At 45.7% G+C, this 144,179-nt stretch overlaps 2 protein-coding genes across 3 annotated transcripts; one reads left to right on the forward strand and one right to left on the reverse strand.

The window, feature by feature from the left end:
- Positions 1-24,071: 24,071 nt before the first annotated feature.
- Positions 24,072-59,280, reverse strand: PLEKHJ1 (pleckstrin homology domain containing J1). 2 transcript variants are annotated; one of them, XM_077271946.1, is made up of 6 exons: positions 59,064-59,279; positions 43,934-44,001; positions 38,811-38,877; positions 38,503-38,593; positions 32,623-32,686; positions 24,072-26,005 (listed from the first exon to the last, which is right to left on the reverse strand). In XM_077271946.1, exons 1-6 carry the CDS (start codon positions 59,155-59,157, stop codon positions 25,940-25,942), a joined length of 450 nt encoding a protein of 149 aa, XP_077128061.1. In that variant the 5' UTR covers positions 59,158-59,279; the 3' UTR covers positions 24,072-25,939. The 2 variants fall into 2 exon arrangements, with proteins under 2 accessions (XP_077128061.1, XP_077128060.1); XM_077271945.1 differs by having other exon boundaries at positions 25,647-26,005; positions 43,934-44,016; positions 59,064-59,280.
- SF3A2 (splicing factor 3a subunit 2) lies at positions 59,222-85,066 on the forward strand. The gene is made up of 9 exons (XM_077271944.1): positions 59,222-59,353; positions 67,097-67,259; positions 69,521-69,592; positions 75,086-75,132; positions 75,231-75,340; positions 75,424-75,473; positions 76,699-76,839; positions 77,639-77,707; positions 84,405-85,066. Exons 2-9 carry the CDS (start codon positions 67,134-67,136, stop codon positions 84,957-84,959), a joined length of 1,170 nt encoding a protein of 389 aa, XP_077128059.1. The 5' UTR covers positions 59,222-59,353; positions 67,097-67,133; the 3' UTR covers positions 84,960-85,066.
- Positions 85,067-144,179: the final 59,113 nt, after the last annotated feature.

A 144,179-nucleotide genomic window follows, 5' to 3' on the forward strand; every position in this document is an offset into this window, starting at 1 on the left:
GCATTTCTGCTGCACAAAACAGGGCTGAAGCCCTGCAGTGTGTAGAACTGGCGATTAAATTTATCGCAGCTTCTAGTCTCCCATGGAGACTATGGAAGCAAGTAAAAAAAAAAAAAAAAGTATTTCAAAATATGAAAAAATAAAGTTCAAATCACCCCCCATGCAAAATAAAACAAAATACACATTTTGTATCGCCACATTCAGAATACCCTGACCTATCAATATGTAAAAATAATCCGATTGGTTCTTAGCGTAAAGAGAAAAAAAAAATCAAAAAAGGCAGAAATGTATTTATTTTTTGAGGGGGTTGCTGCAACATTGCATTAAAATGCAATAAAAGGCGATCAAAACATCGTATCTACACCAAATATCAATAAAAACGTCAGTTTAGCACACAACAGATGAGCCCTCATCCAGCGCCAGATCTAAAAAAAAAAAAAAAAAAAAATGGAGACTTTCTTAAAAAAAAAAAAAAAAAAAAAAAAAAACACCCTTGGAATTTTTTTCACCACTTAAAATAAAAAATATCCTGGACAGCTACGTTTGGTATCTACAAACTTGCAATGAGCTGGAGAATCATAATGGCAGGTCAGTCTTAGCATTTAGTGAACCTAGCAAAAAAGCCAAACAAAAAACAAGTGTGGAATTGCAATTTCACCGCAGTTTGAATTTTTTTCCTGTTTTCCAGTACACGATATGACATATAAAGCCACAAAAGTAAAATAAATGCTTTATTTCAATAATACTAAAACCATGTTTGAGTAAAAACCAGTAAGCACCGCAAGCAAACAATAGGTGTGACACCTGGGCTGAGCAACATTACGTAGTGTGTGTATATACAGGTCCTTCTAAAAAAATTAGCATATAGTGTTAAATTTCATTATTTACCATAATGTAATGATTACAATTAAACTTTCATATACTATAGATTCATTATCCACCAACTGAAATTTGTCAGGTCTTTTATTGTTTTAATACTGATGATTTTGGCATACAACTCCTGATAACCCAAAAAACCTGTCTCAATAAATTAGCATATCAAGAAAAGGTTCTCTAAACGACCTATTACCCTAATCTTCTGAATCAACTAATTAACTCTAAACACATGCAAAAGATACCTGAGGCTTTTAAAAACTCCCTGCCTGGTTCATTACTCAAAACCCCCATCATGGGTAAGACTAGCGACCTGACAGATGTCAAGAAGGCCATCATTGACACCCTCAAGCAAGAGGGTAAGACCCAGAAAGAAATTTCTCAACAAATAGGCTGTTCCCAGAGTGCTGTATCAAGGCACCTCAATGGTAAGTCTGTTGGAAGGAAACAATGTGGCAGAAAACGCTGTACAACGAGAAGAGGTGACCGGACCCTGAGGAAGATTGTGGAGAAGGACCGATTCCAGACCTTGGGGAACCTGAGGAAGCAGTGGACTGAGTCTGGTGTGGAAACATCCAGAGCCACCGTGCACAGGCGTGTGAAGGAAATGGGCTACAGGTGCCGCATTCCCCAGGTAAAGCCACTTTTGAACCATAAACAGCAGCAGAAGCGCCTGACCTGGGCTACAGAGAAGCAGCACTGGACTGTTGCTAAGTGGTCCCAAGTACTTTTTTCTGATGAAAGCAAATTTTGCATGTCATTCGGAAATCAAGGTGCCAGAGTCTGGAGGAAGACTGGGGAGAAGGAAATGCCAAAATGCCTGAAGTCCAGTGTCAAGTACCCACAGTCAGTGATGGTGTGGGGTGCCATGTCAGCTGCTGGTGTTGGTCCACTGTGTTTCATCAAGGGCAGGGTCAATGCAGCTAGCTATCAGGAGATTTTAGAGCACTTCATGCTTCCATCGGCTGAAATGCTTTATGGAGATGAAGATTTCATTTTTCAGCACGACCTGGCACCTGCTCACAGTGCCAAAACCACTGGTAAATGGTTTACTGGCCATGGTATTACTGTGCTCAATTGGCCTGCCAACTCTCCTGACCTGAACCCCATAGAGAATCTGTGGGATATTGTGAAGAGAAAGTTGAGAGACGCAAGACCCAACACTCTGGATGAGCTTAAGGCCGCTATTGAAGCATCCTGGGCCTCCATAACATCTCAGCAGTGTCACAGGCTGATTGCCTCCATGCCACGCCGCATTGAAGCAGTCATTTCTGCCAAAGGATTCCCGACCAAGTATTGAGTGCATAACTGAACATTATTATTTGATGGTTTTTTTGTTTGTTATTAAAAAACACTTTTATTTGATTGGACGGGTGAAATATGCTAATTTATTGAGACAGGTTTTTTGGGTTATCAGGAGTTGTATGCCAAAATCATCAGTATTAAAACAATAAAAGACCTGACAAATTTCAGTTGGTGGATAATGAATCTATAATATATGAAAGTTTAATTGTAATCATTACATTATGGTAAATAATGAAATTTAACACTATATGCTAATTTTTTGAGAAGGACCTGTATATGACTCAAAGCAGTCACAAGAGTGATAACAAATACTCTCTATATAAAAATATACAAAGGGGCAAGACATACCTACTATAAATAAATTGGACGACAATAATCCCAAAGGAATTGGCACAACCCCATACTTAGGGTATGTGCACACATCGGATTTTGTCAGGAAAATTTCTGCAAGAAATCCTGGACATTTCTGCCAGAAATCCACATGCGTTTTTTGGGGGGAAATCCGGATTTTTTGCGTTTTTTTGCGGAAGAAATCCTGACGTGTGCACATACCCTCAGTCACATATCTTACCTAAATGGCAGTGGCAGTCCAGGCACCCACCACACCCAATGCGAGTTTAGCATGAAATGCTTCGTCCGGGGGATAAGGATAACACCTACCCGACTGCTAATATCCTATGGGTAGCGTATAGGCCTGTTTGCGTCCTGTATTATTCAAGAATAAGAGATCATTCCTAAGATTCTATTACACCCAGTTTAAATTCGGAATAGTAAATGTGCTGTAAATGCCTTCCCAGTGCTGATAGGCAGAGTGTATAATTGGCGCTTAAAGGGAACCTGTCACCTGAATTTGGCGGGTCCTTTTTTGGGTCATATGGGCGGTGTTTTCGGGTCTTTTCTTAACCCCTTTTTTTCCCGCTGGTCGCGAAATTGACTTGATGTTGATTCGCTTTCCTCCCTAGTTAACGCGTGCACAAAGCAATCTTGCCTTGCGCACGCACAGTATGCTCTGCCCAACTGCAGGCAAAGCCAAAAACCATTAGTGCGCATGCGCCGGCGCACTATGTCCCGGAACACAGCTAAATACTTCCGGGACATAGTGCGCCGGCGCATGCGCACTAATGGTTTTCGGCTTTGCCCGCAGTTGGGCAAAGCATACTGCGCGTGCGCAATGCAAGAAAAGACCCGAAAACACCGCCCATATGACCCAAACGAGGACCCGCTAAATTCAGGTGGCAGGTTCCCTTTAAGGAATTGGCCTTTTGTTTAGTCTGTAACAGGACCTCATAAATATAGAATAATATTAAATGCCATATTGGTGATTAATCTTACCGGTTTATCGTGCATTACCTATACGCTAGCCATAGGATATGAGCAGTCGGGTAGGTGTTATCCTTATCCTTTTTCCTTCCTCCATACACAATATGCATTATTGTTTTCTGAATTGTTATTCAAATATTGGGTCACCAATCTTAGTGACATTATGAGACGATGTTTTGTCTTAATATATGCTTTAGATATTTCCTCTGCAAATATATCTTGTAAAATATTTTTTTAAAATTTTATGTTAAATCATTGATGAATTCTCTATGAATACAATATATCTAATTTCCTTTTTGTAGTACACTGAGGAAGGTCAGAGTTAGGCTACTTTCACACTAGCGTCGTGCACTGCGTTGCGGCGCACCGACGCAAACTGTGAAAGCGCCGCACAACGGTGGCAGCGGATGCAGTTTTACAATGCATCCGCTGCCCCATTGTGATGTGCGGGGAGGCGGGGCCGAAAAGACGGTCACGACGCACAAAAAAACGTTACATGTAACTTTTTGTGGCGACGGTCCGACGCAACCGTCGCACGACGGTTGCGACGTGTGGCAATGCGTCGCACTGCGTCGCTAATGCAAGTCTATGGAGAAAAACCGCATCCTGCAAGCACTTTTGCAGGATGTGTTTTTTCTACAAAACGACGCATAGCGACATGCAGTGCACGACGCTAGTGTGAAAGAGGCCTAATATGACCGAAACGTTTACATTGCTGTACTGAATTTTGGATGAAATTAAAATAGTTTACTTAATACCCGCTTGTGTGCCAACGCTTCATTCAGCTTATTAAGGTCTGGGATCCTACTTGAGCACCAGCAAATAGAACAGGTTGTGCCACGTTACATTCTTTCAACAAACTTGAAAAATTGAGCTTGGATTAAGTTGGTATACATGCAGCACATAAACGCATGTTCACATTGGCCATAAAACATACAAAACCTACAAGATACAAAATGAGCAAAAAATCCTGCTGTAACTAAATAAGTAAAAAGCAAGTGCATGTAAATAAATAAGGGTTCTTAGCAATACTGTTATTGATCAAAAATAGCATAAAAGCCATCCCACCATCCTCAAGGTGCCCCTGATCGGGACGGAAAATACACTGTCTAATATTAAAAACCTTATTTGCTATTTTTGATCCAAGCACAATTTTGTGTTTTTTCTTTGTGTTTTTGAATTCTGTGCAAGCCGGGGAGTGGCCTCCCTTTCCTGAGCTGGTAATTACATTTAAAAGCTTCCCCGGACTGGTGTCCATAGATTGGGACTCGGTCCTTTTGTCTGCCCTTATTCACCCACTGAGGTCAACTCTGACACATGGTAAGGTTTTTAATATTAGACAGTGTAGGTTCTATCCTGATCAGGGAGACCTTGACGACAGTGGGATGGCTTTTATGCTATTTTTGATCAAAAACAGTATTACTAAGAACCCCAAGTTATTTAAATGCACTTGCTTTTTACTTATTTAGTTACAGCAGGGTTTTTTGCTCATTTTGTTTCTTGTAGGTTTTGGGGCCATTGTTGGTTTATCAGTCTCCCTACCGGTGAGTACAACTCGCACCTCCCGGCAGACCAGTATAGTGTCACCCCACTTGGAACAATCAAGTATCTTGCGACAATATACCAGGAGGGTAGTTTGGGGTAATTGGTAGTTTATCAGCCCTCAATACTGGAGAGTCCAGCTCGCACCTCCCTTTAGAATGCACACCGGTATAGTGCCACCAGACATGGCACAATCAAGTTTATCTTTCCCCTAGGGTAGATTGGGGCAATTCATGGATTATTAGCCCCCTACCGCTGAGTCCAACTCGCACCTCCCTTAAGAGGGCAGACCGTAGTGCCGTTTGACTTGGCACAACCAGGTTCATCTTACTACTCCATATCAGGGAGGTAAATTGAGGAATTGAAAGTTTAATCACTTAACGTCCAGAAGGCCATTCAGAGACTCCAGCTAGGAGCTTTAACTGGACTTACAGTAGTTTTATCCATCTTGCACCTCTATGTGGGTGAACTGAACTGTAGAGGTTTTATAAGCTTAAATTCTTAGCAGTCCCTCTTATGATTCCTGGCTGGTATGATCAACTGGACTTAAGTAGGCATTCTGATTAGTGCCACTGTTTACGTCCCTTACCAAGAGGACCATAGGGATATAGATGTTCGATGCCGATCAGTTCAATATCCAAGTACGAGAGGTTGAATAGAATTTGTTGTACTTAACTGCTACCCTTTGGGCTGTATTTAATAGAGTGACCACAGATCGAGGGAATCATCCGGGAGCCATCCTTACCAATATGAGCAATATTGCTAGCAAAAAAAGTAGTGAAGCTTTGGGAACTTAGTGAAAACAGAAATACAAGCACCAAGTCGGCTGGCTAACCAGGCAAAAGCCATAACCCCCACACTGTACATACCACTAAGTCATACTCCACTGAAGGCCGCATCAAGTCCCACCATGAGGCAGACAGCTGAGGAAAATCCTAGACCCAATATAGCAGGCTCTTTCCCAACTAAGAAGTGGCCCGAAAACCTTCAGGCAGGCTAAACGTGAGAGATAAGGCCAGACTTGAATTGACAGGTCAACCAGGCAGACTCAATACACAAGCCACGAGTCTAGACAAGGCTCAACACACAAACTATGTGGCCCCAACTGATGCTCGATACACAAGATATGAGACTACAGATGAGGCTCATTACACAAACACTATACAAGACTTAACAACATGTCCTGTGTTCGACTTTTAGTTAACAAGACACTTTTTTAGCCAACTAAGCCAAAGCACCTAAGTGAGAAACGCCAGGCTACTAGCCAATTTTCCAGGCTGGGTTACCAAACCACAAAGCTGTAGTCCAAACATCAAACATGGGTAGATACTGAAGCATTAAATTTAGATGTTAGCATGTTAGAGCCCAACTGGGCTCCTGTACTCACTGCCTTTCTTACTAGAGGTTGCAGTAGAACACACTATGGTGTTCCGTGATTCACGGCTGCTCCAAACATGTGCTCAAGGCTCCTACATCAAGAGGACAGGAAACCGCATTGCGGAGGAAGTTGGAGTTTTCTTTTATTTTGTGCTTGGGGCTTCCTGTCCAGTAAGGCTACTTTCACACTTCCGTCGGTACGGGGCCGTCGCAAACCGTTGGCCCGACGGACGTTGTGCTAAATTTAGCACAACGTGGGCAGCGCATGCAGTTTTACAACGCATCCGCTGCCCATTGTGATCAGCGAGGAGGAGGGGCGGAGTTTCGGCCACGCATGCGCGGTCGAAAATGGCGGACACGTCGCACAAAAAAGTTACATTGAACTTTTTTTTGTGCGTCTCGTCCGCCAAAACACGACGGATGCGACGTGTGCCCATCCGTCGCTAATACAAGTCTATGGGCAAAAAACGCATCCTGCAAGCACATTTGCAGGATCTGTTTTTTGCCCATAAGGACGGATTGCGACGGAGGAAAAAAGACGGAAGTGTGAAAGTAGCCTAATGGGGAGGATCCTATTCACTCTCGTGTGCTGTCATGGGTTAGGAAAAAACATGTATATTACTTACTGGTAATGTAATGTGTTTTTTTTCCGGAACCCATGACCGCACCAACGAGAGAGAGGGGATCCGCCCTTCAAGGACAGGAAACCTTTAAGATAAAAAAGGGCAGCGCCTCTCTCCGCATCAGTTGGTTTACGAAGCACGAGAGGAACTCCCAGGTTAGTGTACACACCTATATATACATACATATCTAACTTTTTAACGTTCACCAACATCAAAGGGGTGTATAAGAAAAAAAAAACACCCGCCAACCAGATACCAGATCGTGTTTGTTTTAGTAAAAGGAGGAAACATAAGGGTGCTGTCATGGGTTCCGAAAAAAAAACCCACATTACTGGTAAGCAATATGTGTTTTTTTCTCACCCATGACAGCACCAATGAGAGAATTACTCATATTAGGGAGGGACCACAGCCTGTAGAACCCTTCTCAAATGTGAGATCAGAAGAGGCAGATAGCTCTAGTCTATATTGCTTATAAAGGAAAAACCACAAAAAGAGGACTTAAAATCCTCCAAACACTCAAGAATTAATACAGCACAAAGGGACTGCAGTGCTTACCTGCCCAGATCTCAGAACTAGTGCACTCAGGATGCAGCAAACCCTTGTAATAAAGATGGCAGCAATACAGGTGCAAAATACTGATGAGGCAACCACTTGCAACCTACCAACTCATTGAGTTCTGAGACCTGGGCAGGTAAGCTTTGCAGTCCCTTTGTGCTGTATTAATTCTTGAATTTTTGGAGGATTTTTTGTGTCCTTTTTGGTTTTTCTATGAAGTTTACATTAGGACTTGCAAATGTGAGAAACCTTGACACGGGTTGCGAGCTTACATATGTTGACCAAAATATCGACCAATACCTCATATACACTGCTCAAAAAAATAAAGGGAACACTAAAATCCCACATCCTAGATATCCCTGAATGAAATAATCCAGTTGCAAATCTTTATTCATAACAGTGGAATGTGTTGAGAACAATAAAACCTAAAAATTCTCAACGTAAATCACAACTAATATCCCACGGTGGTCTGGAGGTGGAATAATGCTCAAAATCAAAGTGGAAAATGAAGTTACAGGCTGATCCAACTTCAGTGGAAATGCCTCAAGACAAGGAAATGATGCTCAGTAGTGTGTGTGTGGCCGCCACGTACCTGTATGACCTCCCTACGGTGGATGGTCTCCTGAGGGATCTCCTCCCAGACCTGGACAAGAGCATCCGCCAACTCCTGGACAGTCTGTGGTGCAACGTGACAGTGGATGATGCGAGACATGATGTTCCAGATGTGTTCAATTGGATTCAGGTCTGGGGAACGGGCAGGCCAGTCCATAGCTTCAATGCCTTCATCTTGCAGGAACTGCTGACACACTCCAGCCGCATGAGGTCTGGCATTGTCCTGCATTAGGAGGAACCCAGGGCCAACCGCACCAGCATATGGTCTCACAAGGGGTCTGAGGATCTCATCTCGGTACCTAATGACAGTCAGGCTACCTCTGGTGAACACATGGAGGGCTGTGCGGCCCTCCAAAGAAATGCCACCCCACACCATTATTGACCCACTGCCAAACAGATCATGCTGAAGGATGTTTCAGGCTGATCGCTCTGCATGGCATCTCCAGATTCTGTCACGTCTGTCACATGTGCTCAGTGTGAACCTGCTTTCATCTGTGAAGAGCACAGGGCGCCAGTGACGAATTTGCCAATCCTGGTGTTCTGTGGCAAATGCCAAGAATCCTGCACGGTTTTGGGCTGTGAGCACAGCCCCCATCTGTGGACATCGAGCACTCAGACCATCCTCATGGAGTCGGTTTCCAACCGTTTGTGCAGACACATGAACAGTTTTAGCCTGCTGGAGGTCATTTTGCAGGGCCCTGGCAGTGCTCCTCCTGTTCCTCCTTGCACAAAGGCTGAGGTAGCGGTCCTGCTGCTGGGTTGTTGCCCTCCTACGGCCCCTCCACGTCTCCTGGTAGCACCTCCAGCCTCTGGACACTAAGGCTACTTTCACACTAGCGTTAACTGCAATACGTCGCAAATGCGTCGTTTTTGCGAAACGCCGCATCCAGCAAAAGTTTTTGCTGGATACGTTGTTTCGTCATAGAGTAACATTAGCGACGCATTCGCGACGCATTTGCGACGCATTTCCAAACGGTGAATGCGTTTGGCGGCGTTTGGGCGTATGGTAGCGGTCCGTCGGGAAAACAAAACGCTACATGTAACGTTTTTTGCTCCCGACGGTCCGCTTTTTCCGACCGCGCATGCGCAGTCGGAACTCCGCCCCCACCTCCCCGCACTTCCCCGCACATCACAATGGGGCAGCGGATGCGTGGGAAATATGCATCCGCTGCCCCCGTTGTGCGGCGGAGACCACACTAGCGTCGGGAACGTCGGCCCGACGCGCAGCGACGGGTTGTTCCCGACGCTAGTGTGAAAGTAGCCTAAGCTGACACACAGCAAACCTTCTTGCAACACCTCACATTTATGTGCCTTCCTGAATGAACTGCACTATCTGAGCCACTTGTGTGGGTTGTAAAGTGACCAAAACATCAGCCAGAGAGCATTGGTATTGAGATGTGGTCTGTGGTCCCCACCTGCAGAACCACTCCTTTATTGAGTGTGTCTTGATAACTGCCAATAATTTCCATCTGTTGTCTTCCATTTGCACAACAGCATGTGAAATTGATTGTCAAACAGTGTTGCTTCCTAAGTGGACAGTTTGATTTTACAGAAATTTGATTTACTTGGAGTTATATTCTGTTTAAGTGTACCCTTTATTTTTTTTGAGCAGTGTATTATTTATATATGTTTTGCACTTCATTTTTCAGGGTGCAGCCAGGCCCAGCATTTTTGGCCTTGTAAACTAGGGTGTCTGCTCTCATGAAATGCATTTATATAGTGCTGGACAGCCCACCTGATCTAATAGTATGGGCGTCACTAATAGGTTGTAAGCCAGACACTGTGCATTACCTGTGTGTAACGAGAGCCCTAAACAAGCCTCTTTTGTGCAATCTAAAACTAAGTAATCACCCCCTCCATGAGTTGGTAGGTTGTGAGTGGTTGCCTCATCAGTATTTTGCACCTGTATTGCCGCCATCTTTATTACATGGGTTTGCTGCATCCTGAGAGTGGACTAGATCTGAGGTCTGGGCAGGTAAGCACTACAGTCCCTTTGTGCAGTATTAATTATTGCTTATAAAAGGGTAGATGGAGAGGACCACATGGCCTTCTTACAGATCTGGTCGATGGAGACATCCACCTTCTCCTGCCAGGATGTAGCCATTGCTCTTGTGTAGTGGGCCCTCAGACCTTCTGGAACATCCCTATCTACACTCACATCAGCTAACAGCCTCTCTGACCCATTTTGCCAAAGTCCCCTTTAAAACTTTAGGGCCTTACCAAATAAGAATGTAATTATAGGTCGGAACATTTTTCTGACCTATAATGACATACTTATGTGGTTTCCTGATGAAGGAGTTCTTTGAAACTCAGAAACGCGTTGAATAAAGACCACTTTTAATAATACCTTTGGACTATGACTCAGCAGCGCAGAATTTGACCACATTCTCCTACATTGTATTCTCAACGGCCGGTCCCTCGTGGATCCATGGCAGCAAATCTCTCCAATGCTTGTCTTAAGCTACGTCTGGTGAGTGCTTTTACCTTGCATTGACTGCTTAATCTCAGATAAAATCTTATTGCGCTATTTTCCGCCAAGTTTTTATAGTAGCATAGTTAGCAAAGCCGTAAAGACATTTGTCCATCCAGTTCTTACTATATTCCGTCAAAATAAATTCCCAGATCTAAGTCCTTCTAAAGAACCTAATAACTGTAATATTGTTACGCTCCAGGAAGACAGACATTCAGGCCTCTCTTGAACCCCTCAACGGAGTTTGCCATCACCACCTCCTCAGGCAAGGAATTCCAGATTCTCACTGCCCTAACAGTAAAGAATCCTCTTCTATGTTGGTGCAAATCTTTCTCTGCTCTAGACGCAGAGAATGCCTCCTTGTGACCATCACCTTCCTTGGTATAAACAGATCCTCGGATAGACATTTGTATTGTCCCCTTATATACTTATACATGGTTATTAGATCGCCCCTCAGTCTTTTTTCTAGACTAAATAATCCTAATAATCCCCATCCTTTTTATTTATTTTGTTGCCCTCCTTTGTACTCGCTCTAGTTCCATTATATCCTTCCTGAGCACCGGTGCCCAAAACTGTACACAGTACTCCATGTGCGGTCTAATCAGGGATTTGTACAGAGGCAGTATAATGCTCTCATCATGTGTATCCAGACCCCTTTTAATGCACCCCATGATCCGGTTTGCATTGGCAGCCACTGCCTGGCACTGGTTGCTCCAGGTAAGTTTATCATTAACTTGGATCCCTAAGTCATTCTCCATGTCACATTTACCCAGTGGTTTCCCGTTCAGTGTGTAATGGTGATATTGATTCCTTCTTCCCATGTGTATAACCTTACATTTATCATTGTTAAACCGCATCTGCCATGTTTCGGCCCAAGTTTCCAACTTATCCAGATCCATCTGTAGCACAATACTATCTTCTCTTGTATTGACTGCTTTATGTAGTTTTGTATCATCTGCAAATATTGATATTTTACTGTATAAACCTTCTACCAGATCGTTAATAAATATGTTGAAGAGAATAGGGCCGAACACCGACCCCTGCGTTAATCCACTGGCCACAGCGACCCAGTTAGAGAATATACCATTTATAACCACCTTCTGCTTTCTATCACTAAGCCAGTTACTTACCCATATACACACATTTTCCCCCCCGACCCAGCATTCTCATTTTGTGTACCAACCTCATGTGATACGGTATCAAACACTTTGGAAAAATCAAGATATACCACGTCCAATGACTCACCTTGGTCCAGTCTATAGCTTACCTCTTCATAAAAAATAATTAAATTGGTTTGACAGGAGCAATTCCTCGTAGACCTATGCAGATATAGAGTTAAACCGTTATACTCTTTGAGATAACCCAGAAGAACATCCATCATAAACCCTTCAAATATTTTACCAATAATAGAGGTTAGACTTACTGGCCTATAATTTCCAAGTTCATTTTAGAGCCCTTTTTGAATATTGGCACCACATTTGCTATGCGCCAGTCCTGTGGAACAGACCCCGTCGCTATAGAGTCCCTAAATATAAGAAATACCGTATTTTCCGGCGTATAAGACGACTTTTTAACCCCTAAAAATTGTCCCAAAAGTCGGGGGTCGTCTTATACGCCGGGTACGGCGTGTGCAGGGAGCGATCCTGGATGTTCCCAGGGTCTGAAGGAGAGGAGACTCTCCTTCAGGCCCTGGGATCCATATTCATGTTAAAAATAAAGAATAAAAATAAAAAATATGTATATACTCACCCCTCCGAGAAGCCTGGCTCTCACCGGTGTAAGCGTCTGCCTCCGTTCCTAAGAATTGCAGAGCGTGAAGGACCTTCGATGACGTCACGGTCAGGTGACTGGTCACATGAGCGGTCACGGACCAATCACAGGCCAGTCACCTGACCGTGACGTCATCGAGGGTCCTTCATGCTCTGCAATTCTTAGGAACGGAGGCAGACGCTTACACCGGTGAGAGCCAGGCTTCTCGGAGGGGTGAGTATATACATATTTTTTATTTTTATTCTTTATTTTTAACATGAATATGGATCCCAGGGCCTGAAGGAGAGTCTCCTCTCCTTCAGACCCTGGGAACCACACGCTGTATAAGATGACTGGGCGTATAAGATGACCCCCGTCTTATACAGCGGGCATATCCCACATTCCATATTTTATATGGAAAAGTTGGGGGTCGTCTTATACGCCCAGTCATCTTAGACAAACCATTACCGTATTTTCTGGTGTATATTACATTACTTAGCTCCCTTAGTACTCGTGGGTGTATGCCATCCGGACCCGGAGATTTATCTATTTTAATCTTATTTAGCTGGTTTCACACCTCTACTTGGGTTAGATTGGTGATTCTTAATATAGGATTTTCTTTGTCTCTCGGCATTTCAACTAGCATTTTACTTTCCACCGTGGAGAAGGTGTTTAATATTTTAGCTTTTGCCTCGTCATCTACAACCATTCTTTCCTCACAATTTAAGGGGCCTACACTTTCACTTATGATTCTTTTACTCTTGATATAGTTGAACAGTTTGGGATTAGTTTACTCTCCTTAGCAATGTGCTTCTCTGTTTCCTTTTTGGCAGTTTTAAAAAAACTATATGGATAAAAATACTTTATCTAAAAAAATAAAAAAAAATTAGAGATCAGCGATGCCATCCTGCTTTAGTAGTTTAAATGCTTTCTTTTTACTGTTAATTGCCCCTCTTACTTCTTTGTTTAGCCTCTTTGGGTTTTTCCTATTTCTTGTCCTTTTATTCCCACAAGATATAAACCGCTTACAGTGCCTATTTAGGATGTTCTTAAACATTTCCCATTTATTATCTGTATTCTTATTTCTGAGGACAAACTTTACCTTCCTAAAGTTCACTGTTTTTGTGACTCCATGACAAGTCCCCCTAACGAAAGACAAGTGAAACTGTACAATATTGTGGTCACCATTATCTAGATGGTCGAGGACCTGCAGATTTCATATTCTATCAGGTCTATTAGATAGTATTAGGTCTAGAAGTGCTGCTCCTCTGGTTGGATTCTGCACCATTTGTGAAAGATAACCAAGAAAGATTATTAGCAGAAACCTGTTGCCATTATAGGTTTTGCAGGTCTCTCTTTCCCAGTTAATATCCGGGTAGTTAAAGTCCCCCATAACAAGGACCTCATTATGGGTAGCAGCTTCATCTTAAAGCGGTCATCACCAACAAAGGCTTTTGTACGAAGTATTAAATACATTTCAGCATCGGTGTTCGTTCTTCTTTTCTCATTTTTATGCACAACTTAATTTATGGACATCTATCTTTTAAATTTGACTGTGCGGATTCAATATGTTGTTACCAACATCTGGTGAGAATTTCATGTCAATAGCACCTTTAGAAATATATTTAGAAAATAGGTGACATGTTCTCAATCTGAGCATGCGCAGCTTCTGGTGGACATTTTCCCAAAGCTCACAGCAGGGAAATCAATGGGAAGTGCAGGGACTCCGGTCACCGCCGACATTTTCTGAAAGCCCAGGGCCTGCTGCCTCACTCTACTGGACATCCCCCTCCTCCCAGCCCAGCGCCCAAAGCATTGCCCCACTCCAGCCCGTGCCAGATTTCTGAAGCAGTAACCCTGCTCTATCGCAGCCGCCCTACTCCCGGTAAGCTACCATAAAATCAGACTATAAGACTCCCTACCATTTTATTGAAAACATTTTTTTCTATTTTCTTCTCCAAAATTTGGGGTATGTTTTATGGTCCGGTGCGTCTTATAGTCTGCAAAATATGGTACTTATTCAACCTTTAATTGTCTGATTGCCTGTGTTATATACAGCAATGTCAGAGTATTGAGGCAGATGGTTCTAAAAAAAACAAACAAAATATTGGAGACTCCTTTCAAATAAAGCCACTGCTAGATTTCAAAGGAGCTCTGTGGTGACTGGCACGGAGGTCATCAACAAGCATAGGCTGTCATGGCAATGCAGTGGCACCCCACGATTGCATCATGAGGGTACCAATGGGTGCATAGAATCTCAATCTCCAACAGGATAACTGTTGCAGGTGAAGTTCTGCTCCATTCACAGCTGTTAAAGGCAGGTCCTGGCTGTGTGTCCATTATCGCCATACACCCACTCCCGCTACCTACCTGAGCTATACAAGTAGGACTTAATAAAAAACCTGCTGTAGGTCGAAACGTATGCTCTACATGGCGGAATAAAGTTCTTTTGAATTTCTACACCCGGATTGGACACTGTTCTCATTTATCCTGACTTAGGTATACTAATGTTTTATAGACTGCACATGAGTTAACAGTGTGAAGCAGCAGCAAAAAAAGCAAAGACAGTTCTACGATGTATTAACCCCTTAATGACAGCCAATACGTCTTAACTGACCTGAGATATAAGAGAATAGCATCTTCATACAGGTGACAATCCATCAGCTGTCAACTGTACACTATAGCTGACAACTTGCTGCATCAGCCACTGATCACCATCCAAATATGTTTAACCCCTTAGATGCTGCTGTAAATAGTGACTACATCATTATAAATGGTTAACAGAGTGTGGGGGCTTCCTATTTATCCCAATTGGTGCCCTCAGATCATGATTGCGTGGTCCTGATGTTTGCCATGGCAATTCATGACCAAATAGCGGCCTTACAATCTGCCAGCTGTTGTAACCTGTTCAGAAGTTAGAGGCATTTAGGTGGTAAAAATTCACTTTTTCATTTCTGTCATGCCACTTTGCATTAATTCCTGAAAAGCACCTGAAGTGTTAATAAACTACCTGACAGCCATTTTCAACATGTCAGGGGGTGCTGTTTTTAAAATTGTATAACTTGTGGGGGTTTCCCAATATATGGGACCCCTAAAGGCACTTCAAATATGGATAAGTCCTAAAAAATAAATTTTTGTAAATTTCCTTGAAAAAATGAATAATTACTGCTACATTTTTAAACCTCCTAAAATGCTAACAAAATAAAATAACATTTTACAAATGGTGCTGATGTAAAGAAGACATGAGGGAAATGTTATTTATTAATATTTTGCTCTGGTGCGACTATCTGGATTAAAGGGATAATCATTCAAAGTTTGAAAATTGCTTTTTTTTAACATTTTTCTCAAATTTCTGATATTTTTTTTTTTTTTATAAATAAACACAAAACATATCGACCTGAATTTACAATTATCATAAAGTATAATGTGTTCCGAAAATCACTGGAATTTGTTGAAGCGTTCCAGAGTTATTACTACATAAAGTGACACTGGTCAGATTTCAAAAATTTGGCTCAGTCACTAAGGGGTTAATAGAAGCACAGAGTATAGTTCATGTGAAATAATTATCCCCTCTACTCCTCCTTGGTCAGGCTGCATCTGGAATACTGTGTCCAGTTCTGGGCACCACATTTAAAAAAAAAAAATTGAAAAACTGGAGCAAGTTCAGAGAAGAGCTACCAGGATGGTGAGCAGACTGTAAAGTATGTCCTACGGTTAAAGGATAAGGGAAGGTTTAGCTTGCAAAAAAGGCTAAGAGTAGACTTAATAGGTGTCTACAAGTATCTAAAGGGATGTCCGTGTAGAGGGATCATTATTCTCATTTGCACATGGAAACATGAGAAGCAGTGGAATGAAACTGAAAGGGAGAGTCATTCATTAGATATTAGAGAAAATAGAATTAAACTTACCCTTTAATTCGGTTTCTAGGAACCTTCCACGACGGCATATGGAGGTTGTCTCTTTGCCCTAATGGGGAACAGGAAACACAGAGAGGTTAAAAGGACCTCCCACTTGCCAGTGACTTACAACTAAGACCATAGCACCGGTTTACTTTCTGAATCCCAGAATTAATCCAGGAATATATAGAGGGTGGGAAATTAGCGCCGTCGTGGAAGGTTCCTAGAAACCGAATTACCGGTAAGTTTAATTCTATTTTCTCTAGTCACCTTCCATGACGGCATATGGAGGAATACCAACTAATTTGGCACTAGGGAGGGACAACGGCCTGGAGAACTTTACGGCCGAAGACTAAGTCCTTATTGGATAATACATCCAATCTATAATGTTTGGAGAAGGTATGGAGTGAGGACTAGGTTGCTGCCCTGCAGATCTGCTCCGGAGACGCGCCTGCTCTTTCTGCCCAGGAAACTGATGTAGATCTGGTTGAGTGGGCCTTAATCCCTACCGGAGGTAGTTTATTTTGAGCAAGGTAAGATTGTGTTATTGCTTTTTTTATCCATGTAGCAATGGTACTTTTGGCTACTTTCTTCCCCTTATTTTGTCCTGAGAGATGGACAAAAAGGTTATGATCAACTCTAAGAGCGCGGGTTTGATCCAAGTAATGTAGCAGAATACGCCGAACATCGAGAGTGTTGAATTTTCTTTCTTCCGAGTTTGCAGGTTTATTGCAAAAAGTTGGTAGAACAATCTCTTGGGAACAATGAAATTCAGAGACCACTTTTGGAAGGAAAGAAGGATCAAGCTGAAGCACTATTGAATCTTCTCTAACCAGTAGATAAGGTTCTCTTATCGATAAGGCCTGTAATTCACCCACTCTTCTAGCCGGAGTTCTAGCTACCAAAAAAATAGTTTTATAAGCAAGATTTTGTGGGGAACAGGAAGACAAAGGTTCAAAAGGCAGACCTGTAAGACCTTGGAGCACAACATTGAGATCCCATGGAGGAACTATGACTTGTTTTCTAGGGTTCATTCTAATTGCGGAGGCCAAAAATCTTTTGATCCAGAGATGACCTGCTAGATCTTGATCAAAGACAGAACTGAGCGCAGAGACCTGGACCTTCAGAGTACTGGGTCTCAGACCAATCTCCAAGCCTTTTTGTAAAAAATCTAATATCCTAGGTATATTCGGCTTGAGAGGGTCTGGAGGGTTAGGTAGACAAAAAGATGAAAACTTTTTCCAGATTTTATTGTAAATGGCGTTTGTTACTGGTTTTCTGGATTTTTGCAGGGTAGCTATGACAGGGTTTGATAACCCTTTTGCTTTCAATACCTAGGCTTCAGAAACCACGCCGCTAAGTTCCATCTCTGAGGGTCTGAGTGGAGAATGGGTCCTTGAGAGAGGAGATTGTCCTTTACCGGTAACATTACCTGCCCATCCACCTGTAGTTGGATAATCAAGTTGAACCAACTTCTTTTGGGCCAAAATGGAGCTATCAAAATAGTTGGGGTCCTTTCTATCCGTATTTTCCGTAGCACCTTTGCAAGAATTGGGATTGGTGGAAATGCATAGGCTAGATGAAAATGCCAATCTTGAACTAAGGCTACTGCTCTGGGATTGCCTCTTGGGTTCAAGGAGAAATATGTTTCGACTTTTGCATTTTGGTGAGAGGCAAAGAGGTCGACTTCTGGGAGACCCCACTTGCTTACTAGCATGTTGAATGCTTGATGATCCAGGCTCCATTCGCCGGGGTGAATATCCTGGCGACTCAGATAATCTGCCTGAATATTGGCAGCACCTTTCAGGTGAATTGCCATCAGGGACAGTAAGTGTTTTTCGGCCCAAGCAAAAATTCGAGCAGAGATCTTTTTTAGGCTGATGAATTTTGTACTGCCCTGGTGTTTGATATGAGCCACCGTGGTCATGTTGTCTGAGTATATCTGAACATGTTGTCCAGAAATCTGACGATTTGCTGCTAACAGAGCCTCTTCCACAGCTTTGAGTTCTCAGGAAATTTGACGATCTCCCTCTGATCGACTGGTCCCAAAGACCCTGATAAGGAACATGATTTATCATGGCTCCCCAGCCCCTCTTGCTGGCATCTGACTTGTTCGTGGTTAGCGGGAACTGAACCCAACTCACACCCTTGAGAAGGTTTCTGGATTTCATCCACGTTAAGGATGCTTTCACTCGCCCTGGTGTGTGAATCCTTTTGGTTAGAGAGCCAGAACGACCATCCCAATTGTCTAGAATGTGGTCTTGAAGAATTCTTGAGTGGGCTTGAGCCCAAGCCACAGACTGTATGCAGGCTGTCATGGAGCCTAAGAGCGACATTCCCTCTCGGAGAGTAGGAGATCTCATCTCTTTGAATTTTCTGATCTTTACTACTAATGGTAGTCTGTGATCGTCTGGAAAAAAGGACATTTTTTTGGCCGAGTCCAGAACCACTCCCAAAAATTTCCTGGTTTTTGAGGGTTGAAGCTGAGTTTTTTTTATATTTGGAATCCAACCCAGAGACCTCAATATCTCTTAAGTGGTTGACACATGGGATATCAGGGTCACCTCCGTGGGAGCTACTATCAGGAGATCGTCCAGATAGGGCACTATACAGACACCTTGTCTCCGGATAAATGACACCGCCTCTGCCATTACTTTGGAGAACACTCTCGGTGCTGATGAAATGCCGAAGGGAAGGACTCCAAACTGATAGTGCTCCACTTGACGACTCCCCTGTATCGCAAACCTGAGATATTTTCTGTGTCTCGGGTGAATAGGAATGTGAAAATATGCATCATTTAGATCGATGGTTGCCATAAAGGAGTGTTGCTCTATTAAAGGAATGGCTGACTCCATCTTGAACTTGCGATATTTCACATGCTGATTTTCACCCTTTAAATTTATAATGATACGGACGTCCCCTGATGGTTTGAGTACCAGGAATAATCGGGAATAATGTCCTAGACCCCATTCCGATTGTGGAACTAGGGAGATCACGTTTGATTTTAGAAGATCTCTGAGACCTAATGTCAATAAATTGTGATCCTTTGTTGAAAGGGTAGTAATTTTTAGACCCTGTGGGGGGGAGAAATTAACTCGATCAATAGGCCCTCCTTCATAACATTGAGGACCCAGTGGGAACTGGTGATGTTTTCCCACTGACCCACATATTTTGAGAGTCTTCCCCCCCCCCCCACTGGGTCGGAGTCATAGTTTGTCCTGTTGGGATTGCTGCTGCTGCTGTTGAGGGACAAAAATATTTTTCCCTCTACCTTTTGCGTAGCTCCATCTGCCGGATTTGCCTTTACCTCTCGCTTGAGAGGGCTGAGACGGTGGGGCACGAAAAAAACGTTTTCTAGGTTGTTTTTGCTCCGGGAGCGCCTTTTTCTTGTCAGTAGCCTTGTCAAGAATGTCGTCTAAGGCTGGACCGAAAATTTATTCTCCTTTAAAGGGTATGGCACACAACTTGGTCTTAGAGGTGATATCACCGCTCCATATTTTAAGCCAGAGGGCTCTTCTGGCAGAGTTGGAAAGCACAAGGGATCTGGCGGCAAGTCTAACAGATTCCAGAGAAGCATCCGCCAAAAAACCAGTAGCCCTATGTAGAATAGGGAGTGAATCCAACATCTCACCTCTTTGAGGTACCTTGACATATGTGAGATTCCAATTTTTCTAGCCAGCAGGAGAGGGCCCTAGCTACACAGGTAGAGGCGATATTAGCCTTAAGGACAGATGTAGAAGTCTCCCATGACTTCTTTAGGAGACTCTCAATCTTCCTATCCATAGGGTCCTTCAATTGTGAAGAATCCTCAAAGGGGAGCGCTGTTCTTTTGGCAACTCTGGCCACCTGCACATCAACCTTGGGAATGTCCAGCTTAACAAAATCACCCTCTAGAGGAAATCTATGTTTCATCTCTGAAGGGGTACTAAGACGTTTTTCAGGCAGTTCCCATTCCTGCTCAATCATATTAATAAACGTTAGCATGAACTGGGAACCCTACCCTCTTCTCCAATCTGAGCCCACCAAACATTTGATCCTGTATGGACTGTGGTTCAGGTTCCTCTTCTAGTCCCATCGTGTTACGGACAGCAGATACTAGGTCCTCAATATAATCTGAGGAAAAGAGGTATTTCCTGACCTCAGCCTTAGGTGATACTGGATCTTCCCAGCCAACAGTTGAGGTAGGAGAGTGGTCCGAATCACTATCAGATTCTACAACCTGAATCTTCCTCTTTTGATCTGGGGAATGTGGTGGCGGAGGTGGGGGTGGAGGTGTAAAAGCTGCCAAGGAAGATTGTACCTCCTATTTAACAAGAGAGTGTATTTTATCTAGAAGGGATGGTTGCTCAGCTTTTATTATCCTGTCAGTGCATGGCTGGCAGAGTTTTTTTTATCCCAGTTAGGAGGGAATTTAACAGTACAGACCGGGCACTTCTTTCTATAAGCAGCTTTGGGGGCAGACTTTTCTCCCTGAAACAGAAAGGGAGAGAGGAGTGAGGACAGCTAACCCCTAAAGGTACTACCTCCCGGATCCCATCCCTGCAACACGCACTGTAGCAGGGGCAGCGCTGGGCTCTGCAGATGCAGGGCATAAAGAACCGTCCATACTGAGGGAATAGTCTTACCTCAGTGGTGATTCAGCAGGATTTTATAGAGCACCGCTCCCAGCACCTGCCTCCAGCGGACATACACTCCCCCTCCCCCTCCAGGATCCATGTGTGGGACGCCACAGCGCTGACACACCAGTCGGCGAAACCCAGAAGTACCGGCTTCAGGGAGATAGGAAAAAACCGGAAGTGACGCGCGCGACCGAGCTGAATGGAGGGGGAGAAGCCGGGAAGCTCAGAGAGGAACCCGGCTGGGGATCCCAGGCCTGCTTTACCCTCTTGGGGGCGCGGGAAGGGGTCCCGAGGTACCTGAATGCAGGACGACGGGAGCAGCACATGGGGAGGCAAGGAGCGACCGCCAGCTGCCCGGCTTAACAGGTAAAACCTGTAAGAGGAACTGCAGTCGCCGGCCACTACAGCACATGGAACACCTCTCCCTGTCCCATGGGGAACAGGAAAGACACTGGCAAGTGGAAGGTCCTTTTAACCACTCTGTGTTTCCTGTTCCCCATTAGGGCAAAGAGACAACCTCCATATGCCGTCGTGGAAGGTGACTAGAGAAAAAATGTTTTGACAGAGTGATCAATGAGTGGAACAGGCTGCTAAGAGAGGTGGTGATTTCTCCTTCATTGGAAGTCTTCACCCAGAGGCTGGACAGCCATCCGTCTGAGATGGTTTAATGAATCCTGCATTGAGCAGGGGGTTGGACACAATGACCCTGGAGGTCCCTTCCAACTCTACCATTCTATGCTACCAGTCTCAGCTGTAACAGTTTTCATTCAACTAAAAACATGATATTGACTTTTTTCTTTCCAAATATTTTAATTTATTTTAACAGTCATATTCTTTTTTTGTAATGCCATTATTTTACAAAAAGTAGAAGTCATCTCCCTAAATACCAAAGAGGATCTATCACCAGATCTAACAATATAATCCGCATACATTATGAAATAGATCACCAAACCCTGATGTACTTAGGAAAGGATTGTAGAGTCTCACATATTATTTGTAAACATTCCACAATTTGAATCCAGATTTAAAGAAGTCGAAATGAATTTTGTCTGAAATACCATCGAGCTTGACTGACTCTCCCCACCCCTCCATCTTCCTCCTGTCCTGCTGCAGAAATCCTGTGGTCTCTCAGTAGAAGCTGAAGTCTCCATTGCACCAAAGTAGCATAGTCCGTCTTCCAGAACTTTGTAAAACCACCTGCTGTACAAACCAAGTTCACCAAGGAACCGCTGCATGTACATACAGTATCTTTGGTAGATTTCCTTAAGTTCAGAAAGGTCTTGACTGTCAATTAATGATGGGGGAGTGAAGAGATAAAACTGAACACTAAAGGTACCGTTACACTAAACGACTTACCAACGATCACGACCAGCGATACGACCTGGCCGTGATCGTTGGTAAGTCGTTGTGTGGTCGCTGGGGAGCTGTCACACAGACAGCTCTCTCCAGCGACCAACGATCAGGGGAACAACTTCGGCATCGTTGAAGCTGTCTTAAACGATGCCGAAGTCCCCCTGCAGCACCCGGGTAAACATCGGGTTACTAAGTGCAGGGCCGCGCTTAGTAACCCGATATTTACCCCTGGTTACCATTGTAAAAGTAAAAAAAAAAAAAAAAAAAACACACTATATACTCACATTCTGATGTCTGTCACGTCCCCCGCCGGCGTCCACAGGGTTAAACCTGCTTTCGGCAGGAGCGCTGCTAATATGCACGCGCTGCTGCCGAGAGCTTCCCTGCACTGAATGTGTCAGCGCCGGCAGTAACAGCGGTGACGTCACCGCTGTGCTCTGCTTTACGGCCGGCGCTGACACATTCAGTGCAGGGAAGCTCTCGGCAGCAGCGCGTGCATATGAGCAGCGCTCCTGCCGAAAGCAGTTTTAACCCTGTGGACGCCGGGGGACGTGACAGACATCAGAATGTGAGTATGTACTGTTTTTTTTTTTAACTTTTACAATGGTAACCAGGGTAAATATCGGGTTACTAAGCGCAGCCCTGCGCTTAGTAACCCGATATTTACCCTGGTTACAAGTGAACACATTGCTGGATCGGCGTCACACATGCCGATCCAGCGATGACAGCGGGTGATCAGCGACCAAAAAAAGGTCCTGATCATTCCCATCGACCAACGATCTCCCAGCAGGGGCCTGATCGTTGGTCACACGTAACGAGATCGTTAGCGGGATCGTTGCTACATCACCAAAAGCGTGACGTTGCAACGATATCGTTAACGATATCGTTATGCGTGACTCAGCCTTAAAGGGTGTTAACCTTTAGGGACTGTATGTTTATTTTTTTTATTCAACATGCAAGTTGAGGGAAAACTAATTTTTGCCATAGGGTTTTCTTAAAATTTGGCTTAATTTGCTTTCGATAGACTATGCATTGCACTGTGTATTGCTGGCTGCTGAATTACAATTTGACAGTCAGCCTGCTATGACGGGGAGTTGCACCCTGTAAAAACCAAACAATGAATTTTTAATGAAACCCCAGTTGTAAAAATGATAATTTAGCCTCAAATACATGCATATAATGAAGTGAGTGTGTGGTGACACAAATTGGAGCAACCATCTTTGAGGCGCAAACCTGCTGCATCACACGGTAAAAGTTACTATATGATTCATTGGCCAAAAGTTTTCATAAATGTCATTTCCATAGAAATGTTTCTTACATGATCCAATCCATTAAACAGATACAATTGTTAGCCTGTGTAAGATAGCATCTCCAAATAGCATTCGTCTCCCATCCATTGAAGGGTCTTTCAGAATACAGATCTGTTAAAACGGAGGCCATTGTGGCCCATGGGTGACCGATACAGAACATCTGGCAACCATCTGTTATAATGGCATCTGTTTAACAGATGCAAAGATGTAGCTGGTAAATGGATCCTATATTTTGTCTATAAATGACAGATGGCACAGTTTAAAGGGTAGCTGGTGATGCACCAAGGTTAGGCTAGGACAGAGACATTCTCAATGTGATTCCCTTGCACAGCTTGTTCCCATAGAGAAATATGGAAAAATCAATGCATAGGACATTATCAGTGTTGATTTAATCACATTAAGCGAAAAACTAGTAACTGGTTGGTGTAGAGACATAGATCATCAGCTGATTGTCAAGGGCTTGGCAATTGTTGCATTTAGTAAAGCTCTTTATAGATGGCAGACAACAAAGGAACTGTTCTATGTCTATCAGAGGGAAGGGAAATCAACACTCATTCATATGTCAAAAAGGAACACAACCTTGTGTAGCTGTGCTTTTGTTGAGACTTCCTGCAAGAGTTTGGCATCAGATGATCCACAGCAAGCTAAAATAAAGATCGAGGTGATAGATTGGACAGAAGGGCTTTGCCATTACCCTTAGACATCATTCAGATGCTGGCTGTAAAACACAGCCGTCACCTGCCCAGTATGGCACAGGCTCAAATCTCACTCTATACACCCTGTACATCATAGGCTATTAAAGGTTTACATTCAAAATTATTAATCTTGCCCTCTCCCAGCACCAGCAGTTTTGGAGAGAGTCACACCTCCTCATACACAGCAGATGGATGAAATTGGCAGTGTCAGCTGACTTAAAGGCCGGCGTCACACTTGGCGTAAGACAATACGGTCCGTATTTTACGGCCGTAATACGGCCGTAATACGGAGAAATGTTCCCAAAATAGTGATCCGTAGGCAGGGTGTGTCAGCGTATTTTGCGCATGGCATCCTCCGTATGTAATCCGTATGGCATCCGTACTGCGATATTTTCTCGCAGGCTTGCAAAACCGACATCTAATGGATTTATGTGCTCAAATGTTCGGGAAAACACACATATATATATATATATATATATATATATATATCATTGAGATATTAACCCTTCATTACCCCATATCCCACTGCTACAGGGAGTGGGAAGAGAGTGGCCAAGTGCCAGAATAGGCGCATCTTCCAGATGTGCCTTTTCTGGGGTGGCTGGGGGCAGATGTTTTTAGCCACGGGGGGGGGGCCAATAACCATGGACCCTCTCCTGGCTATTAATATCTGCCGTCAGTCACTGGCTTTACCACTCTGGCGGAGAAAATTGCGCGGGAGCCCATGCCAATTTTTTCCGCGATTTAACCCTTTATTTTAGCAGCTACAGCGCTGAAATTTTGCACATACACACTACTAACATTAGTAGTGTGGAATATGCAAAAAAAAAAAAGGGGATATGAGATGGTTTACTGTATGTAAACCATGTCTCATATCCTGTCGGGTTTAGGCAGGAGAAATGAAAAGCCGGCAATTGAATTACCAACTTTTCACTAACACCGCTGCGTATTTCTCGCAAGTCACACTGCTGGTCCGTGTGGAATCCGTATTTTTCTCGCCCCCATAGACTTTCATTGGCGTATTATTTGCGCAATACGCTGACAAACGCAGCATGCTGCGATTTTGTACGGCCGTAGAACGCCGTATATTACGGATCCGTAATATACGGCTGATAGGACTAGACCCATTGAGAATCATTGTGCCGTATGTTATGCGAGTTTTACGGACGTAGTTTATGCGCTCTTACGTCCGTAAAACTCGCATGTGTGACGGCGGCCAAATTGTGTGGGGTGAGGGAGGGCTTTAGAAAAAAAAAAGTTCACATTATTCACCTTTTAGCTCCATCATTATACAATGCAACCAAATGTGGCAGATAGTGGAAATGTCAGTGCCAAAACCTGTAGAAATGGAAGTGTACTTGGAACTTTAAATTAAGACTTTCATACAAAAATTAAAAAACACATTCCACCATCTTAAAAGGCAAAAAAAAAAAAAAAAAAGGATGAAACTAAGTGAAAAATCATCTGATATTCACTGATGTGTTCAGTCCTTTGTACTGGAATATTGAGTTTCTGCATCACTAAGCATGGCTTGTGATCATCCAGTTTGAGGCATGACACATAATCCAGTACAGATTGTTCATCCATGAGGCACAGTCTGGGCTAACAGAAGGCGGAGGAGCTCCAATACAGGAAAGACGTCAGATGCTTGAGGGCTCCAGCTGAAACCGGGATTCCTCTGATATTCCATACTGCTCCAAAGGGTCCTGCATGTAAAAACAGGATTTTTGGTTGCTTATCGTAAAATCTGTTTCTTGGAGCCTCCATTGGGGACACAGGAACCATGGGTGTATGCTGCTGCCACTAGGAGGCTGACACTATGCAAATAAAATAAATAAAAAAGTTAGCTCCTCCTCTGCAGTGTACACCCCACCGACTGGCATTATACTTCTTCAGTTAGTGAGAAAGCAGTAGGAGATAAGTAACAAGGTTAAAAACCATAACCACAAACTTGAGAACTGTAAACGTGAGAACAGTCATAGAACATAAAACAGAAACATTGGGAGGGTGCTGTGTCCCCCAATGGAGGCTTCAAGAAACAGATTTTACGGTAAGCAACCAAAAATCCTGTTTTCTTTATCGCCTCTCATTGGGGGATACAGGAACCATGGGACGTCCCAAAGCAGTCCCAAGGGCGGGAAGAAACAGACTTCCTTCAGGCCAGAGGACTCACCACTGCCGCCTGCAAGATCCTTCTGCCTAGGCTGGCGTCCGCCGAAGCGTAGGTATGGACCTTGCAAAATTTGGCGAACGTGTGGATGGAAGACCAGGTTGCCGCTTTGCAAAGCTGTAGGGCGGAAGCCCTGTGGTGCACCGCCCAGGAGGCGCCGACTGCCCGGGTAGAGTGAGCCTTGATCCCTGGAGGGGGCACTCTGTTCTTGACCCGGTAAGCCTCCAGAATAGCCGTTCTGATCCAGCGAGCAATAGTCGCCTTAGAAGACGGTTGGCCTCTGAGCGAGCCATCAGGAATGACGAAAAGAGAATTCGTCTTCCGGAAAGTAGAGGTTCTATCCAGGTAGATCCTCACTGCCCTGACGAGGTCCAGCTTGTTCAACGATCGCTCCAGAGGATGAGTCGGAGCTGGACAAAAGGAGGATAGAACGATGTCCTCGTTGAGGTGGAAGGTGGAAACCACCTTAGGAAGAAAAGAAGGTGGAGGCCTGAGGACCACCTTGTCCTGGTGGATGACCAAGAACGGAGGAAGGCAAGACAGGGCCGCCAACTCGGAGACGCGGCGGATAGAAGTGATGGCCACAAGAAAGGCCACCTTCCAAGATAGAACTGACAGGGGGACCTCCCTGAGAGGCTCAAAGGGGGAAATCCTCAGAACGTCCAGTCCAGGTTTAAATCCCATAAATCAGGGGCCCTGTACGGAGGGACACGGAGGGCGTGGGCTACTCCTTGAAGGAAGGTCTTAACCTGTGGTCGGGAAGCTAAAGTCTTCTGAAAAAGGATGGAAAGCGCAGAGACCTGGCCCTTCAGCTTACTAAGAGCTAGGCCCGAATCCAGTCCTGCCTGAAGGAAGGCCAAAATGGAAGGCAGAGAAAAGGACATAGATGAAATGCGGTTGGACTCGCACCAACGGAAGTAAGCCTTCCAGGTACGATAGTAGATCCTGGAAGACGAAGGCTTCCGAGCCTGAATCATGGTGTGAATCACCCGGTCCGAAAGGCCGGACGCTCTTAGAACTGCAGTCTCAGCCATGCCATTAAACTGAGCGACCGAGAATTCGGGTGGCAGATCGGACCCTGAGACAGCAGATCGGGCCTGTCTGGAAGGCGCCAGGGAGCGTCCGTGAGAAGATTGACGAGCTCCGCGAACCAAGCTCTCCTGGGCCAATCCGGGGCGATCAGAATGACCGGCACCCCTTCCGCTTTGATCTTTTTCAACAGTTTGGGAAGTAATGGGAGGGGTGGGAACAGGTAGGGCAGCACAAACTGTGACCAAGGAATGGCCAGAGCGTCGACGCCCACTGCAAGAGGATCGCGAGACCTGGAGACGAACTGCGGAACCTTCCTGTTCATTCGAGACACCGTGAGGTCCACGTCCGGAGTCCCCCATCGAAGACAAATCTGATGGAAGACCTCTGGATGCAAAGACCATTCCCCTGCCGCGAGACCTTCGCGGCTGAGGAAATCGGCGGCCCAATTGTCCACGCCAGGGATATGCACCGCGGATATCACCGGAACCGTTGCCTCTGCCCAGAAGAGGATCTTGGATACCTCGGCCAAGGAGCTCCAAGTCCCCCTTGATGGTTGACATATGCCACCGCCGTGGCATTGTCCGTCTGGATTCGGATTGGAAGGCCCCTGAGAATCCCTTCCCAGTGACGAAGGGACAGAAAAATGGCCTGGATCTCGAGGACATTGATCGGCAAGGAAGACTCATGCGCCGACCAGCGGCCCTCTACAGTCAGGTGGCGAAACACCGCACCCCAGCCGAGCAGGCTGGCATCCGTCGTCACCACTTGCCAGTGAACTGGAAGGAAGGACCTGCCCTGGGAGACGAGGTGACGTGAGCCACCAGTTGAGAGACCGTATGACCCGGGGAGAAAGTCGGATCGGGCGGTCCAGGGAGAAGACAGACCTGTTCCACTGAGACAGGATGGCTTGCTGAAGAGGTCGCGAGTGAAATTGGGCGAAGGGAATCGCTTCCAATGTTGCTACCATCCTCCCCAAAACCTTCATGGCCGATCGGAAGGAGGGAGACCGAGGGCCCTGGAGCACGCGTATGTCCCGACGAAGAATGGATCTCTTGTCTTCGGGAAGAAAGACCTTGGTCTGACGTGTGTCGAATAGCATGCCCAGAAAGATGATGCGCTGAGAAGGAATAAGGCAGGACTTCTTCCGGTTGACCAGCCACCCGAAACAGATTAGGGTGTCGAGAATGATGGACAGGCTTTCGTGAGCCTGAGAAAAGGACGGAGCCTTGATGAGGATGTCGTGGAGGTATGGAAACAGAACCAGGCCTCTGACCCTCAAAATGGCCATCAGCGCCGCCATGATCTTCGTGAAAACTCTTGGGGCGGTTGCAAGACCGAAGGGCAGGGCGATGAACTGAAAATGTTCCTGAAGCACTGCAAAGTGCAGGTATCGGTGATGTCCCGGGAATATCGGAACACGGAGGTAGGCGTCCTGAATATCTATGGAGCACAGAAATTCCTGAGCCTCCATGGAAGAATTACTGAACGAAGGGATTCCATCCTGAAGTGCTTCAGGCGAACTCTCCTGTTCAGCAATTTGAGGTCCAGAATGGGCCGAACCTTGCCGTCTTTCTTCGGTACCACAAAAAGGTGTGAGTAGAAACCTGTGAACCGTTCTTTTTCTGGGACGGGAACGATTACCCCGGCTTTGAGGAGAGAAGCGATGGCTGCGAAGAAACCCGGAACTAGAGCGGGATCTCTTGGAGGTCGGGATTCGAAGAAACGATCCCGGGGTCGTGAAACAAACTCTATCTTGTATCCCCAGGATACAACTTCCCAAACCCATGCATCCTCTACTGAGATCCAAACGTCCCTGAAGAAGAGAAGACGGAAGCCCAGCCTGGGGGGTGGGCTGGAGTCTTGCCGAGAGTCATGCCGAGGTGGATCTACCAGTCCTGGACCTGGAGGATCTACCTTGGGAGTAGGGAGGACGCCAGGACGGAGTGGGCCTAAAAGATACTGTCTTCTTCTCTTGACGTGCCTGTGGCCTCTGTTGCTGCTGAGAAAAGGAGCTTGACACCGCAAAGCAACGAAAGGGCCAAAATTGCCTAGGAGGAGGGTGGCGAGGTTTAGCCTGGGGGAGAAGAGAACTTGTACCCCCGGTGGCGTCCTTAATGATTTGGTCCAGCTTGGAACCAAAGAGACATGAGCCTTGAAAGGGCAGACTGGTAAGGGACTTTTTGGAAGATAAGTCCATCTGCCAGGCCTTGAGCCAAACGGTCCGGCGGATGGCAACAGCATTGCTGGACGCCTGAGCCGCACAAGACGAGGCATCCAGAGAGGCGGAGACCAGATATTCACCCGCGTGAGAAATCTGGTTGGCAAGCTCCGCCAGCTGTCCGGGTGGCGCCCCGTCCAGGATACCTCGACGGAGTTCTTTGGCCCATTTGGATACGGATTTCGAAACCCAAGTGGAAGCAAAGGCTGGGCATAGAGCAGCTGCCGCCGCTTCAAAGGCTGACTTCGCAAAGGATTCTATAACTATCGTTAGAATCCTTGAGAGATGCTCCGCCGGACAGTGGAAGCACCGTGTTGGTGGACAGCCTGGAAACAGGGGGATCCACCGAAGGAGAGACCGTCCAATTGGCAGTAAGTTCTGGAGAAAAAGAATATAAAGGCGCTTTCCCCTCTGAAAGCGTCTGGTCGGGTTCGCTCTTTCTCTGTTCATGATTTCCTTGAATTCAGGATGAGGAGCAAAAAACTTGGAAGGTGGTTTAGCCCGTCTAAACGAAACCGCCTGATCTGCGGGCTAAGTAGAGGGATTCTTGATGCCACAGGTTTGGTTTATAGCTCCAATGAGATTCTGGACCATATCCCTCATGGTGGCGATTTGGTTAGAATCCAGCTCCAAAATATCCTCCGAGGGCGCATCAGAGAATGCCTCGCCTGACTCAGGGGAAAAGGATCGGGAGGACGCCGACCGCAGAGGAGGACCGTGTGGCGAGATGGAGCGAGAAGAGGACTCAGACCGTCATTCCTGTCTGGACCTTTTGCGGTTTATCAAGGAGGGCTCGGACGGAGGCTCCTGCAACCCGCTGGCTACTGCGGGTGTCTGCAGAGGTAATCGATCCAGCACGGACACCAGAGTTTGAGACACCCGTGTTAGATCGGCCACCGATTGTGACAGAGAGGAAGCCCAGCCTGGGATGGGGGTCTCACTCTCGGGCGGATCGGCCGGGGGATCCTGGGCGGTGGGAACAATCGGGTTGCTGCAGGCCTGAGGGAAGTTTGCAGTTACAGGACGAACATGCAAAGTACTTGACTAAGGCAGAAGAGGAAGAAGTAGGAGGACGAGAGCGGCCCCCTTTAGAGGTAGACATTTTGAAGAGGTCCCTGAAGAAAATGCCAGAGGGTTAGGGGACAGGGGAGCAGAGGGGGGTGTCAGTCTGCAGTGCAGAGCTACTCACGGCCGACGAAATTCCAGACGGAAGACGCAGCCCAGGTTGTGGTCCCTCAGGGAAGATTGGAAGGAATGCGGATCTGCAGCAGTCCAGCCAGGGGAAAACGAACCCTAGTAAGCCCCTGCAGCGCACGGATATAAGGGACTTGCGTGGCTAGGAGTACTAAGATGGCGCCAGTGGGCGGAGCAATGCCTCATAAGGGATACTGTCTTCTGCTGAGGTGGGGGTGGTCGGCGGGAAAAAAGCCCGCCTGAGTAAAGGGGGAAGTGGGCAGAGCGGCGTTGCCGGAAGTAGGCCCCGGGAAAAGCCGGGGCCTAAATTAAAAGCCGGCGACCGCAGGATAACAACCGCGGTGCAGGCGCCGCCCGGCTTGAGGGGCGCGGCTGCCGCAAGGCCGCCGCATAGAAAAAAGAAGCGCTGCCACCGGTGAGCGTGTCGCCGAAAGTAGGCCCCGGTAAAAACCGGGGTCTAAATTAGGAGCTGGCGACTGCCGGAAAGAAGCCGCGGTGCCGGCACTACCCGGCTGGAAGGTGAGCGGCGCGGAAGCCTGCGGGGCCGCCGTATAGATAGGGGGGAGCGCTGCCGCAGGCTAGTGCGCAAGTAGGCCCCAAAGGAAGCCGGGGCCTGATTTAGGAAAAAGGAGACCGCCGGTTAGGGCAGCAGCGGTGCTCAGATGCAGGAAAGTAGCGCGGCTGGCAGAAAGGCTGCCGCGCCAGACAGTACCACCACGCAGAGAACAGAAAAGGTGCTGCAAATGCAGCGATGATCCCTGCTGAACGGTGGCCTGGAACACTGAATTCAAGGGACCCCCGGGACTAGAGTAATACTCACCTAAAAAAACATCCCACGTCGTCCGCTACTAACCTTGAACCTTGGAGAATGTCTCAGACGTCCATGGGAGCTGGTGATGGACGTCCTCGTCTCCTCCAACCGACAGGCTCTGGTGGGCGAGTGGGTGGGGGACGGGGCCAGGACCGGACTTCTGAGCACGCTTGTGTGCTAGGCTCTTGGTCCTGGAGAGGGATCTATGAGGATACGGGGTGGCAGTACACGCCGTACTCATAGTCCGCCTTGTGGGAATACAGGTGTGACTGTTCACCCTGTATCCCTTCCGGAAAAACCTGAAAAGAAACGACGCACATTGAGGTAGATAAGGGTCTAATGAAAGACCCGTGTCCACCTCCTACTGACACTAAGCTAAACTGAAGAGGTATAATGCCAGTCGGTGGGGTGTACACTGCAGAGGAGGAGATAACTTTTTTATTTGCATAGTGTCAGCCTCCTAGTGGCAGCAGCATACACCCATGGTTCCCGTGTCCCCCAATGAGAGGCGATAAAGAAAGCCATGTAAGGCTACGTTCACACTTGCGGTCGGCGCCGCAGCGTCGGGCGCCGCCGCATGTGTCATGCGCCCCTATATTTAACATGGGGGCGCATGGACATGCGTCGCACTTGCATTTTGCGCCGCATGCGTCCCTGCGGCGTCCGCGTCCGGGCGCAGAGGACGCAGCAAGTTGCATTTTTGCTGCGTCCAAAATCAATGAAAAAAAAGACGCATGCGGCGCAAAACGCAGCGTTGTGCATGCGTTTTGCTGCGTTTTTGTTTGCGTTGGGCGTTGCGGCGCCGACGCTGCGGCGCACAACGCAAATGTGAACGTAGCCTAAGTCACTCATCAAACAGAAGCCCCAAGGAATGGTCAAATCAACCCTCGCTACTCACCTTCCCACTAATCTTCAGAATCTCATTCCTATAAAACAGGAGACTTTTCCTCATGAACTCGTAGCTGAAACACAACAACAGACACTCAAAGGACAGAACAAAAGAAAAAAAAAAAAAAAGTAGTGTTCCAAGCAATTGACAATTTTAGTAAACTGATCCCCAAGCGAGTACAAGTGTAAAAGCAAAGAACAAAACAAACAAAAAAAACCCCACAAAACCAACATTACTTCTCCTCCCTGGGTCCAGCACAGAGTCCTCACCACTACCCCATTCTTTTATTGCCTGCCGCACTGATGTCATGTCAGCAGTGCTATAGCCAAAGACTGAGCTCACAAGTTCTGCCAATACAGATGGCACGAGCCACAAAGCTCAGTGATCGGCAGTAGCGTTGTCGACGTGATGACGCAGTGGCATAGACATCGCATTTGACCCCAGGAAGGCAAGTAATGGGTAATATACATATTTGTTTCATTAAACACTACTTCACCTAAGGACAATAGTTTACTGAAACCAGAAAACATCTTTAATTTAACCCTTCTATAACCAGACTATTTCCCCCACTCCTTTTCCCCAAGAGCCATTGCTTTTTTTTGTATTTTTCTGTTAATATAGCTGTGTTAATGCTTGTTTTTTGTGGGACAAATTGTATATTTGAATTACATCATTTTAATCAGATTAAAAAAAAAAAAGATCCAAGTGCGTTGAAATTGCATAAAAGGTGTAATTCCACAATTGCTTTTAGTTTTATTTACCCTGTCGACTATAGCGTAAAACTGGCAATGACATTTTCGAGGTCAGTACAATTATGCAGATGCCAAACAGTTTTTTTTGGTCTTTTTTCCTTTTTTTTTTTTTTTTTGAAGTGGAGAATTTTATTTTTTTTTTAAATTTAAAAAAAAAATAAAAATTTGCTTCGGTTATTTTCCGAGATGCATAAAGTTTTCAATTTTCTGGATATTGTGCTGTGCAAAGGCTTATTTTATCCTGATGCACATTTAGGGGAAATTTGATGTTGGGATTACCTCTACAGCCATGTTGCGAAGGCCAAAAAAAAAATTCTGGTATTTTGATTTTTTCTTGTTAAACCATTTAGCGATCAAATTAATTTTATTTATTTTTTTTTTTATTTAAAGTGCGATACCAAATGTCTATTTTTTATTTTTGTAATTGTTTAATTTTTAATGGGGCAAAACGGGGGCGATTTGCACATTAGCATTTAAAAAAAAATAAATAAACATATATATATATATATATATATATATATATATATATATATATATATTCTCTTCTCAAAAAGTCTCACTTTCTACTGAACTTGTGAATTCCCCTGAGTGGACTTGAATCTGCAGTCATCCGATCACTTGTACTATTCATAGCAATACATAAGACTAGTGATGAGCAGATATTGTGTTATCTGAGTGACTTTGATGTGTTTGAATAAATACATGTTCAGGCCCCAATGCCTGCATGTCTCGTGGCTGTTTGACAGCAGCAACACATGCAGAGATTACCTAACAGGCACATGGCTTAAGACACTCAGCATCCTCTGATAACACCTTATCCAAGCACTTTCGCTCATTAATCAGCACTGCCATGTAGAGCTAAAATCATTATCTACCATGAAGGCAGCTAAACACTGGCCTTCACAGAAGTATCACAATGACAGGCACTGGGGTCTACAGCAGTCCCTCTGCACGCATAGCAGCGCAATCACGTCACAAGTGCATGGAATGACAAGCCCCCCGCCAATGCGTGTTAGTGTTAAATCATAAAGGTGTTATCCATGTCAAAATAGTAATTTTTGATGTTCAATTGTTTCTATTAATCAATAGTGAGAACCCAAAAAAACCACAACATTCGACCAAATCTATAATATAACGCTGGGAGCGTCACTCTGTCCGAAGCCTCTATAGACTGCGCAAGCGCAAGCGCCGGCGCAGTCTGGACCGCACAGAGCGACGCTCCCAGGAGATCGCGGTATGCGTAAGCGCTGAACGCACACCGCGATCTCCACCGGACAAGCAGGGACGAGCCAGGAGGCGGAGGGTGAGTATACTTACCTGACCCGTTCCACCGACGCGCTTCCGGGCCGTGACTGTCCCCCTGCTCCCGGAATCGGCGCCTGCGCAGTCCGCGCTTTCCGGCGCCATTTTCTTGAAGACACATTGCAGTGTCTTCAAGAAAATGGCGCCGGAAAGCGCGGACTGCGCAGGCGCCGACTCCGGGAGCAGGACCAAGAAAATGGCCGCACCCAGCACAGCCGCCGCGCCCAGCACAGCCACGCACAGCCGCCGCACCCAGCACAGCCGACCATAGCCGCCCACAGCCACGCACAGGCGCCCACAGCCACGCACAGCCGCCGCACCCAGCACAGCTGCCCACAGCCACGCACAGCCACCCATAGCCACGCACAGCCGCCGCACCCAGCACAGCCGACCACAGCCACGCACAGCCGCCGCACCCAGCACAGCCGCCCACAGCCACGCACAGCCGCCGCACCCAGCACAGCCGACCACAGCCGCCGCACCCAGCACAGCCGCCCACAGCCACGCACAGCCGCACCCAGCACAGCCGACCACAGCCGCCGCACCCAGCACAGCCGCCCACAGCCACGTACAGCCACCCAAAGCCACGCACAGCCGCCGCACCCAGCACAGCCGCCCACAGCCACGCACAGCCGCCGCACCCAGCACAGCCGCCGCACCCAGCACATCCGGCGCACCCAGCACAGCCATGCACAGCCGCCACAGCCACGCACAGCCGCCTACAGCCACGCACAGCCGCCTACAGCCACGCACAGCCTCCCACAGCCACGGACAGCCGCCGCACCCAGCACAGCCGCCGCACCCAGCACAGCCGCCCACAGCCACGCACAGCCGCCGCACCCAGCACAGCCGACCACAGCCACGCACAGCCGCCGAACCCAGCACAGCCGCCCACAGCCACGCACAGCCGCCGCACCCAGCACAGCCGCCCACAGCCACGCACAGCCGCCGCACCCAGCACAGCCACCCACAGCCGCCGCACCCAGCACAGCCGCCGCACCCAGCACAGCCATGCACAGCCGCCACAGCCACGCACAGCCGCCTACAGCCACGCACAGCCTCGCACAGCCGCCCACAGCCACGGACAGCCGCCGCACCCAGCACAGCCGACCACAGCCACGCACAGCCGCCGCACCCAGCACAGCCGCCCACAGCCACGCACAGCCGCCGCACCCAGCACAGCCGACCACAGCCACGCACAGCCGCCGCACCCAGCACAGCCGCCCACAGCCACACACAGCCGCCGCACCCAGCACAGCCGCCCACAGCCACGCACAGCCGCCCACAGCCACGCACAGCCGCACCCAGCACAGCCGACCACAGCCACGCACAGCCGCCGCACCCAGCACAGCCGCCCACAGCCACGTACAGCCACCCACAGCCGCCGCACCCAGCACAGCCGCCGCACCCAGCACAGCCGCCCACAGCCACGCACAGCCCACAGCCACGCACAGCCGCCGCACCCAGCACAGCCACCCACAGCCGCCGCACCCAGCACAGCCGCCGCACCCAGCACAGCCGCCGCACCCAGCACAGCCATGCACAGCCGCCACAGCCACGCACAGCCGCCTACAGCCATGCACAGCCTCCCACAGCCACGGACAGCCGCCGCACCCAGCACAGCCGCCGCACCCAGCAGCGCCGCCCACAGCCACGCACAGCCGCCCACAGCCACGCACAGCCGCCGCACCCAGCACAGCCACGCACAGCCGCCCACAGCCGCCGCACCCAGCACAGCCGCAGACAGCCACGCACAACCGCTGCACCCAGCACAGCCACCCACAGCCGCCGCACCCAGCACAGCCGCCGCACCCAGCACAGCCACGCACAGCCGCCACAGCCATGCACAGCCTCCGCACCCAGCACAGCCACGCACAGCCGCCTACAGCCACGGACAGCCGCCGCACCCAGCACAGCCGCCGCACCCAGCACAGCCGCCCACAGCCACGCACAGCCCACAGCCACGCACAGCCGCCGCACCCAGCACAGCCACCCACAGCCGCCGCACCCAGCACAGCCGCCGCACCCAGCACATCCGCCGCACCCAGCACAGCCATGCAGCCGCCACAGCCACGCACAGCCGCCCACAGCCACGGACAGCCGCCGCACCCAGCACAGCCGCCGCACCCAGCACAGCCGCCCACAGCCACGCAGCCGCCCACAGCCACGCACAGCCGCCGCCAGCCGCTGCACCCAGCACAGCCGCCCACAGCCACGCACAACCGCTGCACCCAGCACAGCCACCCACAGCCGCCGCACCCAGCACAGCCGCCGCACCCAGCACATCCGCCGCACCCAGCACAGCCGCCGCACCCAGCACAGCCACGCACAGCCGCCACAGCCATGCACAGCCTCCGCACCCAGCACAGCCACGCACAGCCGCCTACAGCCACGGACAGCCGCCGCACCCAGCACAGCCACCGCACCCAGCACAGCCGCCGCACCCAGCACAGCCGCCGCACCCAGCACAGCCGCCCACAGCCGCCGCACCCAGCACAGCCTCCCACAGCCACGCACAGCCGCCTACAGCCACGCACAGCCGCTGCACCCAGCACAGCCGCCGCACCCAGCACAGCCGCCGCACCCAGCACAGCCGTCCACAGCTGCCGCACCCAGCACAGCCGCCCGCACCCAGCACAGCCACGTCACATACAGCCGCCCGCACTCAGCACAGCCACATACAGCCGCCCGCACTCAGCACAGCCGCCCGCACTGATGGGGGCGCAGGATGGAGCAGCACGTGATAGGATGGGGGCGCAGGATGGGAGCACATGACAGGATGGGGATGAGGATGAGGATGGAGCAGCACATGACACGGTGGAGCAGCACATGACAGGATGGGGGCGCAGGATGGAGCAGCACATGACACGGTGGAGCAGCACATGACAGGATGGGGATGCAGGATGGAGCAGCACATGACACGGTGGAGCAGCACATGACAGGATGGGGGCGCAGGATGGAGCAGCACATGACACGGTGGAGCAGCACATGACAGGATGGGGGCGCAGGATGGAGCAGCATATGACAGGATAGGAGCAGCACATACCAGGATGGAGACCATATTCCAATATAAATGCTCGCCACCCGGGCGTAGAACGGGTTCAATAGCTAGTATATTATGATCAAACAAGTCACGCAGGACTTAAAGCTTTTAAAGTTAACAGTTTCCATTGGGAAATATAAACAGGTCGCGCAACATTTCAACTGAAAGAAAGAAAACAAAAAGGTTTCATATCAGCAAATGAAGAATTTTTCTGAAAATGTCAACATTCCAACATAGAGGTTAGAAAGAAAGAGGTACAAAAAAAAAAAAAAAAAAAAACATACGTGGGAATCCATATGAGTATGGAACTATGAGTAGAAGGAAGGAAAAAAAAAAATTTTTTGAGAGGGGGTTAGAAGGGAGACGAGGGATGGGGGGTTTAACAGGGAGTAGGGGCATGGAGAAAGGGAGGGAGGAGGAAGATGAAGGAAATGAGGCAAAAATCTTGAGGTAAGCACACAGCCCCAGCCCAGAAACTTCATGTGAGAACAGTCCTTCTATTGGAATAATTAAAAAAAAAAAAAATTATATATAGTAATTTTTTGCACGACTTTCACAAACTTTTTACAGTTCTGCCTAAGCCCTCCACAGAAGCTCTAGGGTAGTCAACAGTAGTAAAAGCAATGACAAAAAAAAAGTTTTTTTTCTTCTCTTACAGCTTGGGTTGGGGGCAGACATACAGCATTATAGAATGGTGTACATCAGGCCTGAACTCGTATCGGCCAAACCTGGTGACCGGTTCCCTTTACAGCCGAGAGGTTTTCCTTGTTCATCCACCAAGTCAGTCCTCACCTGGCATTGGTCAGCGCGTCTACCCATTCGTCACGCTGTTCCTGACTGATGCATTCAAACGTGTACCTTCTGTCCGGCTCATCGATGAAGGCTGGAGAGCAAGACAAAGGTAAGAACTAAAGGACAACTGAAGATGGTTAAAGACAGAAGACTGGAAGCCGATCATGCCGACGGTCCGAGCCCTCACTTCTGCCACAGTTTTAGGATCATTTATAACCTGTCAGATCATTGTTGTGTCCTGCGGATATAATACACCCATTCATCTGTCTAATGTCTATCAGAGTCGATGAAGACAAGGTAGTACTCACATATTAAGAAGCTTTTCTCCTCTTCCTTCTTCACTATGCAGTGTTCTAAAAGCAGTGCTCCAATGGGCTGTAGTAACAGAAGAAACAGCTCCGTTATGTAAGGAGGATGGTACAATTTATAAGAATCCTTGAAGCATAACCTACACCCTGTGCTTGGTGTAGAGCACAGGACACAATGATAGACTCCCCGTGTAACCCAGCACCCAGAACCTTCAGTCAGATGCTGCTGGTCGCTGGGAACACTAAGGGGCCGATTCATCAAAGCCATTAGGCCACAAGTTTTCGTGCAATGCAGAGTTACATACAATTTTTGAGACTTGCATAGAAAAAAAAGCTCAAAGTTAAGGGGGGGGGGGGGGGGGGGGGGTGACACGATTTTTTATAAAGAATAGAATTACAAAGGAAAAAAAAAACCCTTAAGACAACTTTATAAACAATATTAAGTCCTTTCTGACCTCGGATGGGATAGTACGTCCAAGGTCAGAACCCCCGCATTGATGCAGGGCTCCAGCGGTGAGCCCACATCAAAGCCGCGACATGTCAGTTGTTTTGAACAGCTGACATGTGCCCGCAATAGCAGTGGGTGAAATCGCGAATCCACCTGCCGCTATTAACTAGTTAAATGCCACTGTCAAGCGCTGACAGCGGCATTTAACTACGGCTTACGGCCGCGAAATGCGCTCATCGCCGACCCCCGTCACATGATCGGGGGTCAGCGATGCGTCAGGATAGTAACCATAGAGGTCCTTGAGACCTCTATGGTTACTGATGCCGGTTTGCTGTGAGCGCCCCCCTGTGGTCGGCACTCATAGCAAGCCTGTAATTCAGCTGCATAGGAGCGATCTGATGATCGCTCCTATGTAGCTGAGCCGATCCAGTTGTGCCAGCTTCTAGCCCCCCATGGAGGCTATTGAACCATGGCAAAAGTAAAAAAAAAAAAATAAATAAATTATCTCTCTATATTTATATATATATATACATATACATATATACATATACATATATATACATATATATACATATATATACATTCACCGGCCACTTTATTAGGTACATCATGCTAGTAACGGGTTGGACCCCTTTTGCCTTCAGAACTGCCTCAATTCTTCGTGGCATAGGTGCTGGAAGCATTCCTCAGAGATTTTGGTCCATATTGACATGATGGCATCACACAGTTGCCGCAGATTTGTCGGCTGCACATCCCAAAGATGCTCCATACAAGGCAGGATGGATCCATGCTTTCATGTTGTTTACGCCAAATTCTGACCCTACCATCCGAATGTCGCAGCAGAAATCGAGACTCATCAGACCAATCCAATCTTCTACTGTCCAATTTCGATGAGCTTGTACAAATTGTAGCCTCAGTTTCCTGTTCTTAGCTGAAAGGAGTGGTACCCGGTGTGGTCTTCTGCTGCTGTAGCCCATCTGCCTCAAAGTTCGACGCACTGTGCGTTCAGAGATGCTCTTAGGCCTACCTTGGTTGTAACGGGTGGCGATTTGAGTCACTGTTGCCTTTCTATCAGCTCGAACCAGTCTGCCCATTCTCCTCTGACCTCTGGCATCAACAAGGCATTTCCGCCCACAGAACTGCCGCTCACTGGATTTTTTTTCTTTTTCGGACCATTCTCTGTAAACCCTAGAGATGGTTGTGCGTGAAAATCCCAGTAGATCAGCAGTTTCTGAAATACTCAGACCAGCCCTTCTGGCACCAACAACCATGCCACGTTCAAAGGCACTCAAATCACCTTTCTTCCCCATACTGATGCTCGGTTTGAACTGCAGGAGATTGTCTTGACCATGTCTACATGCCTAAATGCACTCAGTTGCCGCCATGTGATTGGCTGATTAGAAATTAAGTGTTAACAAGAAGTTGGACAGGTGTACCTAATAAAGTGGCCGGTGTGTGTGTGTGTGTGTGTGTGTGTGTGTGTGTGTGTGTGTGTGTGTGTGTGTGTGTGTGTGTGTGTGTGTGTGTGTGTGTGTGTGTGTGTGTGTGTGTGTGTATATATATATATATATATATATATAGTAAATCACCCCCCTTTCGCCCCATTCAAAATAAAACAATAAAAATAAAATCAAATACACATCTATTTGGCATCGCCGCATTCAGAATTGCCTGATGAATAAAAAAAGGATTAACCTGATCGCTAAATGGCGTAGCGAGAAAAAATTTGAAACGCCAAAATTACGCTTTTTGGTCACTGTAACATTGCATTAAAATGCAATAACGGGCGATAAAAAGAACGTATCTGCACCAAAATGGTATCACTAAAAACGCAAGCTCGGCACGAAAAAAATAAGCCCTCACCCAACCCGAGATAACGAAAAATGGAGACGATAAGGGTATCGGAAAATGGCACAATTTTTTATTTTTTTTTTCCACCACTTAAGACACCAAACATGTCTAGGTTATTTTTTATCTATGAACACGTAATGACCTGGAGAATCATAATGGCAGGTCAGTTTTAGCATTTAGTGAATCTAGCAAAAAAGCCAAACAAAAAACACGCATGGGATTGCACTTTTTTTGCAATTTCACCGCACTTGGAATTATTTTCCCCATTTTCTAGTACACATCATGGTAAAACCAATGATGTCGTTCAAAAGTACAACTTTTTTACAAAAAATAAGCCCTCATATGGCCATATTAACGGAAAAATAAAAAAGTTATGGCTCTGGGAAGGAGGGGAGTGAAAAACGAACACGGAAAAACAGAAAATCCCAAGGTCATGAAGGGGTTAAAAAAGCTCAATGACGTTCCCATACATCATAAAATATAACATGACAATGTATAAAGGGATATTGGGAGTGAAAAATTGGTGTACAGCCCTAATCCATTTATACACCTAAATGGGCTTAGGCTGAAGGAATGACCACACAGATAACACCAGCACAGCCACAAGAAAAATAGGATAGCTAAATAAGCCCTACATACAACCCTAAGGGTATGTGCACACGTCCGGATTTCTTGCAGAAATAGCCTGAAGAAAACCGTAAATTTTCTGCAAGAAATCCGCATTTTTTTTTTTTTGCGGTTTTTTTCACGTTTTTTTAGCATTCTGCAAGCGTAATTAGCTTGCAGAATGCTAAAGTTTTCCAAGCGATCTGTAGCATCGCTTGGAAAACTGACTGACAGGTTGGTCACACTTGTCAAACATACTGTGACCAACTTGTTACTATAGATGCTGCTTATGCAGCATCTATAGTAAAAGATAGAATGTTTAAAAATAATTAAAAAAAAAATAAAAAAATGGTTATACTCACCCAGACGATCTCCTCAGCGGCGTCCGTTCCTATAGATGCCGGTGTGGTTCAGGACCTGTGATTGGTCACGTGAGTCACATGAGCGGTCACGTGACCAATCACAAGACAGTGACGTCATCACAGGTCCTGAACCACACCATCTATAGGAACCGAAGAGAGAGCATGCACCGGAGAGGCGGGAACACTCCGGGGGCCATCAAAGGGTGAGTATAGGCCTATTTTTTATTTTAATTTTTTTTTTTGACCAATTATATAGTGCCCAGTCCGTGGAGGAGAGTCTCCTCTCCTCCACCCTGGGTACCAACCGCACATAATCTGCTTACTTCCCGCATGGTGTGCACAGCCCCGTGCGGGAAGTAAGCAGATCAATGCACTCCTAGGTGTGCGGAATCCCCGCAATTCCGCATTTTTAATGAACATGTTGCTTTTTTTTCCGCGATGCGATTTTTTCGCGGAAAAAAATCGCAACATATGCACAAAAAATGCGGAATACCCTGTAAATAATAGGAGGCATATGTAAGCGTTTTTTTCGCGTTTTTATCACGTTTTTATAGCGAAAAAACGCGAAAAAAACGCGAAAAATCCTGAACGTGTGCACATGGCCTAAAGGTTTCCTACCGACTGAAGATTGGCAACCTGACCTGTACTACTGTCATCCTTGCTCAACGAAAGTTTTTAAGGTTTTTTCCCTCCATTTTTTTTTAGACTTGTAGTATTTTCCCACACTCCTCATAATGGGTGGAGCTGGGGTAGGATGTAGACGTGAAGGCAAAGCTTGTCCAATTCGTGATAAGCTGTGAGTTCTTTACACCACAAATCCTACTCCAGTCACTGACTGCAGTAAAATTTGTGGTAAGGTGCACACAGAGGCATACACCACTGTTCAGAAACTCCGTATTCAATAAGAGGCATGCTCTCCTTAATGAATCAGACACCTCCGACTCCAGCACGTCCCATCAAGATGGCCAAAGTGAAGAACACCTATCTTGATGAACCAGGGCTTAAGAATCTCAGTAAATGAACACATTGCAATCATAGAAATGCTCCACCAACTCAGACTACAAAGAGATGAATATAAAGACTAAAGAGACAAAGTCACACTTAGCGACGCTGCAGCGATACAGACAACGATGCTGATCACTGCAGCGTCGCGGTTTAGTCGCTGTGTGGTCGCTGGAGAGCTGTCACACAGACCGCTCTCCAGCGACCAACGATGCCGAGGTCCCCGGGTAAACATCGGGTTACTAAGCGCAGGGCCGCGCTTAGTAACCCGATGTTTACCTTGGTTACCAGTGTAAAATGTAAAGTAACAAACAGTACATACTCACCTTCGCGTCCCCCGGCGTCCGCTTCCTGCACTGACTGAGCGCCGGCCCTAACAGCAGAGCGGTGACGTCACCGCTGTGCTGTACTTTCATTTTATGGCCGGCAGTCAGTCAGTGCGGGAAGCGGACGGCAAGGGACCTGACGTGCACCGGAATGTGAGTATGTAATGTTTGGGTTTTTTTACATTTACGATGGTAACCAGGGTAAACATCGGGTTACTAAGCGGGGCCCTGCGCTTAGTAACCCGATGTTTACCCTGGTTACCAGTGAAGACATCGCTGGATCGGTGTCACACACACCGATTCAGCGATGTCAGCGGGACCTCAACGACCAAAAAAACGTCCAGGCCATTCCGACACGACCAGCGATCTCACAGCAGGGGCCGGGTCGCTGGTACGTGTCACACATAGCGAGATCGCTATGGAGGTCGCTGTTGCGTCACAAAACTTGTGACTCAGCAGCGATCTCGCTAGCGATCTCGCTATGTGAGACGGGGCCTTAAGAGAAAGCAGCAGACTCCATTCACCCACCTCCTCTTCATCCGCCCGAAAGTAAAACAGAAAATTCACCACCAATTTCACCAGACGCTTCTTCATTACTGAATAAAGAGAAACTGTGTTAAAACAAAACCAGTAATAATTGTATTAGTATGAATTATTGAGTAAAACTGTCCCTCTCAAGGTATAAACTGCACAGGCAGCGGAGGGAAACCCGTACTGATGCATGCTTGATGAATAAATATTAGAACATGTGCAAATAAATAAATTAAAAAAAAATATAATATATATATAGTACAGACCAAAAGTTTGGACACACCTTCTCATTTAAAGATTTTTCTGTATTTTCATGACTATGAAAATTGTACATTCACACTGAAGGCATCAAAACTATGAATTAACACATGTGGAATTATATACTTAACAAAAAAGTGTGAAACAGCTGAAATTATGGCTTATATTCTAGGTTCTTCAAAGTAGCCACTTTTTGCTTTGATGACTGCTTTGCACACTCTTGGCATTCTCTTGATGAGCTTCAAGAGGTAGTCACCAGGAATAGTTTTCAATTCACAGGTGTGCCCTGTCAGGTTTAGTAAGTGGGATTTCTTGCCTTATAAATGGGGTTGGGACCTTCAGTTGTGTTGTGCAGAAGCCTGGTGGATACACAGCTGATAGTCCTACTGAATAGACTGTTAGAATTTGTATTATGGCAAGAAAAAAAGCAGCTAAGTAAAGAAAAATGAGTGTCCATCATTACTTTAAGAAATAAAGGTCAGTCAGTCTGAAAAATTGGGAAAACTTTGAAAGTGTCCCCAAGTGCAGTGCAAAAACCATCACGCGCTACAAAGAAACTGGCTCACATAAGGACCGCCCCAGGGAAGGAAGGAAGACAAAGAGTCACCTCTGCTTCTGAGGATAAATTTATCCGAGTCCCCAGCCTCAGAAATCGCAGGTTAACAGCAGCTCAGATTAGAGACCAGGTCAATGTCACACAGAGTTCTAGCAGCAGACACATCTCTTCAACAACTGTTAAGAGGAGACTTTGTGCAGCAGGCCTTCATGGTAAAATAGCTGCTAGGAAACCACAGCTAAGGACAGGCAACAAGCAGAAGATACTTGTTTGGGCTAAAGAACACATGGAATTAGACCAGTGGAAATCTGTGCTTTGGTCTGATGAGTCCAAATTTGAGATCTTTGGCTCCAACCACCGTGTCTTTGTGCGATGCAGAAAAGGTGAACGGATGGACTATACATGCTTGGTTCCCACCGTGAAGCATGGAGGAGGAGGTGTGATGGTGTGCTGATGACACTGTTGGGGATTTATTCAAAATTGAAGGCATACTGAACCAGCATGGCTACCACAGCATCTTGCAGCGGCATGCTATTCCATCCAGTTTGCGTTTAGTTGGACCATCATTTATTTTTCAACAGGACAATGACCCCAAACACACCTCCAGGCTGTGTAAGGGCTATTTGACCAAGAAGGAGAGTGATGGGGTGCTACGCTAGATGACCTGGCCTCCACAGTCACCAGCCATGAACACAATCGAGATGGTTTGGGTTGAGCTGGACCGCAGAGTGAAGGGCCAACAAGTGCTAAGCATCACTGGGAACTCCTTCAAGATTGTTGGAACACCATTCCCAGTGACTACCTCTTGAAGCTCATCAAGAGAATGCCAAGAGTGTGCAAAGCAGTCATCAAAGCAAAAGGTGGCTTCTTTGAAGAACCTAGAATATGAGACAATTTCAGTTGTTTCACACTTTCTTGTTAAGTATAGAATTCCACATGTGTTAATTTATAGTTTTGATGGGCTTCAGTGTGAATGTACAATTTTCATAGTCATGAAAATACAGAAAAATCTTTAAATGAGAAGGTGTGTCCAAACTTTTGGTCTGTACTGTATATATACATATTTTTTTTATTAGGTGTAATAACAATAGTAACAACATAATAATAACAAATACATCCAAAATTTGCCTCATTAATAGAACAAGGAACCTGGTGTTAGGCAATTCCTGTTTATTCCCCCTAGAAATGTATAAAATGGACAACTGCATGTCTTGCTCCCACAAAGTGACCATGTCCAATCAGTGGCAACAGTGCAGAGAAACGCCCCCTGCTGGTAACATTGTAGTTTATCAAGGCATTTATTCATTTCCAGGTAGAATAACAAAGGAACCTCTCAACAGTAGTGTTGAGCATTCCGATACTGCAAATATCGGGTATCGGCCGATATTCGCTGTATCGGAATTCCGATACCGAGTTCCGATATTTCTGCGATATCGGAATCGAAAGTCCCCACAGTGCAAAAATCACTATAATGGAGTGTGGGCGGTGCGTAGGCGGAGACTGCGTGTCTGTGCGGCCTCTCCGGGGTCTGTACGACCTGCCGGGGGGTCTGTGCGGCCTCTCCGGGGTCTGTACGGCCTGCCGGGGGGTCTGTGCAGCCTCTCTGGGGTCTGTACAGCCTGCCGGGGGGTCTGTGCGTCTGTGCAGGCATCGTCCGATGGGACTACAAGTCCCATCGGACGATGCCTGCTACACTGACAGTGATTGACACATTAGCCAATGATGGGACAGTAGTAGTCATCAAAAAAAAAAAAAAAATGCTACATACTACATACATACATGCATACATACATGCATCCTACATGCATGCTACCTACTACATGCATGCTACCTACTACATGCATGCTACCTACTACATGCATGCTACCTACTACATGCATGCTACATGCTACATGCATGCTACATACTACATGCATGCTACATACTACATGCATGCTACATACTACATGCATGCTACATACTACATGCATGCTACATGCATGCTACATACTACATGCATGCTACATACTACATGCATGCTACATACTACATGCATGCTACATACTACATGCATGCTACATACTACATGCATGCTACATACATACAAACTACATACATACATACTACATACATCCATACATACTACATACATCCATACATACTACATACATGCTACATGCATACATACATACAGTACATTAAACATAGATTTCATACTCACCATTACTTGTCATTTTGATCCCCGAAGCCACTGTCATCTGCAAAAAATATGAAAAAAAAACAAACAACCAATATACTCCCTGTCCGCAGAAATCCACGAGTGTCCCACGACAATCTCCCGTGGAGAGCAGCAGCAACAGCTGTTGCAACCGCTCTCCAGGGGCCCCAGGAACACAATGACGGGAGGAAGGTATCCTTCCGCCACTGTATTCCGCCGCCGCTGTAAAAAAAAAAAAGTCCCTAGTCTCACTTTATGGCATTGCTGGCTGACAAATTTTCCCAGGCAGCAATTGCCATGAAGTGACACTTTGAACTCAGGTAACCTCAGTGATGCACTGCAGGAGCTATTGTCTGCTGTCAGTGTGTCACTGAGGGTCCTATAGAGCAGTGACATCACCCGATGTCACTGTTCTATAGGGGAGATCATCGTGGGACACTCGTTATTAATTGGACTACGGCGGACAGGTAGTATATGGTTTATTATTTTACGTTTTTTCCAGGCGCTGAAGTATGGTAAGTATGGTGAAATGAAGAATATTAAAATACTTTTTCCTAATGTGTGCGTGTTATTAACCCTTTTCTTCCTATTGGATTAATAACGGATAGGCGTCTTAATGACGCCTCTCCGTTATTAACCCCGCTTAATGTCACCTTACGATAGCAAGGTGACATTAACCCCTTATTACCCCATATCCCGCTACACGGGAGTGGGAAGAGAGGGGCTAAGTGCCGGAATTGGCGCATCTTACAGATGCGCCATTTCCGGGGCAGCTGCGGACTGGTATTTGTAGCCGGGGGGGGGCAATATCCATGGCCCCTCTCTAGGCTATGAATATCAGCCCGCAGCTGTCTGCGTAGCCTTTCTGGCTATAAAATAGAAGGGGACCCCACGTCATTTTTTGGGGGGGTCCCCCTATTTTAATAGCCAGTAGAGGCTACGCAGACAGCTGCGGGCTGATATTCATAGCAGGCTACAAATATTGGCCCCCTCCCGTCGGCTTTCCCCCTCTGGCGCAGAAAATTGCGCGGGAGCCCACGCCGTTTTTTTTTTTCTCTAAATTCAACGCTCATAAAGGCCTCTTTCACACTTGCGTCGGTACGGATCCGTCGCTATGCGTTGGGCCGACGTACCGACGCACGTTCTGAAATTTGTACACGACGTGGGCGGCGGATGCAGTTTTTCAACGCATCCGCTGCCCATTCTGAAGTGCGGGGAGGAGGAGGCAGAGTTTCTGCCGCTCATGCGCGGTAGAAAATGGCGGATGCGACGGACAAAAAAACGTTCACTTGAACGTTTTTTCGTGCCGACAGTCCGACAAAACACGCTAACGTCGCTAATACAAGTCTATGGGTAAAACACACATCCTGCGAGCACTTTTGCAGGATCCATTTTTTTCCACCGGATCCGTGTTTTACCGCCGGATCCGTTTTTTCCTGCCAGATCCATTTTTTTCCGCCGCATCTGTTTTTTCTCGTTGTATTAGCGCCGGATTGCGCCTGATGGCCAGACGTTTCATCCGTTTTTTTGCCGGATCCATCAAAAAAGCTGTTTCTGCCTGACGGATAACACATACAGAGGAACGTTTTTTCTGTCCGGCGAAAACACACAGCGCGACGGATCCGGCAAAAAAACATATGAAACTGAGATGTGAAGTGATGAATCCGGCCTCTGAATCTGTTTTTTCATGCATGTTACCATTCAAATCATGCACACTTTCCGTTTATTTTTTTTCCAAAAACCGCATCAAAACTGCACCAAAAAGCTACATCAAAAACTGCACCAAAAACTGCATTAAAAACTGCATCAAAACCTGCATAAAAAACTGATGCGGTTTTTGGTGCAGGTTTTTGGAAAATAAATAAACGGAAAATGCGCATGATTTGAATGGAAACATGCATGAAAAAACTGGACAAAAACCATTCCTATGTGTTTTCCGTCCGACGGATCCTGCAAAAAACGGATGAAACGTGTGACCATCAGGCGCAATCCGGCGTTAATACAACTCTATGGGAAAAAAACGGATCTGGCGAGAAAAAAAAAGGATCCGGCGAGAAAAAAAACGGATGCTGCAAATGTGCTCGCAGGATGCGTTTTTTTTCCGACTTGTATTAGCGACGGATCGCGACGAATGGCCACACGTCGCGTCTGTCGTGCAACGGATCCGTCGTGTTTTGGCGGACCGTCGGCAAGAAAAAACGTTCAAGTGAACGTTTTTTCGTCCGTCGCGTCCGCCATTTTCTATGCGCAGCAGAAACTCTGCCCCCTCCTCCCCGCACTTCAGAATGGGCAGCGGATGCGTTGAAAAACTGCATCCGCTGCCCCCGTTGTGTACAAATTTCACAACGTGCGTTGGTACGTCGGCCCGACGCATAGCGACGGACCCGTACCGACGCAAGTGTGAAAGAGGCCTTTATGAGCGTTGAATTAAAAAAAAAAAAAAAAAAACGAAAAAAACAGCGTGGGCTCCCGCGCAATTTTCTGCGCCAGAGGGGGAAAGCCGACGGGAGGGGGCCAATATTTGTAGCCTGCTATGAATATCAGCCCACAGCTGTCTGCGTAGCCTTTACTGGCTATTAAAATAGGGGGACCCCCCCCAAAAAAATGACGTGGGGTCCCCCTATATTTTATAGCCAGAAAGGCTACGCAGACAGCTGCGGACTGATATTCATAGCCTAGAGAGGGGCCATGGATATTGCCCCCCCCCCCCGGCTACAAATACCAGTCCGCAGCTGCCCCGGAAATGGCGCATCTGTAAGATACGCCAATTCCGGCACTTAGCCCCTCTCTTCCCACTCCCGTGTAGCGGTGGGATATGGGGTAATGAGGGGGTTAATGTCACCTTGCTATTGTAAGGTGACATTAAGCCGGGTTAATAACGGAGAGGCGGCAATAAGACGCCTATCCGTTATTAATCCAATAGGAAGAAAAGGGTTAATAAAACACACACACATTAGGAAGAAGTATTTTCACCCCTTCATGACGTTGGGAATTTTCCGTTTTCCCGTGTTCGTTTTTCACTCCCCTCCTTCCCAGAGCCATAACTTTTTTATTTTTCCGTCAATTTGGCCATGTGAGGGCTTATTTTTTGCGGGACGAGTTGTACTTTTGAACGACATCATTGGTTTTACCATGTCGTGTACTAGAAAACGGGAATAAAATTCCAAGTGCGGTGAAATTGCAAAAAAAGTGCAGTCCCACACTTGTTTTTTGTTTGGCTTTTTTGCTAGGTTCACTAAATGCTAAAACTGACCTGCCATTATGATTCTCCAGGTCATTACGAGTTCATAGACACCTAACATGACTAGGTTATTTTTCACCTAAGTGGTGAAAAAAAATTCCAAACTTTGCAAAAAAAAAAAAAATGCGCCATTTTCCGATACTCGTAGCGTCTCCATTTTTCGTGATCTGGGGTCGGTTGAGGGCTTATTTTTTGCGTGCCGAGCTGGCGTTTTTAATGATACCATTTTGGTGCAGATACGTTCTTTTGATCGCCCGTTATTGCATTTTAATGCAATGTCGCGGCGACCAAAAAAACGTAATTCTGGCGTTTCGAATTTTTTTCTCGTTACGCCATTTAGCGATCAGGTTAATGCTTTTTTTTTTATTGATAGATCGGGCGATTCTGAACGCGGCGATACCAAATATGTGTAGGTTTAATTTTTTTTTTATTGATTTATTTTGATGGGGGCAAAAGGGGGGTGATTTAAACTTTTATATTTTTTTTTATTTTTTTCACATTTTTTTTAACTTTTTTTTTTTAACTTTTGCCATGCTTCAATAGCCTCCATGGGAGGCTAGAAGCAGGCACAGCACGATCGGCTCTGCTACATAACAGCGATCATCAGATCGCTGCTATGTAGCAGAAAATCAGGTGTTCTGTGAGCGCCGTCCACAGGGTGGCGCTCACAGCTGCCGGAGATCAGTAACCATAGAGGTCTCAAGGACCTCTATTGTTACCATTCTAAAGCACCGCCGACCTCCGATCATGTGACGAGGGTCGGCGATGACGTCATTTCCGGCCGCCCGGCCGGATGCGGTAGTTAAATGCCGCTGTCTGCGTTTGACAGTGGCATTTAACTAGTTAATAGCGGCGGGTGAATCGCGATTTCACCCGCCGCTATTGCGGGCACATGTCAGCTGTTCAAAACAGCTGACATGTCCCGGCTTTGATGCGGGCTCACTGCGGAGCCCTGCATCAAAGAAGGAACTCACCTCGGACATACTATCCCGTCCGAGGTCAGTAAGGGGTTAATATTCTTCATTTCACCATACTTCAGCCTGCAAAAAACGTAAAATAATAAACCGTATACTACCTGTCCGCCGTAGTCCAATTAATAACGAGTGTCCCACGACGATCTCCCCTATAGAACAGTGACATCGGGTGATGTCACTGCTCTATAGGACCCTCAGTGACACACTGACAGGAGACAATGGCTCCTGCAGTGCATCACTGAGGTTACCTGAGTTCAAAGTGTCACTTTATGGCAATTGCTGCCTGGGAAAATTTGTCAGCCAGCAGTGCCATAAAGTGAGACTAGGGACTTTTTTTTTTTTACAGCGGCGGCGGCATACAGTGGCGGAAGGATACCTTCCTCCCGTCATTGTGTTCCTGGGGCCCCTGGAGAGCGGTTGCAACAGCTGTTGCTGCTGCTCTCCACGGGAGATCGTCGTGGGACACTCGTGGATTTCTGCGGACAGGGAGTATATTGGTTGTTTGTTTTTTTTCATTCGGGGATCAAAATGACAAGTAATGGTGAGTATGAAATCTATGTTTAATGTACTGTATGTAGCATGCATGTATGTAGCATGCATGTATGTAGCATGCATGTATGTAGCATGCATGTATGTAGCATGCATGTATGTAGCATGCATGTATGTAGCATGCATGTATGTAGCATGCATGTATGTAGCATGCATGTATGTAGCATGCATGTATGTAGCATGCATGTATGTAGCATGCATGTATGTAGCATGCATGCATGTAGCATGTATGTATGTAGCATGTATGTATGTATGTAGCATGTATGTATGTATGTAGCATGTATGTATGTATGTAGCATGTATGTATGTATGTAGCATGTATGTATGTATGTAGCATGTATGTATGTATGTAGCATGTATGTATGTATGTAGCATGTATGTATGTATGTAGCATGTATGTATGTATGTAGCATGTATGTATGTAGCATGTATGTATGTAGCATGTATGTATGTAGCATGTATGTATGTATGTATGTATGTATGTATGTATGTATGTATGTATGTATGTATGTATGTATGTATGTATGTATGTATGTATGTATGTATGTATGTATGTATGTATGTATGTAGTATTTTTTTTTTTCATTCAACACATTAGCCGGATGATGGGACTACTACTGTCCCATCATTGGCTAATGTGTCAATCACTGTCAGTGTAGCAGGCATAGCCCGATGGGACTTGTAGTCCCATTGGACGATGCTCGCACTGAGACCCCCCCACGCCGCAGAGACACCCCCAATGCCACAGACACCCCCACCCACGCCACACAGACACCCCCACCCACGCCACACAGACACCCCCACCCACGCCACACAGACACCCCCACCCACGCCACACAGACACCCCCACCCACGCCACACAGACACCCCCACCCACGCCACACAGACACCCCCACCCACGCCACACAGACACCCCCACCCACGCCACACAGACACCCCCACCCACGCCACACAGACACCCCCACCCACGCCGCATCGAGCCCCGGCACGCTGCATAGAGCCTGGGCAGCCCGGATACAGCGCCGCATAGAATTAGATCCCGGGCAAGCCTGCACAGACCCTGCCCGCATACACAGACACTCACAGTGTCCGCCCACGCACCGCCAACACTCTTCCCCCTCCAGAACAGCATATAGAAGGACAGAAAGGGCTGATTTACATTCCGATATTTATGTCCCATTCACTTGTATTGGTATCGGGTATCGGTATCTGATATTTTTTGGATATCGGCCGATCCAATCCGATACCGATACTTTTGAATATCGGAAGGTATCGCTCAACACTACTCAACAGTTGTCAATGAGAACACCCACAATGTTTATAATAAAAACAAACATTAGGGAAACTGGCAAATCCTCTGAAATTAGGGAACCTGTCAGAAGGATGAAGCGGTCTATATGGGCAAGTAGGTCATCGGAAGCTGAATACAATGATACCTCAATATCTGCGATCCGATGTCTTATTCCAGAGAAATCCATGTTTCTCCCATTAGTAAGTGAGCTGGACACTTCTCTTCATGATAATCTGTCTCCAGAGATTAGAATATTTCCAGAGAGGGAGTTACCAGTGTGATATGTAATGGCTTGCACTCGGCTCTGATCTCACAGAGCACACAGTATAAAGTGATTACAAACATTTACAGCGGCAGTACTCAGTAGCGGCCCCTCTGCTGCAGAGCTGTGCCCGATTATAACAGTACAGCAGAGCTGAACATTGTCTTATTACAAACACACATGGCACACGTGTTGTCCTCCAACAGTGCCATCCGCTCTGCTGTACAGTGCTCCTCCCACACAGCATACCTGCGAGAAATGTGTGTCAACTCGCAAGTAGACTTTCAAATAAATGCTTGTATTTATTCAATTCAGGACTTCACCAAAGTGCTGAGTGGGAGGACAATGCAATAGGTCACATTTTGACCCATCCTGGGTTTTTTTCAAACGTTGGTAAAGTGAAAATATACAAGATTAATGTGCTGTACAAAATATACTGCGATATGACATGTAATGTATAAATGTAAAAAATAAAAGTCCAGAATAAAAGGCAAATGCAAGGTTGAAACACAATAATCATAAGGACTATACGAGCATCGGCTATACTAGAGAATGAGTCAAATGTAGCAAGATACACAAAAATTATGCAGTAAGATAAATTAGTGGTAACCAATAGCGATAAGCGAATGTGCTCTGATAAGGTGTTATCTGAGGGTCTTCGGCGTGCTCGAATAATATGTTAGAGTTCCGGCATTTAGATAAATCCCTGCATGTGTTGCAGCTGTCTATAAACAGCCACGAGACATGCAGCCACGGTGACGCAAACATGTTTTTCAAGCACGCCGAAGACCCTCGGTTACCACCCGAGCATGCTCGGATAACACCTTATCTGAACACATTCGCTTATAACTAGAAACTACCAAATGGGATAATGATGCTGAAGATAGTAATAATCATGGATTATGGGATGAAGGAAAAAGAGAAGGCTGTACAGAGGGGTGGTAAAGTGATAATAGAAAAAGGCACTAGGTATATGAGAAGGTGGAAGTGTTGAAGGACTGTAAGCAGTGAAAATGGCAGAGAGGAGGAGGGTTTGCTAGGGTAAAGACCTATAAGGAGGAATAGGCTGTGTCAGCAGAGAGTATACAAGTGCCATGTTATACTGTAGGAGATACAGGTGTACAGTTGGGAAAATCGAGCAAAGCTGGAGGAAATCCAGACATAGGGGAGGAGGGTAGTAGGTAAGAGGAAGTTCGATAATGGTAACAACCTGTGTCCAATTACCAAGAGGGAGAGGTGATTAGAGCTGCACGAAATCCAGCAGTGGTGTGGAGTTGGCGGGTTGGTTAAAAAGACCGGCGGAAGCAGAGTCACAGTATTAAAATCTAGCAAATTTTATTTGGTCTTGATCAAAACAACAATAAATATAAATATAAAATAAGTAAGTAATGAGATACCGTCCTCTGGGGAATACATATACAATCTAAGACCACAGGTGCATAATCATGTTCAGCGACCTCATGTAATTTGTTAACAAGAAGCACTTGGTATAAACAATATATAGAAGTTCCTATTAATTGGTAGACCCAAGTTTTAGTTATACATCATTCAATAGTTGGGATACCAACCCATACCACAGTATATCTGGATCATTACCAGGAAAGGTATATACATAGAATAAAGTGCCAAGTGTCTATATAAATCTCTTAATATTTGTGCCAATGGCTAGTTATAGTGCTATTATGTATAAAGGGCTGGTGATCACACCATGCCTCATATTGAATTCACAGTATCAGCATAAGAGTAGCATAAGAGTAGGGTGCTATACATGACCTGCACGTGTTGTCCAAAAGGCTACATTCCCCCGGAAGAAGCAAGACGCGAAACGCGCGTTGGGGCCTTTTGGACAACACGTGCAGGTCATGTATAGCACCCTACTCTTATGCTACTCTTATGCTGATACTGTGAATTCAATATGAGGCATGGTGTGATCACCAGCCCTTTATACATAATAGCACTATAACTAGCCATTGGCACAAATATTAAGAGATTTATATAGACACTTGGCACTTTATTCTATGTATATACCTTTCCTGGTAATGATCCAGATATACTGTGGTATGGGTTGGTATCCCAACTATTGAATGATGTATAACTAAAACTTGGGTCTACCAATTAATAGGAACTTCTATATATTGTTTATACCAAGTGCTTCTTGTTAACAAATTACATGAGGTCGCTGAACATGATTATGCACCTGTGGTCTTAGATTGTATATGTATTCCCCAGAGGACGGTATCTCATTACTTACTTATTTTATATTTATATTTATTGTTGTTTTGATCAAGACCAAATAAAATTTGCTAGATTTTAATACTGTGACTCTGCGTCCGCCAGTTTTTCCTTTTTTTGGTATTTATATGTATTTTGGAAGTGTCACCTCAAGAGCCTGGATTGAATAGGTTGGTTAAAAAGACCACCCAGAGCAGAACATCAGAGCAAGAAGTGAGGCATCAACGAGGCTTGGATAGTGGGGCATGCGCTGTAGTGCAGAGGAGCGATGATGTGTGGGAGGGGGGTTGTCTATGACCAGGGGAAATTGCAGGTATTAACCCGAAATGTTAGGCAGATAACGAGTAAATGGAGAATGACAGAGGGGAAGCGGAAACCATATAGAGCTGGGGACAAGTATAGTGTGATTATACATAGAGATGAGCGAACATCGTCGGCTCCCTCCTTATTCGGCTAGCTACAGCACTTACCGGAGAAGCTGCAGAGGGAACCCGGATACCTGGAGCGCTCCGGATAATCAGGTGTCCGGCTCCGCAGCCGCATGTGTCACGGGTATGTGACAGGCACAGCACGTGTATGGAGAGCCTGTTTGTTATGACTGTCACACAGCCGTGACACATGCAGCTGCAGAGCCGGACACCCAATTATCGGAGCGCTCCAGGTATCCGGGTTCCCTCTGCTGCTTATTCGGTAAGTGCTATAGTTGGCTGAATACGGAGGGAGCCGACGATGTTCGCTCAGATCTAATTATAAAGTGTCAGCTCTTACACGTTTCACACCGATAACTCCCCCTTCATATATAATAATCCCTGGAGACAGATTCTCATGCAGATCAGTGTCTGGCCCAGAACAGCTCATTTACATACAATAATATGGATTTCTCTTGAATAAGGCTGGTTTCACATTTGTGGATGAGGGCTTGAAGGAGGGCTGCGTAGTTCCTGTGAAGTCCTGCCCACTGCCACTAAACTTACTTCAGCTTCGCCTACGTCGTCATGCATTCTCATTCTTTAACATTAGGTACGCAGGCCATGCGGATGTATGCGGATGCCTCGGCATGCGTCGTTTTGACACTGCGCCGACCTGCTTCGAACGCAACATTTTGTTGCGGTCGGCGCAGCAAAGGTAAAGCAGAGAGCTGATATTATCAGGTTGGGAAGGTCCATGATCATTGGGATCTTACCAGCCTAAAAATACCAAAGTGGTGCATCACATGATTTGGTCCAATTCCAGCGCTATTCATGGCTCTTTCCGTTTGCCCTAGTGCATTGGCAATCAGGGTAGATACTTAGGGTTGATGTCAGCTATGAAGTGTCCAAACACAGCTGACATCAAGCCCTGATGCTTGAAATGGAAAGGTATCCATCAGACCCCAATTACTAATGGAATAAGGAAAAACAAAAATAAACACTCCCTGACACTTTCCCTCGTTCACCAGTTAACCCACAAATTTCCAAGCAGATCCAACACAGTTCACTGAACCAGACGCACAAAGCCTATGGAGATTAATGCTAATGCTTCAAAGGCTTTTGCAACAGCCACTACTCATCGTGACCCGGAGAGTCAGAATAGTGGTGACGTTACTAGAATCTCCGCTCCTTAGAGTCACGGGGTCATGCACAGTGCAGTGTTACCCCCAAAGTGGTTGCTGCAAAAGCCTAAGGTGCATCAGAATGAAGGTCCATAGGCTTTGTATGTCAGACGGCAGACATGCTTGGAAGTTTTGGGGTTAATAAATTGGTGAATGAGGGAACGTGCCAGGGAGCATTTATTTCAATAAAGCATTGTGCGTTTCTTCATGGGTTAGTGATGAGGGTGTTAGTGAGGGGTTAATCTTTGCCAATGGAGAAGTAACTCTTCTATATCTTGGGAAAGATTTCATTAGCATATCTGCTAGCATGCAATTTAGCTACTAAATGAATACTAAGTATATTTTGGCCTCAATTTATCAGATGGGGCGGCTATATACATCTGTTAACTGTATAAGCGCTGGGGACTTATGATTTGGCATAATGAAATGATTTACTAAAAATGTCTTTGTATTATTTTTATACATGATACCTGCTTAGAAAACGGTATATGGGCTTGTGCAATATTTTTTCTCCTTTATTTTTCATTTCTGCACTATTGGAGATTGTTTTCACGCCTATATTAATAACGAATTAATAGGGGAGCGAGGGACTGTCCTCGTTGAGTGGGGGCGACAACCTCCACAGCTAGGCAAAAGTACATCAGGCCTATTGCAGGGACATTGGAGTTTATTATTGATCTGTTTTCATCAGTTATTCACTATTTTTTTGCACTGGGTAGATGTTTGTTTTAGAATCTATTATAATAAAGGCTATTTTTTTTTAAAGGGAATTTATGTGCACCACATCTACTATATAACTGTCTAAGGGTCACTTCCGTCTGTCCTTCTGTCTGTCTGTTGCGGATATTCATTGGTTGCGGCCTCTGTCTGTCATGGAAACCAAGTCGCTGATTTGCCACGACCAAAAGCCCACGACCAATCAGCGACGGCCATAGTCTGGCAGCGAAATGGCCGCTGCTTTACTGCCCTGCAGTCAGCGCTGAGCGCTCACACAGGGTTAATGCCAGCGTTCACGGACCGCGGTGTAACGCACTCCGTTAACGCAGCTATTAACCCTGTGTGACCAACTTTTCACTATTGATGCTGCATACGTAACCCTGTGGACGCCGGGGGACGTGACAGACATCAGAATGTGAGTATGTAGTTTGTTTTTTTTTAACTTTTACAATGGTAACCAGGGTAAATATCGGGTTACTAAGCGCGGCCCTGCACTTAGTAACCCGATGTTTACCCTGATGCTTACCCTGGTTACCCGGGTGCTGCAGGGGGACTTCGGCATCGTTGAAGACAGTTTCAACGATGCCGAAGTCGTTCCCCTGATCGTTGGTCGCTGGAGAGAGCTGTCTGTGTGACAGCTGCCCAGTGACCACACAACGACTTACCAACGATCACGGCCAGGTCGTATCGCTGGTTGTGATCGTTGGTAAGTCGTTTAGTGTAACGGTACCTTTAGACCTGCATTTGTAGGCCGGGTGCACACGATCTGGAAGTGGCGGCACATGTTCGCTGTGTCCTAAGTGCCGCCGGCTATTGAAAGCAGGTGACTCCGCATGTGATCACTGAGCCGTGCGGAATCACTGCGTCCTATACACTGTATGGGTGAAATCTCTCTGGTGGAGACGCTAGAGAAATAGACAGGCTGCAGTCTGGAGAGATGTCACATGTCCGGCTCTGCAGGTGGGATCTCTAGAAACCCCATCCACTGTGCTGTAACATCAGTACACAGGGTCCAGCCCGCAGCGATTACTGACCGTGTGCACATAGCCTTAAAGCATTTCTACCTAATTCACTGAGGTCAATGGGGACAACACACTGACATGAAGCAGACATAAGCGACGTGTGCACTCAGCCTAATAATCTCCCCCTACCATGCGGCCACTAGCAACGCTCCGCATCTGCCTGACACCACGGGGCACGGGGTGCAGCCGCCTCCAGCCCAGCACCGGCCCCCACTAATGTCTCCTCCCGGCACTCACCGCTGCCTTTCTTGGGGCCCCTCATGTGCAGCTCCGCCGCCTGCTCCGCTCTCTGCCGGGAGAGGGACAGCAGCTCCTTCTCGTTGTAGCGCATCCTGAGCACATGGCCCGGAGCCCTCCCGACACCGAGCGCAGGACACCGAGCACTCACCGGCCGTTACCGCCCATATTCACACTGCACGCCGGGCACAGCCTGCAGCCGGAACTGTAAGTTATGTGAAGGTGACGTCATATCCGGGTAGTTCAGCCACACTTCCGGGGGAGAGCGAGGGAGCCACGAAAGTGGGGAGGTAAGAGAGTGATGGGGTGATACAGGCGGTATTGCACTCTGTGTGTGTAGTGCCCAGTCCTGTGTGTGCCCTGCAGTACAGATGTGCCAGCAAACATAGGGCGGCCATGGGGGGAGGCGCTCGTCCCTGAAGTGCCCAGTCGTGTGTGCCCTTCACTGCAGATGTGCCAGCATACATAGGAGCCGCCATGGAGGGAGGCGCTCGTCCCTGTAGTACCCAGTCCTGTGTGTGCCCTGCTGATGTGCCAGCATACATAGGAGCCGCCATGGAGGGAGGCGCTCGTCCCTGTAGTACCCAGTCCTGTGTGTGCCCTGCACTGCAGATGTGCCAGCATACATAGGGCAGCCATGGAGGGAGGCGCTCGTCCCTGTAGTACCCAGTCCTGTGTGTGCCCTGCTGATGTGCCAGCATACATAGGGGTGGCCATGGAGGGAGGCGCTCGTCCCTGTAGTACCCAGTCCTGTGTGTGCCCTGCTGATGTGCCAGCATACATAGGAGCCGCCATGGAGGGAGGCGCTCGTCCCTGTAGTACCCAGTCCTGTGTGTGCCCTGCTGATGTGCCAGCATACATAGGAGCCGCCATGGAGGGAGGCGCTCGTCCCTGTAGTACCCAGTCCTGTGTGTGCCCTGCTGATGTGCCAGCATACATAGGGCAGCCATGGAGGGAGGCGCTCGTCCCTGTAGTACCCAGTCCTGTGTGTGCCCTGCTGATGTGCCAGCAAACATAGGGCGGCCATGGGGTGAGGCGCTCGTCCCTGAAGTGCCCAGTCGTGTGTGCCCTTCACTGCAGATGTGCCAGCATACATAGGGCGGCCATGGGGGGAGGCGCTCGTCCCTGTAGTACCCAGTCCTGTGTGTGCCCTGCACTGCAGATGTGCCAGCATACATAGGAGCCGCCATGGGGTGAGGCTCTCGTCCCTGTAGTACCCAGTCCTGTGTGTGCCCTGCTGATGTGCCAGCATACATAGGAGCCGCCATGGAGGGAGGCGCTCGTCCCTGTAGTACCCAGTCCTGTGTGTGCCCTGCTGATGTGCCAGCATACATAGGAGCCGCCATGGAGGGAGGCGCTCGTCCCTGTAGTACCCAGTCCTGTGTGTGCCCTGCTGATGTGCCAGCATACATAGGAGCCGCCATGGAGGGAGGCGCTCGTCCCTGTAGTACCCAGTCCTGTGTGTGCCCTGCTGATGTGCCAGCATACATAGGGCAGCCATGGAGGGAGGCGCTCGTCCCTGTAGTACCCAGTCCTGTGTGTGCCCTGCAGTACAGATGTGCCAGCAAACATAGGGCGGCCATGGGGTGAGGCACTCGTCCCTGAAGTGCCCAGTCGTGTGTGCCCTTCACTGCAGATGTGCCAGCATACATAGGGCGGCCATGGGGGGAGGCGCTCGTCCCTGTAGTACCCAGTCCTGTGTGTGCCCTGCACTGCAGATGTGCCAGCATACATAGGAGCCGCCATGGGGTGAGGCTCTCGTCCCTGTAGTACCCAGTCCTGTGTGTGCCCTGCTGATGTGCCAGCATACATAGGGCGGCCATGGGGGGAGGCGCTCGTCCCTGTAGTACCCAGTCCTGTGTGTGCCCTGCACTGCAGATGTGCCAGCATACATAGGGCAGCCATGGAGGGAGGCGCTCGTCCCTGTAGTACCCAGTCCTGTGTGTGCCCTGCTGATGTGCCAGCATACATAGGGGCGGCCATGGGGGGAGGCGCTCGTCCCTGTAGTGCAGAGTCCTGTGTGTGCCCTGCACTGCAGATGTGCCAGCATACATAGGGCAGCCATGGAGGGAGGCGCTCGTCCCTGTAGTACCCAGTCCTGTGTGTGCCCTGCTGATGTGCCAGCATACATAGGGGCGGCCATGGGGGGAGGCGCTCGTCCCTGTAGTGCCCAGTCCTGGGTGTGCCCTGCACTGCAGATGTGCCAGCATACATAGGGGCCTCCATGGGGTCAGGCGCTCGTCCCTGTAGTGCCCAGTCCCGTTTGTGCCCTGCACTGCAGATGTGCCAGCATACATAGGGCAGCCATGGAGGGAGGCGCTCGTCCCTGTAGTACCCAGTCCTGTGTGTGCCCTGCTGATGTGCCAGCATACATAGGGGCAGCCATGGGGTCAGGCGCTCGTCCCTGTAGTGCCCAGTCCCGTGTGTGCCCTGCACTGCAGATGTGCCAGCATACATAGGGCAGCCATGGAGGGAGGCGCTCGTCCCTGTAGTACCCAGTCCTGTGTGTGCCCTGCTGATGTGCCAGCATACATAGGGCGGCCATGGGGGGAGGCGCTCGTCCCTGTAGTGCAGAGTCCTGTGTGTGCCCTGCACTGCAGATGTGCCAGCATACATAGGGCAGCCATGGAGGGAGGCGCTCGTCCCTGTAGTACCCAGTCCTGTGTGTGCCCTGCTGATGTGCCAGCATACATAGGGGCGGCCATGGGGGGAGGCGCTCGTCCCTGTAGTGCCCAGTCCTGGGTGTGCCCTGCACTGCAGATGTGCCAGCATACATAGGGGCCTCCATGGGGTCAGGCGCTCGTCCCTGTAGTGCCCAGTCCCGTGTGTGCCCTGCACTGCAGATGTGCCAGCATACATAGGGCAGCCATGGAGGGAGGCGCTCGTCCCTGTAGTACCCAGTCCTGTGTGTGCCCTGCTGATGTGCCAGCATACATAGGGGCAGCCATGGGGTCAGGCGCTCGTCCCTGTAGTGCCCAGTCCCGTGTGTGCCCTGCACTGCAGATGTGCCAGCATACATAGGGCAGCCATGGAGGGAGGCGCTCGTCCCTGTAGTACCCAGTCCTGTGTGTGCCCTGCTGATGTGCCAGCATACATAGGGGCGGCCATGGGGTGAGGCGCTCGTCCCTGTAGTGCCCAGTCCTGGGTGTGCCCTGCACTGCAGATGTGCCAGCATACATAGGGGCCTCCATGGGGTCAGGCGCTCGTCCCTGTAGTGCCCAGTCCTGTGTGTGCCCTGCACTGCAGATGTGCCAGCATACATAGGAGCCTCCATGGGGTCAGGCGCTCGTCCCTGTAGTGCCCAGTCCTGGGTGTGCCCTGCACTGCAGATGTGGCAGCATACATAGGGGTGGCCATGGGGTGAGGCGCTCGTCCCTGTAGTGCCCAGTCCTGTGTGTGCCCTGCCCTGCTGATGTGCCAGCATACATAGGGCGGCCATGGGGTGAGGCGCTCGTCCCTGTAGTGCAGAGTCCTGTGTGTGCCCTGCACTGCAGATGTGCCAGCATACATAGGGGAGCCCATGGGGTCAGGCGCTCGCCCCTGTAGTGCAGAGTCCTGTGTGTGCACTGCACTGCAGATGTGCCAGCATACATAGGAGCCGCCATGGGGTGAGGCTCTCGTCCCTGTAGTGCCCAGTCCTGTGTGTGCCCTGCACTGCAGATGTGCCAGCATACATAGGGGCGGCCATGGGGTGAGGCGCTCGTCCCTGTAGTGCCCAGTTGTGTGTGTGCCCTGCAGTACAGATGTGCCAGCATACATAGGGGCGGCCATGGGATGAGGCGCTCGTCCCTGTAGTGCCCAGTCCTATGTGTGCCCTGCAGTACAGATGTGCCAGCATACATAGGGCGGCCATGGGGTGAGGCGCTCGTCCCTGTAGTGCCCAGTCCTGTGTGTGCCCTGCAGTACAGATGTGCCAGCATACATAGGGGTGGCCATGGGGTCAGGCGCTCGCCCCTGTAGTGCCCAGTCCTGTGTGTGCCCTGCACTGCAGATGTGCCAGCATACATAGGGCAGCCATGGAGGGAGGCGCTCGTCCCTGTAGTACCCAGTCCTGTGTGTGCCCTGCACTGCAGATGTGCCAGCATACAACGGGGCGGCCATGGGGTCAGGCGCTCGCCCCTGTAGTGCCCTTTCCTGTGTGTGCCCTGCACTACAGATGTGCCAGCATACATAGGGGCAGCCATGGGGTCAGGCGCTCGCCCCTGTAGTGCCCTTTCCTGTGTGTGCCCTGCACTACAGATGTGCCAGCATACATAGGGCAGCCATGGAGGGAGGCGCTCGCCCCTGTAGTGCCCAGTCCTGTGTGTGCCCTGCCCTGCAGATGTGCTAGCATACATAGGAGCTGCCATGGGGTGAGGCGCTCTCCCCGGTATTGCCCCTAATCCTTATGCTGTGGTCACTTGCCTGCATAGTGGAGCTGGTGGAAAGGGATGGAGCAGCCGCCTGGTCCTGTTGGAAGTATCACCAGCTCTAATCATTGCCCTATTGTTTATTTAGGTGATTATGCCGATAACCTTCTATGGCATAGGCCTTGGTACCTGTTAGGTGTGAGCCATCAGAAGAAAGCACGCCATACACAATAGATGTCCACTGAACCATGATTTGGCCGGCATCTATTGTTCCCATGGTTTATCTTCAGAAAACAAAAAGATCCTTATTTTTCCTGACATCATCTGCCAGGAAAGAGTCTGGAGGATACACTTTAGACTGTTAGCCGATATTGGCAGGCTCAGACAATGCTAATCTAATATGGGTGGTGGCCATAAGGGCAGTCATGCACGTTAAGGTACCGTCACATTAAGCGACGCTGCAGCGATATAGACAACGATGCCGATCGCTGCAGCGTCGCTGTTTCGTCGTTGTGTGGTCGCTGGAGAGCTGTCACACAGACAGCTCTTCAGCGACCAACGATGCCGAAGTCCCCGGGTAACCAGGGTAAACATCGGGTTACTAAGCGCAGGGCCGCTCTTAGTAACCCGATGTTTACCCTGGTTACCAGTGTAAATGTAAAAAAAAAAAAACACTACATACTTACATTCCGGTGTCTGTCGCGTTCCCCGGCGTCCGCTTCCCTGCACTGTGTAAGCGCCGGCCCTAAAGCAGAGCGGTGACGTCACCACTGTGCTCTGCTTTACGGCCGGCCAGCGCTGACACAGTGCAGGGAAGCGGACGCCGGGGAACGCGACAGACACCGGAATGTAAGTATGCAGTGTTTGGTTTTTTTTACATTTACACTGGTAATCAGGGTAAACATCGGGTTACTAAGCGCGGCCCTGCGCTTAGTAACCCGATGTTTACCCTGGTTACCAGTGAAGACGTCGCTGAATCCGCGTCACACACACCGATTCAGCGATGTCAGCGGGTGATCCAGCGACGAAATAAGGTGCTGGCCTTCTAGCTCCGACCAACGATGTCACAGCAGGATCCTGATCGCTGCTGCGTGTCAAACACAACGATATCGCTATCCAGGACGCTGCAACGTCACGGATCGCTATCGTTATCGTTGTTAAGTTGTTCAGTGTGAAGGTACCTTTAGACTCTGTTGAAATCCATGGATGCACAGTGACTTGGCTCCCATGGTAAATGTATCTACTGTTGTGTTTACTGCTATGTCAAGATTGCCTCTGTAAAATTATTATTGTTTATTTATATAACACCATTAATTCCATGGTGCTGTACATGAGAAGGGGTTACATACAGGATACAGTTGTCACTTACAGCAAACTAACAATGACAGACTGGTACAGAGGGACGAGGACCCTGCCCTTGCGGGCTTACATTCTACAGGATGGTGGGGAAGCAGACAGTAGGTTGGGAGGTTACAGCATCTCTGTTGTTTGTGAGGCGGTAGCTCCGGTAGTGATGAGGAGGCAGTGGGGCTGTAAGCTTTCTTTAAAAGGTGGGTTTTCAATTTTCTTTTTAACCACCAAGCCTGATTTTTATTCCCACTCCCACCGAACTGATTTTTACCGTATGTCGGAGGAATAGTGCGGATACATGTGGGGGGGGGGAAGGGGGATGAGATGCATTTTTACTGCGTTGGGGTGGAGAGAGTGTTGATGCGATTTTTATCGTTTGTGGGAGGAGTTCGGATGCTTTTTTTTTTACTGTGTGTGTGTGTGTGATTTTTTTTTTTATCGCGTGTGGGGAAAAGTGTGGAGGTGACCTTTACCGTGTATGGAGAGGACAGTGTGGAAGTGATTTTTTTTTTTTTTTTTTTTTTTTTACCGTGTACACTTCCTGACAGCAGTTATGTCCCTTATCCATGTTATGTCAATAACAGCTTATAACCTGATGTTAAATTCATCCATTGGTTATATAAATTATTCTTTTGAAAGCTGAAACCCTCCGAAATGTGGTTTAAGTTAAGAAAATAAATTGGCATCAATGCAGAAATATTGATCAGTTAATGGACACAGAATGGTCAGATGTTGGCAAGACAAAAAGACAATTGCTTGGGGGCAGTTTTTACCGTTTGTGTGGGAGATTGGATGCGATTTTTACTGTGTGGGGGGAGAGGGAGAGTATGGATGCGATTTTTACTGTGTGGGAGGGATGGGAGAGTGTGGATGCAATTTTTAACGTGTGCTGGGGGAGCGAAAGTGTTGATGCGATTATTACCGTATTTTGTGTGTGTGTGTAATTTTTACCGTATTTGAAGGGGGGATGTGGATGCGATTTTTACCGTGTGGAGGTGCTTGGATGCAATTTATAAAGTGTTGAGGAGGGTGTGGATTGTGAATGCGACTATACTGCTTGGGGGGGGTGGAGTGTGGATGTGACTATACAGTGAGTGTGGATATGCTTATACTGTGTGGGTATGGTTTCGATTATTCTTTGTGTGTGTTGGGGGGATGGTTTTGATTATACTGTGTGTGTTGGGGGGGATGGTTTTGATTATGCTATGTAGGTGGAGTGTGTATGCGATGATACCGTGGGGGTGGTTGCAATTATACTGTGTGGCTGTAAGGGGATGGTGTGTGTATGCAATTGTATTGTGTGTCGGGTGGAGTGTGGATGCTATTATACTGTAGGGGGTAGTTTTGATTATACTGTGTGCTGGGGTGGTGTATGGATGTGAATATACTGTGGGGGGGGAGTATGGATGTTATTATACTGTAGGGGGTGGAGGGAGACTATAGGTGCGACTATACCTTTTGCGGGAGAGTATAATGTGATTATAATTGATTGTACTGCAGGGACGGAGAATATGAGTGTGACTATGCTGTGAGGGGGGGGGGGCTCTGGATATGATTGTACTGGGTGGAGAAGGGGTGCTGTGATGTGTTAACTAGGACTTTGCACTCTGTATATTACACTAGGGGCACAGTCCCCCTGGATGTGTGTATTGAACAGGGTGGAGAGCCGTGTAGATTTTACTAGGTGATAGGGAAGCACTCTGGACGTGTATTTTTAATTTATAATCAGCGATGATGACTGTAGTGGGCAGGATTAAAATAATTAAGAGGTCGGACACTTTCTATTGTTACTGCGGGTTTCCCCACAGATTGCACAGCTATCTTGTCCATACAGTGGCGGCTGGTGGAGGAGCATGTGACCAGACCTGTCCATCAGCCTCCAATAGAAAAGCAGCTTTCCGATGTGATCTGTATTCCAATTGGAGGAGGCTGATGGTCAGACGCGGCCCCTCTATCAGCAGCCATTGTATGGACAGAAGTCTTGATCAGTCAAAGATTTTTTTTTTTTTTAGTAAAGATGATCATTAAAATACTTTATGCTGACTTGATAAATCTACCATCACTGTAATTGTGATCCAGTTCCAACTAACCACTTGTAATCACTGCAAACACTCGCTGTCATTAACAGTTATGACAGCACATGATGCCCGAGGTCGGTAACTCGTGGATGTTCGGAATATCGTTACTACCAAAGACCACTAAGTGCATGTTTTCTTCTAGAACTGAACAGTTATATTTGTGTTAATATTAAGAGAAATTGACGCCTATTACGTAGAGCATCAATTTGCTATATGATGAATGAAAACATTTAAAATAATTTTTTTGTCGTTTTAGGTTTCTTTCTTAGTGTGTCCCCAAAGAACTCTTAACCATGGATTTCCAACACAGAGCCGGTGGGAAAACTGGGAGCGGAGGAGTCGCCTCGGCATCTGAGAGCAACAGGGATAGAAGGGAACGTCTCAGGCAGCTGGCATTGGAGACAATTGATATTAACAAGGTGCTGACATGATGTGCATAGTATGGGAGGCAGTCGTCCAGGTGTCCTACTATGTTGGCAAATGTTTCATCAGAGGCATACATTGTTTTATTAGATAGTAAGACCTCCGTGGCTGTCTGTGTAATCTTTCTGCTGTGATATTATTTCATAACATTATATTTGACACCCCTTGTGTACATTTTATAGTTTTGTTTGGAGTTATGAGAGCAGTAAATGTAGCTGTGAGGATAAAGGTCGTAAATTGCTGGATTCTTAATAATAATAATAATAATAATAATAATAATTTTTATTCATATAGCGCCAACATATTCCGCAGCGCTTTACAACTTATAGAGGGGACTTGTACAGACAATAGACATTACAGCATAACAGAAATCACAGTTCAAAATAGATACCAGGAGGAATGAGGGCCCTGCTCGCAAGCTTACAAACTATGAGGAAAAGGGGAGACACGAGAGGTGGATGGTAACTCTTAATTCTTAATGTTACAATTTAAAGGAGGTGTCAATTTAAAACAAGTGATCACCTTTCCACGGAATATGAAAATATGAATAAAAACTAAACATTGCTTTTTTATATATTTGTATAAAAAAAGCAATACATTGTGCAGTTATATGTATACTTCTATATGTATCCTAAAACAGCCCTAAAAATAATACTATTTGTCCCACATAAAACAGTATCATACAAGCTCCTTTAGTAAAAAAAAAAAAAAAAAAATGTATAGTTGCTGAAAGCGGAGAGACCAAAACTAATAAAATTGATTCGTCATTAAGGAGTTAACGAAGATGTTTTGTGGCATCCTACAAAAACAATGAGAACCGAAAAATAAAGAGACTGGACAGGTTTGTCATAAATACAGTGTGTCCGTAAAGTCATGGTGCACTTTTGACCAGTTACAGGATCTCTTTATAGTTTACATTTTGGCACCCTTTCTCCGGCCCAATCATATCAGACCTGTTGATGAGGAGAGATAACAAGAACCAATCAAACAACACAAACTCATTTAAGCTGTTGCTGAGCCCCCAGTCTGATTAACCCCTTATAAACTGAACTCTGATTAATACACTGCCAGGTCTGTGACCTCATGCAACCACAAGCTTATGCCAGCAGTGTGGTTTTCCATGCCAGATGTGAACAGTACAGAGGAAAGTTCAGTGTGTTCTGTGGCTCGCTAAATTCGAATCTGTGACCAAAGTGCTACGTGAATATCGGCGCGTTTATAACGAAGCGCCACCACATAGGAATAACATTACTCGGTGGGATAAGCAGTTGAAGGAAACCGGCAGTTTAGTGGAGAAACCCCGTTCTGGTAGGCCATCAGTCAATGATGAGTCTGTAGAGGCTATATGGGATAGCTACCTAAAGAGCCCTAAAAAATCTGTGCGTGCGTGTGCTCGACAATTACACCTCAGCAAGACTACAGTTCACAAGGTGTTAAAGAAACGTCTCTGGTTTACGGGGTACAAACTGCGGCTGTTGCACACTATGAAACCAGCGGATAGACCCAAACGATGCCACAGATATGCTTCATGAGATCAACAATGATGCAAGATTTTTCCAGAAGATTGTGTTTAGTGATGAGGCGACCTCCCATATCTGTGTACATTGAACGTATCAACGACATTAATCACTTAAAACAGAGAATCACAGACGTTATTCACTCTGTTATACCAGACGTCCTTACCCGTGTGTGGCAAGAACTTCACTATCGTTTGGATGTGTATAGGGCATCAAATGGAGCCCACATCGAACTGCACTGAATAGGTATGAAGCTGGGAGAGTTTTTCTTTTATTTGGGGCAGATTTCACATTTCTATCGTATTTTGTTGCTTTCCAGTGACTGGTCAAAAGTGCACCATGACTTTACAGACACACTGTATTTAAACTACAGATGTGCACTAATCAATGCGAGTCGGTACATCGTCCTTAGACATGTTACACTATATTCTGTCCTTACACCTCCTTATTGGCATATTTTATATTAACTTTTTTTAGTACTAAATTTAAAGCCACACTCTTTTCTAGGCATAGTTTACACTGTCTAGTTTTTTCACAAAGTGTCTAAAAAAACAGACAAAAACTGGCACAAAACATAGGTTTTTTGGTAACAAATTAAGGGCAAACTTCCTAATTTTATTTTTTGTCTTAGACCAAGATAAAATAGGTGGAATTTCTATAAGAATTTGCACTGTGTCTATTTTCTTGAGCTGTTCAATATCTGTGGTGGTGTCTTATTGTACTCCTCTCATGTCCCATAGGACCCCTATTTTATGAAGAATCACCTTGGATCATATGAGTGCAAGCTGTGTCTTACCCTGCACAATAATGAGGTAAGGTAAACCATACGTAACCCTCTGATAACATCCCACAGAGCTTCTGTACTGCTAGCTGATCTCGTTGCAGAGTCATTACATGTCATCTCCTTCTGTATGACAACCACAGATTGTAAATGTCTCAAGCAGTATTTTAACCTGAAGAGCGGCACTTCTCAATATAAATTGGAGAATGAAAGGTCATTTTAGCAATTGTGTAAAACCCCCAAATATTGTATTTTCCATGCTTCTCGTCAATCCATTTGGCTACTTGGATTATGTGTGGGAAACATGCTCAAGTGCCAAAGTACAATTTAGAAACTATTGATGCCAACTCCTCTTCTTAGGGTTTCCATTCATCCCAATGAGTCACATCTAAACTTTTGGCATCTTATTTGGAACTGCACGGTGCTAAGGAGATACTGGAGTGAAGTGGTCTCCACATTGTCACGGATAACTGTAAGAATTTTGTGCACTGGAGCTGTGTGTATGGGGAATTGTGGATGAGGAAACTTGGCCACACTATGGTAGAATAATTCTCTGTGAGACTTTATATCCTTCCAGGGAGGCAATAGCTCCGAGATGGATGGGGGGGGGGGGTGAATGATACAATACAGTATGAGAATATAATATACTAGTTGGTGGCCCGATTCTAGAGCATCGGGTATTCTAGAATATGTATGTATGTATGTATGTCGCACTGTGAGTGGGGGTTAAATTCCACACCAATATCGCTGATTGGTCGCGCCCGGCTGGCCGATCAGTGAATAGTGGTTCAAATCTGGCGCCAATTCGCGGCCGGACTGCGCCTGTCGCTGATTGGTCGCTGCCAGCCGGGCACGACCAATGACCGAAGCGGTGTTTAAATGCCGCGCCAATATCGGTGATTGGTTGCGGCCGGCCGTGAGCTACCAGTCACTGAAGCGGTGTTTAAATCCCGTGCCAATATCGCTGATTGGTCGCGGCCAGCCGGGTACGACCAATGACCGAAGCGGTGATAAATACCGCGCCAATATCAGCAAAGCGTGGTTTAAATCCCGCGTCAATTCACAGCTGGACTGCGTCTGTCGCTGATTGGTCGCAGGATGTCGGGGGTTCGGGGTGCAGGATACGCCACGTAGTATATAACACAGCCACGTAGTATATAGCACAGCCACGTAGTAAATAGCACAGCCACGTAGTAAATAGCACAGCCACGTAGTAAATAGCACAGCCACGTAGTATATAGCACAGCCACGTAGTATATAGCACAGCCACGTAGTATATAGCACAGCCACGTAGTATATAGCACAGCCACGTAGTATATAGCACAGCCACGTAGTATATAGCACAGCCACGTAGTTTGTAGCACAGCCACGTAGTATTTAGTATATAGCACAGCCACGTAGTATGTAGTATATAGCACAGCCACGTAGTATGTAGTATATAGCACAGCCATGTAGTATGTAGTATATAGCACAGCCACGTAGTATGTAGTATATAGCACAGCCACGTAGTATATAGCACAGCCACGTAGTATGTAGTATATAGCACAGCCACGTAGTATATAGCACAGCCACGTAGTATATAGTATATAGCACAGCCACGTAGTATATAGCACAGCCACGTAGTATATAGCACAGCCATGTAGTATATAGCAGCCACGCGGTAAATAACACTGCCCATGTAGTATATATCAGTCACGCAGTATATAACACAGCCCAAGTAGTATACAGCAGTGTGGGCACCATACCTCTGTTAAAAAAAAAGAATTAAAATAAAAAATAGTTATATACTCACCCTCCGGCGTCCACCGATGCGCGCGAGCGGCGAGGCTGCCGCCAGCTTCCGTTCTTAGTGATGCATTGCGAAATTACCCAGATGACTTAGCGGTCTTGCATAGGCAGCATCAGTAGTAAAACGTTTGTCGCACAGTGTTAATAGCAGCGTTAACAGACTGCGTTACACCGCGTTATGCCGTGGTGTAACGCAGTCGGCTTAACAAACTACTAAAATGCTATGTGGGCGGCAGGCGCTGACTGGGGGGGGGGGGGGGGAGTATGGAGGGGCCACTGACTGCACTGGCTGCAGTGGAGTAGGGAGCGGCCATTTTGTGGCCGGACTGTGCCCTTGGGATTTCCGTGACAAACAGACGGAAGTGCCCCTTAGATGATTATATATAGATATATATATATATATATATATATATATATATATATATATATATATAGATATAGATAGATAGATAGGTACAGAGGATGTTCCCAAAAGTCTCATAGAATTTGGGAGAAGTGGTTGGAATCAGCCCTGACACTCTTGTTCCGCAGTCCTTTAACTGCCTCAGTTTCATGTTCTGTACCCTGTGTTCCAGGTTTTCAGATAGATGAGATAAGATTCCTGATATAAATGGACCAAAGAGTGTATTCTTGTTTATATTTTAAAATTATATAGATAATAATAATAATAATTTTTATTTATATAGCGCCAACATATTCCGCAGCGCTTTACAACTTATAGAGGGGACTTGTACAGACAATAGACATTACAGCATAACAGAAATCACAGTTCAAGACAGATACCAGGAGGAATGAGGGCCCTGCTCGCAAGCTTACAAACTATGAGGAAAAGGGGAGACACGAGAGGTGGATGGTAACAATTGCTTTAGTTATTTAGACCAGCCATAGTGTAAGGCTCGGATGTTCATGTAAAGCTGCATGAACCAGTTAACAGCCTAAGTATGTAGCAGTACAGACACAGAGGGCTATTAACTGTATAAAGTGTATGAGAACATGATGCGAGGAACCTGATTATGTTTTTGTTTTTTTTTAATAGGCCACACAGGGATAGTTAGGTTAATGCGTTGAGGCGGTAGGCCAGTCTGAACAAATGCGTTTATAGGGCACGCTTAAAACTGTGGGGATTGGGGACTAATCGTATTTACCTAGGTAGTGCATTCCAAAGAATCGGCGCAGCACGTGTAAAGTCTTGGAGACGGGAATGGGAGGTTCTGATTATTGAGGATGCTAACCTGAGGTCATTAGCGGAGCGGAGGGCACGGGTAGGGTGGTAGACTGAGACCAGAGAGGAGATGTAGGGTGGTGCTGAGCCATGGAGTGCTTTGTGGATGAGGGTAGTAGTTTTGTACTGGATTCTGGAGTGGATGGGTAGCCAGTGTAATGACTGGCACAAGGTAGAGGCATCGGTGTAACGATTGGTGAGGAATATGATCCTGGCAGCAGCATTCAGGACAGATTGGAGCGGGGAGAGTTTGGTAAGAGGGAGGCCGATTAGTAGAGAGTTACAATAGTCCAGACGAGAATGAATAAGTGAGACAGTAAGAGTTTTTGCAGAGTTGAAAGTAAGAAAAGGGCGAATTCTGGAAATGTTTTTGAGATGCAGATAAGAAGAGCGAGCCAATGATCGGATGTGGGGGGTGAATGAAAGCTCGGAATCAAGGATGACCCCCAAGGCAGCGGGCATGTTGCTTTGGAGTAATGATGGAACTGCACACGGAGATGGCAATGTCAGGCAAAGGTAGGTTAGTAGAGGGAGAGAACACGAGGAGTTCAGTTTTTGACAGGTTCAGTTTCAGATAGAGGGAGGACATGATGTTAGAGACAGCGGTAAGACAATCACTGGTGTTTTCTAAGAAGGTCGGCGTGAAAACAGGAGAAGAGGTGTATAATTGGGTGTCGTCAGCACAGAGATGGTTCTGGAACCCAAATCTACTGATTGTTTGTCCAATAGGGGCAGTATACAAAGAGAAGAGGAGGGGGCCTAGGACTGATCCTTGAGGAACCCCAACAGTAAGGGGAAGGTGAGAGGAGGAGGAACCAGCAAAACATACAGTGAAGGATCGGTCAGAGAGATAGGAGGAGAACCAAGAGAGAACGGTGTCCTTGATGCCGATGGAGCGGAGCATAGTGAGGAGGAGCTGATGATCCACAGTGTCGAATGCTGCGGAGAGATCAAAGAGAATTAGCATGGAGTAGTGACCATTAGATTTAGCTGTTAGTAGGTCATTAGAGACTTTAGTGAGGGCAGTTTCAGTAGAGTGTAAAGAGCGGAAGCCAGATTGAAGAGGGTCGAGAAGAGTTATCTGAGAGATAGCGGGTAAGACGGGAGTGGACCAGGCGTTCGAGGAGTTTAGAGATGAAGGGAAGATTAGAGACAGGTCTATAATTAGCGGCACAATTTTGGTCGAGGGAGGGTTTTTTAAGTAATGGATGTATGATGGCATGCTTAAATGAGGAGGGAAAAATACCGGAAGTGAGGGAAAGGTTGAATATTTTTGTTAGGTGAGAGGTGACAGCCGGGGAAAGGGACTGGAGGAGATGTGACGGAATGGGGTCACTGGTGCAAGTGGTCGGGCGAGAAGATGCAAGGAGCCTGCTTACTTCTTCTTCTGTAACTGGTTCAAAGTCAGAGAGTGAACTAGATGCAGTGGGGGAGGGAGGACAGTGCATGGTATGAAGAGATTGGGAGATGATTTCCTGTCGAATGTGGTCAATTTTTTCTTTGAAGTAATTGGCCAGATCGTCAGCGCGGAGATCTGTGGTTGGGGCCTGCTCTCTTGGGTTGAGTAGGGACTGGAAAGTATCGAAGAGACGTTTAGGGTTATTGGACAGCGAGGTGATGAGGGTGTTGAAATAGGTTTGTTTGGAGAGGTGAAGGGCAGAGTTGTATGTTTTTAGCATGAACTTATAATGGATGAAATCTTCGGGTAGCTTAGATTTTCTCCACAGACGTTCGGCGAACCTGGAGCACCGCTGCAGGAAACGTGTTTGCAGCGTGTGCCACGGTTGTCGCCGTCTGTGTCGAGTTGTTCTATGTATAGGAGGTGCAGCTTCATCCAGGGCAGTTTGCAGGGTTTCATTGTAATGGTTCAGAGCAGCATCAGGACATGAGATGGAGGAGATTGGGGCCAATGAGGACTGCAAGTTCTTCATAAGTTTCTGGGTGTTAATGGCCTGTATGTTTCTATAAGTGTGGAGAGTGGGGGTGACCTGAGCGGGATGGCAGTTCTTGATAGAGAATGAAAGAAGGTTGTGGTCAGACCTCAATCTTTGATATGTTTCTACATAGTCCTGGTGTCAGACGAGTGCGGTGTTTTCAACATACAGCTATATGTCAATAAATCCTACTGTATTACAGATATAGGCCTGGATCACACATGTGAGAAATACGGGCAAGTCTCGCATGTTATTACCTGGCACAGCACCTGGCACTCAGGAGCGGAGCGTGTGGCTCCATGTATTGCTATGCGGCCGCACGCTCCGCTCCTGAGTGACGGCGGCAATGCCGGGTATTAACATTCGAGACTCGGCCATATTTCTCGCATTTGTGATCCAGGCCTTATAGTAAGGGTGTGATGTAATTTTCAACGTTAGTTTGAATGGACATCTGTCAATGTTGGTAACCAATCCGGATACATAACCTGTTACTGTATTTAGTGTTTATCCTGAAGTATTTTTCAATAAAAAAAAGAGTTTAATATTTTTTCATTTAGTGATAGTTTTCCTTTTTCCTTAGGGCAGTTATCTGGCACATACACAAGGAAAAAAGCATCAGACCAATTTGTAAGTTGCTCTTGTTTTCTGACAGGTGTAATTTGGTGACCTCTGGATGTTATGAGTCTAATTATGGGAGATTTGGCTCACTTTCTTGTTATATTTAGGGCTCGGCGTGCGGCAAAAGAAGCTAAAGAGGCCCCTGCACAGCCAGCCCCTGAAAAAGTTAAGGTTGAAGTAAAAAAGTTTGTGAAGATTGGTCGCCCTGGTTATAAAGGTAGATGAAGGCTTTGAGGTTGTGATACGGTTTGACCATCTGCATTCATTATATGTTTATATATTGTGCATTTTCACCTACAGTAACAAAGCAAAGGGACTCTGAAAGTGGCCAGCAGTCTCTGCTATTCCAGGTAACAGTCCTTACATTTTGTTTTTCTTCTCTGCATCCTTAGAACAGTTTATTTTTTGCTGGCCTGGTATCGAATAATGTACTTCAGTTTTTTGGGCCATTTTATCTAGTTATCTGTATATAGAGGTGTTTGGACACCAATCCTTAAATGTTTATATAATTTATTGGGTGTTGTAGTACTAGTTGACCCTAAATAATGCAATAATGCATGTTATCAATACAAAAACATAATTGCTAAAGTGGATTCCCCCCCTTTTATGAAGTGTATTTGTGATGTATAGCAGATGATTGTTTATACCATTGAAAGAGGACTTTGTTAAAAAAAATGTAGTTAAAATACCTGGTAAAAGTCGCTGAACTCACCTAACTATGCCGCTCTTTTCTGTTGTGTGCTGTGTCACTCCATTTCAGTGAGATTCATATTTGTTGCTTTTGCACCTCAGTATGTGAAATCTCTGCTTGCCGACCACCTGATAGTTTCTTCACAATCTATTCTGGGGGCGTGCACTTTCAGTCCTCCCTCCCAGATGCTGCCAAACATCGCTCGGCAGATGATCAAGCAGTCAATAAAGCAGTCCTTGATAAGCTGTGATTGGCAGCATCTGGGAGGGAGGGGTGAAACTGTACTCCCGCAAAGGGAAAATTCTAAGGAAACTCCCAACTGCACTGTAAGCAGAAATTTCACATAGTGCGCTTCAAGACAAATGAATGTGAATATCTCGGAAATGGAATGGAAAAATGGAAATGAATAATGGAAACTTGGGGCTTTTACAAGGTATGTACCATATTTGTTTTGGTTTTTTTTAGAGCAAGTGACAAGTCATCTTTCAGGTTTATATAATTATGCTCAGATATATAGACTAAACTTGAATTTCTCCCTCCTTTCCTTTATCAAATTGCAATGTTTCTAAAGATTCGGTTGCATTGTGTGTAAGAGATAACATGGGCATAACATACTCTGGTTAGTCTGTAGTTTCTTTTTTGTTTCTGCACAAGTGTTTCTTGTATCACCATCATCACAATGTAAGCATATCATAATGTTTTCCATCTTATTTTTTTCTTTTGTCTGTTTTAGATACTTTATTCTGCTGTCTGCTTTAACACATTTGGATTATGGGAATGTTTATTTCTTTTTGTAGTAGATATGTACAAACCTTAATATCTACAGGATACTGCAATGATACTCTGCATGTGAGTAGTAATGACTACTTTTTTTTTTTTTGCAGATTGACTATCCAGAGATATCAGAGACCATCATGCCTAGACACCGATTTATGTCAGCTTATGAGCAGAGAATTGAACCCCCAGACAGACGTTGGCAATACCTTTTAATGGCAGCAGAGCCCTATGAAACTATTGCTTTTAAGGTTTGTAGTGTCCCGCACTGAACCAGATGTACATAAATATTATACATAAGGTATGCTGTTATACATTGAATGGAACAAAATAATATAAAAATAATCCTTACAACTAAAGGCAGGGGTCTCCAACCTGTGGCTCAAGGACCTGTCTGCCAGCTTTGTGTATTAGCACCAAGTCTATCAAATACTAGGTAGCATTAATGTAGAGGAAAAAATGCTGCATTCACCTAAAGCTTTACTGTCTTCACATGACCGGATCCAATTTCATTTGTTACTGTAATATGGCTGTATAATTGCTGCCACATAAATATGATGATCCTTGCATCTTGTACAATTTAACATGTAGTGTATTGTAGAAAATAAAAAAATATTATTTATTTTTACGAGTACTATAAAACATTAAAAATAAAAACCCCTACACGAGGGAGAGAGGAAAAAAATAAATAAGAAAGGAAAAAAAATAAATAAATGAACTTCATCAGCCCTTTCTTTGGGCTCCAGAAGATTTGGGATTGGTTTTGGCCAATTTTAAATATGCTGGCCCGTTTTATGCATATTAATAAATAGCTTGTGTGTCTGTCTTTTCCAATGAGAAATTGTACAAAGTTGATTTGAGAGACACTTAGTTGATTGATTCGACTAAGATTTCCTTAAATCTTCCACCCATTTTTCTTGACTACTGTATTCATACTACTTGGTACATAATGTTAATAGAACTGTATATGTCAGCAATAAGGCATTTTTCTTGATTAAAAAGTATAATTTCAGCACGATTTTAATTATGTGATTTTGGTCTTTTGTTTAGGTTCCGAGCCGGGAGATTGACAAAGTGGAAGGAAAATTCTGGACGCATTGGAATAGAGAAACTAAACAGGTAGCAATATTTATTTAGTCTCTGTAGCTAACCTTACCATGTAGCATAGTTGTGTTCATTGTCAAAATGTAGGTACTTTGTTCTAGAGACTATTCACCTAAAAAGAATTTGTAGAAAAATGTAAGCATGCAACATGAGAAAAAGAATGGCATGGCTGGACTTCCCACATATAAGGAGTAATAAATGTTCTGCTCATCTCCTATGGCATCTCAAGCTCCTAGTCTCATCTGGTTGATGGGGCAGGAACAAACCTCGGGCCGGTATTGGGTTGTAGAGATGCAGTTTTACTCAGACACATGGTTCAGCACTCCTGTTCAAAACATTCTATTAAGCAGTAATTCTTAAATTATTCCATATTAAAGAGTTATTCCATCCAATTAAAAAAGGTCATCATGTAGAAAAATATATTAATGGCCGCAACCAAAAGTATATAGCATATCAAGTACCGTTAGCTGGTTTCCTGCATTTCTGCACTTGCTTACTCAGCTGAAGAATATCTAGTTAGCAAGGAAGGTGTAATTAACACGCCATAGTACTACCTGGATTCACATCAAAAGGAAATATGAGTTATCTTATATGGGAGAGCAGGAGGTAAAATGCATCTAAAGTCCCAGTAATCCATTTCTGCCTGACAACCACTACATTAAAGGGGTTGTCAGGTATAGTGTCAGCAGCCGGATGTAATCAGTTGCGAAACAGCACAGCTCTGCCAACTGTCACAGTGGCCGCAGCGGAGTACTGCCTTCACAGTAAAAACAGATACATAATGAGAATCGTGGAATTTAAAAAAAAAAAAAAAAGCCCTATTTAATATCCACAAAGAATTGGCTATGATTTTGAGATGGGGGTGTAAATTTGTAAAGATGGCATAAACCATATGCAATAAGATATCGACAGGAGGCAGAACCACACATACATGGTTGGAGGACTAATGCATTTTTTTTAGGCATGGGACAATAAAATGTGGCCTAAGGCAAAGATGTGAAAAAAACACTATTCATATCTACACCCAAAAATCTCTTAATTGTAGTACTTGATATGTAAGATATACAGGAAAAATATGTATCTTTGTACAGTGTCAGCCAGTAGATAGAAAAATCTTAGTTTTAGAGTCCTCAGTGGTTGATACCTTTTTAATGGCTAACTGACAAGATGGTGTCATAGCCGCTTTCTAGACTACTCGGGTCTCTTCATCAGGCTCAGTGTAACATCTGAGAGGGTCACATATTTATACACAGCAGGACACAGGAATAATGCAGAAATAAGATGGGAAGCAGAACCATCAATGTGGGACAGGGAGTGTTGCTGGAAGTCCCAGCCATGACCCATCTTCAATGCTCTTACTGAGGGAAGAAGGTTGTTGGCCAAAATCTTGCGATTCATGACCCAATCCATCCTTCCTCTAATATGGTGCATTTGTGCGTCCTGTCCTCTTTGCAGAAAAGCACACCCAAACTATTATGTTTCCCCCACCATGCTTCATGGTTGGGACAGTGTTCTTGGGGTTGTACTCATCCTTCTTCTTCCTCCAAAAACGGCGAGAGAAGTTGATACCAAAAAGTTCTATTTTGGTCTCGTCTGACCACATGACAGATTTTGCACATGCGCATTGCAGTGTGACCTCGCGCGTGCGCATTGCAGTGTGACCTTGCGCGTGCGCATTGCAGTGTGACCTTGCGCGTGCGCATTGCAGTGTGACCTTGCGCGTGCGCATTGCAGTGTGACCTTGCGCGTGCGCATTGCAGTGTGACCTCGCGCATGCGCAGTATTCTTGCCCATCTGCGGGCAAAGCTGAAAAGCATCTGCCGGCGCCTGTGCTCACAGTTAGCATATATACTCGTGTATAAGCTGAGTTTTTCAGCACTTTTTTTGTGCTGAAAATGCCCCCCTTGGCTTCTACATGAGTCAAAGTACAAAAAGCTGGTGGGGGAGGGAGGGCGGCGGAGCAACGGGTGCCAGGTGCCAGTGCACACACCATACCTACCTGCGCGCCCTCGGTGCTGGCACTGCATCTCGTTCCGGCCGCCGGTACCAGTCTGCTGCTCTTCCTGTGCTCAGCGGTCACGTGGTACCGCTTATTAAGGTGATGAATATGGACACGTCTCCACTCCCATAGGGGTGGAGCGCATATTCAAACTTTTTTTTAAAATATATTTATTTAGCTCAAAAAAGCATTTATTGCTGTACAAAAAAAGCGGCAAAAACGCACTTTTTTTTCTGCAGTGTTTTTCCTGCCAAGAGAGCAGAAACCTTGCAGCAATTTCTGCAAGCAGATACTCAACGTGCACACATAACCTAAGTATGGCTGGTTAAGATTTGCATGTAAACTCCAGTTGTTGCAATATATTTGCGCAACTCCAGAATTGTGATTTATCAAGCTGTTTTATGCCATAATTTTATGCCAGTGGTCTCAGTGTGCGCTCTCCATTGCTGTTATACGAGGTTTTATCTCTCTAGCATAGGGGTAATGTACTGGTGCTAGCCAGATCCAGCAATATAGGAGCTGTGTGTAAATATAGGCAATGAGCAGTAAACAATGAAAAATCCCCATGTTCTTGTGAACGGAAAGGATTTTTATTAAGTAACTAGCTGAAGAGCCCGGCGTTGCCTGGGCATAGTAAATATCTGTGGTTAGTTATAGCACCTCACTTCTCTTATTTTCCCATCACGCCTCTCATTTTCCCCCTCACATCTCTCATTTTCTCCCTCACATCTCTCATTTTCCCCCTCACTCCTCTTATTTTCCCCCTCACTCCTCTCATTCCCCCCTAACACTTGTCGTTTCGACCTCACATCTGTCATTTTCCGATCACTCCACTATTTTCGCTCACTCCTCTCATTTTGCACTCACACCTTTTCATTTTCACCTCACACCCCTCATTTTCACCTCACAGCTCTCATTTTCCCCTCAGTATATACATGTTTGTCATCTCCCTTATATATAGTATACACCTGTATGTCATCTCCTGTATATAGGATATACCTTTATGTCATCTCCCCTGTAAATAGTATATACCTGCTGTATGTCATCTCCTTCTGTATATACCTGTGTCATCTCCTCCTGTACATAGTATATACCTGTATGTCATCTCTTCTGTATATACTATATACCTGTATGTCATCTCCTATATATAGTATATACCTGTATGTCATCTCCTGTATATAGTATATACCTGTATGTCATCTCCCCTGTATATAGTATATACCTGCTGTATGTCATTTTCTCCTCTATATACCTGTATGTCATCTCCTCCTGTATATAGTATATACGTGTGTCATCTGCTCTTGTATATAGTATGTACCTGTATGTCATCTCCTCCTGTATATACCTGTGTCATCTCCTCCTATATATAGTATATACCTGTGTCATCTGCTCCTGTATATAGTATATATCTGTGTCATCTCTTGTAATAGTATATACGTGTCATCTCCCCTGTATATAGTATATACCTGTGTCATCTCCTCCTGTATATAGTATATATCTGTGTCATCTCCCCTGTATATAGTATGTACCTGTATGTCATCTCCTCCTGTATATAGTATGTACCTGTATGTCATCTCCTCCTGTATATAGTATGTACCTGTATGTCATCTCCTCCTGTATATAGTATATACCTGTGTCATCTCCTGTATATAGTATATACCTGTGTCATCTCCCCTGTATATAGTATATACCTGTGTCATCTCCCCTGTATATAGTATGTACCTGTATGTCATCTCCCCTGTATATAGTATATACCAGTGTGTCATCTCCCCTGTATATAGTATATACCTGTGTGTCATCTCCCCTGTATATAGTATATATCTGTATGTCATCTCCTCCTGTATTAGACCTCGTTCACACATTATTTGCTCAGTATTTTTACCTCAGTATTTGTAAGCTAAATTGGCAGCCTGATAAATCCCCAGCCAACAGGAAGCCCTCCCCTCTGGCAGTATATATTAGCTCACACATACACATGTGACTGACAGCTGCCGCATTTCCTATATGGTACATTTGTTGCTCTTCTAGTTTATCTGCTTATTAATCAGATTTTTATTTTTGAAGGATAATACCACTTTTGTGTGTGTTTTAGGGCGAGTTTCATGTGTGAAGTTGTGTGTTGAGTTGCATGTGGCTACATGCATGTAGCGACTTTTGTGAGATGAGTTTTGTGTGGCGACATGCGTGTAGCAACTTTTTGTGTGTCGAGTTGCATGTGACAGGTTAGTGTAGCAAGTTGTGTGCAGCAAGTTTTGCGCATGGCGAGTTTTATGTGTGGTGCGTTTTGAGTATGTGCAAGTTTTGTGTGAGGCAACTTTTGCATGTGTTGCAACTTTTGTGCATGTGGCGAGTTTTGCGTGAGCCTAGTTTTGCGCGTGGCGAGTTTTGAGCGGCGACTTTTGTGTTTCGACTTTTATGTGGCGAGGTTGGCGTACAGTCATAGTCAAAAGTATTGACACCCCTGCAATTCTGTCAGATAATACTCAGTTTCTTCCTGAAAATGATTGCAAACACAAATTCTTTGGTATTATTATCTTCATTTAATTTGTCTTAAATGAAAAAAACACAAAAAGAATTGTCCTAAAGCCAAATTGGATATAATTCCACACCAAACATAAAAAAGGGAGTGGACAAAAGTATTGGCACTGTTTGAAAAATTATATGATGCTTCTCTAATTTGTGTAATGAACAGCACCTGTAACTTACCTGTGGCACCTAACAGGTGTAACTAAATCACACTTGCAGCCAGTTGACATGGATTAAAGTTGACTCAACCTCTGTCCTGTGTCCTTGTGTGTACCACATTGAGCATGGAGAAAAGAAAGAAGACCAAAGAACTGTCTGAGGACTTAAGAAACCAAATTGTGAGGAAGCATGAGCAATCTCAAGGCTACAAGTCCATCTCCAAAGACCTGAATGTTCCTGTGTCTACCGTGCGCAGTGTCATCAAGAAGTTTAAAGCCCATGGCACTGTGGCTAACCTCCCTAGATGTGGACGGAAAAGAAAAATTGACAAGAGATTTCATTGCAAGATTGTGCGGATGTTGGATAAAGAACCTCAACTAACATCCAAACAAGTTCAAGCTGCCCTGCAGTCCGAGGGTACAACAGTGTCAACCTGTACTATCCATTGGCGTCTGAATGAAAAGGGACTGTATGGTAGGAGACCCAGGAAGACCCCACTTCTTACCCCGAGACATAAAAAAGCCAGGCTGGAGTTTGCCAAAACTTACCTGAAAAAGCCTAAAACATTTTGGAAGAATGTTCTCTGGTCAGATGAGACAAAAGTAGAGCTTTTTGGGCAAAGGCATCAACATAGAGTTTACAGGAGAAAAAAAGAGGCATTCAAAGAAAAGAACACGGTCCCTACAGTCAAACATGGCAGAGGGTCCCTACAGTCAAACATGGCGGAGGTTCCCTGATGTTTTGGGGTTGCTTTGCTGCCTCTGGCACTGGACTGCTTGACCGTGTGCATGGCATTATGAAGTCTGAAGACTACCAACAAATTTTGCAGCATAATGTAGGGCCCAGTGTGAGAAAGCTGGGTCTCTGTCAGAGGTCATGGGTCTTCCAGCAGGACAATGACCCAAAACACACTTCAAAAAGCACTAGAAAATGGTTTGAGAGAAAGCACTGGAGACTTCTAAGGTGGCCAGCAATGAGTCCAGACCTGAATCCCATAGAACACCAGTGGGGAGGTCTAAAAATGGCAGTTTAGAGAAGGCACCCTTCAAAAATCATGGACCTGGAGCAGTTTGCCAAAGAAGAATGGTCTCAAATTCCAGCAGAGCATTGTAAGAAACTCATTGATGGTTACCGGAAGCAGTTGGTCGCAGTTATTTTGGCTAAAGGTTGTGCAACCACGTATTAGGCTGAGGGTGCCAATACTATTGTCTAGCCCATTTTTGGAGTTTTGTGTGAAATGATCAATGTTTTGCTTTTTGCTTCATTCTGTTTTGTATTTTTTCATTTAAGACAAGTTAAATAAAGATAATAATACCAAAGAATTTGTTTGCGCAATCATTTTCAGGAAGAAACTGAGCATTATCTGACAGAATTGCAGGGGTGTCAATACTTTTGACCATGACTGTATGTGTGGTGAAATGTGTGCTGAGGGTGATATGTGTTCAAGCACGTGGTAGTGTGTGGCGCATTTTGTGTGTGTGTTCATATCCGCGTGTGTGGTGAGTATCCCATGTTGGGGCCCCACCTTAGCAACTGTACGGTATATACTCTTTGGCGCCATCGCTCTCACTCTTTACGTCCCCCTTGTTCACATCTGGCGGCTGTCAATTTGCCTCCAACACTTTTCCTTTCACTTTTTCCCCGTTATGTAGATGGGGCAAAATTGTTTGGTGAATTGGAACGCACGGGGTTAAAATTTCGCCTCACAACATAGCCTATGACGCTCTCAGGGTCCAGACGTGTGACTGTGCAGAATTTTGTGGCTGTACCTGCGACGGTGCAGATGTCAATCCCTGACACACACACACACACACACACACACACACACACAGAAACTCACACACACACACACTCAGCTTTATATATTAGATTTGCAAAATTACTTGTTTTAAAAAGCAATTTCACTATTTATGATAGAGAATAACCGTTTCAAGTATGTCTGCTGTTTGCATTTCTTCTTACAATATTATAGTCATTGCTTTAATACTTGTTTTCCTACCACTTAATTACCTTATTTTGTATTTTTAGTTCTTCTTACAATTTCACTTCAAGATGGAGAAACCACCAACTATACCCAGCATAGCCCCTGCACCTCCTGGTGTTAAACGGCCTCCACCACCTCTGCTGAATGGAATGCCACCTCGACCACCCCTTCCAGAAAACATGCCTCCTCCACCTCCAGGTGGAATGTCATTACCTCCCATACCTCCTGGAGCACCAGCTCCTCCAGTGCCCCCTCCTCAACTTCCTCCTGCTCCTGGAGTGCCACCTCCTGGTGTACCACCTCCTGTACCTCCTCCAGCTTTGCCACCTCCGGGTGTTCCACCTCCTGGTGTACCACCTCCACCACCTAATCCTGCTGTGCCGCCTCCTGGGGTTCCACCACCTGGAATTCCTCCTCCTGGAATTCCTCCACCAGGGGTACCTCCACCACCAGGCCCTGGAGTTCCTCCACCTCCTGCTCCAGGCGTCCCTCCTCCAGCTCCAGGGGTTCTTCCACCTGGACCCATGCCGCCAATGATGAGGCCTCCCTTACCAAGTGAAGGACCAACAAATATCCCCCCACCACCACCCACAAATTGAGTCCATGTATGCTCTTTGCTATGGGCATATTTTCACCATGCGTTTTTTTTTCTTTTGTAGGATTTTTCTGATTTGTTGATCATTTAATAAATTGACGATTTTAAGAACACGGACTCCTTTTTTTTTCTAACATTTCTTTTGAGAAACATTAATCTATGGTGTATTTCTTTACAGTGTAATTGGACCTTATCAAGCTTTGTGACATAGCTAGGCATGACTACAGTTAGTTTTTAATTGTGAAACACCATATCATTTTAATAGGAGTGTACACTATAAATGACCACAACTTTACAGTGTTTACATTTTTGGAGAACTGGTATTAACATTTTTTGCTTTTAATACAAACTAGGATGTTTCATATAATATCTCTTGATAGTAATTTGAATAATTTCAGTTTTTTTTACTTTGAAAATAATGTCCTGTTCTTAGTCTTAATTTCTTAGTACAATAATAAATGATTGGGGATAGCAACTAATGTTAAATAGTAATATAGATTTGTCATAAGAATGTTAAACTATGAACATGTGTAGGTGATGTTAACTGTTTATGGTCTTGTATGGTAAACAGCAATGAAGAAGGCTCCTGCTGCAGTCAGTTGTCCATTGGCAATGTACAGACTTGTGTTAATGATGACAAGGAAAAGAGTTATGTCTGATCTCTTGGGAAATACACTGCTTAAAAAAAATAATAAAGGTAACACTAAAATACCACATCCTAGATATCACTGAATGAAATATTCCAGTTACAAATCTTTATTCATTACATAGTAGAATGCGTTGCAAACAATCAAACATAAAAATGATCAATGTAAATCAAAATAAATATCCAATGGAGGTCTGGATTTGGAATTATACTTAAAATCAAAGTCGGAAATCAAATTACAGGCTGATCCAACTTCAGTGGAAATACCTCAAGACAAGGAAATGAAGCTCAGTAGTGTGTGTGACCTCCACGTGCCTGTATGAACTTCCTACAATACACTTTATGAGGCGGTGGATGTTCTCCTGAGGGATCTCATCCCAGACCTTGAATAAAGCATTAGTCAACTCCAAGACAGTCTGTGGTGCAGCGTGGCATTGCTGGATGGAACGTGACATGCTGTCCCAGGTGTGCTCGATTGGATTCCATTCTGGTTAACGGGCAGGCCAGTCCATCGCATCAATGCTTTCATCATGCAGAAACTGCTGACACACTTTACCACATGAGACCTTGCATTGTCATTCATCGGAATGGAACCCAGTGTACCTGCATATGATTTCACAATGGGTCTGAGGATCTCATCCCGGTACCTAATGGCAGTCAGTGTACCTCTGACTAGCACGTGAAAGGGCTGCGCGGGCCTCCAAAAAAATGGCTCCCCACACCATTACTGACCCACTGCCAAAACCGGTCATGCTGGAAGATGTTGCAGGCAGCAGAACGTTCTCCATGGCGTCTCCGGACCCTTTTGAACCAAGAGAAAAATAGACCATTAAGAAGTTAAATTTATAATATGTATTTAAAATCAATTTTTACCTAAAAGTGGTGCCACAATAGTGAAAAAAATATAAGGACCAACAGGGAATAAGTATAATAACCTGCAAGGCTAATCTCTCCCTAGGAGAGCCCTAAGGGTACCGTCACACATTGAAATTTTCATCGCTGCGACGGCACGATTCGTGACGTCGCAGCGTCGTATAATCATCGCTCCAGCGTCGTAGACTGCGGTCACGCGTTGCAATCACGGCGCTGGAGCGATGCCGAAGTCCCCGGGTAACCAGGGTAAACATCGGGTAACTAAGCGCAGGGCCGCGCTTAGTAACCCGATGTTAACCCTGGTTACCAGCGTAAATGTAAAAAAACAAACAGTACATACTCACCCGTCGGTGTCCTTCAGGTCCCTTGCCGTCTGCTTCCTGCTCTGAGTGCAGCCGTACAGTGAGAGCAGATCACAGCACCGCTGCGCTCTGCTCTCACTTTCCGTCCGGCACTCAGAGCAGGAAGCAGACGGCAAGGGACCTGAAGGACACCGACGGGTGAGTATGTACGGTTTGTTTTTTTACGTTTACGCTTGTAACCAGGGTAAACATCGGGTTACTAAGCGCGGCCCTGCGCTTAGTTACCCGATGTGTACCCTGGTTACAAGCGAAGACATCGCTGGATCGCTGTCACACACAACGATCCAGCGATGTCAGCGGGTGATCAAGCGACGAAAGAAAGTTTGAAACGATGTGCTACGACGTACGATTCTCAGCAGGGTGCCTGATCGCAGTGGCGTGTCAGACACTGCGAGATCGTAACGATATCGCTACAACGTCACGAATCGTGCCGTCGTAGCGATAAAAATGCCACTGTGTGACAGTACCCTAAGGGTACCGTCACACAGTACCATTTTAATCGCTACGACGGCACGATCCGTGACGTCGCAGCGATCGTATGATTATCGCTCCAGCGTCGTAGACTGCGGTCACACGTTGCAATCACGGCGCTGGAGCGATGCCGAAGTCCCCGGTAACCAGGGTAAACATCGGGTAACTAAGCGCAGGGCCGCGCTTAGTAACCCGATGTTTACCGTGGTTACCAGCGTAAATGTAAAAAAAACAAACAGTACATACTCACATTCCGGTGTCTGTCCCCCGGCGTTCTGCTTCTCTCCACTGTGTAAGCGCCATAGCCGGAAAGCACAGCGGTGACGTCAGACGTCACCGCTGTACTCGCTTTCCGGCCGGCGCTCACACTGCAGAGAAGCTGAGACGCTGGAGGACAGACACCGGAATGTGAGTATGTACTGTTTGGTTTTTTTACGTTTACGCTGGTAACCACGGTAAACATCGGGTTACTAAGCGCGCCCCTGCGCTTAGTTACCCGATGTTTACCCTGGTTACAAGCGAACACATCGCTGGATCGCTGTCACACACAACGATCCAGCGATGTCAGCGGGTGATCAAGCGACGAAAGAAAGTTCCATACGATCTGCTACGACGTACGATTCTCAGCAGGATCCCTGATCGCTGCTGCGTGTCAGACACTGCGATATCGTAACGATATCGCTAGAACGTCACGAATCGTACCGTCGTAGCGATCAAAATGGTACTGTGTGACAGTACCCTAAGGGTACCGTCACACAGTGGCATTTTGATCGCTACAACGGCACGATTCGTGACGTTCCAGCGATATATTTACGATCTCGCTGTGTCTGACACGCTACTGCGATCAGGGACCCCGCTGAGAATCGTACGTCGTAGCAGATCGTTTGAAACTTTCTTTCGTCGTCAAGTGTCCCGCTGTGGCGGCATGATTGCATCGTGTAACAAAGGTTGTATACGATGTGCGCACAGTAACCAACGGCTTCTACATCGCAAATATGTCATGAAATTATCGCTCCAGCGTCGTGCATTGCGAAGTGTGACTGCAGTCTACGACGCTGGAGCGATATTGGAGCGACGCTGGAGCGTCACGAATCGTGCCGTTGTAGCGATCAAAATGCCACTGTGTGACGGTACCCTTAGGGTACTGTCACACAGTGGCACTTTTGTCGCTACGACGGTACGATTCGTGACGTTCCAGCGATTTCCATACGATATCGCTGTGTCTGACACACAGCAGCGATCAGGGACCCTGCTGAGAATCGTACGTCGTAGCAGATCGTTTGGAACTTTCTTTCGTCGCTGGATCTCCCGCTGTCATCGCTGGATCGTTGTGTGTGACAGCGATCCAGCGATGCGTTCGCTTGTAACCAGGGTAAACATCGGGTTACTAAGCGCAGGGCCGCGCTTAGTAACCCGATGTTTACCGTGGTTACCAGCGTAAAAGTAAAAAAAACCAAAGAGTACATACTTACATTCCGGTGTCTGTCCCCCGGCGTTCTGCTTCTCTGCACTGTGAGCGCCTGCCGGCCGGAAAGCGGGCACAGCGGTGACGTCACCGCTGTGCTTTCCGGCTGGCGCAGACACAGTGGAGAGAAGCAGAACGCCGGGGAACAGACACCGGAATGTAAGTATGTACTCTTTGTTTTTTTTTACTTTTACGCTGGTAACCACGGTAAACATCGGGTTACTAAGCGCGGCCCTGCGCTTAGTAACCCGATGTTTACCCTGGTTACCTGGGGCCTTCGGCATCGTTGGTCGCTGGAGAGCTGACTGTGTGACAGCTCCCCAGCGACCACACAACCACTTACCAACGATCACGGCCAGGTCGTATTGCTGGTCGTGATCGTTGGTAAATTGTATAGTGTGACAGTACCCTAAGTGGAGCCGACCAGAATAGAATCTTCTGGTAAACTCAGCCATTGAATAGAAGGTGTGACCCCTACCCCCTTCAGGGGCGGATCCCAGGAGCTCAGACAATCCATTCTTATTTTGAGATCAGATATGAGTTGACTTTGGAAGGAGAAGGAGTGGGGATTCTTAGCTGAGGCAAGACCCCACGTACATCTGTGACTGTGGAAGCGAACGGGGCGAGACTTGAGCTGAGGACATATCTCGTCGTTCGAGGGATTGTTTTGTGATCGCTTGGACTCGTGTGGACTATTGTTTTGTTAGCTGGCACAAGGATTATCGGGAGGTGCCCCCGAACCGATTCCGTTGGACTAATTGTGGACTCTGTAGATCTACCTGCATGTGTTGTTCCAGCGTTCTGGATAATAAATCTGTGGAATCATCCCTTGGCCTGTTGTCCCTTCTTGCTCTGCCGTACACCCCGTCACAGGGTCTATGACAGTGTTCAAATTCCACCAATAGGAAAAATACCTGCTGTTGCAGGGTGCCGTCCGGCAGATCATGGACAGGTGTATTGTGCTTGCGCCAGCCATTTCAGTAAGAGGAGGCAGAGAAACCGGTGGACGGAGGTACCGGGGGGCTTAGGAACCTCATTTCTCTCTCCTCTGACAAGTATTTCATGTCAGAAGAAAGAGAAATGTTTTTAATAGCTGGCACACATTTTTTTATGTGATCAATGTTATTGATTGAATAACATGATCGAGAGCTGGAAAACCCAGCCCTGGCTGTGTTGTACAGGGTCTTGGCTAGCTGAAACTCTGGGGGGGGGGGGGGAGTTGTAACCTTATTCCCGATCGTTGTTTTAAAATTGCACCTGCTGCCAATTTTCTGCACATAAGTTCCTATATTTTCATGCATAGTTGAATCACTTGGAATTGTTTCCATGTTGAATGTATGGTTTTTGGCTGCAATTCATCCAGAAGATCACTTCTGGCAATTTGTCAGAACAGTAGTTGGGGTTAAGCGGATTCCCACTGGTTGCTGGCAGTTCTGAGCTGCTGATCCTGCTGGTCATCATCCAATTTCAAAAGGAAATAAGCATGAAATGCCCTTCAGCTGCTGCATTAAGTTTACTTGGCTGACCACTACATCTATGATCCTCAAAGTTGCCCATTTCTTGGTATCCTCAATACTGGTGAATACTTACCCATCATGCAATCCCATCAAGGAGGCATCTGATCGATTCTAAATTTATTCTGCTGCAGGAAGATGACTCAAAACATACAGCCAATGTAATTAAGAACTATCTTTAGCATAAAGAATAAGGAGTCCAGGAAGAAATGTTATGGCCTGCAGAAAGTCCTGAGCTCAACATGAAGAGACAAATGGATTTACAATAGCCTACATCCACAGGAGATCTGTAATTAATTCTCCAAGATGTTTTGAACCACCTCCCTGTCGAGTTCCTTAAAAAACTACTAATGTATTGGGTGATGTATGTCAAGGAACAGCCCTCCGCTAACTCCAATTGTCAGGACAATACGCAATTGACCAACGATTAATGGATGAGGCAACAGCTGCTTTCACTATTATACTGATTATTGGGAAACTCACGGTGACTATATAGTAAATACCCAACCGATTCCAATACATGAAATATATATATATTATACACCCTGGTACGGTCACTGCCAAGCTCCACAGTAACCCAACAAAAATTACTAGCTGCCCCCACTAATCGCTTTACAGGCCAACTGGGCACCCATTACAAATAGCGTATGGCTTTGGAGATGCGGTTTATAGAGCATGAAGAACAAATCTATTCAATTTTGTATATTTAATCTGAAAATTAGGCAGTGTGTATACAAATATACAAAATATTTTACAAAGGAGATAAAACAATGCAGCATATACAATAACGTAAAAGAAAATGGTATAACAAAAGAAAATTACTAAATCTGGGTCACAGAAATGGCTAATTTATGGAGGGAAGAACTCCAGTGAAATGTGGATCAATCCTACACAGCAATGTATCTTCCTGGCATTGAACGAGGATCATAATTGGCATTGGTGTTATACTAACACAGGTTACACCCACATAACTCCCCTATTGGTGGTAGTGGTTGTGTCTTGAGGAAGAAGGTGGATAACTTTTAAATTCGTAGACTTTATGACCGCTAATAACATTTTAATCTTCATCTCCCGAGTCCATTTATGGGATTCCGTCAGAAGCACAAAGAAAACAGCCTGAATTCTGCACAGTATGTCTCTTGGTTTGATGACCCGGTACATGGCCAAAGATTGACACAATTGCAACATCACCAGGTGAGCGAGCACTTGCAATTTAGATGTACATTTACAGTTGTGGCCAATTCTGCAATTCTGTCAGATAATACTAAGTTTCTTCCTGAAAATGATTGCAAACACATTCTTTGTTATTATTATCTTCATTTAATTTGTCTTAAATGAACAAACACAAAAGAGAATGAAGCAAAAAGCAAAACATTGATCATTTCACACAACCTTTAGCCAAAATAACTGCGACCAACTGCTTCCGGTAACCATCAATGAGTTTCTTACAATGCTCTGCTGGAATTTTAGACCATTCTTCTTTGGCAAACTGCTCCAGGTCCCTGATATTTGAAGGGTGCCTTCTCCAAACTGCCATTTTTAGATCTCTCCACAGGTGTTCTATGGGATTCAGGTCTGGACTCATTGCTGGCCACCTTAGAAGTCTCCAGTGCTTTCTCTCAAACCATTTTCTAGTGCTTTTTGAAGTGTGTTTTGGGTCATTGTTCTGCTGGAAGACCCATGACCTCTGAGGGAGACCCAGCTTTCTCACACTGGGCCCTACATTATGCTGCAAAATTTGTTGGTAGTCTTCAGACTTCATAATGCCATGCACACGGTCAAGCAGTCCAGAGGCAGCAAAGCAACCCCAAAACGTCAGGGAACCTCCGCCATGTTTGACTGTAGGGACCGTGTTCTTTTTTTTTAATGCCTCTTTTTTTCTCCTGTAAACGCTATGTGGATGCCTTTGCCCAAAAAGCCCTACTTTTGTCTCTTCTGACCAGAGAACATTCTTCCAAAACGTTTTAGGCTTGTTCAGATAAGTTTTGGCAAACTCCAGCCTGGCTTTTTTATGTCTCGGGGTAAGAAGTGGGGTCTTCCTGGGTCTCCTACCATACAGTCCCTTTTGATTCAGACGCCGACGGATAGTACGGGTTGACACTGTTGTACCCTCGGACTGCAGGGCAGCTTGAACTTGTTTGGATGTTAGTCGAGGTTCTTAATCCAACATCCGCACAATCTTGCGTTGAAATCTCTTGTCAATTTTTCTTTTCCGTCCACATCTAGGGAGGTTAGCCACAGTGCCATGGGCTTTAAACTTCTTGATGACACTGCGCAGGGTAGACACAGGAACATTCAGGTTTTTGGAGATGGACTTGTAGCCTTGAGATTGCTCATGCTTCCTCACAATTTGGTTTCTCAAGTCCTCAGACAGTTCTTTGGTCTTCTTTCTTTTCTCCATGCGCAATGTGGTACACACAAGGACACAGGACAGAGGTTGAGTCAACTTTAATCCATGTCAACTGGCTGCAAGTGTGATTTAGTTATTGCCAACACCTGTTAGGCTAGGTTCACATTGCGTTAGGGCAATCCGTTTAGCGCTAGCGCTAGCGGATTGCGCTAACGCAATGTATTTTTAGGGGTCGCGTTTGGGGTTCGCGTTAACGTCCCCGCTCTCGCAGATCCCCGATCTGCGAGAGCGGGGAACGGACCTCGGGCGCGCCGCGGACGCTGCAAGCAGCGTCCGAGGCGCGCTACAAAAGAACGGCACATCGCTAGCGTGAGCCGAAAAAGGCACGCGCTAGCGATGCGCTTCAGGCAAAAAGAACATTGCTGTCAATGGGTGCGCTAACGGACCCGTTGCACGGCGTTAATTGCGACATTTTCGCCGTGCAACGCTGTCCGTTAGCGATCACCCAAAAACGAAATGTGAACCTAGCCTTAGGTGCCACAGGTAAGTTATAGGTGCTGTTAATTACACAAATTAGAGAAGCATCACATGATTTTTCCAACAGTGCCAATACTTTTGTCCACTCCCTTTTTTATGTTTGGTGTGGAATTATATCCAATTTGGCTTTAGGACAATTCTTTTTGTGTTTTTTTCATTTAAGACAAATTTAATGAAGATAATAATACCAAAGAATTTGTGTCTGCAATCATTGTCAGGAAGAATCTGAGTCTTATCTGACAGAATTGCAGCGGTGTGAATACTTTTGGCCATGACTGTATATGCATAAATAGCGGTTCGTGCTACTAAAATCCAGGTGAATTCCACAAATATTACCCTGGTATAAAAACAATCATAAGTGTAAATGTGAATCGTACAAAAAATATCAACCAAAACACATAAATGTGTGGAACAACTGTTGTGCTACAGTGAATAAATCCAACACAATGATAAAAAGAAAGTAGTGCTCAAATGAATGGTAATACCATGAGGTGAGTGTGAAGGAAAGGCAGGTAATCACAGTAAGAATATAGGAAATTGTATCAGAAGTGAAAAATCACTTACAATGAGATTGTGAATCCCTGGCTCCTGGATGGCGTCCTTCCCAGGAGTGGTTGACCAACAAAAATCGCTCAAAAAGCAAGGCGTATAATAGGCGTGTAATAGTCCACATGGGCCCCCAATAAATTAGGGTAACCGCTATGCAAGGAGAAAGCCTCGGCGCTTTGACAAAAAAAAAATTCTGCCTGTCTGCAGTTTTCCAAAGATCACCTGAACAAGTCAGTAAGTTACTGGAGCAATGTTATGTGGATAGATTAGACCAAAATAGAGATTTTGGTTTAAATAAGGAGCGTTATGTTCTGAGAAAGAAAAACACGGCAGCATAAAAACCTCATTCAATCTGTGAAACGTGGTAGAGTATCATTATTTGAGACTGTTTAGCTGTATCTGATCCAGAATAGCTTGACATCGTTGATGGAAAAGAGCACTCTGAATTATTAAAGCAATTTCTAAAGGAAAATGTCAGGACATCTTTCCATGAGCTGAATCTCAAGAGAAAGTGGGTCATGCTACAAGACAAGGACCTAAACCACACATTTTGACCTACAAAAAAGGTTAAATAAAAATAAAGGTAAAGTTTTGGAATGGCCAAGTCAAAGTCCTGAACGTAATCCTATATAAATGTTGTAGAAGGACCTAAGTGAGCAAGTCATGGGGGAAATAAGTATTTGATCCCTTGCTGATTTTGTAAGTTTGCCCACTGACAAATACATGAACAGTTTATAATTTTAAAGGTAGGTTAATTTTAACATTGAGAGATAGAATATCAAAAATAAAATCCAGAAAATCACATTGTATAAATGTATTTGCATTTTGCAGTGAGAAATAAGTATTTAATCCCCTACCAATCATTAAGAGTTCTGGCTCCTACAGACCAGTTAGACGCTCCTAATCAACTTGTTACCTGCATTAAAGACAGCTGTCTTACATAGTCACCTTTATAAAAGTCTCCTGTCCACAGACTCAATCAGTCAGACTCTAACCTCTACAACATGGGCAAGACCAAAGAGCTTTCTAAGGATGTCAGGGACAAGATCATAGACCTGCACAGAGCTGGAATGGGCTACGAAACCATAAGTAAGACGCTGGGTGAGAAGGAGACAACTGTTGGTGCAATAGTAACAAAATGGAAGAAATACAAAATGACTGTCAATCGACATTGATTTTGGTCACCATGCAAAATCTCACCTCGAAGGGTATCCTTGATCATGAGGAAGGTGAGAGATCAGCCTAAAACTGCATGGGGGAACTTGTTAATGATCTCAAGGCAGCTGGGACCACAGTCACCAAGAAATCCATTGGTAACCCATTATGCCGTAAAGTTTTAAAACCCTGCAGTGCCCGCAAGGTCCCCTGCTCAAGAAGGCACATGTACAGGCCCATCTGAAGTTTGACAATGGACACCTGGATGATTCTGTGAGTGATTGGGAGAAGGTGCTGTGGTCAGATGAGACAAAATTGAGCTCTTTGGCATTATCTCAATTCGCCGTGTTTGGAGGAAGAGAAATGCTGCGTATGACTCAAAGATCAACGTCCCCACTGTCAAGCATGGAGGTGGAAACATTGTTTTGGGGTGTTTCTCTGCTAAAGGCACAGGACTACTTCACCGCATCAATGGGAGAATGGATGGAGTCGGCGGAAGACACGGGCATAGGCACAGGAACCTGCGGATGCTGGCTGTAATTAACCCCTTTCTGACATCGGACGTACTATCCCTTCGAGGTGGGGTGGGCCCGTATGACCACCGACGGGATAGTATGTCCAGCACGATCGGCCGCGTTCACGGGGGGAGTGCGGCCGATCGCGGCCGGGTGTCAGCTGACTATCGCAGCTGACATCCGGCACTATGTGCCAGGAGCGGTCACGGACCGCCCCCGGCACATTAACCCCCGGCACACTGCGATCAAACATGATCGTAGTGTTCCGGCGGTATAGAGAAGCATCACGCAGGGAGGGGGCTCCCTGCGTGCTTTCCTGAGACCCCCGGATCGCGTTGCTCCGAGGGTCTCTTACCTCCTCCCTGCAGCAGGCCCGGATCCAAGATGGCCGCGGCATCCGGGTCCTGCAGGGAGCCTCCAGGAGCTGTGCACGTCAGATCGCCGATCTGACACAGTGCACAGCAAAGTGTCAGATCGGCGATCTTACACTATAACATCATGCCCCCCCCCCCCCGAGGCAATGTTATATTGTAAAGAAAAAAATTTTCACATGTGTAATAAAAAAAAAAAATCCCCCCCCCCAAAAAAAATATATTCTTCCTATAAATACATTTCATTATCTAAATAAAAAAAAATAAAAAAAGTACACATATTTAGTATCGCCACGTCCGTAGCAACCCGACCTATAAAACTGTCCCACTAGTTAACCCCTTCAGTGAACACCGTAAAAAAAAAAAAAAAAAAACGAGGCAAAAAACAACGCTTTATTATCATACCGCCAAATAAAAAGTGGAATAACACGCGATCAAAAAGACGGATATAAATAACCATGGTACCGCTGAAAACGTCATCTTGTCCCGCAAAAAACGAGCTGCCATACAGCGTCATCAAAGAAAAAATAAAAAAGTTATAGTCCTCAGAATAAAGCGATGCAAAAATATTTTTTCTATAAAATAGTTTTTATCGTAAAAAAGCACCAAAACATAAAAAAATGATATAAATGAGGTATCGCTGTAATCGTACTGACCCGAAGAATAAAACTGCTTTATCCATTTTACCAAACATGGAATGGTATAAACACCTCCCCCCAAAAGAAATTCATGAATAGCTGGTTTTTGGTCATTCTGCCTCACAAAAATCGGAATAAAAAGCGATCAAAAAATGTCACGTGCCCAAAAATGTTACAAATAAAAACGTCAACTCGTCCCGCAAAAAACAAGACCTCACATGACTCTGTGGACCAAAATATGGAAAAATTATAGCTCTCAAAATGTGGTAACGCAAAAAATATTTTTTGCAATAAAAAGCGTCTTTCAGTGTGTGACGGTTGCCAATCATAAAAATCCGCTAAAAAACCCACTATAAAAGTAAATCAAACCCCCCTTCATCACCCCCTTAGTTAGCGAAAAATTAGGGTTAGGGCTAGAGTTAGGGCTAGGGTTAGGGCTGGGGTTAGGGCTGGGGTTAGGGCTGGGGTTAGGGCTAGGGTTAGGGCTAGGGTTAGGGCTAGGGTTACGGTTAGGGCTAGGGTTAAGGCTACAATTAAGGTTGGGGCTAAAGTTAGGGTTAGGGTTGGGGCTAAAGTTAGGGTTAGGGTTTGGATTACATTTACGGTTGGGATTAGGGTTGGGATTAGAGTTAGGGGTGTGTCAGGGTTAGGGGTGTGGTTAGGGTTACCTTTGGCATTAGGGTTAGGGATGTGTTTGGATTAGGGTTTCAGTTATAATAGGGGGAGTTTCACTGTTTAGGCACATCAGGGGCTCTCCAAACGCAACATGGCGTCCCATCTCAATTCCTGTCAATTTTGCATTGAAACGTCAAACGGCGCTCCTTCTCTTCTGAGCTCTCCCATGCGCCCAAACAGTGGTTTACCCCCACATATGGGGTATCAGCGTACTCAGTACAAATTGTACAACAACTTTTGGGGTCCAATTTCTTCTCTTACCCTTGGGAAAATAAAAAATTGGGGGAGAAAAGATTGTTTTTGTGAAAAAATATGATTTTTTATTTTTACGGCTCTGCATTATAAACTTCTGTGAATCACTTAATGGGTCAAAGTGCTCACCACACATCTGTCATGGGGAGACAAGGAGGGCGAGAGCTAATAACCCGGGCCCCTGCAATTTCCCTCAGACTAAGGAAACCCTGTCTGACCCTCTACCTGAAGTTTACACTGAAGGTGTGCATGTCCAGGCCTTCACCCTCACCCTGACTCCTGATTCAGCCCTAGACTGAACACCACCGCCCACCACCCAGTGAATGCAATAGACCAATACCCACAGTTATAACAAACAAGGATAAAGGAAAATATACACCACGCCGCAGTCAATCAGGAATACACTATAAATGTGCAGGGCAAAATAAATACAAATATAGGAAGGAGTAAATAAGACAAAGGAAAATACACCACCAGCAACGATTCTCCAACAACCAGCTCTCCACTCCGGACCGAGATAACTACGGATAAGACAGAAGCTATAATCGGCGACGCCCAAAGATCAGGAGAACCATTTAAAGGAAATGGGCATGGCGCAGCTTCTAATCTGAGGATCAGATAAATTAACCCCGGAGCAGCCAGACGAAAACTAGCCGACGCCAATGAGCAAACAGTGGTCAACGCGGAATTACCGCTGTCTGTCAGACGACCTGGTCTGAACAGTGTCCGACATGACAGTACCCCGCCTTCTACGAGGGACCCCAGGGCCCTCACGGCTTATAGGACCCGGCTTGTCCGGATGGCGACGATGAAAACACCTGACCAGCCGATCCGCATGAATGTCCGAGGCTGGTACCCAGGACCTCTCCTCAGGCCCATAACCACACCAGTGTACCAAATATTGTAAAGTGCGGCGCACCACACGAGAGTCAACCACCCTGGAGACTTCAAATTCTAGGTTACCATCCACCAAGACTGGAGGTGGCATAGGCGCCGCGTCCACAGAACCCACCACCTTCTTAAGAAGAGACCTGTGGAACACGTTGTGTATCTTATACACCGTAGGGAGCTCCAGTCGGTACGCTACTGGGTTAATGACGGCGGTGACCCTAAATGGACCAATAAACCGTGGACCCAATTTAAGGGATGGTATCTTGAGTCTTATGTTTTTTGTGGATAACCACACCCAGTCATCCACACTCAGGTCCGGACCTGGCACACGCCTACTGTCAGCCACACGTTTGTACCTACACCCACACTCGACAGGCGCTGTTTCACTCTCCTCCAGACTGATGACAATTGTGTTCCTAACTGGTCTTCCTCCGGAACGCCGGAAGAGCCTCTCTGACTCAACGTACAAAACTGAGGATGTAGCCCGTAAACACAAAAAAACGGAGACTCCCCAGACGACTCCTGGCGGTGATTATTGATGGCAAACTCAGCCAAAGGAAGAAAGGTAGACCACTCCTCCTGGTTATCAGAGACAAAGCAGCGTAAGTACTGCTCCAAATTTTGGTTCATACTCTCGGTCTGACCATTTGACTGGAGATGGAACGCAGACGAATGAGACAACTTGATCCCCAGCCGTGAGCAAAATGCTTACCAAAATTTTGCTACAAACTGAGTACCCCTATCTGACACGATGTCAGACGGAACTCCATGAAGCCTGACCACCTCCTGCACAAACACCTGAGCAAGAGTCTTAGCGTTAGGTAAAGAAGGCAAAGACACAAAGTGCGACATTTTTGAAAACCGATCCACAATCACCAAAATGACCGTGTTCCCAGCTGAGGGAGGCAAATCAGTGATGAACTCCATGGAGATTTCCATCCAGGGCTTACTAGGTACCTCCAGAGGAAGTAGTGTGCCAACAGGACGGGAGCGGGGCGTCTTCGCCCTAGCGCACGTGGTGCAAGCTGACACATATGAGACCAAGTCCTGTCGGACTTTGGGCCACCAAAACCGACGTGACACCAACTCCAAAGTACCTCTAACCCCTGGGTGGCCAGCCAGGACAGTATCATGATGCTCCACCAACACCTTTAGGCGGAGATGAAGCGGTACAAAAGATTTGTTGATGGGAAGCTCAGATGGTACCTCCTCCTGAGCCTCGGCAATCTCAGCCTCAACCTGGTAGTGAGGGCTGAAACAACAACACCCTTTTGGAGAATGGGTACTGGGTCTTCCCGAGGTTCTCCCCCCAGAAAACACCTGGACAGAGCATCCGCCTTAGTGTTTTTAGACCCTGGTCTGTAAGTGACAACAAAGTTGAACCACGTGAAAAACAATGCCCAGCGAGCCTGCCTGGGAGACAGACGCTTGGCAGACTCCAAATACAGCAGATTCTTATGGTCGGTAATAACAGTGACCTGATGTACCGACCCCTCCAAGAAGTATCGCCATTCCTCTAAGGCCAACTTAATAGCCAACAACTCCCTGTTGCCGATATCGTAGTTACGTTCAGCGGACGACAGTTTTTTGGAGAAATAGGCGCACGGACGCAAACCACTCAAGGATGAGCCTTGAGATAGTACCGCCCCCACACCAACCTCAGACGCATCGACTTCCACGACAAAGGGTTACGTCTGGCTGCACAAGAATGGGGGCTGAAACAAAACTGTTCTTGAGAAATTCAAATGCGCGAACAGCAGCCTCAGGCCAAACGGAGAAATTGGTACCCTTTTTAGTCATGTCAGTTAGCGGTTTAGCAATGATAGAAAAATCCTTGATAAATTTCCTATAGTAGTTAGAAACCCAAGGAACCGCTGAAGTGCTTTCAGGTTATCAGGACGTTCTCAATGCAGCACCGCTTGCACCTTAGCGGCGTCCATTTTAAAACCAGAAGCAGACACAATATAACCCAAGAACGGCAACTCTTGAGCAAAAAATACACATTTCTCAGGTTTAGCATACAGCTTATTCTCTCTGAGAAGCTGTAACACCTGCCTGACATGATCTAAATGAGCATCACGGTCGCAAGAATATATGAGGATGTCTTCTAGGTACACGATAACGAATTTCCCCAAAACATGCGAGAACACATCATTGATGAAATTTTGGAACACTGCAGGTGCGTTAGTTAACCCAAAAGGCATCACCAAATTTTCAAAATGACCCTCAGGGGTATTAAAAGCCGTCTTCCACTCATCACCTTGACGGACTCTTATGAGGTTGTACGCCCCCCTGAGGTCAAGCTTGGTAAACCACTTAGCACCTGCCACCTGGTTGAACAAGTCAGGTATCAGTGGCATAGGGTATGGATCACGAACCGTAATCTGGTTCAACTCCCTGAAATCCAAACACGGGCGTAATCCGCCATCTTTCTTCTTCACGAAGAAGAACCCTGCTGCCACCGGCGAGGATAACGCCCTGATGTGCCCTTTGCTCAAACTTTCAGAAATGTAATCCTTGAGCGCTTGTCTCTCCGGACCGGAGATGTTGAACATCCTTGCTTTAGGCAACTTGGCCCCTGGTTTAAACCTGATAGAACAGTCATAGGAGCGGTGTGGTGGCAACTCTGAACAACCCTTCTCAGAGAACACATCCGCATAATCCTGAAGTGACTCAGGAACGCTTGAAGTCACAGCGGACACACATGTGGCCAGGCAATTCTCCTGACAGAAATCACTCCACTGGATTATGTCCTGAGTTTTCCAGTCAATCACCGGGTTGTGTGTAGACAACCATGGAAAACCCAGAACCAATTGTGCCGGAAGACTCTTGAGCACCTTACATGTGACCTGCTCGAAATGAAGAACCCCATGTGGAGTTTAACCTCAGCCACGAACTCAGTAATCTCCCCCTGTGGAAGAGGAGCAGAATTGATGGTGACCACACGGATAGGATGAGGCAGTTTTTCAATCTTAAAACCAGCAGTGCGCGCAAACTCCTCATCAATGAGATTTGTGGCGGAACCACTATCCACAAAAATAGTGATTGGTATCTCTCTGCCAGCGACAACAACTTTGGCAGGGAGCATGCACTGCACTGAGAAATCATCATGGAGGATATACATAAGCTCAGATTGGACTCCTCCACTCCCTCTGAGCTCAGAAGTTTTCCGCCGTTGCGTTTTTCTTTAACAGCAGAGGACAGATATTAATAAAATGACCAGTTTTACCGCAGAAAAAACAGGCTCCCTGCTTCCTGAGTACAGGGGTACGGTTCTTAACATGTGACACCCCTGCGATTTGCATAGATTCCGTGGGCTCACCTGCAGCAACCTCACGTGAACCTAAACCTTCACCCACAGGCGGCGTCTCATGATTCACCTGATGCAAACGGCGATCAATGCGGACAACAAGACTCATAGCGGAATCTAGTGAAGCAGGAGTCTCGTACATCAGGAGGGCTTTTTTAACCCTATTAGAAACTCCATGAATAAAGTGACTCCGTAATGCTGGCTCATTCCACTGAGTGTCAACCGCCCAGCGGCGAAATTCAGAACAGTAATCCTCTGCAACACGCTCCCCCTGGCAAATAGTGCGTAACTTAGATTCTGCTAGAGCCATTCTGTCTGGATCGTCGTAAATGTGTCCTAGAGCAGAAAAGAAACTCTCTACTGAGTTAAATGCAGCAGAATCAGACAGCAAGGAAAATGCCCATGCTTGGGGATCCTGTTGTGTATCCGCTTTTTGGGCTCCCCTGGTGGTTGCTGGTGGTACTGGTGGCTTGTTTGCACTTTGCTTCTTCTGTTCACCTGCTTCCATCAGTGTTTGGGAGTTTCCTATTTAGCCTTGCTCTCCAGTCATTTCCTTGCCGGTCATCATTGTAACCAGAGCCTTCGGTTGCATGTTCCTGCTACTAGTCTGCTGATCAGCTAAGTGGACTTTGTCCTTTTGTTTTGTACCTTTTGTCCAGTTTGCAGTTTTTGTAATTCTCTTTAGCTGGAAGCTCTTGCGGGCTGAAATTGCCACTCCTGTGTCATGAGTTGACACAGGAGTCTTAAAGTAATTTCAGGATGGTTTTTGAAAGGGTTTTCAGTTGACCGTGAAGTCCTCTTTTGTATCCTTCTGCTATCTAGTAAGTGGACCTCTCTTTGCTAAATCTACTTTCATACTGTGTATGTCTTTTCCTCTTAATTCACCGTTATTACATGTGGTGGGCTGCTATCATCTTTTGGGGTATTTCCCTAGAGGTAAGCCAGGTCTGTTTCTTCCTCTACCAGGCGTAGTTAGTCCTCCGGCTGGCACGTGGCATATAGGAAGCCGTAGGTATGCTCCCTGGCTACTGTTAGTTGTGTGGTAGATTTAGCTCACGGTCAACTCGAGTTTCCATCACCCGAGAGCTCGTTCGTTACTTATGTGTTTTTTACGTTCCCTTGCCATTGGGAACCATGACAGTATGACCGGCCTACAAAGTGTTAATTGTTTGGGCTGAAGCAGGAGAAAAAGAAGTGTTGAAGGGAAATTTTTTTTTTTTTCTTTCCCTCAGAGTTTTGCTGCCTAGCCCTTAATTGCTGTCTAGCTGCTTCTTACCTCCTCTTAACCCTTGAATGGCTCTGACCTTAGCTGTTTAACATGGATGTCCAGAGTTTGGCTGCAGGTTTAAATAATCTTGCTACGAAGGTTCAAAATTTACAAGATTTTGTTATACATGCTCCTATTTCTGAACCTAAAATCCCTACACCAGAGGTGTTTTCCGGAGATAGATCTCGGTTTTTGAATTTCAAATATAATTGTAAATTATTCCTTTCTCTCAGACCTCACTCCTCAGGAGATCCTGTCCAGCAGGTTAAGATTGTAATCTCTTTGCTGCGAGGTGTGTTGTGAATTTGCTTTTTGCTCCCTCTAGTGGTTACTAGTTTTTTGACTCTGGTTTTTCTGTCATTCCTTTTATCCGCACCTGGGTCGTTAGTTAGGGGTGTTGCTATATAAGCTCCCTGGACCTTCAGTTCAATGCCTGGCAACGTAGTTATCAGAGCTAGTCTGCTGTGCTCTTGTCTACTGATCCTGGTTCCAGTTATATCAGCTAAGTCTGCCTTTTGCTTTTTGCTATTTGTTTTGGTTTTGTATTTTTGTCCAGCTTGTTCCAAATCTATATCCTGACCTTTGCTGGAAGCTCTAGGGGGCTGGTGTTCTCCCCCCGGACCGTTAGACGGTTCGGGGGTTCTTGAATTTCCAGTGTGGATTTTGATAGGGTTTTTGTTGACCATATAAGTTACCTTTCTTTATTCTGCTATCAGTAAGCGGGCCTCTCTGTGCTAAACCTGGTTCATTTCTGTGTTTGTCATTTCCTCTTACCTAACCGTCATTATTTGTGGGGGGCTTCTGTCCAGCTTTGGGGTCCCCTTCTCTGGAGGCAAGAAAGGTCTTTGTTTTCCTCTACTAGGGGTAGCTAGATTCTCCGGCTGGCGCGTGTCATCTAGAATCAACGTAGGAATGATCCCCGGCTACTTCTAGTGTTGGCGTTAGGAGTAGATATATGGTCAACCCAGTTACCACTGCCCTATGAGCTGGATTTTTGTATTCTGCAGACTTCCACGTTCCTCTGAGACCCTCGCCATTGGGGTCATAACAGTTTGCCAGGCCAGTATTAAATGTTTAATGCATTGCAGAAGAGGGATTATAAGAAAGAAGATTCTGAGTTTTTTTTTTTCTCCTTCCCCTTTACCTCAGAGTGGCTATGCTTGCTGCAGACATGAATGTCCAGACCTTGATTACAAGTGTGGACCAGCTGGCTACTCGTGTGCAGGGCATACAAGACTATGTTATCAGAAATCCTAGGTCAGAACCTAAAATACCGATTCCTGAACTGTTTTCCGGAGACAGGTTTAAGTTTAGGAATTTCGTGAATAATTGTAAATTGTTTTTGTCCCTGAGACCCTGTTCATCAGGAGATTCTGCTCAGCAAGTAAAAATTGTTATTTCGTTCTTAGCGGGCGACCCTCAGGATTGGGCTTTTTCGCTGGCGCCAGGAGATCCGGCATTGGCTGATCTTGATGCGTTTTTTCTGGCGCTCGGTTTACTTTATGAGGAACCCAATCTTGAGATTCAGGCAGAAAAGGCCTTGCTGTCTATGTCTCAGGGGCAGGACGAGGCTGAAGTGTATTGCCAAAAATTTCGGAAATGGTCCGTGCTGACACATTGGAACGAGTGTGCACTGGCCGCTAATTTTAGAAATGGCCTTTCTGAAGCCATTAAGAATGTTATGGTGGGTTTTCCCATTCCCACAGGTCTGAATGATACTATGGCACTGGCTATTCAAATTGACCGGCGGTTGCGGGAGCGCAAAACCGCAAATTCCCTCATGGTGTTGTCTGAACAGACACCTAATTCGGTGCAATGTGATAGAAAAACCGCAAATTCCCTCATGGTGTTGTCTGAACAGACACCTGATTTAATGCAATGTGATAGAATCCTGACTAGAAATGAGCGGAAAATTCATAGACGCCGGAATGGCTTGTGCTACTACTGTGGTGATTCTACACATGTTATCTCAGCATGCTCTAAACGTATAGCTAAGGTTGTTAGTCCTGTCACCGTTGGTAATTTGCAACCTAAATTTATTCTGTCTGTAACTTTGATTTGCTCACTGTCATCTTATCCTGTCATGGCGTTTGTAGATTCAGGTGCTGCCCTGAGTCTCATGGATCTCTCATTTGCTAAGCGCTGTGGATTTACTCTTGAACCATTAGAAAATCCTATTCCTCTTAGGGGTATTGATGCTACACCATTGGCAGCAAATAAACCGCAGTATTGGACTCAGGTTACCATGTGCATGACTCCTGAACACCGCGAGGTGATACGTTTCCTGGTTTTACATAAAATGCATGATTTGGTCGTTTTAGGGCTGCCATGGTTACAGACCCATAATCCAGTCCTGGACTGGAAGGCTATGTCAGTCTCAAGTTGGGGCTGTCGTGGTATTCATGAGGATTCCCTGCCTGTGTCTATTGCTTCTTCTACGCCTTCGGAAGTTCCGGAGTATTTGTCTGATTATCAGGATGTCTTCAGTGAGTCTGAGTCCAGTGCACTGCCTCCTCATAGGGACTGTGACTGTGCTATAGATTTGATCCCAGGCAGTAAATTTCCTAAGGGAAGACTGTTTAATCTGTCGGTACCTGAACATACCGCTATGCGTTCATATATCAAGGAGTCTCTGGAAAAAGGACATATTCGTCCGTCTTCTTCCCCTCTTGGTGCGGGATTCTTTTTTGTGGCAAAAAAGGACGGATCTTTGAGACCTTGTATTGATTATCGGCTTTTAAATAAGATCACTGTCAAATTTCAGTATCCTTTACCGCTGTTGTCTGACTTGTTTGCCCGGATTAAGGGTGCCAAGTGGTTCACCAAGATAGACCTTCGTGGTGCGTACAACCTTGTGCGCATTAAGCAAGGTGATGAATGGAAAACCGCATTCAATACGCCCGAAGGTCATTTTGAGTACTTGGTGATGCCTTTTGGGCTCTCCAATGCGCCTTCAGTTTTTCAGTCCTTTATGCATGACATTTTCCGGAAGTATCTGGATAAATTTTTGATTGTTTATCTGGATGATATTTTGGTTTTTTCTGATAATTGGGATTCGCATGTGGAGCAGGTCAGGTTGGTCTTTAAAATTTTGCGTGAAAATTCTTTGTTTGTCAAGGGCTCAAAGTGTCTCTTTGGTGTACAGAAGGTTCCCTTTTTGGGGTTCATTTTTTCCCCTTCTGCTGTGGAGATGGACCCAGTCAAGGTCCGAGCTATTCTTGATTGGACTCAGCCCTCGTCAGTTAAGAGTCTTCAGAAGTTCTTGGGCTTCGCTAACTTCTACCGTCGTTTTATCGCTAATTTTTCTAGCATTGTGAAACCTTTGACGGATATGACCAAGAAGGGCTCCGATGTAGCTAACTGGGCTCCTGCTGCCGTGGAGGCTTTCCAGGAGTTGAAACGCCGGTTTACTTCGGCGCCTGTTTTGTGCCAGCCTGACGTCTCACTTCCCTTTCAGGTTGAGGTGGATGCTTCGGAGATTGGGGCAGGGGCCGTTTTGTCGCAGAGAGGCCCTGGTTGCTCTGTTATGAAGCCTTGTGCCTTTTTCTCTAGGAAATTTTCGCCTGCCGAGCGAAATTATGATGTGGGCAATCGGGAGTTGTTGGCCATGAAATGGGCATTTGAGGAGTGGCGTCATTGGCTCGAGGGTGCTAAGCATCGTGTGGTGGTCTTGACTGATCACAAAAATCTGATGTATCTCGAGTCTGCTAAACGCCTTAATCCGAGACAGGCCCGCTGGTCATTGTTTTTCTCCCGCTTTGATTTTGTTGTCTCGTATTTACCAGGTTCAAAGAATGTGAAGGCCGATGCTCTTTCTAGGAGCTTTGTGCCTGATGCTCCTGGAGTCGCTGATCCTGTTGGTATTCTTAAAGATGGAGTTATCTTGTCAGCTATTTCTCCGGATCTGCGACGTGTGTTGCAGAGATTTCAGGCTGATAGGCCTGAGTCTTGTCCACCTGACAGACTGTTTGTCCCGGATAAGTGGACCAGCAGAGTCATTTCCGAGGTTCATTCCTCGGTGTTGGCAGGTCACCCGGGAATTTTTGGCACCAGAGATCTGGTGGCCAGGTCCTTTTGGTGGCCTTCCTTGTCAAGGGATGTGCGGTCATTTGTGCAGTCCTGTGGGACTTGTGCTCGAGCTAAGCCTTGCTGTTCTCGTGCCAGCGGTTTGCTCTTGCCCTTGCCTGTCCCGAAGAGACCTTGGACACATATCTCCATGGATTTCATTTCTGATCTTCCGCTATCTCAGGGCATGTCCGTTATCTGGGTGATATGTGATCGCTTCTCCAAGATGGTCCATTTGGTTCCTTTGCCTAAGCTGCCTTCCTCTTCCGATCTGGTTCCTGTGTTTTTCCAGAACGTGGTTCGTTTGCACGGCATCCCTGAGAATATTGTGTCAGACAGAGGATCCCAGTTCGTTTCCAGGTTCTGGCGATCCTTTTGTAGTAGGATGGGCATTGATTTGTCGTTTTCATCTGCTTTCCATCCTCAGACTAATGGACAGACGGAGCGAACCAATCAGACTTTGGAGGCTTATTTGAGGTGTTTTGTCTCTGCTGATCAGGACGATTGGGTGACATTCTTGCCGTTGGCTGAGTTTGCCCTTAATAATCGGGCTAGTTCCGCCACCTTGGTTTCGCCTTTTTTCTGCAACTCTGGTTTCCATCCTCGCTTTTCTTCGGGTCATGTGGAGCCTTCTGACTGTCCTGGGGTGGATTCTGTGGTGGATAGGTTGCAGCAGATCTGGAATCATGTGGTGGACAACTTGAAGTTGTCACAGGAGAAGGCTCAGCGCTTTGCCAACCGCCGCCGCGGTGTGGGTCCCCGACTACGCGTTGGGGATTTGGTGTGGCTTTCTTCCCGCTTTGTTCCTATGAAGGTCTCCTCTCCCAAATTTAAACCTCGTTTTATTGGGCCTTACAAGATATTGGAAATCCTTAATCCTGTATCTTTTCGTCTGGATCTTCCTGTGTCGTTTGCTATTCACAATGTATTTCATAGGTCCTTGTTGCGGCGGTACATTGTGCCTGTAGTTCCTTCTGCTGAGCCTCCTGCTCCGGTGTTGGTTGAGGGCGAGTTGGAGTACGTGGTGGAGAAGATCTTGGATTCTCGCCTCTCCAGGCGGAGGCTTCAGTACCTGGTCAAGTGGAAGGGCTATGGTCAGGAGGATAATTCCTGGGTGGTCGCCTCTGATGTTCATGCGGCCGATTTAGTTCGTGCCTTTCATGCCGCTCATCCTGATCGCCCTGGTGGTCGTGGTGAGGGTTCGGTGACCCCTCACTAAGGGGGGGGTACTGTTGTGAATTTGCTTTTTGCTCCCTCTAGTGGTTACTAGTTTTTTGACTCTGGTTTTTCTGTCATTCCTTTTATCCGCACCTGGGTCGTTAGTTAGGGGTGTTGCTATATAAGCTCCCTGGACCTTCAGTTCAATGCCTGGCAACGTAGTTATCAGAGCTAGTCTGCTGTGCTCTTGTCTACTGATCCTGGTTCCAGTTATATCAGCTAAGTCTGCCTTTTGCTTTTTGCTATTTGTTTTGGTTTTGTATTTTTGTCCAGCTTGTTCCAAATCTATATCCTGACCTTTGCTGGAAGCTCTAGGGGGCTGGTGTTCTCCCCCCGGACCGTTAGACGGTTCGGGGGTTCTTGAATTTCCAGTGTGGATTTTGATAGGGTTTTTGTTGACCATATAAGTTACCTTTCTTTATTCTGCTATCAGTAAGCGGGCCTCTCTGTGCTAAACCTGGTTCATTTCTGTGTTTGTCATTTCCTCTTACCTAACCGTCATTATTTGTGGGGGGCTTCTGTCCAGCTTTGGGGTCCCCTTCTCTGGAGGCAAGAAAGGTCTTTGTTTTCCTCTACTAGGGGTAGCTAGATTCTCCGGCTGGCGCGTGTCATCTAGAATCAACGTAGGAATGATCCCCGGCTACTTCTAGTGTTGGCGTTAGGAGTAGATATATGGTCAACCCAGTTACCACTGCCCTATGAGCTGGATTTTTGTATTCTGCAGACTTCCACGTTCCTCTGAGACCCTCGCCATTGGGGTCATAACAGAGGTGACCCTCAAAATTGGGCATTTTCATTGGCACCAGGGGATCCTGCGTTGCTCAATGTGGATGCGTTTTTCCTGGCTTTAGGGTTGCTTTATGAGGAACCTAATTTGGAGATTCAAGCTGAAAAAGCTTTGATAGCCCTATCTCAAGGGCAAGATGAAGCGGAGATATACTGCCAAAAATTTCGTAGGTGGTCTGTGCTTACTCAGTGGAATGAGTGCGCCTTAGCGGCAAATTTCAGAGAGGGCCTTTCTGATGCCGTTAAAGATGTTATGGTCGGGTTCCCTGCGCCTACAGGTCTGAATGAGTCCATGACAATGGCAATTCAGATTGATCGGCGTTTGCGGGAGCGCAAACCCGTGCACCATTTGGCGGTATCTTCTGAAGAGACGCCAGAGAAAATGCAATGTGACAGAGTTATGTCCAGAAGCGAGCGGCAGAATTATAGGCGTAAAAATGGGTTATGCTTCTATTGTGGTGATTCTGCTCATGTTATATCGGCATGCTCTAAGCGTACTAGGAAGGTTGACAAGTCCATTTCAATTGGCACTTTACAGTCCAAATTTATTTTGTCTGTAACCTTGATTTGTTCATTATCAGTTATTACCGTGGATGCCTATGTGGACTCGGGCGCCGCTCTGAGTCTTATGGACTGGTCCTTTGCCAGGCGCTGTGGGTTTGATTTAGAGCCTCTGGAAGTCCCTATACCTCTGAAGGGTATTGATTCTACACCTTTGGCTTGTAATAAACCACAGTTCTGGACGCAAGTGACTATGCGTATGACTCCAGACCATCAGGAGGTGATTCGCTTCCTTGTGTTGTACAATTTACATGATGTTTTGGTGCTTGGATTACCATGGTTACAGTCTCATAACCCAGTCCTTGACTGGAAGGCTATGTCTGTGTTAAGCTGGGGATGTCGGGGGGCTCATGGGGACACTCCTATGGTGTCCATTTCGTCATCTATTCCATCTGAGATTCCGGCATTTTTGTCTGATTATCGTGATATTTTTGAAGAGCCTAAGATTGGTTCACTCCCTCCTCACAGGGATTGTGATTGCGCCATAGATCTGATTCCTGGCAGTAAATTTCCAAAGGGTCGTTTGTTTAACCTATCTGTACCTGAACATGCTGCTATGCGCGAGTATATTAAGGAGTCCCTGGAAAAGGGACATATTCGTCCTTCCTCATCACCTTTAGGAGCCGGTTTTTTCTTTGTCTCTAAAAAGGATGGCTCTCTGAGGCCTTGTATTGATTATCGTCTCCTGAATAAAATTACAGTCAAATATCAGTATCCGTTGCCTTTGCTGACTGATTTGTTTGCTCGCATAAGGGGGGCTAAGTGGTTCTCTAAGATTGATCTTCGTGGGGCGTATAATTTGGTGCGAATTAAGCAGGGGGATGAGTGGAAGACCGCATTTAATACGCCTGAGGGCCATTTTGAGTATTTGGTAATGCCTTTCGGCCTTTCTAATGCACCTTCTGTCTTTCAGTCCTTAATGCATGATATTTTCCGGGAATATTTGGATAAATTTATGATTGTGTACTTGGATGATATTTTGATTTTTTCTGATGACTGGGAGTCTCATGTTCAGCAGGTCAGGAGGGTTTTTCAGGTTTTGCGGGAGAATTCTTTGTGTGTAAAGGGTTCAAAGTGTGTTTTTGGGGTTCAAAAAATTTCATTTTGGGGGTATATTTTTTCCCCTTCTTCTATTGAGATGGACCCTGTCAAGGTTCGGGCTATTTACGACTGGACGCAGCCTACTTCTCTGAAGAGTCTCCAGAAATTCTTGGGCTTTGCTAATTTTTATCGTCGATTTATAGCTGGTTTTTCTGGCGTTGCTAAACCTCTGACGGATTTGACTAAAAAGGGTGCTGATGTTGCCAATTGGTCCCCTGCTGCCGTGGAGGCCTTTCGGGAGCTTAAGCGCCGCTTTTTGTCTGCCCCTGTGTTGCGCCAGCCTGATGTTTCTCTTCCCTTTCAGGTTGAGGTCGATGCTTCCGAGATCGGAGCGGGGGCGGTTTTGTCGCAGAAAAGTTCCGACTGCTCAGTGATGAGACCTTGTGCGTTCTTTTCGCGAAAATTTTCGGCCGCCGAGCGAAACTATGATGTTGGTAATCGGGAGCTTTTGGCCATGAAGTGGGCATTTGAGGAGTGGCGTCATTGGCTTGAGGGTGCCAGACATCAGGTGGTAGTTTTGACTGATCACAAGAATTTAATTTATTTGGAGTCTGCCAGGCGCCTGAATCCTAGACAGGCACGTTGGTCGTTGTTCTTTTCCCGGTTTAATTTTGTGGTCTCGTACTTACCGGGTTCTAGGAATGTGAAAGCAGATGCTCTTTCTAGGAGTTTTGAGCCTGACTCTCCTGGGAATTCTGAACCTGCTGGTGTCCTTAAGGATGGAGTGGTTTTGTCTGCTGTCTCTCCAGATTTGCGACGTGCTTTGCAAGAATTTCAGGCGGATAGACCTGATCGTTGTCCGTCTGGTAGACTGTTTGTTCCTGACGAGTGGACCACTAGAGTCATCTCGGAAGTTCATTCTTCTACTCTGGCAGGTCATCCGGGAATTTTTGGCACCAGAGATTTGGTGGCTAGATCCTTCTGGTGGCCTTCCCTGTCTCGAGATGTGCGTGTTTTTGTGCAGTCTTGCGATGTGTGTGCTCGGGCCAAGCCTTGTTGTTCTAGGGCTAGTGGGTTGTTGTTGCCCTTGCCTATTCCGAAGAGGCCTTGGACGCACATCTCTATGGACTTTATCTCGGATCTCCCTGTTTCTCAGAAGATGTCTGTCATCTGGGTGGTGTGTGACCGTTTTTCTAAAATGGTTCATTTGGTGCCATTGCCTAAGTTGCCTTCCTCATCTGAGTTGGTCCCTCTGTTTTTTCAAAATGTGGTTCGCTTGCATGGTATTCCGGAAAACATCGTTTCTGACAGGGGTACCCAGTTCATGTCTAGATTTTGGCGGGCAGTCTGTGCCAGGTTGGGCATTGATTTGTCCTTTTCGTCTGCATTCCATCCTCAGACCAATGGCCAGACGGAGCGAACTAATCAAACTTTGGAGACCTATTTGAGGTGTTTTGTGTCTGCGGATCAGGATGATTGGGTTGCCTTTCTGCCCTTGGCGGAGTTTGCTCTTAATAATCGGGCTAGTTCTGCCACTTTGGTTTCTCCTTTCTTTTGCAATTCAGGGTTTCATCCGCGTTTTTCATCTGGTCAGGTTGAATCTTCGGATTGTCCTGGAGTGGATGCGGTGGTGGATCGGTTGCATCGGATTTGGGGACAAGTGGTGGATAATTTGGAATTGTCCCAGGAGAGGACTCAGCAGTTTGCTAACCGTCGTCGTCGTGTTGGTCCCCACCTTCGCGTTGGGGACTTGGTGTGGTTGTCTTCCCGTTTTGTCCCTATGAGAGTTTCTTCTCCCAAATTTAAGCCTCGGTTCATCGGTCCTTATAGGATTTTGGAGATTCTTAACCCTGTTTCCTTTCGTTTGGACCTCCCGGCATCTTTCGCTATCCATAATGTGTTCCATCGGTCGTTGTTGCGGAGATATGAGGTACCGGTGGTTCCTTCTACTGAACCTCCTGCTCCTGTGCTGGTGGAGGGTGAATTGGAGTACGTCGTGGAGAAGATCTTGGACTCCCGTATTTCCAGACGGAGACTTCAATATCTGGTTAAATGGAAAGGCTATGGTCAGGAAGATAATTCTTGGGTAACTGCCTCTGATGTTCATGCCTCGGATTTGGTTCGTGCCTTTCATAGGGCTCATCCAGATCGCCCTGGCGGTTCTTGTGAGGGTTCGGTGCCCCCTCCTTAAGGGGAGGGTACTGTTGTGTATCCGCTTTTTGGGCTCCCCTGGTGGTTGCTGGTGGTACTGGTGGCTTGTTTGCACTTTGCTTCTTCTGTTCACCTGCTTCCATCAGTGTTTGGGAGTTTCCTATTTAGCCTTGCTCTCCAGTCATTTCCTTGCCGGTCATCATTGTAACCAGAGCCTTCGGTTGCATGTTCCTGCTACTAGTCTGCTGATCAGCTAAGTGGACTTTGTCCTTTTGTTTTGTACCTTTTGTCCAGTTTGCAGTTTTTGTAATTCTCTTTAGCTGGAAGCTCTTGCGGGCTGAAATTGCCACTCCTGTGTCATGAGTTGACACAGGAGTCTTAAAGTAATTTCAGGATGGTTTTTGAAAGGGTTTTCAGTTGACCGTGAAGTCCTCTTTTGTATCCTTCTGCTATCTAGTAAGTGGACCTCTCTTTGCTAAATCTACTTTCATACTGTGTATGTCTTTTCCTCTTAATTCACCGTTATTACATGTGGGGGGCTGCTATCATCTTTTGGGGTATTTCCCTAGAGGTAAGCCAGGTCTGTTTCTTCCTCTACCAGGCGTAGTTAGTCCTCCGGCTGGCGCGTGGCATATAGGAAGCCGTAGGTATGCTCCCTGGCTACTGTTAGTTGTGTGGTAGATTTAGCTCACGGTCAACTCGAGTTTCCATCACCCGAGAGCTCGTTCGTTACTTATGTGTTTTTTACGTTCCCTTGTCATTGGGAACCATGACAGGATCCCCGCTTAATAATGACAACACCAGGCCCACACGTTGAGCCTCATTACCAGAGGAGATCGGGCGCATACGGAAATACAGTTTGCAAGCTTCACGAAAAGAAACAAATTTACTGGGGTCCCCAGCAAATTTTTCAGGCAAAGGAAACTAGGGCTCATTAACTCCTCCTGTCGCTCCAGCTTGTATATTAGATACTGCTAGTCCCTGTTGCTGCACTGCTCCCCTCAACTCAGTGACCTGTAGGGACAGCGCCTCCAACTGGCGGGTTATGGAAGTCATGGGATCCATGACAAAACACAGAGAAGAAAAAAAAAAAGGAACCCCTTTTCTTTTTCTTTTTTTTGTGTTAGGCCGATTATAATGTCACAGGGAGACAAGGAGGGTGAGAGCTAATAACCCGGGCCCCTGCAATTTCCCTCAGACAAGGGAAACCCTGTCTGACCCTCTACCTGAAGTTTACACTGAAGGTGTGCATGTCCAGGCCTCCACCCTCACCCTGACTCCTGATTCAGCCCTAGACTGAACACCACCGCCCACCACCCAGTGAATGCAATAGACCAATACCCACAGTTATAACAAACAAGGATAAAGGAAAATATACACCACGCCGCAGTCAATCATGAATACACTATAAATGTGCAGGGCAAAATAAATACAAATACAAGAAGGAGTAAATAAGACAAAGGAAAATACACCACCAGCAACGATTCTCCAACAACCAGCTCTCCACTCCGGACCGAGATAACTACGGATAAGACAGAAGCTATAATCGGCGACGCCCAAAGATCAGGAGAACCATTTGAAGGAAATGGGCATGGCCCAGCTTCCAATCCGAGGATCAGATAAATTGACCCCGGAGCAGCCAGACGAAAACTAGCCGACGCCAATGAGCAAACAGTGGTCAACGCGGAATTACCGCTGTCTGTCAGACGACCTGGTCTGAACAGTGTCCGACATGACAACATCTAGATAAGTTCCTTAAGGGGGTCTACTTTCCAAAATGGTGTCACTTGTGGGGGGTTTCAATGTTTAGGCACATCAGGGGCTCTCCAAACGCAACATGGCATCCCATCACAATTCCTGTCAATTTTGCATTGAAAAGTCAAATGGCGCTCCTTCGCTTCCGAGCTCTACTATGCGCCCAAACAGTGGTTTACCCCCACATGTGGGGTATCTGCGTACTCAGGACAAATTGTACAACAACTTTTGGGGTCCAATTTCTCCTGTTACCCTTGGTAAAATAAAACAAATTGGAACTGAAGTAAATTTTTTGTGAAAATAAGTTAAATGTTCATTTTTATTTAAACATTCCAAAAATTCCTGTGAAACACCTGAAGGGTTAATAAACTTCTTGAATGTGGTTTTGAGCACCTTGAAGGGTGCAGTTTTTAGAATGGTGTCACACTTGGTTATTTTCTATCATATAGACCCCTCAAAATGACTTCAAATGAGATGTGGTCCCTAAAAAAAAAAATGGTGTTGTAAAAATGAGAAATTGCTGGTCAAATTTTAACCCTTATAACTCCCTAACAAAAAAAAAGTCAGTTCCAAAATTGTGCTGTTATAAAGTAGACATGTGGGAAATGTTACTTATTAAGTATTTTGTGTGACATATCTCTGTGATTTTATTGCATAAAAATTCAAAGTTGGAAAATTGCAAAATTTTCAAAAATTTTCGCCAAATTTCCATTTTTTTCACAAATAAACGCAGTTAATATCAAAGAAGTTTTATCACTATCATGAAGTACAATATGTCACAAGAAAACAACGTCAGAATCACCGGGATCTGTTGAAGCGTTCCAGAGTTATAACCTCATAAATGGACAGTGGTCAGAATTGTAAAAATTGGCCCGGTCATTAACGTGCAAACCACCCTTGGGGGTAAAGGAGTTAAGGAGGAAAGGAGTCTGACCGGTGGAGTCGGCTACGGCGCTGTTAAGCGCAAACTCCGCCCATGGTAGCAAGGATGCCCAGTTGTCCTGCCTGTCAGAAATAAAATGTCGCAGATATGTGACCAGGGTCTGGTTGGCCCTCTCTACCAACCCATTTGTCTCGGGATGATATGCTGAGGAGAGATTCAACTCAATGCTGAGTAGACGACAAAGCTCTCCCCAGAATCGAGATGCAAACTGAGGACCCAGGTCACTGACAATTTTGTCTGGCATACCGTGTAGGCGAAAGATCTGTTTGATAAACAACGCCGCCAGAGCCCGTGCAGAAGGTGGCTGTGGAAGAACACCAAATGCACCATTTTGGAAAAATGGTCGGTGATCACCCAAATAATGGTGCAACTACGAGACTTGGGTAAGCCCACCACAAAATCCATCCAGACCATCTCCCAGGGCCTGTCCGCCACCGGCAGGGGGTGAAGCAACCCAGCTGACCGTTGACGAGGAGACTTGTTCTTGGTGCAGGAGACACACGCCCAAACATAGTCTGCGACGTCACGGGCCATATGCGGCCACCAGTATGTCCTTGCCAGTAGCTCAGATGTCCTTTTGGTCCCAAAATGTGTGGGGTCTTGGTCTCGGGTCATGTCCAGGCTCAACCAGAGCCTGAAATATCTCTCCCTGACAGGTTCTCTGGAGGGAGAGATAAATTAATGGTTTTCAAAGAAGTGTGTAAATTATATTTCAGGTTTCGCCCTCGTTCCTCAGGGAGTGAGGAACAGCGTATGGGGATTGTAGTCTCCCTTCTTAAGGGTGATCCCCAATCCTGGGCCTTCTCCCTGCCCACCGATTCACCATCTTTGCAGTTGGTGGACGAGTTTTTCATGGTATTCACGCTGGTTTATGGGGATCTTGATGGCGTCTCCCTGACTTAATCTAGACTCTGTAAGATCAAGCAGGGAGGTTGGCTGGCTGAGGAGTACTGCTCACAGTTTCGGAGATGGACCACTGACACTCTTAGGAGTCAATATTTGTCAGGGTCCGTCAGCTAGGCTTCAGGATACACTAGTGCAGTATGCTACTCCTGGGTCATTGGAGGCCACCATGGCCCTTGTTATTCAGGTGAATAGACGCCTCAGGGAGAGATATACACTGAATCTACCCCGTTTTCTTTCTAGGGAGGAGGACTCACTGGTGCAGATGGACGAACCCATGCAGGTGGGAGGTGTCTCCTCTCAAACTAGGTTGCTTGCGGTTCACCGTGGGACAGGGCATGCTTTTTCTGTGGCCTGACTGATCATTATTATCATATCAATGTCTACCCAGCTTGGTCAAAGTTGGTACCCCATCACAAAAGCTGTGTTTCCCTGGTCATGTGGAAGGAGACGACCAGGGTGTGTACATTGGACTGTGAGCACAGGTTCCATTACAGTACATGAGGTGTTGACATGTCTGCCACTAGGAATTTCAGGGCCCCATATTGGCAACATTTTGGGGGCCTCCTTGAGACTTCTCCCAGGCTTCACCCCAGCTCAGCCTCCACCTCTCAAACTTTCCACAGTCCCACTACCCACTCTTGGAAAAACTCTTCTGCACCACATCCTCACCAATCACTCATTAACAGTTCCCATCGAACACCAGTTCACATATATAGCCTGCAGCTTTTGTTTTGGCCAAAAGATTTTTTTAAACCGCCACCACAAGGTAGACTCTTTTGGCTGGGCACCACTCTATTCTAAACTATTAAACATTTGTTAAAATATCCAAAACCTTTTTTGGTATATTTTTATTTTTGTTTAAGGGAATTAGTGGACATACATTTTTTTCTTAGTGACCGAATAATGCCACACACAAGGGACAAATACCACCACATCATGACCAGACCACATATTACCACCACATAGTGACCAGATCATACCACATATAAGGGACAAGTACATAACCAGACCACACATTACCCCATCATTTAATACCACATACAAGAAACAAATACAGCCACACCATGGCTGGATGACATATTACCTTCACATGGTAAATGAATAATACCACATGCAAGGAACAAATACCACCACAACATGACCAGACCACATATTACCACCACAGTGACCGAATATTACAATACTGATAATTCTGATAATTAATAAAAGAAATCTACAATACTAAATGCCATCATACAAAGGAGATCTGTATATACTGTCGTTGTACAGGTAATACCGTGATCACTGGTGACATTATACACAGGAGCTCTGTATATAGTAAACAGTATACAGTGACAGTGTACAGGTAACACACTGACTTACCAGTGACATCTCTAGCTGAAGTCCTTCAGCTTTGCTTTTCTTTTTCATGCAGCACAGACCACCATCACTTCTTCCAGCCAGGGCTCGTCTCTATTTAAAATAATACAGTTATCTAGAGCACATTCCCAACTTTTTCCCTTTCTTCTACATTACACAACTGAATACAGACGTGCACCCACCAGTAATATATAATTAGCTATTATACAATCCACCATTCCAAATATAAATTATAATTCACCACTGTGCCCTCACTAACTATAAATGGCCACTTTGCCCTCCTAATAAATGTATAAATTAATTAGCCCCTGTACTCTTTCCCCAGTTCAATACCAGTCACTGCATCCTCAATGGCCTCCACTACAACCCCTGATTCATTATATTTACACGCCCCTTATGCCTCAATTCAATACCAGTCACTGCATCCTCAATGGCCTCCACTACGCACCCCTAATTCATTATATTTACACGCCCCTTATGCCCCAATTCATGTCTCTCCTATCCTCACCCACTAATTCTTTATCAACTTCTCTCCCCCACATTCAATACATAATTTTCTTTCCCTCACCCTCAATTTATCACCATTTGATGCCCCACACCAATTCATCATAGAGGATATAGCGTGGCACAGCTGTGAGTGGTGCCTAAGTAGGATCCTAGCCCATGAGTAATAATCAGAAAAAACTTGGCACTCAACTTTTAGATGATCGTGAAAATTTTTATGCAGTCCAATCACAACGTTTCGGTCACTCTATGGACCTTTATCAAGTACTGCAACGAATATCATGTATAACAAATCAAACACATATCTCAAATACATGAAGCCATGAATGAGAGACAAAATGCATAAAGCTATAAACACAAGACAAAAAGGGCTAAACTCAAAAGTAATATGGCATCATATGCATGCTTAGAGTGCAGAAAGGAAATTGGGAAAAAAAAAGAAAATAATAGAAAAAGGGTATGGGGATACCTACCCGACTGCTCAGGGTTGACTAGCTCCAATGTACTGGGATTAGAGATCTAAAAACATTAGAAGATGTACCTAAGTGGTCATGAAGATGAAGTAGAGATGAGTAACCAAGGTAAGTAAATGTACCGTGTAGATTGGGGTATACTTATTAAAGGTTCGATAGAGTGATTGGTAGGCAAGTAGACCCTAGGGGGACAGATGGAGCTATTAGGATATACTATTTAAATGAGGCGATATGGAACAGAGAAAAATTAACAAATAATTGTACCAACTGAATTGTTCCTTTGTGTTGTGTGTCCTCTTGAATAGGTGCAAGATATCTGTGAAGAGGAGGGGGAGGTTTGAACAAAAGGGCAGAAAAATGAAACAAGCGCTCTAAATAAATGACAGTAGTGCTTACTTTTTAAGATACTGTAAGGCCGGGATCACACACAGCGAGATACGGCCGAGTCTCGCAGGTTAAAACCAGGCTCTGGCACCGGCACTCTGGAGCGGAGTGTGCGGCCGCATAGCAATACATGGAGCTGCACGCTCCGCTCCGGAGTGCCAGTGCCAGAGCTTGGTTTTAACCTGCGAGACTCGGCCGTATCTCGCTGTAGTGTGACTCTAGCCTAAGGCGCATAAACGTATCTCAGTGTATTGAGGGGAGGATCATCCTATAGTGGGATTGTAGGAAATCGTTCAGGTCTTGTAAATGGGGTCTGTCATGATCTCCATGGCCAGAGAACTAGCATAAGCCTCAATAGGAACAAGCTCTTGGAAGATGTAACTATACTGACCATGAACTAAACCTACCGCATCATCTAGAAGTAGCCAGGTAGCATGTCCTACTTTTTATCCCTATATGCCCAGCGCCGGCCGGAGAACTAAATAATGCTAGCAGAGGGAAATATAAGACCTGACTCACCTCTAGAGAAATGCCCAAAAAGGAGACAGAGGCCCCCCACATATATTGGCGGTGATATGAGATGAAACAACAAACGCAGCAGGAAAATAGTTTTAGCAAATTTGAGGTCCGCTTTCTAGATAGCAGAAGACAGAAAGCATACTTTCATGGTCAGTAGAAAACCCTAACAAAACACATCCAGAAATTACTTTAGGACTCTGGCATTAACTCATAATACCAGAGTGGCAATTCCTGATCAACAAGAGCTTTCCAGACACAGTAACGAAACTGCAGCTGTGAACTGGAACCAAAATACAAAAACAAAACATGGACGAATGTCCAACTTATCTAGTAGATGTCTGGGAGCAGGAACAAGCACAGAGAGGCTTCTGATAACATTGTTGACCGGCAAGCATCTAACAGAGAAGCCAGGTTATATAGCGACACCCAGATCTAATCAAAACAGGTGAACAGGGAAGATGATGTCACAAGTTCAATTCCACCAGTAGCCACCGGGGGAGCCCAGAATCCAAATTCACAACAGTACCCCCCCCTCAAGGAGGGGGCACCGAACCCTCACCAGAACCACCAGGGCGATCAGGATGGGCCCTATGAAAGGCACGAACCAGATCAGAGGCATGAACATCAGATGCAGTGACCCAAGAATTATCCTCCTGGCCGTATCCCTTCCACTTGACCAGATACTGGAGTCTCCGTCTGGAAACACGGGAGTCTAGGATTTTTTCCACAACGTACTCCAACTCACCCTCAACCAACACCGGAGCAGGAGGCTCAACGGAAGGCACAACCGGTGCCTCATACCTGCGCAATAACGACCGATGAAAAACGTTATGAATAGAAAAGGATGCAGGGAGGTCCAAACGGAAGGAAACAGGGTTAAGAATCTCCAATATTTTATACGGACCGATGAACCGAGGCTTAAACTTAGGAGATGAGACCCTCATAGGGACAAAACGAGAAGACAACCACACCAAATCTCCAACACAAAGCCGAGGACCAACACGACGGTGACGGTTGGCAAAAAGCTGAGTCTTCTCCTGGGACAACTTTAAATTGTCCATCACCTGCCCCCAGATATGATGCAATCTCTCCACCACCGCATCCACTCCAGGACAATCCGAGGATTCCATCTGACCGGAGGAAAATCGAGGGTGGAACCCCGAATTACAGAAAAACGGGGACACCAAAGTGGCAGAGCTGGCCCGATTATTGAGGGCGAACTCCGCCAATGGCAAAAAAGCAACCCAATCATCCTGGTCAGCAGACACAAAACACCTCAGATATGTCTCCAGGGTCTGATTAGTCCGCTCGGTCTGGCCATTAGTCTGAGGGTGAAAAGCAGACGAAAAAGACAAATCTATGCCCATCCTAGCACAGAATGCCCGCCAAAATCTAGACACAAATTGGGTTCCTCTGTCAGAAACGATATTCTCAGGAATACCATGCAAACGAACAACATTTTGAAAAAACAGGGGCACCAACTCGGAAGAAGAAGGCAATTTGGGCAGGGGAACCAAATGGACCATCTTAGAAAAACGGTCACACACCACCCAGATGACAGACATCTTCTGAGAAACAGGCAGATCAGAAATAAAATCCATCGAGATGTGTGTCCAAGGCCTCTTAGGAATAGGCAAGGGCAACAATAATCCACTAGCCCGAGAACAACAAGGCTTGGCCCGAGCACAAACGTCACAAGACTGCACAAAGCCTCGCACATCTCGTGACAGGGAAGGCCACCAGAAGGATCTTGCCACCAAATCCCTGGTACCAAAAATTCCAGGATGACCTGCCAATGCAGAAGAATGTACCTCAGAGATGACTCTACTGGTCCAATCATCAGGAACAAACAACCTATCAGGCGGACAACGATCCGGTCTATCCGCCTGAAACTCCTGCAAGGCCCGCCGCAGGTCTGGAGAAACGGCTGACAAGATAACTCCCTCCTTAAGAATACCTGTGGGGTCAGAGTTGCCGGGTGAATCAGGCTCAAAACTCCTAGAAAGGGCATCCGCCTTAACATTCTTAGAACCCGGTAGGTATGATACCACAAAATTAAACCGAGAGAAAAATAATGACCAGCGCGCCTGTCTAGGATTCAGGCGCCTGGCGGTCTCAAGATAGATCAAATTTTTGTGGTCAGTCAATACCACCACCTGATGTCTGGCCCCCTCGAGCCAATGGCGCCACTCCTCAAACGCCCACTTCATGGCCAAAAGCTCCCGATTCCCAACATCATAATTCCGCTCAGCGGGCGAAAATTTACGGGAAAAGAAGGCACAAGGCCTCATCACGGCGCAGTCAGAACTTTTCTGCGACAACACTGCCCCAGCCCCGATCTCAGAAGCGTCGACCTCAACCTGAAAAGGAAGAGTCACATCAGGCTGACGCAACACAGGGGCAGAAGAAAAACGGCGCTTAAGCTCCTGAAAGGCCTCCACAGCATCAGGGGACCAATTAGCAACATCAGCACCCTGTCTAGTCAAATCGGTCAATGGCTTAACGACATCCGAAAAACCAGAAATAAATCGACGATAAAAGTTGGCAAAGCCCAAAAATTTCTGAAGACTTTTAAGAGAAGAGGGCTGCGTCCAATCACAAATAGCTTGAACCTTGACAGGATCCATCTCAATGGAAGAGGGAGAAAAAATATATCCCAAAAAGGAAATTCTCTGAACCCCAAAAACGCACTTAGAACCCTTGACACACAGAGAATTAGACCGCAAAACCTGAAAAACCCTCTTAACTTGCCGGACATGAGAGTCCCAATCATCCGAAAAAATTAGAATATCATCCAGATACACTATCATAAATTTATCCAAAAAATCGCGGAAAATATCATGCATAAAGGACTGGAAGACTGAAGGGGCATTAGAAAGACCAAAAGGCATCACCAAATACTCAAAGTGGCCCTCGGGCGTATTAAATGCGGTTTTCCACTCATCCCCCTGCCTGATCCGCACCAAATTATACGCCCCACGGAGATCAATCTTAGAGAACCACTTGGCCCCCTTTATGCGAGCAAACAAATCAGTCAGCAACGGCAATGGGTATTGATATTTAACCGTGATTTTATTCAAAAGCCGATAATCAATACATGGTCTCAAAGAGCCGTCTTTTTTTGACACAAAGAAAAAACCGGCTCCTAAGGGAGATGACGATGGACGAATATGTCCCTTTTCCAAGGACTCCTTTATATATTCTCGCATAGCAGTATGTTCAGGCACAGACAGATTAAATAAACGACCCTTTGGGTATTTACTACCCGGAATTAAATCTATAGCACAATCGCACTCACGGTGCGGAGGTAGTGAACCCAGCTTGGGTTCTTCAAAGACGTCACGATAATCAGACAGGAACTCAGGGATTTCAGAGGGAATAGATGATGAAATGGACACCAAAGGTACGTCCCCATGAGTCCCCTTACATCCCCAGCTCAACACAGACATAGCTCTCCAGTCAAGGACTGGGTTGTGAGACTGCAGCCATGGCAATCCCAGCACCAAATCATCATGTAGATTATACAGCACCAGAAAACGAATAGTCTCCTGGTGATCCGGATTAATACACATAGTCACTTGTGTCCAGTATTGTGGTTTATTATTAGCCAATGGGGTGGAGTCAATCCCCTTCAGAGGAATAAGAGTCTCCAAAGGCTCTAAATCATACCCACAACGATTGGCAAAGGACCAATCCATAAGACTCAAAGCGGCGCCAGAGTCGATATAGGCGTCCGTAGTAATAGATGACAAAGAGCAAATCAGGGTCACAGACAAAATAAATTTAGACTGTAAAGTGCCAATGGAAACGGATTTATCAAGCTTTTTAGTACGCTTAGAGCACGCTGATATAACATGAGTAGAATCCCCACAATAGAAACACAACCCATTTTTCCGTCTAAAATTCTGCCGCTCGCTTCTGGACAGAATTCTATCACACTGCATGTTTTCTGGCGTCTTCTCAGTGGACACCGCCAGATGGTGCACTGGTTTGCGCTCCCGCAGACGCCTATCGATCTGAATGGCCATTGTCATGGACTCATTCAGACTTGCAGGCACAGGGAACCCCACCATAACATCCTTAATGGCATCAGAAAGACCCTCTCTGAAAGTAGCCGCCAAGGCACACTCATTCCACTGAGTAAGCACAGACCATTTACGGAATTTTTGGCAGTAAATTTCAGCTTCATCTTGCCCCTGCGATAGGGACATCAAAGTTTTTTCTGCCTGAAGTTCCAAATGAGGTTCCTCATACAGCAAGCCCAAGGCCAGAAAAAACGCATCCACATTGCGCAACGCAGGATCCCCTGGTGCCAATGCAAAAGCCCAATCTTGAGGGTCGCCGCGGAGCAAGGAAATCACAATCCCAACCTGCTGTGCAGGGTCTCCAGCAGAACGAGATTTCAGGGACAAAAATAACTTACAATTATTTCTAAAATTCTGAAAGCTAGATCTATTCCCTGAGAAGAATTCCGGCAAAGGAATTCTCGGCTCTGATACCGGAGCATGAACAACAAAATCTTGCAAACTTTGTACTTTCGTGGCGAGATTATTCAAACCTGCAGTTACACTCTGTAGATCCATTATAGACAGGTGAACATAGAGCCATTCAAAGATTAGAAGGAGAGAGAAAAAAAAGAAAGACTGCAGCATAGACAGACTGGCAAGTGATCCAATTAAGAGCACACTAACTACTAGAGAAAAAAAAAAAAAAAAAAAAATTTTCAGCAGACTTCTTATTTCTCTCCTTTCTCAGCCAAGGATTTTAACCCTTTAGTGGGCCGGTCAAACTGTCATGATCTCCATGGCCAGAGAACTAGCATAAGCCTCAATAGGAACAAGCTCTTGGAAGATGTAACTATACTGACCATGAACTAAACCTACCGCATCATCTAGAAGTAGCCAGGTAGCATGTCCTACTTTTTATCCCTATATGCCCAGCGCCGGCCGGAGAACTAAATAATGCTAGCAGAGGGAAATATAAGACCTGACTCACCTCTAGAGAAATGCCCAAAAAGGAGACAGAGGCCCCCCACATATATTGGCGGTGATATGAGATGAAACAACAAACGCAGCAGGAAAATAGTTTTAGCAAATTTGAGGTCCGCTTTCTAGATAGCAGAAGACAGAAAGCATACTTTCATGGTCAGTAGAAAACCCTAACAAAACACATCCAGAAATTACTTTAGGACTCTGGCATTAACTCATAATACCAGAGTGGCAATTCCTGATCAACAAGAGCTTTCCAGACACAGTAACGAAACTGCAGCTGTGAACTGGAACCAAAATACAAAAACAAAACATGGACGAATGTCCAACTTATCTAGTAGATGTCTGGGAGCAGGAACAAGCACAGAGAGGCTTCTGATAACATTGTTGACCGGCAAGCATCTAACAGAGAAGCCAGGTTATATAGCGACACCCAGATCTAATCAAAACAGGTGAACAGGGAAGATGATGTCACAAGTTCAATTCCACCAGTAGCCACCGGGGGAGCCCAGAATCCAAATTCACAACAGGGGTCTGAGCTTTTGCCTATAATAAATTTGTCCCATTAATGTGAGGGAAAGCAAATATGCATTAAGGAGACAAGAGTAAAGGAAATGCTTACTCATGTGGAGTCCCACTATGTCCCAGAGGAGCGTTGGTGTCAGCCCTGAAGAGATGATATAATGTCTCTTCAGGGCTGACACCAACGCTCCTCTGGGACATAGTGGGACTCCACATGAGTAAGTGCCTTACAGTATCTTAAAAAGTAAGCACTACTGTCATTTATTTAGAGCGCTTGTTTCATTTTTAGTCCTTTTGTTCAAACCTCCCCCTCCTCTTCACAGATATCTTGCACCTATTCAAGTGGACACTCAACACAAAGGAACAATTCAGTTGGTACAATTATTTGGAAATTTATCTCTGTTCCATATCGCCTCATTTAAATAGTATATACTAATAGCTCCAAAGCTTTAAATACGATTTCCTACAATCCCACTATAGGATGATCCTCCTCTCAATACATTGAGATACGTTTATGCGCCTTAGGCTAGAGTCACACTACAGCGAGATACGGCCGAGTCTCGCAGGTTAAAACCAAGCTCTGGCACTGGCACTCCGGAGCGGAGCGTGCAGCTCCATGTATTGCTATGCGGCCGCACGCTCCGCTCCAGAGTGCCGGTGCCAGAGCCTGGTTTTAACCTGCGAGACTCGGCCGTATCTCGCTGTGTGTGATCCCGGCCTTACAGTATCTTAAAAAGTAAGCACTACTGTCATTTATTTAGAGCGCTTGTTTCATTTTTCTGTCCTTTTGTTCAAACCTCCCCCTCCTCTTCACAGATATCTTGCACCTATTCAAGAGGACACACAACACAAAGGAACAATTCAGTTGATACAATTATTTGTAAATTTATCTCTGTTCCATATCGCCTCATTTAAATAGTATATACTAATAGCTCCATCTGTCCCCCTAGGGTCTACTTGCCTACCAATCACTCTATCGAACCTTTAATAAGTATACCCCAATCTACACGGTACATTTACTTACCTTGGTTACTCATCTCTACTTCATCTTCATGACCACTTAGGTACATCTTCTAATGTTTTTAGATCTCTAATCCAAGTACATTGGAGCCAGTCAACCCTGAGCAGTCGGGTAGGTATCCCCATACCCTTTTTCCTTTATTTTCTTTTTTTTTCCCAATTTCCTTTCTGCTCTCTAAGCATGCATATGATGCCATATTACTTTTGAGTTTAGCCCCTTTTTGTCTTGTGTTTATAGCTTTATGCATTTTGTCTCTCATTCATGGCTTAATGTATTTGAGATATATGTTTGATTCGTTATACATGATATTCGTTGCAGTACTTGATGAAGATCCTTAGAGTGACCGTAACGTTGTGATTGGGCTGCTTTAAAATTTTCACGATCATCTAAAAGTTAAGTGCCAAGTTTTTTCTGATTATTACTCACGGATTAGGATCCTACTTAGGGACCACTCACAGCTGTATCCTCTATGATGAATTGGTGTGGGGCAACAAATGGTTATAAATTGAGGGTGAGGGAGAGAAAATTATGTATTGAATGTGATCATCTAAAAGTTGAGTGCCAAGTTTTTTCTGATGATTACCACCCAAATTTATCATCATTTGTTGTCCGTGTCAGGACTCTGAACATTTTTTACCTTTTGTGCATTACTGCCCTTTTCCTAGATGTCGTCTTTGGTCTCATGTGCACTGTCTTCCTGCTATAAAACTCCACCCCAGCCTTCAGTCTGTGCTAGAGTATTCTGCCTTGCATCCAGCTCCTGACCTCTGATTACTCCCTGGCTATACACCTGCTCCTGTGAACATGTGTGGTGATCCTGCTACTCTGCTCTGAGTTCCTGCTGCATACACAAGTTTCCAGTAATCCTCCTTCATCTGCTGCTTGTGTTTACTTCCATCTGCATTTGCTGGACATGTAAGCTGTTTCTGCTTTGCAATAACCTGAGACTATTAACCAGGCCTCCCTGGTTGAGCTAAGATATGATTTGAACTGCCTAATAAGCATATCTATCTGTGCCTGGACTAAGACAAGGATTTATTCGTGTCAAGTAACCTCAAGAATAACTGTGCTTCATAGACTTTCTGCTTGGTTGCATTTTCCTCTGAAGTTTCCTATAGACTGCTAAGCTGCGTTTATTATTTGCACCAAGTGTTGTGGACTTGAGTTTCTCTCTGCACCTGTTTGAATCACCGTGTGATAATATAGACTTTACCACTTATAAAACTGTGTCCTGTAGTTGTCTTGTCCCACGCAAAGAGTTTCCTGAGTTATCCCCTATAATTATTACAGTCCGTCTCCAACCCTCAATTCATCATTTACTGTTGCTATCCTCAAGTCTCAATACATCATTTATTCCCAGCGCCCTCAAAATTCATCATTACTTGCTCTCCTTAAATTCATCATGTGCAGTCTCCCTCCCCCACTCACTTCATCATTTACAATCCCCCTCACTCACTTCGTCATTTGCAGTCCCCTTCCCAAACTCACTTCATTTGCAGTCCCCCTCCACAACTCACTTCATTATGTGCAGTCCCCCTCCCCCCACTCACTTCATCATTTGCAGTCCCTCATGTCTTCAATTGCAGTCTCCCATCTTCCCTCTTTTCATCATTTGCAGTTCCCCTCACTTCATCATGTGCAATCCCCCTCCCCTCAATCACTTGATCATTTTCAGTCACCCTCCGCACAACTTCATCATGTGCAGTCACCCCCATACAACTTTATTATGTGAAGTCCCCTCCCCAGAACTTCATCATGTGCAATCCTCCTCCCCTCAATCACTTCATCATGTGCAGTCTCCTCCCCACAATTTCATACCTAGCAGAGAGGACTATATTACAGGACAGGGGCCATTATTTAACAATGGGGGTCAGGAGGAAGGATGTTATTATTGGACAAGGACATTACAGGAGATGGAACATTATTACAGGATGGAGACCAAGATGGAGGCCAAGATGATAGACATTATTACAGGGGTTCATAGATCTGACAAAGATTCTAGTAGGAGCTCCAGTCCAAGTTTTGAACTGGGAGCAGTAGGATCAGAAGAGAACAGCGGCACTGAAGTAGGCCAAATCCAGAGATCCGGCCAACTTCACAGTAGTGCTACAAGTTCTATTGGAATGAGCCTGTTGGAGCTGCGCTCCTTGCCTGGGAGACCAGCCGATGCTGATAAACTGCAGCGGTGGGCAGTAACAAAAAAAAGCAGTAAACAATGGAAATAAAAATCCCTTTCTTTTTAGAGAACAGAGAGAATGCTTAATAAGAAGTAAATTACATACATAGTAACATAGTTGGCAAGGCCGAAAAAAGACATTTGGCCATCCAGTTCAGCCTATATTCCGTCAGAATAAATCCCCAGATCTACATCCTTCTAAAGAACCTAAAAACTGTAAGATACAATATTGTTAGGCTCCAGAAAGACATCCAGACCTCTCTTGAACCCCTCGACTGAGATCGCCATCAACACCTCCTCAGGCAAGGAATTCCAGATTCTCACTGCCCTAACCTATGCTGGTGGAAAAACCTTCTCTCCTCCAGATGCAGAGAATGACCCCTTGTGACTGTCACCTTTGTTTTTATAAACAGATCCTTGGAGAGATATTTATATTGTCCCCTTATATAATCTTACATGGTTATTATATCGCCCCTCAGTTGTCTTTTTTGTAGATTAAATACTCCTAATTTTGCTAATCTCTCTGGGTATTGTAGTTCTCCCATCCCCTTTATTAATTTTGTTGCCTTCCTTTGTACTTGCTCTAGTTCCATTATATCCTTCCTGAGCACCAGTGCCCAAAACTCTACACAGTACTCCATGTGTGGTCTAACCAGAGATTTGTACAGAGGCAGTATATTGCTCTCATCATGTGTATCCAGACCGCTTTTAATGTACCCCATGATCCTGTTTGCCTTAGCAGCCGCTGCCTGGCACTGGCTGCTCCAGGTAAGTTTATCTTTAACTTGGATCCCCAAGTCCTTCTCCATGTCAGATTTAGCCAGTGGTTTCCCGTTCAGTGTGTAATGGTGATATTCATATCTTCTTCCCATGTGTATAACCTTACATTTATCATTGTTAAACCACATCTGCCACCTCTCGGCCCAAGTTTCCAACGTATCCAGATCCATTTGTAGCAGAATACTATCTTCTCTTGTATTGACTGCTTTACATTGTTTTGTATCATCTGCAAATATCGATATTTTACTGTGTAAACCTTCTACGAGATCGTTAATAAATACGTTGAAGAGACTAGGTCTCAACACCGACCCGTATGGTACCCCACTGGTTACAGCAACCCAGTTACAGAATATACTATTTATATCCACCCTCTGCTTTCTATCACTAAGCCAGTTACTTACCCATTTACACACATTTTCTCACAGACCCAGCATTCTCATTTTGTGTACCAACCTCTTGTGTGGCACGGAATCAAACACTTTGGAAAAATCAAGATATACCATGTCCAATAAGTCACCTTGGTCCAGTCTATAGCTTACCTCTTCATAAAAACTGATTAGATAAATTCAAAGCCATGAGTCTGACCAGACGTGTCTGACCATCTTTCAAATAACAGATTTCTAATTACTCTGAATTAGACTAGAATTCCATGATGCACTTACCCATTCATCACCGCTGTACTATCATCCTCATGACCACCTGTATCATCTAATTAAGTTGTTTTGTCTACCCACAGCTATGCTCATCCACTCAGCTTTCCTGCTGTCTGTCTATATGAAGTGCATATAATCTCCACCTGGTATGCTTATCCACTCAGCTTTCCTGCTTTGTCTTTCTATATGAAGTGCATATAATCCCCACCTGGTATGCTTTGCTTAGCCATTATTTTATATCCATATGTACTTCATTCTACTTGCGTCTCCCTTGCATACCTGAGTTGTCAATCTAACCCCTCCCCCTCTTTATGACCTGGCTTAACTGTGAACATGTGCACTGGACACACATGCCCACATCCCCTTTCAGCTGCGAGCCCTTAGGTGCACATGACTTCAAAGCCATGAGTCTGATGAGACGTGACTGACCATCTTTCAAATTACAGATTTCTAATTACTCTGAATTAGACTAGAATTCCATGATGCACTTACAAATTCATGACTGCAGTATTATCATCATCCTCATTACCACCTGTATCATCTAATCGAGTTGTTTTGTCTACCCACAGGTATGCTCATCCACCCAGCTTTCCTGCTAGGTCTGTCTATATGAAGTGCACATAATCCCCACCTGGTATTCTTATCCACTCAGCTTTCCTGCTTTGTCTGTCTATATGAAGAGCATATAAACTCCACCTGGTATGCTCATCCACTCTTCTTTCCTGCTTTGTCTATCTATAGGAAGTGCATATAATCCCCACCTGGTATGCTCATCCACTCAGCTCATCCACTCCAGATTTCTAATTACTCTGAATTAGACTAGAATTGGAATGGAATTCACTGGAAGGTAAAGGAATAGAAAACTACTTTAATGTTTCGGTTTCTTTTTACATTCACCCCCATACTGCTTTATTTCTTCCTGTCTCTTGTAATCCCTCCACCCAGTAAGGAACCAGTCATTTCTCCCTCCATCCTCCCCAGCCACCTTACCTCCACCACAGAACTGTTCCTCCACATACAATCCTTTTTCTCCAGACACACACGGCCACATCATGTCCTATCCAACTCCCACCTTCTAACGCTCTGTCTGCTACTCCTCATTGCTGGTGACGTATCCCCTAATCCTGGCCCTCCTCAACCCATCCCCACACTCATTTCTAACCCCCTGCCACCATCATCTACACATCTTCGCAACAATGATAACCTCATACTCATTCATCCAGCCCCTACTCCCCCGCTCTCCCTACCTGGAGCACTATGGAACGCACGCATCTACTCCCTCTCCAACCTCCAGCTGGCTGTCATCTACCGCCCCCCAGAACTAGAAATCTCCACCTTTCTTGACCACTTCACTACCTGGCTACTTCATTTCCTCTCAGCCGACATCCCCACTATCATCATGCGTGACTTCAATATCCCCTTTGACACTTCCACCCCTGCTGCCTCTAAACTTTTATCTGTCACTGCCTCCTTTGGTCTCACTCAATGGTCCTCCGCAGCCACCCACAAAGATGGCCACACATGGACCTCATCTTCACCCGCCTCTGTTCCCTTACCAATCTCACTAACTCACCCCTCAACCTGTATGACCACAACCTACTGACATTCTATTCCCTCTCCTGTCCTAGTGCACAACCCACCCTCCACAAACTCACTCACCCTCGCAGAAATCTCAAACACCTAAATTTACACTCACTCTCTGAGTCCCTTCTCCCTCTTACAGACATAGTTTCCTTCCATGACACAGATGCTGCTGCCACTTTTTATAACACCACAATAACAGCCCCGACTGACCAGCCTGACCAAAGAACTGAGATGGGATTCCAGGGTCACTGAGTGGAGATGGAAGAGATCTCGTTCTGCTGAGCACTTTATCACATACAAGCAGTCCCTCAAAAGCTTCAAGTCCACTCTCACTGCCGCAAAAGAAACCTACTTCTCATCTCTCATATCCTCCCTGACTCACAAACCTAAACAGCTCTTCAACACTTTCAATTCTCTACTCTGTCCCCCAGCACCTCCTCCCTCTCCTCTCATTTCTGCTGGAGACTTTGCCTGTTTCGTTAAGCAGAAGATCGATAACATCAGACAAAGCTTTGGCCCGCAGCCCCCAATGCCCTTCTTCTTGACTGCTTAGCCCAGTTCTTCAAGAGCCAGCTTCTCCACCATGACAGACAATCAGCTCTCCACCATTCTGTCAAGATCACATCTCACCACTTGCACGCTTGACCCGCTCCCATCCCCTCATCCATAACCTTACCAAAGTCTTCATCCCAACCCTAACACAACTCTTCGACCTCTCACTTACAAACGGTGTCTTCCCCTCATCCTCCAAACATGCATTAATCACACCTATCCTCAAAAAACCCTCCCTCGACCCATCCTCTCTGACCAGCTATCACTCGATATCCCTTCTCCCTTATGCCTCAAAACTACTGGAACAGCATTTCAATCTTGAACTGTCCTCCCACCTCTCCTCCTGCTCCCTCTTTGACCAGTTACAATCTGGCTTACGACCACATCACTCAACTGAAACTGCCCTAACTAAAGTGACCAATGACCTACTAACCACCAAGAGCAAGCGACACTACTCTGTCCTCCTCCTCCTGGACCGGTCTTCTGCCTTTGACACTGTGAACCATTCCCTCCTGTTACAGATTCTCTCATCTCTTGGCATCACAGATTCGGCCCTATCCTGGATCTCATCATATCTAACAGACCGGACAATCAGTGTCTCCCTCTCCCACACCGCCTCCTCACATCGCCCCGTGTGTCGGTGTTCCCCAATGTTCAGTTCTAGGACCCCTACTCTTCTCCATCGACACCTTCGGCCTGGGACAGCTCATAGAATCCCATGGTTTACAATATCATCTCTACGCTGATGACATGCAGATCTACCTATCTGGACCTGACCTCACCTCCTTACTGACCAAAATACCAGATGTCTGTCTGCTATTTCATCTTTCTTTTCTGCTCGCTTTCTAAAACTGAACCTGGACAAAACATAATTCATCATCTTTCCCCCACCTCACTCTACCCCTTCACCCGACCTATCCATCAATGTCAATGGCTGCTCACTTTCCCCAGTCCCACACTCTTGGTGCCTCGGTGTGATCCTTGACTCTGCCCTTTCTTTAAAGCCACATATCCAAGCCCTTGCCTCCTCCTGCCGATTCCAACTCAAAAACATTTCCCAGATCTGGTCATTCCTTGACCATGAAACCACAAAAACACTAGTGCATGCCCTTATCATCTCCCGCCTCGACTACTGCAACCTCCTACTCTCTGGCCTTCCCTCTAGCACTCTGGCACCACTCTGATCCATCCTAAACTTTGCTGCCCAACTAATCCACCTGTCTCTCTGTTATTCCTCAGCTTCTCCTCTCTGCCAGGCCCTTCATTGGCATCCTATTGCCCTGAGGCTACAGTTCAAAACCACTAGCAATGACATACAAAGCCATTCACAACCTATCTCCTCCATACATCTGTGATATGGTCTCCCGGGTATCTACCTAAACGCAACCTTTGATCCTCTCATGATCTCCTTCTCTACTCCTCTTTTCTCTTCCACCCACAACCGCATACAAGACTTCTCCCGTGCTTCCCCTATACTCTGGAACTCTCTACCCCAACACATCAGGCTCTGGCCTACCACAGAAACCTTCAAAAGGAACCTGAAGACCCACCTCTTCCGAAAAGTCTACAACCTGCAGCGATCCTCTGCTGAACCGCCGCATGACCAACTCTACCCTCTCCTAGTGTATCCTCACCCATCCCCTGTAGACTGTGAGGCTTGCAGGCAGGGTCCTCTCTCCATCTGTACTTGTGTGTGCCTTGTTTTACTCATGTTTATTGTACTTGTCTATATTTGACCCGTTCACATGTAAAGTGCCATGGAATAAGTGGCGCCATAAAATTGTATAATAATAATAATAATTAGGTTGGTTTGACAGGAGCGATTCCTCATAAGCCCATGCTGATATGGAGTTAAACAGTTATTCTCTTTGAATTGTTTTTACAAGCACTTTGTAATTTTACACAATAGGCATGGTTCACATTATGGGCCCAATTTGTCATTTGAATCTCTTTTTAAGTCACTGTTCTTTTTCAACTTGTGGTTTTCACTGATATTTTTAGATACAAATTAATCAAAATGACACATGCAATTTATGAATGTTGCGCAAAGCTCAAAATTGTTATTACTTTCTGTTTTAACTAGTTTCACAAGTTTTCAGTGGGTAAAATCACATGCCTTGCAAAATGTTGCAAAAAAAAAAAAAAGCCAAACTGATTGACGTACATAAAATCACTCCAGGGGGACATTGTAGTACAGTTATGCCAAGTTTTGTGACTTTTTTAAAAAAATGGTATTTCTTGAATCTGTCTAAAATATCTGGAAAAGCGACAATGACGTAAAAAATCAGAAAACAAAACTGCAAAGGACAACTTGAAAAAAACGCAAATGGTTTGATGAACTTATCTAAAAAAAAGTTAATAATTAAGAGGTATTCACGGCAAAAAACTGAAATGCAGTGATCAATGGGGCCCGCAGTTCATTTGCCTGGCTGGAAACGCAACCTCACTGATCGGCAGTAACCTTGATAACGTCACCGCTGCTTACTGATGCAGCTCATTCATTAGTGGTTCTCAGCTTGGATGATCACAGTCCAGGTTGAAAACTTTTAATGCCCTAGACATGGATTACAGCGTGGGACAGATTGACGGACAGGTGAGGGATATTGTTGTTTTTCATTTTTGTTTTATTACAGGAGACCAGGGATTCAATGGTATGGGCTTGTGGTGAGTATAACTGTGTTTATTATTTGTAAATAAAAATGGAAAAGTGCCCTTTGTTTTATTTCAAATAAATTACTTTATTCTGTCTGTGCATTTACAAAACAACTATAGGATTAGTAACGGAGAGGCATTTTATAGATTCCTCTCCTTTACTAAGCCATGGATTTGTTGTCATCTGACAATACAAAGGTGACATCAACCCCACAAATATGAACCCCACTTGCCACCACTACAGGGCAAATGGGAAAAGCTGGGCAAAACGCCAGAATTAGCACATCTTATAGATGCTAGTTGTGCTTTTTCTGGGTGGCTGTGGGCTGCTATTTTTAGGCTGAGGAGGCAATATTCATGGCCTCTTACCAGCCTGAGAATACCAGCCCCCAGCTGTCTGCTTTAGCAAGGCTGGTTGTAAAAAAATGTTGGGGCACCACTCTGGTTTTTTTTATTATTTAATTGAATAATTTAGAAAATCGGAGTGGGGAGACTTCTATTTCTGATAACCAGCCTTGCTAAAGCAGACAGATGAGGGTTGCACCCCCCAGCTGTGAGCTGGTAATCAAAAGGACAGGGGAATCCACAAAGGTCTTTTTAAATTATATACTTACAGTGCAGGTGCCGGCTGATAAATACTCCTATCAGCTGCTCCCGCTCTCACTGTGGGTAGTCCTATAAGCTGACACCAGTGACCGGAGATAAACATTATACCTCTGATCACAGCTGCACGCTCACACTATCTTTTGACAACATGGGAACTGCGGCTGTCTGACCAGCAGTGATGATTTTACTGCTGATCAGAAGTGGTGTTTACCGCGCTGTCATGCACATGACAGCATGGCAAACACTGGATGTTTAGGCCCCCTATTCAAGTGAACGGGGTCCAGGTTCGTGTACTGTTCTGGCACCCGAACCCAATCTTTTAGTAACTGTTCAGCTGAATCTGAACCTCCTGGTGTCCGCCCATCTTTAGTGAACTTTGAATTTTGCCTTGTTGAATGATCCCTGTAACACAGTACATTTGTGAACACGGATGAAAAGTGCCTGTTTAATATCTCAGCCTTTTCTTTGTCCTCTATACTGTAATTATATTGCTATTGTCACCTTTAAAGGGCCGATACCATGTTATTTTCTCTTTGGCACTGATGTATTTATAAAAACTTTGGGGATTTATTTTAATGTCGTTGACAATTTGTTTCTCTGTAGATAACTTTGTCAGCTTGATTTATTTTTTACATTTCTTATTTAAATCTTTATACTCCTAAAATGCTATTTCAGTATTCTTGGCTTTCAAGATTTTGAATGCCCTTTGTTTTTGTCATATTAAACTTTGTACTGTCTTATTTATCCATAATGGTTTCTTTTTATTCCTTGACATTTTATTACCAGGGGATACAAGTTTATTGCAGCATTCTAGTAGTATTTCCTTAAAAATGCTCCATTTATGTTTAGTATACCCAATTACCATGACATGGTCCCAGTCTACAGGATTCTTCCCTTAATATATTGAAATCAGCTTTCCTAAAGTTCCAGGTTTTGACATTTGGGCCGGGGTCACACTAGAGAGGAATATTGACGAGGGAGAGACGCAAAAACAACGCATTGCACTCGGACCAATGTTTCTCTATGGGGCAGCTTCCATCAGCCGTATATTTCTCAACCGTAGTTTACGGGCTGAGAAAATCGCAGCATGCTGCATTTGTCAGCGTATTGTGCAAAAAATCCACCAATGAAAGTATATGGGCCAAGAAAAATACAGATTACACATGCACCATGCGTGTGACTTGCGAGAAATACGCATCGGTGTTCTATAGAAAAGCCGGTAATTCAGTGCGGTGTACAGTAAAACCACACTGACAGGTTAGAATAGAATAAAATTAATGTCTACACATAGAATAGGTAGATATATATATCTATGTCATTGACACACACATATATATACAGTATATATTTAATACAGAACTAGATAGCAGAAAAGCCAGTAATTCAATTGCCGGCTTTTGCTATCTCCTTATCAAACCCGACAGGATATGAGACATGGTTTACATACAGTAAACGATTTCATATCCATTATATTTTTACATATCCCTCACTAATAATGTTAGCAGTGTGTGTGCAAAATTTGGGAGCTCTAGGTGTTAAAATAAAGGGGTAAATCACGGAAAAAACTGGCGTGGGCTCCCGTGCAATTTTCTCCGCCACAGTGGGAAAGCCAGTGACTGAGGACAGATATTAATAGCCTAGAGAGGGACCATGGTGATAGGACCCCCCTGGCTAAAAGCATCTGCCCCCAGCCACCCCAGAAAAGGCACATCTGTAAGATGCGCCTATTCTGGCACTTAGCCACTTTCTTCCCACTCCTGAGTAGCGGTGGGATATGGGGTAATACGGGGTTAATGTCACCTTGCTATGTAAGGTGACATTAGGCCAGGTTAATAATGGAGAGATGTCAAGAAAACCACCTATCCATTATTAATACAGTAGTAATAAAGGGTTAAATAAACACACACATTATGAATAAAGTATTTTAATGAAATAAATAAACACATGGGGTTTTAATATCTTTATTCCACGCTCAATCCAACTGACGACCCTCGTTCTCCTGAAAAAAAAGGAAAAATAAAAAAACTACAATACAATAAACAACAACTTGATGCAGCATTTCATCCTCTCCCTGTTCGGCTATATTAGGAGGCTTGTATCCAATTCCAATTACTCCAATTAGCAGCTTTCCAAGGGTAACAGGAGAGAGAAATTGGACCCAAAAAGTTGTTGTACAATTTGTCCTGAGTACGCAGATACCCCATATGTGGGGGAGAACCACTGTTTGGGCGCATGGCAGAAGGGAAGAAGCGACGTTTGACTTTTCAATGCAAAATTTACTGGAATTAAGATTGGACGCCTGTTGTGAATTCCGTTCTCGGGCTCCCTCCTGTGGTCATGAATGGTACTTTGGTGAGTTCTGTCCTTGGACACCCTCTGGTGGCTTTGAGTGGAACTGCTGATCTTTGAGGTTGGCTTTCTCAGCTGCCCTCGCTTATTGCTTCTGCTGGCTTCCCTATTTAACTCTGCCCAGGTCGTTAGTTCATGCCAGCTGTCAATGTCTCAGTACTGGTTCAGATCTCTCTTGGATTTCTCAGATTACCTGTCTACTCCAGCAGAAGCTAAGTCCCTGCTAGTTCATTTGCTGTTCATTGGTTTTTGAATATATTTCTCAGTACATGCCATGTTTCTAGTCCAGCTTGCTATTATGATATTTCCTTGCTAGCTGGAAGCTCTGGGGGTGCAGAGCTGCACCTCCACACCGTGAGTCGGTGTGGAGGTCTTTTTGCACACTCTGAGTGGTTTTTGTAGTTTTTAATACTGACCGCACAGTTCCCTTTCCTATCCTCTGTCTATCTAGAGAAGATTCGGCCTCCTTTGCTAAAATCTGTTTCATTCCTGTGTTTGTTACTTCCCTCTTAACTCACAGTCAATATTTGTGGGGGGCTACCTTTACTTTGGGGAATTTCTCTGAGGCAAGGTAGGCTGCTATTTCTATCTTTAGGGGTAGTTAGCTCTTAGGCTGTGAAGAGGCATCTAGGGAGAGTTAGGCACGCTCCACGGCCATTTCTAGTGTGTGTGATAGGATTAGGAATTGCGGTCAGTAGAGTTACCACCTCCTCAGAGCTTTTCCAGGTTTTCTGTTTTAACCATCAGGTCATTTCGGGTGCTCCTAACCACCAGGTCCACAACAGACGCCATGTCGCGTTTGGAGAGCCCCTGATGTGCCTAAACAGTGGAAACCCCCCACAAGTGATAGCATTTTGGAAAGCAAACCCCCTATGGAACTTATCTAGATGTGTTGTGAGAACTTTGAACCCACAAGTTTTTCACTACAGTTTATAACGCAGAGCCGCGAAAATTAAAAATCCTTTTTTTTCCACAAAAATGATTTTTAGCCCCCAAATTTTTATATTCCCAAGAGAAACAGGAGAAACTGGACCCCAAAAGTTGTTGTTCAATTTATCCTGAGTACGCCGATACCCCATAAGTGGGGGTAAACCCCTGTTTTGGCGCACGGGAGAGCTCAATGCAGAATTGGCTGGAATTGAGATTGGACGCCATGTCACGTTTGGAGAGCCCCTGATGTGCCTAAACAGTGGAAACCCCCCAATTCTAACTCCAACCCTAACCTGAACACACCCCTAACCCCAACACACCCCTAACCCCAATTCCAACCTTAACCCTAACCACACCCCTAACCCTGACATACCCCTAACCCTATTCCCAACTCTAATCCCAACAGTAAATGTAATCCAAACCCTAACCGTAACTTTAGCCCCAACCCTAACACCAACTTTAACCCCAACCCTAACCGTAGCACCAACCCTAACTTTAGCCCTAACCCTAATGAGGAAAATTGAAATAAACACATTTTTTATTTTATTATTTTTCCCAAACTAAGGGGGTGATGAAGGGGGGTTTGATTTACTATTTATAGCTTGTTTTTATAGCAGGTTTTTGTTTGGCAGTTGTCACACACTAAAAGATGCTTTTTATTGCAAAAAATAGTTTTTGCATCACCACAGGACGAGTTGACGTTTTTACTAGCACCATTTTCGGGCACATGACATTTTTTGATCGCTTTTTATTACGATTTTTGGGAGGCAGAATGAACAAAAAACAGCAATTCATGAATTTCTTTACAGGGGGGCCATTTATACCATTCCGCATGTGGTAAAATTGATAAGGCAGTTTTATTCTTCGAGTCAGTATGATTACAGCGATACCTCATTTATATCATTTTTTGATGTTTTGGTGCTTTTATACAATAAAAACTATTTTATATAAAAAATTATTATTTTTGCATCGTTTTATTCTGAGGGCTATAAGTGTTTTATTTTTTTGCTGATGACACTGTAAGGCGGCTCTTTTTTTGTGAGACAAGATGACGCTTTCAACAGTACCATGTTAATTTATAGCGGTCTTTTTGATCGTGTGTTATTCCACTTTTTGTTCGACAGTATGATGATAAAGCATTGTTTTTTGCCTCGTTTTTTTGTTTTGTTTTACGGTGTTCACTAAAGCGGTTAACTAGTGGGACAGTTTTATAGGTTGTGTCGTTACGGACGCGGAAATATTAAATACGTGTACTTTTATTGTTTTTTTCTATTTACATAAAGAAATTTATTTTTTGGGAAAAATATTTATTTAGTTTTTTTTCTATATTTAGGGATTTAAAAAAATATATTTTTACATAGGTTAATTTTATTTTTTTACATTGTAACAGGGTGGGACATCACTATATAGTGTCAGATCGCTGATCTGACACTTTGCAGAGCACTGTGTCAGATCAGCGATCTGACAGGCAGTGCAGGAGCCTTGCCGGCGCCTGCTCTCTGCAGGCACTGACAAGCCACCTCCCTGCAGGACGCGGAAGGACCCCGTGGCCATCTTGGATCTAGGGGCCTGCAGGGAGGAGACCCTCGGAACAACGCAATCACATCGCATTGTTCTGAGGGTCTCAGGGAAGCATGCAGAGAGCCCCCTCCCTGTGCGATGCTTCCCTATGCCACCGGAACACTGCGATCTTGTTTGATCGCAGTGTTCCGGGGGCTTAAAGTGCCAGGAGCGGTCCGTGACTGCTCCTAGCACATAGTGTTGGATGTCAGCTGTGATAATCAACCGACACCCGACCGCGTTAGCGCAGCTGATCGCATATGACGTACTATCCCGTCCATGGGAATTAAGTCCCATGTCACATAGACGGGACAGTATGTCCATTAGCAGAAAGGGGTTAAACTTATAGGTTCACAGGACTTGTTTGCAAAGTGCATCAGGCTTGTTTAGATGGTCTTTAGAATACTTCTGATGTTGAATTTTATTTTGAGAATGCATGAGAGGTTTTCTTCTGATGACTCTTCCATGAAAGCCATATTTGTGCAGGTGTCTCTCAACAGTACAACAGTAGAACAATGTACAACAACTCCAGAGTCTACTAAATCTTAATGAAGGTCTTTTGCGGTCAAGCAGGTGTTCTGATTTGCCTTTCTACAGCTCTAGCAAAAATTAAGAGATCACCACATCAAAACCCTGTCATGGGCAGCCCAATCTCCAGACCTGAACCCCATTGAAAACCTCTGGAATGTAATCAAGATGATGATGGATAGCCACAAGCCATCAAAAAAAGAACTGCTTACATTTTTGCGCCAGAAGCAGTGTGAAAGACTGGTGGAAAGCATGCCAAGACGCATGAAAGCTGTGATTAACAATCATGGTTATTCCACAAAATATTGATTTCTTAACTCTTCCTGAGTTGAAAGATTAGTATGGCTGTTTCTAAATGATTCTGAACTTGTTTTCTTTGCATTATTTGAGGTCTGAAAGCACTGGGTTTTTTTTAATTTTGACCATTTCTGCTTTTCAGAAAAAAAAATACAAAATGTATTGCTTGGAAATTCAGAGACATGTTGTCAGAAGTTTATAGAATAAATGAACAATTTACATTTTACTCAAAAATATACCTATAAAGAGAAAAATGTGAGGAACTGAACATTTTGCAGTGGTCTCTTAACCCCTTCACCCCCAAGGGTGGTTTGCACGTTAATGACCAGGCCAATTTTTACAATTCTGACCACTGTCCCTTTATGAGGTTATAACTCTGGAACGCTTCTATGGATCTTGGCGATTCTGACATTGTTTTCTCGTGAAATATTGTACTTCATGATAGTGATAAAATTTATTCGATATAATTTGCGTTTATTTGTGAAAAAAATGAATATTTGGCGAAAATTTTGAAAATTTCGCAATTTTCCAACTTTGAATTTTTATGCCCTTAAATCACAGACATATGTCACGCAAAATACTTAATAAGTAACATTTCCCACATGTCTACTTTACATCAGCACAATTTTGGAACCAAAATTTTTTTTTGTGACGGAGTTATAAGGGTTAAAAGTTGACCAGCAATTTCTCATTTTTACAACACCATTTTTTTTTAGGGACCACATCTCATTTGAAGTCATTTTGAGGGGTCTATATGATAGAAAATACCCAAGTGTGACACCATTGTAAAAACTGCACCCCTCAAGGTACTAAAAACCACTTTCAAGAAGTTTATTAACCCTTCAGGTGTTTCACAGAAATTTTTGGAATGTTTAAATAAAAATGAACATTTAACTTTTTTTCACAAAAAAATTATTTCAGCTCCAATTTGTTTTATTTTACCAAGGGTAACAGGAGAAAATAGACCCCAAAATTTGTTGTACAATTTGTCCTGAGTACGCTGATACCCAATATGTCGGGGTAAACCACTGTTTGGGCGCATGGCAGAGCTCGGAAGGAAAGGAGCGCCATTTGACTTTTCAATGCAAAATTGACTGGAATTGAGATGGGACGCCATGTTGCATTTGGAGAGCCCCTGATGTGCCTAAACATTGAAACCCCCCACAAGTGACACCATTTTGGAAAGTAGACCCCCTAAGGATCTTATCTAGATGTGTGGTGAGCACTTTGACCCTACAAGTGCTTCACAGAAGTTTATAATGCAGAGCCGTAAAAATAAAAAATCATATTTTTTCACAAAAATGATCTTTTCGCCCCCAATTTTTTATTTTCCCAAGGGTAAGAGAAGAAATTGGACCACAAAAATTGTTGTGCAATTTGTCCTGAGTACGCTGATACCCCATATGTGGGTGTAAACCATTGTTTGGGCGCAGGGCAGAGCTCGGAAGGGAAGGAGCGCCATTTGACTTTTCAATGCAAAATTGACTGGAATTGAGATGGGACGCCATGTTGCATTTGGAGAGCCCCTGATGTGCCTAAACATTGAAACCCCCCACAAGTGACACCATTTTGGAAAGTAGACCCCTTAAGGAACTTATCTAGATGTGTGGTGAGCACTTTGACCCAACAAGTGCTTCACAGAAGTTTATAATGCAGAGCCGTAAAAATAAAAAATCATATTTTTTCACAAAAATGATCTTTTCGCCCCCATTTTTTTATTTCCCCAAGGGTAAGAGAAGAAATTAGACCACAAAAGTTGTTGTGCAATTTGTCCTAAATACGACGATATCCCATATGTGGGGGTAAACCACTGTTTGGGCGCATAGCAGAGCTCGGAAGGGAAGGAGCGCTATTTTACTTTTCAATGCAAAATTGACTGGAATTAAGATGGGATGCCATGTTGCGTTTGGAGAGCCCCTGATGTGCCTAAACATTAAAAACCCCCACAAGTGACACCATTTTGGAAAGTAGACCCCCTAAGGAACTTATCTAGATGTGTTTTGAGAGCTTTGAACCCCCAAGTGTTTCACTACAGTTTATAACGCAGAGCCGTGAAAATAAAAATTCTTTTTTTGTTCACAAAAATGATTTTTAGCCCCCAGTTTTGTATTTTCACAAGGGTATCAGGATAAATTGGACCCCAAAAGTTGTTGTCCAATTTGTCCTGAGTACGCTGATACCCCATATGTGGGGGGGAACCACTGTTTGGGCGCATGACAGAGCTCGGAAGGGAAGGAGCGCCATTTGGAATGCAGACTTAAATGGATAGGTCTGCAGGCGTCACGTTGCATTTGCAGAGCCCCTGATGTACCCAAACAGTACAAACCCCCCACAAGTGACCCCATATTGGAAACTAGACCCCCCAAGGAACTTATCTAGATGTGTTGTGAGAATTTTGAACCCCCAAGTGTTTCACTACAGTTTATAACGCAGAGCCGTGAAAATAAAAATTCTTTTTTTTTTTCACAAAAATGATTTTTTAGCCCCCATTTTTGTATTTTCACAAGCGTATCAGGATAAATTGTACCCCAAAAGTTGTTGTCCAATTTGTCCTGAGTACGCTGATACCCCATATGTGGGGGAGAACCACTGTTTGGGTGCATGACAGAGCTCGGAAGGGAAGGAGCGCCATTTGGAATGCAGACTTAAATGGATTGGTCTGCAGGCGTCACGTTGCATTTGCAGAGCCCCTGATGTACCCAAACAGTACAAACCCCCCACAAGTGACCCCATATTGGAAACTAGACCCCCCAAGGAACTTATCTAGATGTGTTGTGAGAACTTTGAACCCCCAAGTGTTTCACTACAGTTTATAACGCAGAGCCGTGAAAATAAAAATTCTTTTTTTTTCACAAAAATGATTTTTTAGCCCCCATTTTTGTATTTTCACAAGGGTATCAGGATAAATTGGACCCCAAAAGTTGTTGTCCAATTTGTCCTGAGTACGCTGATACCCCATATGTGGGGGGAACCACTGTTTGGGCGCATGACAGAGCTCGGAAGGGAAGGAGCGCCATTTGGAATGCAGACTTAAATAGATTGGTCTGCAGGTGTCACGTTGCATTTGCAGAGCCCCTGATGTACCCAAACAGTACAAACCCCCCACAAGTGACCCCATATTGGAAACTAGACCCCCCCAAGGAACTTATCTAGATGTGTTGTGAGAACTTTGAACCCCCAAGTGTTTCACTACAGTTTACAACGCAGAGCCGTGAAAATAAAAAATCTTTTTTTTCCCACAAAACTTATTTTTTGGCCCCCAGTTTTGTATTTTCCCAAGGGTAGCAGGAGAAATTGGACCCCAAAAGATGATGTCCAATTTGTCCCTGAGTACGCTGATACCCCATATGTTGGGGTAAACCCCTGTTTGGGCACACGGGAGAGCTCTGAAGGGAAGGAGCACTGTTTTCCTTTTTCAACGCAGAATTGGCTGGAATTCAGATCGGATGCCATGTCCCGTTTGGAGAGCCCCTGATGTGCCTAAACAGTGGAAACCCCCCAATTATAACTGAAACCCTAA

Source organism: Ranitomeya variabilis, chromosome 1 (genome assembly GCF_051348905.1).
Source record: "Ranitomeya variabilis isolate aRanVar5 chromosome 1, aRanVar5.hap1, whole genome shotgun sequence".
Classification (NCBI taxonomy): domain Eukaryota; kingdom Metazoa; phylum Chordata; class Amphibia; order Anura; family Dendrobatidae; genus Ranitomeya; species Ranitomeya variabilis.

What these genes read in the sequence shown, in the direction of transcription:
- PLEKHJ1 (XM_077271945.1), bottom strand. Translation starts at nt 59,157, where the DNA reads ATGCGCTACAACGAGAAGGAGCTGCTGTCCCTCTCCCGGCAGAGAGCG. An exon ending in GGGCCCCAAGAAAGGCAGCG is followed by an intron (nt 44,017 to 59,063) that starts GTGAGTGCCGGG and finishes GTTTTAACACAG; the next exon opens with TTTCTCTTTATTCAGTAATG. An exon ending in TTCTGAAGATTAGTGGGAAG is followed by an intron (nt 26,006 to 32,622) that starts GTGAGTAGCGAG and finishes TTTTACATGCAG; the next exon opens with GACCCTTTGGAGCAGTATGG.
- SF3A2 (XM_077271944.1), top strand. Translation starts at nt 67,134, where the DNA reads ATGGATTTCCAACACAGAGCCGGTGGGAAAACTGGGAGCGGAGGAGTC. An exon ending in AAAAAGCATCAGACCAATTT is followed by an intron (nt 75,133 to 75,230) that starts GTAAGTTGCTCT and finishes TGTTATATTTAG; the next exon opens with GGCTCGGCGTGCGGCAAAAG. An exon ending in ATGAAACTATTGCTTTTAAG is followed by an intron (nt 76,840 to 77,638) that starts GTTTGTAGTGTC and finishes TCTTTTGTTTAG; the next exon opens with GTTCCGAGCCGGGAGATTGA.